The following is a 121,896-nucleotide window of genomic DNA, read 5'->3' as shown; positions in this document are numbered from 1 at the left end:
ATATTCTTTTTGATTTTTGATGTTTTGTCTTGACACCCACATACCTCTTTGCTTTCAGCTACCTATATAAGCTTTCTACGTTAAGAAAGATGTCGTCATTAACTTCAAGCAAAATATTTATGCAATCATTGTCCAGGTACTTGGACTTGAATTAGGCGACGCATGTCATTTTAACTGTCAAAATTTGAAATTTTTACATTGTTTTTTTTTTGTAATTCCAATAAACAAAATTATTTATTTAAAACACTTTTTTTTTATATTGTTTCTACCTAATTCGTTAGTTTCTTCACTTCCAAGGCGAATATGTTAGATCTAATTATCAAGATAACTTTTGGTATTATAGGTTATTTTTAAAAAATTAACGTGACAATAATACATGTGAAATCGGAATGTTCCTAAATTTACCATTTAAACAATTTAATTGTTTATATCTCGAATTATATTATATTTCACTTTACTGCTTCAACTCCAATACGTTGAAATTAAATTGTACACTAATATTGTTACAACACATTTCAAAGGATAGAAACCGTCTTGAATTTTTTTCAAAGGAAATCCGGACGAATCTTGAACCCAAATAATGCGCGAAGGGAGTATTCCTGTTGACAAATGAGGCTGCCAAATATTTGGTTCCATTTACTTAAGATCGAATGTGGAATAGGTTGAGTTTTTCTTCTATGGACTACCACAACAACCGACCGTAGTGGTGGGTCAGCAACAACCTAAAATTGACATCGAATTAGACATTAAATTCATCAAAATGACAAATGGCAAAAATGGTCATTGGCATATTTGATTCGAAACCAAATTTATTTGTTTTTACAAAATAGTATCGCATGGGTGATAGGAAGAAAAAAATATTTCTTATTTAAAAATTCTAATGCTCTCTGACATGGTGCACTAAAATTTACTGCACTAAACTTATTTTTGACGCTTTAACAATTTTTAATTTTGATTTTGTATTATTATGCTGTATTATTTAGTGTAATTGTTGAAATCTGGATCCCCATATTTAGTCCAAATGAACATTTATCGGAAACAAGAGCGTATATTGAATCCTTATAGTGGTCGTTATAACCTGGAAAATTACTTTTCAAGTTTCTGAATGTAAAAATTTTGTGCATTAAGTTCCAAGAAGTATTTTCTAATTAGGTTCGATTTCGACATAAACCAAACTATTTAAAAAATATTTAGAAAAAGGTTTAGCCATCAACCTTTATGAAAACCCACACTTATTTTGACCGTTACTTTCGGAAAACCTGCTTAATATGAAAGCAAGTTTAAAAACTATCCACAATAGACCTCCCCACCCCCCTCTATCCGAGAGGTATTACTATTAACGGAACTTGTGGATTTTTCCTGCGTCGTTGTTGAATCGAACTTTTGGAAAGCCTGTAGAAGTTTCTTTGAAAAATTACCAAGCTGTAACACTTATCGAAAACGCTGTGTTTTAACGACAATATTCCGTGCCGTATAAGCGTGAATAACCCCGTATATGTAAACGATAAAAAGTTGTTTATATATGTTTAATTAAACTTTAATGCCCCTCGTACGGTTTGAATAACAGTTCAGCTCGCTCGCTGATTTATTTCAATTAATGGAAATATTCACCCGGGTTTCGAAGCTGACCGCTTTTTGTAGCAGACCGGCTCTCACTCGTATCGAAGATCGGCGGTCGCCGCAAGACGGACATTGCAAAAATTCCGATCGTTTTAAATAGATCCGAACGTCTCGGCCGCATATGATAATAATAATAAATAGATTACAACAGAAAATAGTTACTTAGGTTTTTGTTATAGTAATATTTGTCCAAAAACGGGGTTAGGAAGCTTAAGTCTAGCGTAAATTCTTGTAAAAAGGAGTTAAGAAATATTATGAATCTGACCTTTTTTTTTATTCCAACAGCTTAGATTAAAAAAATTGATAAGCAACAAATTAAAAAAACAATAACATGATAAACGGAAATAATTACAGCAATTCGTGATTTGTTGTTTTGGCAAAAAATAAAGCATTTCAGAAATATTTATTCGTAAACTTTCTTAGTTTTCTTTTCGACTTATAGCGAGTATTTTTCCCAATGGTACTTCCGAACCTGAGACTGATACTCATTTATACGACGTCCAAACCAAGAACCTTGGACATGTGTTTAATTTAATTTGAAATTTTTGCAATTTTATCCTCCCATACGTATTTTCCGATTCTCGTTGACCGCACACATTTGCAAAAGACGAGTCCGTCGACTAGACGCTTACCATATAGACGTTTCAGCCTTTTTTTTTCTCGTCCCCCTTCGGAGCCGTACAGAAGAACTCCATGTACGTTCGGTTCAAACGAAACACGTAAATAACGCGGCTTATCCCGGCCAGGATTTAAACCGGACGGTATACTTTATATGTCTTCATTCGGGCTTTACGTACATAATGAGCGGCCGACATTTTCAAACCGATTAGGACTCGGAATTTTTCCGAAAAAAACAAACAAACAAACGCCGATCCGCCATTTTCGCGGTGAAATCGCGTGAGACAAATGTGCGCACGATTTGATTACGAAAATTTCGACATTCCAGAGTTGATTATTTAGTATCATAATTGTGCGCAATTGCCGACTCTTTTTCCCACGACATAAGTGCGGCGCGTGACGTCACAGCGACGCTCCCACACGACGCGACGTTAGAAGCCATCAACTGTACAGGGTTTTTCACCCAACCGGTTCATCAAAAGTTTATTGAGATGTAATTTAAAAACGCCTTTCAATCTGTGATGTTAAAATAAGTGCCAAGCGTACTTCTTTTTTAAAGTGCTTTTTTTTTCAACGTCCCGTCAATTTCGGTTCAACCCATATAGCTACTAGACATATAGAGGCCCTGCCTATGCTGATGTGTAATTTTTTTTGAGAAGGTCCGCGTGCGCGAGATTTAAAATTTCGTTTTTAACCAATAGTAGCTCCTATTGCAAATTCTGACGTTCAACCCATAAGGCCTTGCAGCTTTCAACAGGCAACATGGCCGCTCACACATTGTCAATGTTTTGATACGGCATTTTTACTTCAGTGTTTTCGCAAAATATGTCGAAATCCTATATTTTCAGGCAAAAAAGAAGGTGTCTAAAAGCAGTGCACAATTGCAGCACCTACGCCGGCATCAGTACAATTAATTAGGTGTTTTTGTTCTTTAAGCTCTGTTGATGCGATGCAATTTCTACATGCAGCTTTCATGTAAGCTATTTTTTCCGTTTTTTTTTGCCTGAAACTACCTCAGCAAATAAAAAAAAACGGATCCATTTGTCTTGGGATGCTAAACAAATTGTTTTAAATCATTGTAATTTTATAAGAAATTCAGAAGTGGAGGTAGGAGCAGCAATGAAAACAAGTGAAATGACGAAAGTTCCGAAGTCAACTGTAAGAAAAATTGTTGCAAATGGGATAGTCAAGAGGAAAGTGAGAGAAGATGGTACTTTACACGAAATATTTGAGTACTGGTTTGAAAATAAACTGTTGCCAAAACTATCGCCAAATACTGCTATTGTGTTAGATAATGCCTCTTATCATTCAGCCCAAATTAGAAAAATTCCAAATACTTCTTCAAATAAAAAAAAATTAACGAATTTCTGTACGAAAATGATTTATATTTTGAAGAGAGCAACACGAAAAAACAACTTCCGGAATTATTAAAATTTTAATAAAGGCTACAAAATCGATTGAGAACACCCCCGTATCATTGTATATTTAACCCGTTTGAGATGATTTGGTCTAAGTTGAAAGCGCATATAAGCAGAGATAACACCGCACCACAACTTATAGTACCATAAACGTAATTCGGGAAGAGGTAGCTAAAATATCAGTACAAAGCTGGTCTAACTGTGAAAAACGAGTAATAAAAGTAACAAATAAATGAAAAAATATTTATCAAGAACTTATTTAACAGGATATATGAATGAATCTGGTAAAATTCCATCGGACTGGTTAAAGTCTACCTTTATACATCACCTTAAAAAAATACCCCTAGAATCTGTGGAGACTACAGGCTTAAAAGCCTTATGAGCCATGATCTGAAGATTTTCCTCCGAGTTTTTCACTGCCAAATGAGCGGGTCTGGGTACAAGAAAAGCTAAGCTCTGTTTTCAATGAAACTTCTTATACATAAATGCTAAGATCCACGGCGGGTCGTGTTTATATATTTTATAGAGTATCAGAAGGTTTTTGATAATATTAAGCACGATCTTCTTTTGGAGAGGTTATATGAAATTGGCTTAGATTCGAAGGACATCAAAATAATTCAACAATTGTACTGGAAACAAATTGCTGAGATGAAAAAAAAATGACCAACTAATTACAGAGACATTTTCTATATCCACGTTTTTCTATATCTACCTGGAAACGATTTTCGGTATGCGGACGATACAGCTGTATTGGAAAATTCTCCTGAGGATCTTCAACATACTCTGAATAGAATTAGGCAAATAGGTAAAGAGTTTATGCTCCAAATTAACCAAAAAAAAAAGTTATTTCAATAACCCGCGAACAAAGTGACGTGGGTGTGAGGATTGACGATCAAGATCTGGATCAGGTGTCTCGTTTTGTGCACCTGGGTGCCAGCCTCAATCAAAAATGGGACTGCGATGTAGAAGTAAGGATACAGATGGGGAAACTAAAGATCTTCCGTCTTGCACGTTCTCTTCCACTGGCACTTCGCCTTCGCGTAATAAGGTGCTTCGTAGGACCTAACATTGCTACATGGAGCAGAGACATGGTCCCTAAAAATACGGACACTGAACCGCATAGAAGAAGAAGAAGTCGGTGTGTAGAGAGAGCTTCTATATAGACATCATAAATGAGCGAAAGATATCTTACCTTGGGCACGTTCTTAGAGGGCAAAATAGATGGTCGGCGAGGTCCGGGTCGGAAACAACATTCCTGGCTTCGCAACATAAGGGACACCTGCGGAATAGAAGATGCCGCTACATTCATTCGGCACAACGGAGAACGGCACCGTGCGTATAACATAGAGAATACAGAAATACAAGGAATCGCCAGCATGAGTATATGGACAGAGTACGAGAAGAAGATTAGTGGCGGAGTTGATCATTGAACTAGGTGACGATATTAGCGATAGTGACTTTTTTCTAAGTGACTTAATGATGATACTATGTATAAATGTAATGAAATAGAACGTAACATGTTACTTTGTACTAATTTTTTTATGTACATGTTTCAAGAATTGCTCGGCGAAAAAGATTGAAAACAGACTTATATCCCGCTTGTTAGTGTAGGTAGATAAATTCCTAGGACGGTCCTGGAATGTGGTTTTGGAGTAATAAACAGTAGGCAAAGTTAATCGCGGGGTCGGTAGTAAAATCACTATATTTCTGGTCGAAGTATACCTCGTTAAATGGAGAATCCGCACGGTACCAGAGGGTGGTTCGACTTGTAAACCCACAAATTTAAAATTTATTTCGTACATATATGTATCGTCGGGGCTGAGGCCAAATGGCGTGGCCCTTATTACCTAATTCCGAAGGCAATCGTGACAACGCGTAATTGGCACGGGGTGACATTAGGTGTTCGTAAGGACGTCAGCTGACTATGTGGGCGAGCTGAGGGTTAATTGAACGTTATTGGAAGTCCACCCTTTGCCAGGTCCGGCTTTCGATAGTTCCTGTTAATGCGAAAAAAGATCGTTTCCAAAATTGAAAATCAACGTTGGCCTTTATTTTCAACCCACACACCTAAAACCTACCGAATCAACTAGCACATGACAATATCCTGGCTGCTTCAAGGAACGCACCGTAATTTCTAGGGTCAAGAGAATATTAAAAAAATAACTTTAGTATCGTTAACAAACATTTCTCCTTCCGAAGATGGTAAAAGGGCCGTAAAAACTGTGTTTTTTTTTTATTACTTTTGAAACGGATTAATGAACTTTAAACGACCAATAAATAGTAACTGTATCAGAAAGATTACCGCTAAGAAAATTTTGTAGTCTTTAAAGTTTTTACAGAAATGATATTTTTAAGCAATTTAAACGATAAAGATCGTTTCTGAAACAATTAAGATTATAAGATTATTAAGATTAGATTATTTTATTATTATTTTGAACTTAAATTCTGTCACGAATAACTTTTCAAAAATAAGTTTAAAAAATATTTTTGGGGCCTGTTTTATATAGGAAGACATTCCAAAAAAAATCAGACACATGTCAAATTGGCGGAACGCTTTTTAAAAACACGCAATCACTGTGAAGCAAACGCACACACTTTGTTGATTATTTTAAAACTAGTTAAATGGTACGTGGAAGAGGACTGTACTATTACTGACAAAAGACGTACATATTATCAATACAATTTGTTCCCATCAATACGACAAAAACACTAGTGCTATTATAAACTTTTGAGTTACCATTGCAATCGATAGTCACTACACTTTACATGACCAGGAGAAATGATATTAAAAAATTGCTCAAGCAAATATTGAAGGATTGAAATCCGATTGTGGTCTCAAAAGTAACCTTATAAGCGAAACCGAATCAATGAAAAGCGAACATAAAAAAATAGTCAGAACAGGAAGGAAAACTAAATACGTCCCTGAGATCGAACCCTTATTGTGTCCAAGTACCTACCCTGACCGTCTAGGTTTAGGTGCGTGTCTCTTGCCAATTTACAGCTACAAACGTATAAATTACCATACGGGCGTTATCTGATGAAATCATTCGTATATTCGAGGAACCCTATTAACTACTGAAATTAAACAATTGAAGTTTTAAGACACCCAGCCATGAAGCTATTATATTAAATATACCGCTGTGTATACCGATTTTTTAAAGGCTTTTGATAAAATACATCATCCAACTCTGATGAAAAAACTCGGAAATTTCGGCGTGCATGTCGACCTCTTCCAACTATTGCAAAGCTACAGAAAGAACTCAGTCTGTTGTCAATGGTAAAAAATCTCGTCATGTAAATGTTACCTCGGGTGTCCCCCAGGGATCTCATCTGGGCCCTTTACTCTTTAATATTTGTGTTTCCCGATTTCTGCTGCTTTTGCAGATGAATTAAAAGTAAAAAAAAATTGGTTCATATTTCACATTCATGTATTAAAGTTTTAAAGCGATATATATCGATATATATCGATAAGAAACCACAGATTATTAATTATTACAAAGAAAAAGGATTTTATAGGTATTAATTCAATGCTTGATAATAAACCGCTGAAAAGAGTTAAGCAAGTAAAAGATTTGGGAATTGTTCTCGACTCACAGTTAAACTTTGAGGCTCATATCGAAACTATTGTCAAAAAATGTTTGAGAAATCTGAACTTCATTTTGAGAACTACCAAAGGGTTCAACAAGCATCAGTCAGTAATGATCGTGTATAATAGCATGATAAGGTCTGCACTAGAGTACCCATCCACAGTTTGGAATCCTATTTATAGTAATTCTTTTTTTTATATCAATTACTTGAGCTTTATCGCTAATCCATCCACGTGCGATTGAGCGTAATTGGGTAGCTCCGTCTGCCTGTTGAATGTCCTGTGAAATATAAATAAATAAATAAATAAGTACTTGTCTAGATCAGTAGAAAGATCAGAGGTGGGAATACACATCTTTCGGGCTTCATGAAACATGTTCCGTTGTATATTTTTTTGTAATTTTATTCCAAATTTTTCAAATATTGTCTTCCCAAATTTGTCAATTTGTTTTTTGCGTCTTCACGCGTCGAACTGGCTGTGTGTATGTGGGGAGGGGGGGACCGCGTAGGAGAACGCGAGATCTTTACCCAAGCCAATCGCGTTCGATATGCAAAGTGGGCGTAGTCGGCCAAATCGACGGTCCGCGCCTACGGTCGATATCGCGTGCGCGTCACAGCCGCCTCGAAAAATATAACTATGTATATACCCATCCCAGAAAAAGTCGTACCCGACTTTATCCGAGACGAAAAACCCAAAAAATGCGCCAACAACAAATCTCTTTCAAGATTTCCCCTTCTAAAATGCGGGACCTAATAAAATGAAAAGCTCTGTGCTTTTACACGATAAACGGGAAAAATATTAGTAATATACCATCTCTCGGCCAACCAACTAAAGGTTTGGGGTACAAAATACACAGTGGATTTTGTTATTATAGAAATATTTAATTTTAGCTTATTTACATGTCGTTTAGAAACTTGAAAGTTTTTTGCGGCCTGCTGAGATATTTGGGAAAAACGGGAATTATTTTTTGTGACTTTATGTGAAGAGATATTGAAAAACCTTTCGTCTTCAAGGAACTATCACCAGCTTTACTTTTCGCATTGATAGAAATTCAACGATGCATCACATGCCATTTTTTTTAATTAAAAGGAAAATTGAATTTTTTCAATTTTTTTAATGTTATTTTTAAGTAGGTGCTGCAAACAAATGCTTTGACGTCTAAACCTGTCACATATTATTTAATATCATAATAAAATCGTAATTGTCGTTGGTGTGACCCTGTCGAGCTTTTGATTTTAGAGTAATTGTCGTTGTTGTTATACTGTTTTCGTTATTATTGTTTATTGGTGAATAATTAATAGTTCGTAATTATCGTCGAATATGCCGGGTGACCATTATGCCGATGAACATAAGTTGGACATGTTAACGTGCTGCATTTCGTGTCACAATAATACGTCCATTGTCGTAAAGCTCGCCCGAAATTTAAAAGAACATGGTTCGTTTAAAAAGTCTGTTTTATCTCAAAAAAAGGAATCGTTAGAAGACACACAAAATTGTTTTACAAGCATTGTTGAGAACCCTGAGATATCGACATAAGTAAATCGAGGATAATGTAGTAATAGCCAAAGCCAAATAGAAATCACCCCTATAAATTTAGGATTTACCAAGGAATAAGGCAGGGAATTTTGAACGGCGTCAGCATTTTTGCGAATGGTATATGCACGCGTGTGAAGAAAATTTAAATTTCCCTTCAAAAACAATATAGTCTGACGGAAGTCATTAATAATAATCTTCATCCGCGGCAATACGCATCACTCTTCGCAACAAAATCCCCGCGTTAAGAAAATATCGAGAACGTTTTGGGTTTAATATGCGGTGTGGAATTTTATCAACTAAAATACTAGGTCTATTTATGGCATAATTTAGAAGAGTGTTTAGATAATTTACCCTTGGTACCTAAAAGTCAATAGCTGTTGATTTCAACAAGACATAATTCTGGCCAAGTTCGAGAATACCTTTCGCAGCGATTTCCCTGCCACCGAGGCCCTCGGACTTCATATGGAATTTTATTAAAAACCGTGTTTACCAATATTCTATTGAATGTGAACAGCAGTTACAAGAATGCGCAACGACCGCATTTATCAGAAAATTTCCGTCTGTATGAACACTTGCTTTGAATTAAGTAAAAAATGCCTTAATTTCGGTTTGTTGTTTTAAAAAATAGAAAAAATGTAATTTCCCTTTTAACTAAAACAATATGACATGTTGAATTTGTAATAAAAAAGGTAATCAGATACAGGGTGTACTTTTTTTAGGATCATATAACTCAGCAGTCATGAAAGTTTTTTATTTTCTAAACGACACGTAAATAAGCTTCAAAGAACACAACTCTTTCCTCATTTAACCTAAGCTGTATCTCCAACATGTACTAAGCTTGGGATCCTTATCTTGAACACACTGTATACAGTTATTCCATGCATAACGCCTTCGTGATTTTTATTTTACCTAGTCCGCGCATTGCCGGGCCACTTTAGGCAAAATCCGAAATTTTTAGATATTTCGGACATTGCCTACACTGTGGTAGGACAATCTTAGGTTTGCCAAATGTGCAGAAGGCAAACTCCAAAATAAGCTAAAATCCCGATTGCAGACGCTCAAAACTTGTCTCTACGTGTTCACATAATCGCATAATCACATAATCACATAATTATTAATGAATGCTCATATAATAATTAAAATTCTTTTAGGAAGAAAAGCTCCTATTGGTATTCGGACTTTACCTGCTTCGGTGAAAAATGTACTGCAAACTGAAGAGGAATTAGATCCGATTCTGAAAACAATAATTCAAAATCACAGTCAAGCTGTACACAAAACTTATGTATTATTTACTCTAAGGAAACTTTAGGTTCTCACAAGTGCTGTTCTCACAGTGGTGAAATTGTTTACTTTAATTGCGCTCAAAGTACCAGTGGCACCAGTACCAACGATGACGAATAGAGTTTTGGAGCATTAGTTCCATGCCTACCCTTTGCGCAGGCAATTTTTGCAACTGTAAACAAATAAGATCCCTAAGAAGGATTGAGGGTTCAAGCAGAGAAGATGAAGCAGGTATCGCAAAAAGTTTCCGGAAATTCAAGTATGGGAATCAGTCACAGTGTCAGTTTCGAGTTTAGACAGAGGCAAAGCAGATGCCCGTAATATACTTGGTGTTGTAATGGAAAAATCTGCAGATGGTTTTTACAAAATTGGTACTAAACATGGTGTAATTAGCTCTCTATATGCAAGGAACCAAATGTGCGTATGTATGTATGAAAAAATGTACCGCTAACTCTTGTAAATGTAAATCATTAAAATTCGATATCTTGTAGTAATAAGTGACATAATTAACACTAAATATATTTTATAGTCCCTGTATAATATGTACTCTGTAAAAAGCGTATAATGCAGGAGCCCTAATTCTACCCAAAGAAACTTTTCTTTTTTTTTTGGCAAATACCTATTTTTTGGTAGTAAGTGACATACAAGGTGTATTTGTGATTGTCCTTTAAGATACAAGAGACAAATTTCGAGCGTTTGTACTCGGGATATCAGCTTATTTTGGAGTTTGCCTGCTACACATTTGGCAAACCTAAGATTGTCGTACCACACGAAATATCTATTAATTTCGGACTTTGCCTAAAGTGGCCCGGCAATACGGATTTCGCCTAGGCAAACCTAGGTATGACTGCATAACGCACTTTGCAGTGAACACAGAACCCTTGAATTGATTTTTGTAAATATCTTAAATTTAACGTTAATTTAAATTAAATTAAATTTTATAATCGTGTGCAGAATGGGACACTACTAAATTTGGTACAACATTTGTTGGTTGGATTTAGGAAACTCAGGAAAATCTTATCCAATCAATAAATTATTTTTCTAAACCTAACTTAGATCTATGATCTTAGAGTCCAAGTGTTTGGGTGATGGCTATGGCTTCGTGAGCATATCAGTCGGATTATCTGTGGAAATATAACTTAGTTCAAACGCCTTTTTCTCTAGAATAATGATGCTTGATATCAATATGTTTTATGACCTGTGGAATTTTAAGGAATACTGATGCAGCCATTGATATCTTGATTGAATGATTAAGATTTTAATCAAATTGCTTTTTTAACAGTTTCAAACAAAGCCATATATTCAACTTCTGTTAATAAAGCAGCTTGTATTTTCTCTGTCGATTCCGTCATTATCAGTCAGAGTCAACGCAACCTACGAGAAACTCTTTATGGACCCCCCGTAAGTTAATATTTAGGGAACCTTTTAGATCTCGTACAATGCTGCTGATACATCTTAAAAGTTCATCATTATTCTTATCTATAAACCTACGTAAAATATTAACAGCGACATTTAAATGAAGTCTCGTTCATATCATTAAATACATTAGACATCCGATAGTATTTCGGCATGGGACAAATGGTCAGAATTCAATGCTAGAATATCTAGATTAAATTTATTCAAGACTGTTTTCACATAGGCACTTTGGTATAAGCAAATTTTATTACTTTCACGAATAATTTTTATTCTTCGAAATAATTTAATTTCTTTTACGTCACAAAAAATGTATTCATCAAATTTTCAAAATTCATCATTGTGTCAATATAAATACGCCGTTCAAAATGAGAATTTCTAAAAAGGTTTTCTTTTAGAGACCCTTCAAACTCTTCAAACCAGTATCCGGCTAACCATAAAATTGACTGAAGCGAAAGATATTGCTGTAATTTAAACTATTTTCAAAGTAACAAAAAATAGTGAAAAACAGTAAAATATGAAGCATAGCACTTACGCTTATAAATTGTGTACACTTGTTCTTCTTAGTCTTTCACATCTGTTTTACATTAACATTACTAACTTTAAGGACAACGTTTTACACCAAAAACTATTATTCGGATAGCAGTTATTCAATATTTCTTAAATCCATCAATTTGTTTTGTGTTTGTATTTAAAATTGGTTGGTTTTGCGTTAAGTTGTAAACATGATGATTGGCGAAACATTAGCAACTTGCATTTCTCAACAACTGGCCTCACAGTAGCATCACAGTAGCCTATGGAAGCTTTACTTTAATATTGAACTTTCGGATTAATCTATAAAGGCACTGAATCGCTAACTATTTTTTTAAACAATAACAGAATAAAAAACACAATGCAAATATTAACCTTATATGAAAAGAATGCAACCAATCCTAAGTTTACGTGCAATCTATGATAATAATTTTTCCCCTAGAGGTCTCATCGAATTGGAAAATCGCTAATAGGATAATGAATCTGGGTCTCTTTGAGGATAGGCGATTTGTTTGATTTTAATCTAACTATTTATATATAACCTAATTCGACGGATCATCTACGGGGTGTCTACTTTTGTCTTTGTAAAAATGTGTATTTTTACAGAGTGTGACTGTCTTTTATTATAGTTAATGCCCAGTGATATCGATTAATCAAAATATTCAATTATTTACGAACTCATCTGACACCTTGGCGACATATATGGATAAGCAAATATATTAAATTAATCAAAACGCGCTGGTGTGGAAATTCCGGTTCTCGACGCGTCTTCGGCAAAATTTCCCGGTCACGTAACGTAATATCGCGTCTTACCCCCCACCACACCCCTCATATTAATTTCGCGCCCGGACGGGAGAGAGAAATATTTCCCATTTAATACACGGCGAGTTTGCGAATTCCGCGGCGCATCCCTTAACTTAATACCCCGGAAAAGTTATTCCATTTAAGTATCGGGAGGCCTCCGTTAATTTTCCAGCCCCGCGGGGATCAAAATAAGCGCGAGAGAGCAGTGCGCGGGGGGATGAGAGGGAGAGAGACATAAATAACTGGAGTCCGGTTCCCAGGTTATAATGACGTCACGTCCGGAACTCATTATTTCCGGCGTTATTTTTCGAGAGAGTTGCACCGCTCTTAATAACGGCGCGAGGCGTCGCCGCCGCCGCCGCGACTGCTAATCGTGCCACTCCCCCGATCCCCTCGGCATCCATTCCACTAAGCGTGCAAAATCTATAAATTATATACGTGTGTCATTTTCTATGTGTCCTTCGAATGGAATAAAATTTAAATTGGAATTTTAAGTTTTGATTTTTCGATACCGTCATCATTTTCAGAATCTCGAATAATACTTTTTAAATTGTCCTTAATATTGTGGACAAAGGCACCTGCTGCTACGAGTAGCAAGTTTGCTGATGATCGATGAGTCGTGATCAATCGACTGTACCTATATCTTAATCAAGGCCTTACCTGATTACTTCTCGAATAGTGTTAAAAGATAAAAGATTTGGCCGATTTTCGTCTGGGAAAGATTTTCAAATTTAAAGACTAAATAACACAGTTTCCCGAACAACTAAATTTTTTCACGGAAACAAATTAGTCGCAATCAAATATAGGCGTGTCGTTTGACCAAAAGCTTACTTGGAAATCGTACTTTGAAACTAAGTGCAGTGACGGCACTTAGCGATGGTAATAATAATAATATGCTGTATTTTCTTTTCAACACTACATTATATTCAACATCGTCCCATAGTGATCAATTAAACATGACAAAAAATAAAGTAAATACAAATAGATAAAAACCCAATAGATAAACTTTACATTTAAAATTTGTTACAAACACAGACATAATTATTAAAAATTTTAAATGACCCTCGCCAATCCAGCAACAAACTCGTCCACTGATTCACTTTACTTCTGCTTGGACCGATTCCATATTGGGAAAGGAGGCTGGAACTTCGTTTACATATGAAATAAACAATAACGGGCTTAAAATAGATCCCTGTGGGGCACCCGCTAGATTTTTTTCAACATCAACAACCTGTGATATTAGGAGGAGCAAATTACCTCTCAAGCCATAGCTTGACAGTCAAATGCCGTCGAGAGGTCACAGAATACTGCGAAACAGACTGCCCCCTTCGAGGCACCAAACAATATGTCGCACCATTTCATTTTCTGCATCTTTTGTTGACTTTTTTTTCCTAAATCCAAACTGGGATTTCGAGAGAAGATTACAATTTTCCAAGAACGATACTATTCTATTTCTAAAATTTATTTCAATAGGTTTAGATAGAGAGGGCAATAGAGAGACTGGTCTATAATTCTTTGGATCACTATCCTCTCCCTTGTTGAACACTGGTATTACTCTGCTGACTTTTAGTTTCTTCGGAATGGACCCAAAAGAAAACATTTGTTGACAATAGTTGAAATAGGGAAAGCTATACCTGCTTCAAAATTTTATCAATAAGACCAAACATATGTTTGGCCGTACTGTTCTTCTATACTTAAGGGACTCATAAAAATTGAGGCATCATTATGTATAGATCTGTTTTTTGTAAGTTAGTGGTGAGGTTATTTGATATGTTAAATTGCCCTGAAATAGGCGAAGAATTTAATACCTTTTTTTTAAGTTTGTTATTTATGTTAGAGCTTTCCATGTTTTTGTTTTGGTTATTTAATGCATAAAGAAAGTTTAGTATATCTCTGCTGTGAGATCTTAGCTCGTTGGTGAACCATTGTTGATGTCAACGGTTTTCCTCTTTTTTGTAAAACACTCCTCAATCACTCCCAGAAGGATTCCCAGGAAAGCATTAAATGATATGTCAATGTCAATTATGGATGGCTAGGTGTAAGTATTAGCAATTGCCAAATGATCACTCTATTTGTAATACAGTTGTCTAAATAGCCATTACTACCAGTCTTCGATACTCTAGTTGCCTCTCTAATTCCCCGCTTATTGGAGAGAATGTCCAGATTAAAATTACCTAAAAGAAATACTGGGTTATGATTGTTTAAAAGTAGCTTTTGTAATGTTTTCAAAGAATATGTCAATCTGAGCTGGAACTAAACTGGAGATCTATATACACAAAATATTAGGACGTTTGGATAATGGATTTCAAGGGCAGTTGTTGTATCAGGCATACCGCAGCTTCCGATCGCTGGTTCTGACAACCACTGTTCACACAAACATAATATATCAAAGTTCTTGTTTTCAATTTGGAGCTCCAGTTCATTAAGTTTTCTAGGTAAGTTTTCGAATGTTAAGAAACAACATATTTAATTCAGAGGTACCATCATTGTGTAGTTCTGTCCTCGTTGTAAGATGATTGTTTAAAACTGATTCACTTCTTTGGGCCTCTTCTGCTGGATTGGATAGTTTTTTTGTATTTTGAAATCAAACCTTTTCACCCCGGCATTTTTGTTATTTGATTTATTTCAACTCCAAGACCAGTGATAGCGTCTGGTGAACCATAATGCCCATTGAAGCGCTGAAGCTCAATCACCAATAAGTGCATATGATAAGAAACGTGACAAGTTCCACAGGGAGATAAAGACAGCACAGGACTGCACTCTACACTACTACTGCTACTGCTACTACACTACACTGCTTTGGTAAACATTACAGGACTCAAATCTCAAGCAGATATGACTGGAAAAATGGTCCACAGATACGGCAGAAATAATCTGGCACGCAGACGACTCAAAAACTGAAGAAGCAATAGTCGCTCGAATATATAAACCCCTTAAAAAAAAACAAAAATTTCTATTTCAATTCGCAAGCGGAGCTATCCGCACTAGAACACAGCACAAGACAAATAGAGAGGTAACCGATATGTAATAAATAATTGCGATCTACACCGACAATCAAACGGCAATAAAAGCTATACAATCTAGCAAAATAACATCCAAGTTAGTTTGGGATTGTCACTGAGCATTAAAGGATTCGAAAATGAGCTATCAAAAAATCAATGGAAAAGAATCCCGGGAATGGCGAAGAGACAGGACGGGACAAAGACAGGCTAAGAATAATGGTAGTTTTACTAAGCCTAAAGAGAATGAAAAAAAAAAAGCATTGAATTCAGCTTTTCGAAAAAGAGGAACATCCACATACATACTTTGTCTTTGTGAAGGCTCATCAGAGGAGCGTAATCAAAGAGACCAGCCTAGATATAGCTCTGTAACTATAGAGAGAGTTACAATAGATGCTTAGGGTCGCAGTGATGGACAAGGTGAGAGTTGTCCCAATCTCCAAAGGTTTAATTTAAGATTTTTTTTGAATTGTTTTAATTAACTAAAAATACTATTTCTTCTATTTTCGGTAAGACAGCCGGGCTATCTTTTTTTTATATCATTTTATGTTTTTTGTTTATATTAGTCGCCGCATTATTCAATTATCCCGCCATTTTTAGGTTAATTGGCGGTCATTAGCCGGACAGATTCGTCCGCATTAAAACCTCGGACACTAACGGGACGAAACGCGCGCAAACTGCAAATAATTATGTTTTATCGTCGGCCGAGAGAGAATAGGTGAAAAAAAGTTCGATTATTTTGTATGCCGATCGCCTTGTGCGGGCACCACAGGCTGTAAAATTAAATCAAAACACCTCGGCGGTTCGTTAAGAAACACGCCTCGATTCCAGACAAACGTTTCCGCGTGAAACCGCCTTTTTTTTGGCCGATCGCGACGTTTCGTCCGCGTTTCTCGACGCCTCTTTTTTCGTTGCCCTTCATCCGCGCCATTTTAAATTATACTGCTTTAAAGCACAGAATAAACGCAGTATAGAAGCGACGAAAAGCTAATTCGGACTTTTGGGAAACGCGGGACGACATCTACTGTGACCCTACTCTACATGTTTTTTTAATCCTAGAAGAGGTAAATATAGCAATTTATTTTGAAAAAAAAAGTGTTGCAGTGTGAATTTGTGCAAATTATTTTAATATTTCAATTAACTGTTTCGTCCACTATTGGTATAAAATTGAGTTGAGTAAATATATATGTATATATGTATGAATGTATGAAGGACGTAGAACTTTCAGAGCCAGTAAATACATTTTATTAATATATTGGGAATTACTTGGTACAAATATCAATCGATAATATTTTCGAATTAATTTATTGAAAGCAATTCTTAAAAATTCAATAGCAGTGAGTTGCCTCTTCCCTTAAGTACTAACGTTTTGTAACTTCTTGCGGTATGCTGCGATAATGAGGATAATCTTATTTCATGACATGACGCTGCGCATCCAGTATAAGAAGTGGCAAGCGTTGTACCTATCATATCTCATACATGTTCAATATATGCGATAAATCTGGTGACCCTGCAAGCCACGGAAGCAGGGTTACGTCAGCTTCTCGAAAGAAGTTCTCAATAACTGCTGCAATATGGGGTGTGAAATTGTGTTGTGTTGGGCTGAAGTTTGGGACAACGCGACAGGTTGTAACACGCTATTAATATAGTATTGGGTGTTAATGTTTCTGTCCATAAAAACTAGAAGTGATCTTCTTGCAACTTTTATGGCACCCAAAACGCTTCATGCAAAATTGAAGTGTGCATTTTGTAAGTAAATTCAATATTTATCGATCCGTAACTATCCCATCCACTCATCTCTGACTATGTTGGTAATGCCTTAGACCTAAGACGTGTATGACGACGATGTGCAGAATACTGTTTCCAATTTCCTGAAAGGAGTTCACTGCCTAGTTATTCATAGTCTAGTTATTTATTCTAAATAGACTCTGCAAAAATTTTATGGTTTACCACACTTTATATAGATGATCAATCAACCAATACATTGTAACATAATATAACTAAACATATACAGAAGTGTATTAAGAGAATAATTTTGTTTTATTTATATTCTCTTCTTTGTGATATATGTATAATACTAATATATATATTATGATATGTTAATACTAATGGTCGATAAGTGTAGCAAGAGTTTCTTTTTTTATTAATACTCGATTTTGCTGACTTTTTTTTGACGGTAAAACTTTTGATAAAAGATACTTTGTGTCATTTATTCTTTTTTGAACTAAGTGCTTGTGTTATATTTTGACGGTGACAGTCTTGTGAAGTGTGTTTTTTTTGGAGTTATAGAACTTTAGATGGGTGACATATTTTTAACTGGCGGGCATTTTGCACGCATCGACAGAGACGTCGTACAGTCGTCATTGCTGTCGGAGATTGTAGTGTAGAGGAAGCCTCGAATGCGCCATGGTGCACAGGAATTGGATATGCGTCCATCCAGTTTATGGATGATCTTGAGAAAAGATCTCAATTCAACTTGTCCAAGAATTGAAGCCAAGCGAGCACCTAGTAAGGCGTGGGTTCGGAGAACGGGCCCAAAATTAGATTGCCCGATTTCCATAAGCAAAATTTTGCACTTTTAGTTGAATGGATACGTCAATAATCAGAATTGCCGTAATTGGAATGATGATAATCCTCAAGTGTATACTGAGTAATCGTTACATCCAGAAAAAATGACTGTTTGGTGTGCTTTATGTACAGTATGTTAGGTTCATGTACACAGTCAATGGTGACCGCTTATATTAGTGACTTTTTCATTCAATTGATTTATTGAAGGAAGCGTTTGATAACCGCAGAGTTTCACGTATCGGACCCGTGAACTGGCCTCCAAGACCTTGCGATTTAACGCAGCTGGACTATTTTTTGTGGGGATATGTGAAGTCGCTAGTCTAGACCGATAAGCCCAACACGATTGACCACTTGGAGGACACCATTTGCCGCGTCGTTAGCGATATACGGCCACAAATTTCAGAAAAAGTCATTTAATATTGGACCGTCAGATTAGACTACGTCAGAGCCAGCCGTGGACGTTATATGCCAGGTTCTAATATCAGAAGATTATCTTTCGCGTAATAGTATATTATGCAACAAGTGCGAGTTTATTTGACACGACCGGAGCGACTTAAAAAGTTTAGCGAACGTGTTGCATACCGTTAGTTTTTGGGTACATTTTCGCAAAACAACACGAATGCAAGGCTCGGGAAATATCTCCCAAATCATTCGATTGCTTCCAGACCCGTGCGGTAAAATCCCGAAAATGTCCGAAGTGGCTCGAATCCGTGGGAAATAAAACTGACGTGGTAAAGCGACGCTTCCCGCACGCTAGATCGGTGCGTAATTAGTTATTTAACAAACGGGAGTAGAAAAAGTAAATTTCATGTCAATTTAAAAAAATCTTCTTTGTTTCATTCATTTCAGAGTTTTATACCCCTAAAAAACACTCATTATATGTTTAATACCTCAAAAAAATATATACTGCTATTTTCTGACCAATAACTTTTTTAAACGTTCTTATATTAATTTTTTTCGAAGGTTTCCTAAGAATAATACTTGACGAAACATAGAAACATTTTATTTTTTACAATTATTTAAAGAAAATATTGCCCATATTTCAGTAGTCTTTAAATAAAGTCATCGTTCAACGAAAATACCCCATTCTCCCATTTATATAAATGAACAGAAGAAAAGCAGGAAGTGCCACTACTAGCCGTCTTTTTCTGTTATAAAACTTGTGTCACTTTTCTATCAAGCGGTAGCCGTGCCGATTTAGATCGAGTTCGCTGTTTTTCCACTCAACCGTTGCATCAATATCACATTCATTTTTATTCATTTACGCATGCGCGTCACATTTTTCTCTACACGTTTCCATCTCGCAGGCGAACGAACGTATCGTTTCCGCCAGCCTACTTCGTCGCATCTCGGTGGTTTATGCGATCGTATCTCAGTCGTCGATCTGGGAGAACCACCCGGGATCCCTCGACGGCCAACAATTAAAACCCGCGATACTATATTTACCGGCTGAGCCGCGTCGTAGCGTAATCAGTATGTAAATCCCAGGGCGCACGACGATCGAGAGAAAGAAACCCGCGCGGCTCATTAATCCAATATTGACGTTGCATTTAAATTATATAGCAGCGGTATTGTTTCGCGGTGCACAGTTATTATTGCGGACCCGGTAATTATTGAACCTTGGTCGACGTCGGGTATACTATACTACGCGCCCGGTCTTATTATTGCCCCACGGATGTAAATCGCGGGCGAGCCGCTTTATAGTCGATGACGTCGCGGGATGAAGTCGCCGTTTATGACGGAAATACACAAATATTTACGAAGACACTTCAAAATTGGCAAACATAAAACATACCTAACCAATTATTACTCAAAATTTAAAAAAATCTTATCAAATAGAATAAAACTAAAAGTTAAAAAACATCCATTGGGGCAAAGACACCCACGTCAAAAATTAACCAATTTTTTCGTTTTTTCTTCCAATAATTATAAATTCTGGTTATTTGTACATTTTTAGCACTTTGCGTAAAATGGACCGCTTGAAAATTCTAAAAAACATATTCCATATTATTATATATATTATTTATTTAATTTATATTATAATTTATTGAAAGTTTTATTTAATTTTCAATCGATAGAAAAATAATATAATTATAAAAAATAATAAAATAATTATAATTATTATATTTAACATTATAAATAAGGGAGAGTGAGTACGACGGTCAGAAGCTTCGCCACAATTTGGGCAAATTTAGTTAAAGTTAGTCAAAAATAAATCGACTTGATGCTTAAAGCAAAAAAAAATACTAAAAAGCTTAAGTGCCCCACCCTCCCTACACAATTTTTTTAAAACTAAAATCTCAAAAAGATCAAAACAACGCCAAAAAATGTTTCAAAATTTCCTAAAATACCTGAAAGTTTACAAAAATCTACATTCAAAAACACCCTAAAAAGAAATATTCAAATATTTACAAAAATACAAAATATACAAAATTATGTAAACAGTACAGAAAAATATTGGGAAATATTTAAAATTTTTGAAATTTGCAAATACGATTTACGTCGCCCCGTATAGAGTGCCCACAGACAATTTAGAAAATCGTAATTATAGAATTCTACGCGACCGGTCGTCGAATACGCCGTAAATAACGTCATACAGTCAATCAAACTCGCCTATATTTAAAAACCATTCCGACCCGTATAATGTCGCCTGCAAAATGGCCTTTATGAATATGGCTTCCCTGGAAATAAGACTAATAAAATCTAATATCTGCAAGTCCGAGACCGAGTCGCGTTTCTATTAATTTATCGCGGAGACCGCGCATACGTATAACGTACGTACGCAATTCCCGGTAGACATAACAGTTTCTACGGCTGCGACGGTATTCATTTTAAATGCAAATCGTATGAGCTATAGCGCGCGCTTCGAAAAAAGTTATCGTCGAGATAATTAACGAGACGAACGCGCATTTATCGATATTATCATCGTCTTGCGTCGCATTTTGCGACAACCGGACCTGACGGATGGGAGGGGCGAAGAAAGAACATGGACGGTCGCTTTTTCGTTCTTATTAAATACCTAATTGCGACGGGTTTTTATTTTTATTTTTTTTGCTGATAAAGAGAAAGATCCGCGCCATTCTAAGCATTTAAATTATAACGTGTGGGAACCAAAGGCACTACTGCGTTCAAATCGTACTGAAGACAAAAATTTTGTGTAGGTATACCCACATAGCTCTGTCAATAATAATATTTAGTTTCAAACAAGCGTCACTTTACCACGTCAGTTACGGATCCCAGCCACTTCGGACATTTCAGGGATATTACCACACGGGTTTGGGAGCAATCGGATATTTTCGGAGATATTTCTCACGCCTTGAGTTTTGACATTGACGATATTCATGTTATTTTACGAAAATGTACCCAAAAACTAACGGTCGTAGAAAAAGTATAGTACGCAACACGTTCGGTAAACTTTTTAACTCGTTTATTAACTAAAAAATGTGCTAAACTTAACTAAACATTTAAATAACATACGCCGAATATACGTTTTTTAACAGTTTTATTTTCCGTTGCATTCTACAAGCATGGCTACCATAGAACAGAACCCTCCCAACCATGTAATTTCTCCCTGGTTGTATCGGTTGCTTGATGGCACATCCCCCTTTTTATAACAAAGCTGGGGTTCGCGAACATGGACAAATAACTTAAACATAGTCGGATAAATATGCAGGCCTTTTAACGTCACGCTTTGGCCTAGCCGGTGTCGCAGTTTTATGCACTGTAATATGTTGCGTAACTTCAGTCTTTAGGTCGCGCACTTCACCTGAATCACTCTGAGGGAGAGCACCTCCTTCCATACTTGGATTTCCGTTAGTTTCTTTCGACACACTTGGATTAGATTCGTGATATTGCCACGAGGAAGACGACGCGCTACTTAGATTAGTATCCAACAAATTTTGTGGCAACCCAGTTTGGGTGTGTAGTAAATAATAGGGCGCTAAGATTAGGTGCCAAGGATTTCGGCGGTATTGGCCAGAGTCGGTTTCGACTACATAAGAACGCGGTTCATCACAAATCTCGATAATTTTGCCATATTGGCGAATATCGACCACCCACACTGAGTCGCCCACTTTGAGTGTGTCCATATCTTTAGCATCGTGTCGTTTATTATAATTCCTCTGTGATTTGTGTTTTAAAAACTTTTCTTTTTGGAAAAAATGCGATTGGGGACTTAACGGTTCATCTAATTTGCTTGGCAAGATGGGAAGTGTTGACCGCAGTTTTCGGTTCATAAGAAGTTCACAGGGTGAGAACCCATGTTCTAAAGGACTTGTCCTGTAAGCTAATAACGCTAAAAATATGTCATCATTTCTATTCTTTTTAATCAAACGCTTTGCCGTTTGAACAGCCCTCTCCACCGCCCCATTGCTTTGAGAAAAATTGGGACTACAAGTAATGTGTGTAAAATCGTATTTTTGCGAAAAATCTTCGGCCTGTCTTACCGCTGTAATCACTTCTGCCAGTGTTAGCTGGTCTCGAAGTTGTAAACGCTCGCTAACCTTTGTATCGGCCACGCCTATGACAATGCGGTCTCTATTCAACTCATCTTTTAAGATGCCGTACTCCACAGGTTCGCCAGGTTTTTGAACTCTTGAGTTGAACTGGTACCTCTCAAATATAACATTTCTTTGAGGAATAAAATACTGATCGAATTTTGTCAATATTTCATTGTAGGTTTCGTTACCATTCAAGTTTTGCTGCAGCTTCGTTGCCCATCAAGTAAACCAGCATGTCCGTCTTTTCTGCGTCGGTTTTCTTGCTACAACCGCTTACCGACATGTAACGTTCAAAACGTTTTCTCCATTATGCCCATTGCTGGGGTTGTGAAAAATTGAATTCCGAAGGCGCGTGGACATTTGCAAATATCTCGGGCTGCGCTCCTCCTGTAGTCTGACTAGTGCCTGAGTTTGTGTTTGTGTCGCTTGTATTCGGCATCGTGGTGCCTAAAATAACCTGCGTTTCTCCTCCTTTTTAAACTTGCGTACAGCCGTCAATTTTACGTCAAGTCTTTTTTTTTAGGTTAACTTTCTCCAAGTTGGGAAACGGGACTCGATCGCTCACTTGTTCAACCTCTCAAAGTTTCACAAGGCACCGCTGCCACCATGTCGTGTTATTGTCTATAACATTTAAATAACATACGCCGAATATACGTTTTTTAACACTTTTATTTTCCGTTGCATTCTACAAGCATGGCTACCATAGAACAGAACCCACCCAACCATGGAGTCTCTCCCTGGTTGTATCGGTTGCCTGATGGCACAGAATCTCAGCTTCATTACACACTATCGCGAGCCTCTTAGGAAAAGTATATAGTATGTATGCATTGCATTACGGTAATAAAATTACAATTCCTCAACTTGTATAATATACCATTTTGCCTTTCAACGCTATTATGAAACAGCCTGTAGAATTAAATATATTTTTAAAATGTTTTCGAAAACCTATAAATAGGAGCCAAAGAGTACTTTGCCATCTCAATAACATAATTTGTATAAGGGCAGTAGTGCCATCTACATCTGCAGGTTGCGTACGAATTTTCAATGTTCGTCACAGCCTACTTGGACGAAAACTGTCGTTCCGGATTTGATTTACATCGAATTCGATATAATATTACGAAAAATTCCTGGCCGAATTCGGGAACGAAAATTACACCGGCGGTCAGAGGGTGGGGTAAAGTGGCGGCGTAATTGTGGCGTGTCGTCGGTCTCCGACAAATGCCTTTTCGGCGGACCTTGCGTTTTTTGTTCACCGCTCGTCTCTAGCGACCGCCGTCACCTATCAATCAGAGTGCGCCGGTGAGACCGCTTTTTGTCAACTATATTCTGCGGTTTTTGGGACCTCGATCCTTCACCGTTTTCGGTGAATATTTTAAAGTTTGGCGTGGCCACGAACGACAATTTTTTGGGAAATGTTCCGAAATTCCAAAGTATAAAATTGTTTTTAACTATACAGTATGTTTGTCTTTAGATTTATTGCAACCTATTGGAACCGTTAGAGTACAGTTTACAAATCAAGAAGTAGTTTTATGTGCAAACGGCAATTTTCTAATTCTAACGTAACTAACGTAAATCTAAAACATGTCATAAATTATATGATAATTTTGAAATAATTTATATAAATTTTGCACACTTTTATTCTCTATCAAATTATGTTAGTATATGGCCGAAAAAATTAGGTCGTTACCTAAAAGATGAAAAAGATATTTGGTTGTAGAAAACACGTTTTATGAACTTTTTAAGTCAATAAATACCATTTACCGCAATTGTTGCACAATATACTATCCTGTCAGGCTTTAATTTCCGGCAACACTCAGTCAAGAACTAAAAAATACAAAAAATAAATCCTTGATTATTTTTTTACTGTCTAGAATATAAAAACATTAATTTGCACAATGCGAGATTATAAATATTTAGTGAAATCACTTAAAACTTTTACATACCACACAATTCTGGTTCTTCTCATTGCTTATACCTAAAATTCCACTTTGTGGAACTTACTATAGGACTTGGTTTTCTCATTATTTGCGATTAACTTTTACCTTTTAACGCGTAATCCAGGGATTTGGATAGACAATAACATTTTTTAAAACGACAGTGTCGCTTTTCGCTGCAAAATCGGACAGTTTTATCGCATTCAACGGCAACAAAATGAAAATTTTCGATTTGGCAAGCCGCGTTTATGAATTACCTGAGAGAACGTGACGCGTCGCAATCACCATGCACCGTAGGTCTATAAATTTGTTTGGCCTGGCAATAAATTCCTCTCTCGCGACCATTAATAATGGTTATTATAATAATTCAGTGATGGGCGGGCGATGGGTGCCCGCATTGGATGCGAATTTTCTTAAGTATGACGGCATGACCCGCGGTACAGTATGCAACGACGCATATAACGGACAAGTACTACCGTACCGATTATACAGGGCGTACCGGGTACTTCACGTAATATTACGGTCAACCGTTATACATTAGACTGACGAGTCATTTATAAAAAACAAAATCACAAGTTTTCGGGAAAAGCTAAATTTCCCGGTTTGACGACACCGAAACCAGCAATGCTGGAATGATTTTTATCTGCGGTAATAGGAAAGTCAGCTTGCTTCAGGTTATGGAAAAATAATTTGTATAAATTATTAAAATAAAACTATAAGTATTATTGGAAAATAATTAAAAAAATTTCGGTTAATTGCTATTGTCACGGCCTATTGTCAATAACTGACCGCATAGCTTCACAAAATACTAGCTATTCGACTTATAGGACAATACTCGTAGGTGTACACCCTACTGGCCAGTGCGTTTTAAGAGAGCAAAGGGGGAGCCGGGAGTCCAAACGAGGAGCAAGTCGACCATAAAGTCATCTGGGCGAGGCTCAAATGCAAGCCAGATCTTTCAGGGTTGGAGTTCGGATTTCAATGCTGAGTTGGAGCTAGGAGCCAGCTTTAAAAGGCGAGAGGTAGAGATGCTAACGATACTTCGATACTTCTAAATTAACGATACTTTTACTGTCGATCGAGTATTGTTTATATCGATACTTCTATAACGGTATCGGTATCCAAGATAATTTTTTTTTAATTTGAACAAAACAATGTGTCATTTTGTACGTATTTTCCCTAAATTCCTAAATGCTATAGATACTTTTCCAACAAATACTTGTATATGTTCGTTCGTTTGGATTATATTACACCAATTGTGGTGCAAAAATTATAACACTTGAGCGGGGGGTAGGGGATTTTGATGAACTAGCAATTAATTCCACTTCGATTAATTTAATTTGTTTAAGTTGCGATGTTTCTATGTTTTTAAGGTTCCATTCCATAAAATTCTTACTATTTAGAAATAATCCCAAATAAAGAATCTACGGAGTTTTAAAAATTTCAACCAAAAGTTACGTCTTGATTTAACCTGCATTGAAATAGGTCTTTCGTTAATTCTTGACAATTTGATAATGTGACATTTGATAAAGACACGGTGTTGTCGAAACAATTGTCATGTAAAAATATTCAATTTCGTAAAAATCTGAACTTTTAGTTCTTATTTATTTTTTTAACTACTTTTTTTAAACAGAAATTCAGTTAATTGTGGGTAGTAAATTCATACGGAAATGCAGAACAGGAACATAACCTCTTAATAAATAGTTTTTCACGACGCAATAGACTTGCGACAAGGTAAAGAAGTTATTAGTAATAAAAATATTTGTAGAAATGTGTAGTACATTACGACTGAAACTATATAAGTATTAATAAATTTCAATGATGTTAACGTAATTTTAGGAATGCCGAAGGCGCCTTACTTCTTTCAATTCATTATGTACCTCTATGTAGAGGTGGAGGTGATCCAATGTACCTGTAGAACTGAAAGACTTGACTAGAGTTCTGGGAGCAAGCGAGTGACCTAGAAATTAATTTGGTTATACAGTTTGGCACTAAAGCTTAGCATGAGCCATTTTTGGCGCAAGGCACTGTATGAAAGGATATTAACCAATTTGTTGGACCTACCCTTCATCAAATATGGGCATAAATTTTGACTTTTTTCTGAGATTAGCAAGTATTTTATATTTTTTCGGTAGGTAATCTTTGTATAGGTTAATAGGAACCACCAATGAATATCAAAATGGCAGTAGGTATACGACCTTTCTTCGCAATTTTTCAAGTCTTAAATAAATATATTTGACGTTTATTAAAAAAAATACTGGTAACTCCTAGCTGGTGCAAGGTGCAAGGTTATTTTTATATGCTACTGTGGATTGTACGTTAAATACAAGGAAATGTGGATGGAAGAAAGTTATGGCGGAAATACTAGTTTTGGGAATAATTATTAAAACACAATCAGTACAAATATTTCTGGGCTGCTCTGGGGTTGTGAGTCCAGAAGCCGGGTAAACGATGCTGTTGATTTAAAGTGTTTTTGTATCACCATTTTAATCTGATTCTCATGTGGCTATCGGAAATGCCCCATCTGATTTGTAAAGTAGGCTAGGGGTAGGAGTACTGTGTGTTACCCCAAGGCTCACTCGCAACTCACTAGGACAAATTGCACAGTGAATTCAGTCAGCTTATAATCAGTTTTTGTTATCATCGGGTGCTAAAAATGAATTTTGTTTTGGACGTTGTCATTCATAAATTTGATTTGAAAGACGTCAACCTTAGCCGGTGGCTGTAATAGATACGGGGCGATAATAAAAATATTCTATTGAATGCGGGTTGCAGCACCCTTCGATCAAATTAACCTATATTTTTTTGGAAACAATAATTCATCGTATGCATAGGAATTCATGTGTCCTGTGCGGACTTAGCACCCGATGTACGTCCCGTGTCTTTAAAATAAACACCCTTTTCCTAATTCGTATTCGGATCTAGTATTGACTGTCAAATTACAAAGTATACCATTTGACCTTCCGCTACATCGAGATCCCTCGCGTGACGAGACTCATCGAGATTTTCCGAAACGGGACCGAGCGCCGTTCGGGATTTTCGGCCATTTGAACATTCGACCGTTCGTGGTGTTCCCCTGCCCAGATTCCGTTTGCGTTATGGTACTATTGCTTATTCTACGATATGTCGATAAATTTTAACGTGGTTAAAAATGTCGCCGCGCGCCAATGTGCCCGGCATCTCTGTCTCGCGCGGCCAGTTTCCGTCAGAATCCGTCTCGGCCAGTGTTCGTCGCATTGTCGACGAACGGGACCATTGAAAAAGTCACTCTCGGATGCGTACATACATATAAATTATTTAAATGTTGTTGATATGTATGCAAGTGGCTCAAAGAAAGCCGCCGACTGCAGCAAAAACTTGCAGCGCGTACTCTTTCGTCCGGCATAATTTGCAATCGTCTGCCTATTGTGTACTTTCATAACGAATTTTTTTGTTGACCGGGGACCGAGTGCCATCGGTCCTGCTTGGAATCCGGGCCCGGAGAATTTTTTCGCCGGCATGATTTTGCATCGACGCGTCATCATTCCGGTTTGACATTGCCGCGGCAACGTCTACGATAAATATAACGAGGCAAATGAAAACGGTGACAAAATGGCTCAGAAAATAGTGGGTTTTATACAGGGTAGCTTATTACTGCGAGTTTCTTTTATCTATCCGCAAGTATTAATTGAATTGAACAAGTTTAGATAAAAAAACGTGTTGGTTTCCAAAAAGTTTTGCTTTTGTATGGCTAGTTTTTTAAATTACTTTCTTACGATACAAGTTATGCTGAAAGCGCTTAAGTATCAAAGTTGTATTCTTGGATTCTGCTGTCAAAGTTTAAGTTTCAATAACTTTTAAATCATTTAAATTTTGTCAAAATGTAACACAGTTTTAGTTTCTCTAATACATAGGAATTAATTAAGCAAGCGAAATAAGTCATATTTTATTTGCTCAAAGCTAAATTTAAATGGAACGTCACATTGTTTAACTTAGCTGGGAATGAACTTTTTAATTGGGCTTTTGCATTTTTCCGGAAACCGCAAATTTATGGTTTTTGGTCCTTCAAAACTGTTTCTTAACTTCTATAATGTACGGTTTTTGATGCCATTTGGGTGTCTCGGAATATCCCTGCGATATTTGCGATGTTAGATAATTTATGGAAGCTGCAAATTTGAGCTGCTTTTGCAGGAAAGCCTGTTTATTGGGTGGTCTTTAAACATTTTTTAACTGCATTGATCATTTTCTCTCGTTCCTTATATTTTAATTTTTTTTTGGAATTGATTCAAATTCTATAACTAATGCGCTCTTCCTTTGAATAAGTAAATCAAAAACTGGCAGTCTAAAGAAATTTTCTAACATTTCTAAATGGCAGAGATAACTAAATGAATTAAAACTCATTTAAGTCCCTTTCTCACTTGGAAAAGTGGCGTCTAAGGCCATAACTTCGCGTATTCTACGAAATGACCAAGGGCTAGTGACATAATAAATTCTTGAAAACACTGTACTTACCAAGTTTTAGTTACTTTGGTTAGACATTGCTTTTGTTACACCTTGCTGTAAATTACACCTACATTACTCAAATACTTCTTAAGTACTGGCGAAATTAAAACCGATTAAATTTTGACAAAATTCAAATTATTAAGTAATATTTCGACCGTAGAATAAAAAAATTCTATAATGATACTTTTAGCACTTTTAGGACAAGCTGTATAATATGAAATAATTTTAAAAAGTAATCATAAACGAACCCCACTAACCTTGTTTTTATGCTATTTATTGTTATTGCAATTTCAGATTCTACGGAAAACAATAAGTTTATTTGGTTAAGGTATACTAAAAGCTAATACTTTTTAAGATATCTTTTTTTTTCACAGGGTATATACTTCAAATCAAAGGTGACAAACAAGGATGTTGTGCAATGTCGTCCACATGATGCAAGATATATCGCCATGAGGCACTCGATGTGAAGATATAAAAATGCCAAAGGAATGGCAAACTCCTCAACAAAGTAACTCTGCACTGAGACTCCTATCTCACACATTGAAGTTAAGAGAATCGCCGAACCGCGCGAGAAGGATTTATGTTCAGTAGTTATTGGAGTATTGTAAATTCACTAATGTTTTTGTCGGTTGTTTCCCATCAGTCAGAAATAGCGGCGTCAAAAAAATATCGACCAATACACGAGCGTATGCGCTGATTAAAATTGTCCTCGAAGACGTCAGCCAGCGAGGAGGAAAAGAAGAAAAAAACGCCCCTCTTAAAATTCGAAATACGTAGTCCCCGGTCGTATATTTAATTGCATAATTTTCTTCATTATAATGAGGCCAGCAGTCGCTGAAAAACGTAAAAAACCCGCTGAATGACAAGCGGTTATGATCGGCCGAATACGTTGAACTTATTTTCATAAATATTTAACAATATTATGCTTCGTATAAATATATATATATACGCACGAAGATATGCGCGGCGAAGGACGCAACAAAAAAAATACTTTGAGAGCGCTCGGCTCAATCAAAATTTCATGAAAAGCGCGGATAAATGCCGTTTTGTTTCGACCAAAGGCCTCTCATTACGCAGCAGTTAATTTATATTCCGCAGGGTTCTGCCGAATTGGAAATTTCTTTCTTTCGGATGCCGCCGACTTCAAGAATAATATTTTCGTTTGGAAGGGAGGAGACAGGGGGGCAATTCCGGAATAATTTGAAATCAATATTCCAAAAAAAACGAGGGGCAGTGGTTTTTACAAAAAAAAAAGATAACGGTTTTTAAAAAATAAAATAAAAAAGCAGTACTTATTAATAATAGCAAATAAAGGACAAACACAACTTATATCGCAAGGAAATAAATTGTTTAAATGTTTTTAACCAATTTCCAAAAATAAAAGACAAAATCAAAAAAATATATTCAGATTTAAATTTAAATAAAATAAAATATACATAAACCTCAAATAATATTTTGTTAACAATTGTATTATTATTTGATGTTATTATTTGGTACCTGGTTTTTACATTACTGCAACATTTTTCATTGTAGATTCTTGAAAATATAGAGTATTGGCAAAAATTCTTGTGAACATAATAAATTCAAATATTTTCAAAACATGTTACAGGATAATACAAATAAATAAATGAAATAATAAATTCAAGTAGAAGGCATTAAATTTTGTTATCGTCGTCAACAATATTATGAATATTTTTCATTATTACTTTTTTTTTAATTAATTCCTATAATCTATTTAACCTTAATTGCAAAAATAAGTTTAACAGTAGATAAAAGTGACACAAAGGTAGTATTTTAGCTAGAAGTATCAAAAAACAGAAACAAAACGGGTTTTACTATTTTACTTTTTTTGTTCTTATTTTGTTGCTTTATACGCGTTATTCGAGTTAACCCACTAGCATTGTTAATGCTTTAAGATTACGCCGATGATGCAAACAAAAATAATGGCGTATACCTCTCGTGTTTCCTTATTAAAATCGCGTTTAATTCGAATAATGGGTTATAAAAATGCAAACGCCCGGGGTGGGGGGCACATAAAAATCCGCCACAATGCACGTAGCGTTATGTAGATTGATAATTGTTCGCGAGAAAACCGTGCAATTAAAATACTAAAACCTCCAGTTAATTTTTATTGTTACTGCTCCGACTTATGCGCGGTACATAACCCGCCGCCACGCCGCCAGTGGTTTACACGTCACGGAATATTACCCGATGTGCTCTTCGAAATGAATTGGGTGGACACAAAAAAAAAAACGAGAAATAGTGTATTTATACGTTTATATATCTGTATTTTTATCGACACGCCGCCGGCGGATTTACCGTGAAAATATATCAAAATATCAAAAAATAATTGGCACTAATTAAATCGTATTATCCGAAAATGTAATCGTTCTTTTTGATTCGTGATTCGTCCGATTAATTGTATATCTTCTATATTCATTTATTTGCTATTTATCTTCAGAACAAAAATATTATTTTCGCAGTACTATGCTTCAATCAATCAATCAATTTAAAATAATGCCGCATCCAAATAAATATATACAAAAAGTTTTATAAAAGGCACTTTAATCACCAGTGACGAGTGTCTAAAGAACTTTGCTTGCTTTAATTTGACTGTGGCGTGAACATCAGAACTGACAAAAGTCACCAGTGTTTTAAACCTACCGAAAACACCCCATCGCTTTCAATCCGTGACTAAAATACCGGAAACGCTTGAGAGTAAATGAAGCTGACGTTTGACGTGACACTTTGCGCACCCCTGGTCACTATCGCTACATTTTTAGAATCATATCACCCGGTCAGTTATTTGATTGCTAAATCAGAAATAATACCATGAACTCGAGAGATGCCACGCCCCGCTGTCTCGTTTGGCGAATGGAATTCCCTGTAGCGACCTACCAAGCCGTCAGCCCCGTCCACCTGGGCGGCGCCCCTTCACAACTCCTCCAATAAAAAGGCGCCGGACGTCCCTTCTTCGATAGTTTGACAGATCCTCATAAAAATTTTCTTCTTTTTTGTTCTGATCCGTCCATAAGGCAGTTATCATTTGCGTTCTAATTGCGAGCAGCGGTGGGGAGGAAAAAAGTCGCAAAGCAAATAATTTACTGACGAAACGTCATTGGTATATACATAATATGTACTGCGTGTTCCCACGTTCCCGACCCGAGCCGTTCTTCGCGTCTCCATTTTCATTCATAAAATTTTATGGGGTCGTAGATCTTCGGCGGCTAATAAACGTTATTCGCCTCCTCGGTATTTAGCCGTGTTTCGCGCGGCATGCGAGTCCCAATATGGCGGCGGCGCGTCCAGGACTTTGTTTCCCCACGTCCCATTATAAGGTTATCTCTCCCCGTCGCTATAAATTTTCCCCGGATGATATAGTGTCAACGTTGTCCTGAATATATACTTGGTTAGCCTTTTTAATTTTAATTGGTCACATTATTGGTACGCGTCAAACTTTTAGTTGTGGAAGAAAAAGTCTCCCTTCGATAAAAAGTATGCCCTGCATATGTATATACAGGGTGGCGCAATAGTGTGACAAATAGTGCAACGCCTCACTTGCCAAAAGCAAACACTGAAAGAACGATATTGGTTATAATTACTAGAAGTTAAGTAAATGCGCCTTGAAATAATAAATAAAGGCTTACTTAAAAAATAAGTAGTTCAATCATCCTCTTGAACAGATTCAGATTTCGACTTTTGTTCTAATTCCTTTGTGATGGACGATATAAGTTTATATTTATTTGATTTTAATGAAGATTTTATATTTATTTCATTTTTTTTTTTCAAATAAACTTCCACAGGCTACTGTAATATTACGTTGTAATACCACCAAAAATATAGTGCATTTACTGCTTCGACGTTTTAAGTGTTTTACAGTACATTAAGTAGATTTTGAGTGAGATGGACCGTAACGAATATTTATAGAAACTCGAAATTTTTATTTGAAACGTAAATGGACCGTTTTAAATTTGCATTAATGCTGCGGGGTATTTTCAAATACGTAGAAGCGTTTATTTTAACGTCAGGTGATATGTATCGCTCTTAAGAGTTTAATATAAATTGCAATATGTTCGTATATATTACGCAGGCATTGACTGTGATTTGACTGTGATCCTTCCAGTAAGTACGTATTTACGTACCTGATTCTCGAGCTTTGACCCTGCGAGGCTGTTTTCACTGGATAGTTCAAAGGGTAAGTATCTGTACTCTATTTATGTGACAGGTAAGTTTGCAAATAATCATTTTTGTCTTGTGTGCCTGTCGATTAACAACATTCTTCTTCTTGTCTCTTCTACATAGTTCTTCGATTCTTTTTTAAGACTATAGATTATATTCGTGGTACGTCATAAGAACACAGATAAATATTTATTAGAATTACAATTTAGAAGACAAATTACACCATCCAATAAAAAAACGGATCCACTTGTCTTCGGATCCTAAACAAATTTTTTCGAATATTTACAGTTTTATAAGAAATTCAGAAGGGGAAGTAGGAGCAGCAATAAAAACAAGTGACATGACCAAAGTTCCAAAGTCAACTGTACGTACTAATGGAATCTCAAAGGATTTCGTAATGGATGGTGCAATTAAATGCAATTGAACAATTTCCAGAGCAAAATAGGCCAATAGCGTATTTAGATGAAACGTGGTTCGACATTCACGACACAGTAAAAAAGGATAAGAGTAACAATTATGTACTAGACGTGCCGCCTTCACATGGAAACCGCATAATAATTCTTCATGCTGGGTTCAAAAAGCGTCAAAGATTCAAGTGTGGATTACCATGAAAACATGACAGCGGAAATATTTGAGGACTGGTTTGAAAATAAATTGTTGCCAAAACTATCACCAAATACTGTTATTGTGTTGGATAATGCCTGGTATCATTCAGCCCAAATTAGAAAAATTCCAAATACTTCTTCAAATAAAGAAGACATTAAAGAATTTCTAAACCAAAGCGATTTATATTTTCAAGAGAGCTCCACTAAAAAACAACTTCTGCAATTATTAAAAATACAATATTTTTATAAAGACTACAAAATCGATTCGATATCACAACAAAACGTATCATTGCATATTTGACCCGATTGAGATGATTTGGTCTAAATTGAAACTGCATATAAAAAGAAATAACACAGTACCAAAATTTAGTGATAGTACTATCACGTAATTCGGAAAGAGGTAGGTAAAATATCAGTACAAAGCTGGTCTGAGCTGGTGGCGGAGTTATAATTGAACTAGGTCACGGCAGTAGCGATAGTGACGATTTTTTAAGTGACTGATATTTTATTATTATTATTATATTTAATATTTTGTATATTAAGAATGATACTATGTATAAATGTTATGAAAGAGGGCGTAATAAATTGTTACTTTGTACTAAATTTTTTGTGTACATGTTTCAAAAATTCCTCGGCGAAAAAGATTGAAAACATACTTATATCCCGCTTGTTAGTGTAGGTAGATAAATTCCAGTCATAAACAGTACGCAAAGTTGTAAAAGCACTATATTTCTGGTCTAAATATACAAAACTTCTGGATTCCTCCTGCGTCGATTGTTGTTGAATTGAACTTGCTGACGTTTCGCCAATCATCATGTTGACTTCTTCAGAGCTTGACTGAAACGGTTGATTCAACAACAACCAACGCAGAACTAATGCAGAAGTTTTGTAAATAGTATTCATTTTATATTTATTATATTATATTTATATTCCCCTGATGGAAAATAAAAATAGAAACTACCCAATTTTGTTATTTAGTAATAATAGAAAAACCTTAACCAAAGTGGTCGCGGGATAATAGCCGAACACGATACAAGGTGTTTCATTTAAAATATCAGAGGAAAAATCAATTCCGTCAAGTTGATGAAAGTTTTGAAAGCTTCCCGTATAAAATCATTATATAGGCACTTTAATACGCTGTTACTTAAGCAAATAAGGTGTATTTTGAATTCCAAAAACACTCACAGTATCACATGAACATTTGTTGAAGGAATCGTATGGTGTAAAAAAAGGGGATTCCATTTGAAATAACAATTATTTGTCTCGTCGTGCTTTTATGAGACTCCCTGTATAGTCGAATATATTTTTTGATTTTACGCAACATCTATGAAGCATTTTTGCAAAACCATAATAAATAAGGAAGATATAGCACTTTGCCACGATATTGCGCCGGCGTGGGTTGTTTTGATCTCTTTCCAAACGTCGTCGCAGTTATTATGTGCACGCACGGAGAAAAAAAACGTACGTGCGATACGTACGATCACGTAGTCCGTGTAAAACGACGCGCACCAAACGGATCCTCGTTTTCGGGCAATCAGCGGGTCGAATCGCGTACCTTTGATCTGGCCGACGCGAGCATCTCACCCGCTACCGAGCCGCGTGTAAACATCTGTTTAGGCAGATAATTTTCCGAGTGTGAGATGCATACGTTATGCGCGTCATACTTAACAGGTAACAGATTTCGTTTTGTTTTCCATAATCCCTAGCAGGTTTTATTAAAAATCGACTTAAAATCTCCTACCTCTCAATCAAGTCTGTTTTTAAATGGTACGGAGTAGTAAACATGATGAGTAAACATGTGTTGAGTACGACATAATTTAATGCCCTTTCTTTTCATCCATTAGCTCCCTAATCTAGAAGAGTACTCTCAAGAAAGTACAACTTTCATGGAGAGTTTAGATAGTATGGAGTAGTAAACCTGATGGTTGCGTTAAGTAAGACCTAATTTAATGGTCTTAGCTCCCTAATCTAGAAGAGTACTCTCAAGAAACTACAGCTTTCATGGGGACTTTAGGTAGTTTCTCGGGCTGTTAATCAGTTGCTTCCTAGTGGTACGCAACGGTTAGGAGATGAATTGAGGTTTCCTCCCCTTCTAAACACGGCCTGTGGTCGCCCATCTCATTATATAGAGGTGACTTCTTAGCTGGAAGTGTCCTATTAGGATGTCAACCAGCGCTCATGGTTGCGCACAACTGAGATAGAAAGCCCACGCTCGCGTTTTAACACGCTCTTTGATATTCCAACGAAAAATCAACGCGTAAAAGCCTATAAATAATCCTCATGGCGTTTTAAATTTTTCAGTATGCAGTCTTAATTAATCCTATTGTGTACAGTAATAACAATATTTGTGGGGGATCACCATACGTTTTGGGCAAACTACGCGCACGATGTGATTCGAGATTTGTGCTGGAAGAGTGTATTACGTAACGAGTGACTTAAGAAGTTTACCAAATCACATTATACTTTTTCTACGATCATTAGTTTTTGGAGACATTTTTGCAAAACAACACTAATACTGAGTGACGTCTGATATGACCGTGCTAGGAGTAGAAAACTTTAATACAACTCAACAATGTTAGTGAGATAAAGAATACATTATTGACATTAATTTTAAATTTTTTAGTTTTAGGATACAAGGAAATGTCGAAAGATGTTGCAGAATCACCGGAAGATATACGATTTGAAAAGAAGTTCACGCTTTCTTTTTTAAAAACGAAATACACACCCTAGAAGAATTTTGACACACCTTAGACAAAAACTTGGAACTTGGAAGCATATGAATTTTGCCTGGAACAAGCATAGCCGCCTTTTAGTTGTTAGTTTAGTAGTTAGTTGAGAGCGATAGCATTGTTTGTTGGCGAAGAAAATAGTATAAAACATTAACGCATGGATAAAAAAAAACATTTGTTATCGTGATGAGACGTGCATTAATATGGCATATGTAGGACCATCGTGAAAAGGAAGAAGACTAATAGTTGATACATTGAAAGTAAAACTGTGTTCCTTAAAGAGTATTAACATTTGATCCCTCTCGAACGGGAGATTATGCACGCCGACGTTTCTGAAGGTTATTTTGAAGAAATGACAAAATATCTTCTGATAAACTCAATAGTGAATAATGCTAGTTATTATTGCCCTATGCAAAGATTATTATGGATATTATTGTAAATTGAACAGGGTGCCCCGCCATGTTTTGACACGAATCTTGAGGTCTTTTTATGGGTTATATCTAAAAGCGGTAAATGCAAAAGTTGTAGTGTTTATTCTATTATTTTATTTGTATCATTTAACAAAAGACCTTAGCGGTCTGGAATTAACTCTATACTTGTCCTATTTACGATTTCGCTGGAAATATATAGTTTTTATTGAACTGAAGTTGTTTTTTTTGTGAAAATCGATTTAAATTAGAACAAAAATGTTCAAAGTTTGAATTGGTTTATGACGGGCTCTTTCGGCAACACCTTGCCTTAATCAGAGACATGTTTGATATGATTTGATTTGAAATACATATTTGATAAAGGTACGGTGTTGCGGAAACAACTGTTATAAATCAATAAATAACTGTGAAAATCAGAACAGTTTTATATTATATTAACATAATTTTTTACTTGTTAAAACACAATTTTGTATAACCCATGATTTTACGCTCCCACTAGAGAGCTAGTTTTTTGTTTACTTTTTTACAATTTTTACTGCGTATTTGTACATTACTTAATTAAGTTAATATTAAGTAAAATAAATAAATTTGTCAAAAAGTTTATTTGTGATTTCATTTATTTCAAGTTGACGTTCTTCTTTTCATTGTTTATTACGTGTTTCGAAATTTTTGTAAGCGTTGTGTATTCTAGTTTCGAAACATTTGTTTTTCAAGATTAGTTTACTCGTTCGCACTTGATTATTTTTTAGCAGTACTTTTTTTTATTTGTCCTAGATATTTAGAAATTATTTTTTATTAATCTTAAGCTACTTTCTCTCGCTAAGTTGTTCATTTTCTTTTTATTTTACTTGTTTCAATTTGCCCATTTTTAATCCATTTAACATAATTAAATTAGAACGAAAATATTCGAATTTTCAACTGGTTTATTACGGGCTGTTTGATAAAGGCACGATGTTGCCGAAATAATTGTTATAAACCAATAAATAACTGTGAAAATACGTCAGGCTGAACGATCCGCATGCTACACTGTATACTCCTTGGTTTTCCAGAGTAATTTTTTGTTTCGGGTTTCTTAGTATTGCTCCGATGGTATGGTCAAGTTTGTATGCCGTTGATATGTCGTGTTTCCGTAATATTCGGCCGATTTTGTCAGTAACCCCTTTGATGTATGGCAGGACAGCGATCGATCTTCGTTGGGCCTCGTCCTGCACTCTCTGCTGCGGCTGTTGTTGGTTACTGATTGCCTTGCTGATGGTGCGCCTTTGATATCCGTTTTGTCGAAGACAGGTACTAATTATCTTCAGTTCTTTATCTCTGTTCCTCTCGTTTGTGAGCCTGAAGGACCGAGCAGATATCTATTGGTGTGTGTTGGTTTTCTATAGACAGTGTATTCCAAGTGTCCATCTTCAGTCCTTGTGATGTGCACATCTAAAAAGGGCAGACTGTTATCCTCGTCAAGTTCTATTGTAAATTGAATCCTTGGGTGAATGGAATTCAGATGATCTAGGAATTTCAAAAGCTCCTCCTTGCCAAAAGGCCATACAACAAATACGTCATCAACGTATCTTGTCCATAGTTTTGGCTTCAGATTTGTCTTCTCTATTGCTTTCTTTTCGAAGTAAATCATGAAGAGGTTGGCAATCACAGGTGAGAGAGATGATCCCATTGCTGCTCCATCTATTTGTCGGTAAATTTTCCCTTTGTACATAAAGTAAGCGTTTTTCAGGCAATGTCTTGACAGATCCATTATGTATGGCGGAAGATCTTCGTTTTCTTCTATAAGCAAGAGTGCCTCTTCTACTGGAATACTCGGGTAGAGGGATTTGACATCGAAACTTGCCATAATGTCGTCCTTGTCCATCCTGAGAGAACCTAAAATCTGAGTGAAATGTTCTGAGTTTTTAACATAGGAATCTGCCTTTTCCACTATGGGCTGAAGTGCACTGGCCAGATGTTTTTCCAGCTTGCATAATGGTGAGGGGAACCCCGTCCTTATGGATCTTTGGGAGCCCGTAGAATTTTGGGCAACGACTCGATTTTTCCCTCGGAATAAGTTTCTTTTTGTATCCCCGTTTATTGATGAATCGAGAATTTTGGACTTAGTTGTTTTTTCCAAATATGTGGTGGGATCTCTGGTGACTAGTTTGTATATAGGGTCGTTCAAAATATCCTCCAATTTTGCATTATAATCCTACGTATTCATGACGACAGTGGCATTTCCTTTGTCTGCTGGCATTATTAGAATGTTTTCGTTTTTGTTTAGATTCCTTAAGGCTTGCATTTCTTCTCTGCTTAAATTTGGTTGCGGTGGTCTTGACTGTCTTAAGACTCTGGCGACATCTTGCCTAATTAAATCCGCATCTTGTTCGTCTACGGTGGAAAGACTTGCTTCGACGTTGGAAACGATCTCTTCGACGGGTACTCTTTTTGGAGCTATTGCATAGTTAAATCCTTTATTCAGAGCGCTGACTTCTGTATCGGAAAGATGGTATGCTGAAATATTATGAACTGTACTGCTTCGGTTTGTATTTGGCACTTGCCCTAATTGTTTGGAATCTGACTGAAGGATTTCTAATTTCATTCCACAGTTTTTTTGACTTGATGTCCTTGTCTTTCTCAGTGCGCCATGATGTTAATAATTCTATGCGGTCCCACAACAACTGATGGATCTTGTTGCTCAGTTTCAGGTGGAGTCTGAAAAGTTGTAGCTCAGTCTCACTAATTTCATACCGGGTCCGCCTGATCTGGTCTTGGAGTAGGGCCTTGCTAGCTTTGTCCATGATAGCTTGGGTCTTTCTGGTGCGTGTGTGATAAGACAACCTTGTAAATGTTGGCAGCAAGTTCTGGTTGCGGCAGTTTTTAAGAAAATTCAAGTTGCACAGCGAAATAACCCTCCTTTGTCTTAGTTTTTCATAACAATATATATATATATATATATATATATATATATATATATATATATATATATATATATATATATATATATATATATATATATATATATATATATATATATATATATATATATATATATATATATGCCAAGGGGTATTTTTTTTCACTCATTCATGAGTTTAAAAATGATTTCCTCCCTCGCCTCCCTTTGAAATTCAAATAACGTAATAGTTTCTAACGGGGACGCCATCGGTGATCCGTCACGTTTATCGTGAATAACTCGATTACCACCGAGAAAAAAAACGTATAATCGGTCGAGTCATGGCGTGAAAAATGCCCGTTTAGCGTTTCCTCTATCCTCGAAATTACAACATTTCGACTGCTTAAAAAGTTAACTATGCATAGAGGCAAAAGAATGAGATGGAACGTATACCGATGGGTACGATGCGATGGTATACCGTGAGAACGGTCTCGGTTTACGGACCGCCGCATTTTTCGTTATTGGTTTCTATTACTCGGATTTGTTCAATTATATTTGGCCGGGTACCGATCGTCATTTTTTTTTTCGCTTTTTCGTCACGCCATTTTCAACGAAATATATATCAATATATTTTAGCTCGATTTTTAGCGCTTGTTCGATCATTTGCGATTACGATTATTTAAACATGGTTTCCGGGATAAATTAAAGGGGACGCCTTAACCGAAATTAATATTTTAACATAAATATTAAGTTTTTTACGAAATTGCGTTCCTATTTTTTCTTTATGTTTTGCAATTTTTATGCAAATATTAGCCATAAATTATGTAAAATATATGAATAAATTTTTCAATATTATCCTACTTGTTCCAATTTGTTTCTTTTTTAATGGCACTGGTATATTTTTTTAAACTTTGGTCTGCACCGCTCTGGAAAAATGAATTGTTCAGAATTATTTCGCTTGAATTTCTAGATTCTTTCTTATTTTTGAAGCTTGTAGCTCCTTTTTTATTTTTTTTGTCTAAATATTAAATATAAAAATATGACGTACCTTCTTTGTAAATATTAGATAACGTTCTCACGAAATATTGCGATTTGAAGATTACTATTTCGTTTTATTTATTTAAAATGGATCTTATTTTAGCGACTCGTAGGTACGTAATTCGCTATAAACATGGGAAAGAGGCATTCCAATAAATGGCGAAGAAATAAATAATCTACGCTTTGCAGATAATACTGCACTACTCGCTAGCAGTCAATAAGAGTTAAAAAGCAATCGGCTCGCTCCGGACACATTAAATACACAAAAAAAACCAACATCATGATAGTTGGTAGGCAACAAAACAACCATCCAAATATAACTTATATTGACCGTTTTGAAGTCGTTGAGTCATACCTATACCTGGAATCATTATTGACAAATACAGGCATATCGGAAGAAGAAGCGTAGGTGCAACATAGGAGACTGAGGAAGATCTGGAAAGACACCAAGTTTTCAAGAGCCATCAAAAACCGATTAATCAACTGTCTGGTACTCCATAAATATATATATATATATATATATATATATATATATATATATATATATATATATATATATATATATATATATATATATATATATATATATATATATATATATATATATATATATATATATATATATATATATATATATATATATATATATATATATATATATATATATATATATATATATATATATATATATATATATATATATATATATATATATATATATGAAAATATTACCCATAGGCTTTCCAGTAAAATCCGACTAAAGCAACTAAAATATTTTGGACATATGATAAGGAAAAGTCCGGATAATATGCAAAGACTCATAATTTAAGGTGGAGGGACGTAGACCACGTGTCCGCTTTCCGGTTGGATGGATAGACCCGATCACGGCAAGCTGTAGCAAGCCAATGCACGATGTCATGGAGATGACAAAAGAGTAAAATACACAAGCACATGGAGAAAAATCATCCATGACATTACGCTGACCACTACACTCCCAAATGGAGAGTGAAAAGAGAGAGGTAAATTTTTGTTTACTTTTTTACAATTTTTACTGCGTATTTGTACATTACCTGTTTATAAAAACATTAAGTAAAATAAATGAATATGTCAATTATTTGTAATTTTATTGATTTGAAGTTCTTCTTTTCATTGTTTTGTCTTGTAAATGTTGTGTAAGCTAGTTTTGAAACATTTATTTTTCAAGATTAGTTTACTTGTTCACACTTGATTATTTTTTACAGTGCCACTCTCCTCGAAAAATAAGTTTTTCCGAATTTTACTTTACTCACTAAACTATAGATTGTTTTTTTTATTTTTCCTAGATATTTAGACATTATATTTTATTAATGTTAAGTAACCTTCTCTCGATATTTTTTTCATTTTTTTTTTCATTATACTGGTTTTAATTTGATCATTTTTAACATCTTACATTTTATAATTATCAGTGAAATTGCAAAATTTTGTTAGTGACCCTTGATCCCATTTTTACTTTTTTGTAATTTGTACCACAAATTCTGGGGTTAATTCTCGTAAATAAACTTAATAACTTAATTTTTCAGTTTTCCACTTCTTTCTCAAGTTTTCTCCAAACATAAAAAAAAACACTTTTTTTCGTAACAATAACGTAACAATAATCACAATAACCGAATGGTTTAAAATATGGTTTCTCATTTTTACTCATTTATTTCTTTTCAAATCGAAAATCCCCCCCGCGACCCGCCCGATAACGGGCCCGCAAGTCCGTATTGTACCCGTTTCTACTTTTGTGTCCGCCGCGGCCGTGAAATCTACGCCACAACGGCATCACGTAGCGGGCCATTCCGAAATTAAAAAATATCCCCGCATTTATATGTGAATATAATTACGAAGGCGGAAAAGCGAGGAATTACGGCGCAACGACACCAGAAACCGCCGTGACGAACGAACTGATTTTTAAAAACGGTGGCATCGACGCGGGGCCGACGAGATGTTTTTTTTTGTGCCATAGAGTCGCCAAACCGAATCGAAACCGATTCAAAATGCACGATCGCGATTACGGTCGACGCCAGTTGGGTTCATTCATAATTGTTTTTCATTCATCGCCGCCGCTGACGTCGCGCGAGGTATGATTCGGCTTTTTTTCCGGGTCGCCGCTGGGTTTTGTATATAGTAGTATACCCCCTTCTCTCAATGGGATATTCGTGGAAGCAGACGTAGACAGATAACGATTGAAGTTACAAATTAAGATTGAAAGCTTTTCAAAGACACATCCGCAGGCTACCGTAATACTATTTACAAATCTAAACTCCTGGTATCTCAAACGGAATTTTGTCGGAAGGATCGGAGGCGTTGAAAGATTCTTGGACAAGTGGTAATTCTGGTTTTGGCTTTATAATCCCGACATCTTGAACACTAGTGAATACCGGGAAAAAATTCAAGATGTTCTTACAGACGGATCCTATCGCCTACTTAAAAAAGATCTTACGTCAACCTTATATTTGATATTGAGGCTTCTTCTCTATCAGAATCCGTGATAAAGTCTGTCATATCTAAGATTCTCAAACCAGGATTACCCATTCGACCTATTGTCAGCACCAACACATTCTGTAGCAAATTATCTAGGTTCTACATTAAAACCGTTTACAGGTAAAACTGATAGTTCCATACTGAACACTTAAAAACCATTAAATTAGATGCACACTTCACTTTACTAAATCCCTATCCCTGAAACTCTCAACATTATTTCAGATATAGTAAAATCCGAGAATCTGGAACCAAACCATCTCATCTTAATCGAAAAATGCTTGTCTGAAACATATTTTTCCTGCAACGGTCAAATTTAGGAGCAAACGTCAAGCAAATCTATGGGTTCTCCATTATCACTAGTCATAGCGAATTATTTATGGAAGCCTTTGAGAAGAAGGCCGTTGACACCTTCCATCTAAAACCAAAATTTAGGAAACGCTACGTTGATGATACTTTTGTTATTTGACTTAATGGTCAAGAATTTCTTCCAGATTTTCTTAGCCATTTAAACTCAATACACCCTAACATACCATTGAATTAGATACTAATAATCTCCCATTTTTTGATATTCTTATCAACAGAAAATCAGACCTAACATTGGGTCATAATGTTTATATCAGCCGGTCACTTCACCACAACCTTCCAAAGACAATGAGTCCGAAAACACCCCACACATGCCACTGTTTGAGATACCGTTGAGAGTAAAATAAAAAAGTAAACCCATAAAACAGCATTCGCAGTGATTATACTATATAAATATATATATATTTTTTCAATTTCTCTTGGGTATTCGGTCTCTCGAAAACAATTAATGTTATTCTTCTAAATATTTATTAAAGTTTCGATCCTAATTTCAATCTTTTTCAACATATTTTTATTTTGTATATGGATTGGAATGGCATGCAAAGCAGGTACGGACGTTTTTTATTAGTAAATATATTGGATAATTTAATTTTGTTAGTTGATGATATATTTTGTTAAGGTCTTTAGAATCGGTTTTGTAATTAATTGGTTTTTTGTTTTTTTGGATTTCTATACTTTCATAAAGTTCTCTTTTTTTGATGTTAGGTTCTGTTAGTAGGACTTTAACTTTTCGAAAATTTTGTTTGGTGTTTTCGCAATGGGTATGAAGAGCTGTTTTATTTTTTTTGTCCGTTGATTTTATTTTTTAAATATTGGCTTGTTTGTCCAATATACACAATGTGGCAATCAGAGCATGGAATTTCATATACTATATTACTTCTTTTTTCAACTGGAATTTTTGCTTTGAGTTTAGTGAAGAGATATGTTTTTTGTAAATTAAAATTTTTGTGTCCTATTTGAATTTTGTGTTCCTTGAAAATGGTTTGGAGTTTTTCTGATAATTCAGGTATATATGGCAGCGATATATATTTTCTTTGAGTATTTTGATGTTGGTTTTTGTTTACGTTATTATAAGATTTGTTGGTACGTTTATTAAAGATATTATTAAGTTTATGGGATAATTATTTTCTAGAAGTCCGCGTTTTGCTTTTTCAATTGCGTCTGGTCTGTATTCTGGATCGGATAACATTATTGCTCTGTCTGCGAGACCTATTATGACGGATTTTTTTTGGGCTAGGGGATGATTAGATTTAAAATTTAGATAACGTGATGATTTTGTTTTCTTAGTATACCCATTGTGAAAACACCTAACGCACATTTAATTTTCAAAAAGTTAAAGTCCTACTAACAGAACCTAACACCAAAAAAAGAGAACTTTATGAAAGTATAGAAATCCAAAAAAACAAAAAATCAATTAATTACAAAACCGATTCTAAAAACCTTAACAAAATATATCATTCAATTTTAAACTATACATATATTACATATACACATATACATTATATATATATATATATATATATATATATATATATATATATATATATATATATATATATATATATATATATATATATGATGACACTATATTCCGGGATATCATCCGTTCGCTCGTTGAACTCCGACTGGAATCCTGCATCCAACTGGAATCCTGCAAATCTTGCATCCGACTGGAATCCTGCAGACGTTTCGCCAAAATCTCACTTGGCATCTTCAATGCTCGCGCTCCGAAAACACTTCGAACACACACATATATATATATATATATATATATATATATATATATATATATATATATATATATATATATATATATATATATATATATTTATATGGCAATAATAATTTATTTAATATTTAAACAACAATGGAAATAGTTGTAGACTCGCAATCTAGCAAGATAGCAACAAGTATTCCAATGATTTGAAAATTCCCTTAAGCGACAAAGAAGACATGGATATTTCTGAAACAGAATTCTTTAAATTTATTATATGTGAGAATATTCCGCTTTTCCAAATTTCACCATTGCTATAAAAATTTACTTACACTTTCTGTTTCCGTAGCAAAATTAAAGTTAAAAAAGAAAAACATGTTGTTTTATCACTCGTTTGAATTGCATGCGAAATATGTGGCAATATTGAAGCAGTCAAAGTCTTGAGCCACTTGTGTCACTAAAAGCAAGAAAAATTGCATTTTGATACTGGAAATAAAATTATCAGGAATAGTCATTTACAGCAACAATCCTGAAATCTATCGAAATAGGTAAGATATAAATAACTATGTATATCATTTTGTTGTTTGTTATACTAATCTTTTTTACTTTAATGCTTATTTGCAGATCATGCACTTAGGATCACGTACTTTTGCCGGTGTTGTTGGTTCGTTCGTTTTGCAGTTGTAGAATTCTTGTTACCACTACCATTATTCTTAAGTCTTATTCGTAAGTCCCTGATCCTAATTGATAACGATATAGAACGAGCAACGATTAAAATGATTTCATAAGGTACCCGTTAACAAACGATTTACCGTCAGAAAACCCAAATGGATAGACAAAATGAGAAATAAATATAAAACAATCTCTTATTACACTTATCTGCCATTAGTATTAATGTGCATGACATAGGACACAATCCCTATTATTGCCTGACTCTAAATAAAATTTGGCTCATAAAATTCCTGTTGGCTGTATTACCCGGACACATTAGAGTTCAATGTATGGAGTCCATTTTTTTTTTCTTTATAAATATTTGTTTTTTTTTTGGGAGCAAGCAACGTCGTACGGGGACCACCCGATCTTGAAAATACTATGTATAAGACGAGTACTATATTCAACACGGGATCAAAATATCCTTTTGTGGGCAGCCACACGAGATCCATTTACGGATTAGATAGAGGCTGGAGGCGTGAAGAGAAAAAACGCATAAATAACGTCGGCACAGATCATCACCGGTCACACCAAATTACACCAAATTACGGAATTAAATTAACGATTCCACGGAACCAAATCGATGTTTTTGTATTTTCCGAATTGGTATAATGGAGACCGACCTCCCGGTGTTACTTTTCTTGTCGCGGCTTAATGATGGGCTCCGCCGAGGAATATTAAAAACAAGGTTCCACTTATATACTACGGATTATTCACGTGTATGAAGCGACAATTATGTAGGAATAATAGGTACGTTTTAATTTAGAATAATTTCACCAGCATTCATTTTCACCATCTTTTTTCCCTCAAAATCCGTTTAGGTTTCAATGAGAACGTTGACCTTTGGTTTACGAGGAAACTAGATACATGAGCAACGATACTTTAAGGGTGCAAAGGAAAGTTAGCATACCTTATCTTACATAAAGCCAAATAGTCATTCGTAATTGTTGTGTTGTCTTCTTTTTATTATAATTCTTCTTCCTCTATTGGAGGATAACACAGTACCCCGTCCTTTTGCAGGTTTCGAACTTCTCGTTAAGTTTTATCCTTTTCCGAAGATAACTTCGGCCCCATCTTGTGGTCTTCTTACGTTTCCTTTTAACTGCCTTTTTTGTTGTGTCGTGTTTTGTCTCTTGTCACATACTCCATCTTAACTTCTTTATTTTGTTGTTGACTGGACTGTGGATTTCGAGTTTTGGTTAGTTTCGAATTTTAATCGTGATAGAAATATGCGGCGAATTTTACAATATAAAAAAACGGCTCATAAGGAATCTGTTGCTCATTTATAGAAATATATTTTTACCGAAAGTATTTACACATTTTTATTTGACGATTAAAGAATATTTTCTTTAAATATTTGTATAAACCAATGTGACTTCTTGAAAACGCTTTGAAAAAAAGAACGCATACAAGCTACTTCGAAATGTTTTAGTAAATATATTTCTTAAAAAATAGCAATATGTTCCAAAGGCCTTCATATCCCCACGTTTTTACATTAATATCTATATTTAACCATTATAAATTGATATGGCAAAGAATACCAACTGTGATTTACTTTTTAATTCTATTATAATAATACGAACAAATATACAAATAATAAAAATACAATTAAAAAAAAATTAGTTATAACATCGAAACACAAGAATTTAGTATCTTAAAAGAACACAAGGACGTAGAGAAATATAGAAATATTATATACAGTCTCTTATTACGGCTCTCTGCTATAACGTGTATGACAAAGAAAACAATCCATATTACTACTCAATTCCAGTTCGCAATAGGCAGTTTAACACGAGTTAATTCCGATAGCTCAATAAAAGGTAAAATGTTAGCTAATGGAAAACTTTTGGGTTAATGTCTTTCGCAGAATTCAAAAATGAATTAAAACGAATAGTCGTTTCTTTTTTCTTTCTTTTTCTTCGCGGGTTAAAACAAAAGGCCTTGTTCGATCGTCGCGATTCTAATTTGCCCTCAGTTTTATACATCATAACGGCGGCAAAGGGGTGAGGGGGAGTGGACAAAAAGCCTGCGCGGACATTTAAATGCGGACGGGCCGTGAAAACGGTGGACAAAAACCGCGTTCCGTTTCATTTAAGACGATTCCGTGGACAAAAACGGTGATCGTTTAAGTTCGACGTGACGCTCAGGTGCACTCCAGTGGCGTGGGACCTTGTTTCAAGCAAAATATTATTGAACGAGTTAAGAATGAATTTTTATATAAATTTTGTGCAGGACGCAAACGAAAGTAAAAGAAATGGAATTTGGAAAACACGAAATGCCGTAGTACATGCCTCTCCAACGTTACGGAAGACTTGGACCCGTCGCCCCCCCGGCTAAAATAAACAATCAAAATCGGACGGTAATTTACTTTAATGAGTATCTTTTGTATTCCTCGCGGCCCGGCCTTCCCCCTGGGTACCCCGTATACCTACCTACCCCGGCAAAGTAAACTTCAAAGGTAAACTCTAGCTGACCCCCCTCTCAATTGAAAAACGGTGGACCAAAAGCCAATCAGCCCGCGGGATTAGATTGTGACTTCTTCGGTTCTCCCATGTTGACATTGTCGAATACACATCCAATTCATTAGTCGTTCGGGTGCTAGGGGAGCGGGGGGACATCAAGACCCTCCCTCCCCTTCAACGAGTGGCGTCACCGCTGCCGCCGCCGCGCCCCGGCAATCGGACAAAACCTGAAAAATATATTTACATTGGTCGTCAGGTCGTCCAGGCATCGAATTTCAATTCGTTTGAAAGGTTTTTCTCGCAGGAAAGCGCGTCCCCCGCCCCCGCGCCCCACTGCCCAACAGTGACGAAGCGTTTTCCATTACGCGTTACCTCACCCCGCCGGTGGTATTGGCAAAAAAATTATTTTTTTCGCTTTTTTTTTAGGTAACTGTTGTCAATTGTCAATTCGGGCGCTTTTTAATATCATTACCGGTTTTTTAATTTTTCGTAAATGTGTAAGTACATTAATTTGACCCTTTTCGAATTTCACTCAACTGTTTTTCAAGTTAAAAATCATTTGGAATGTTGTCTTTAATAGTTAACATCACTTCATGCTGAATACTCAACCAGTAAACAATTTTTCTACTCCCGTTTGTAAAATACCTAATTATACACCGATCTAGTGTGCGGGAAGCGTCACTTTACCACGTCAGTTTCGTTTCCCACGGATCCGAGCCACGTCGGATATTTCCAACCAAAAACTAACGGTCGTAGAAAAAGTATAAACTTTCTAAGTCACTCGTTAATTAAACACTCGCTCCGCTGCGCTCCGCTCGTGTCAAGTAAACTCGTGAATCAAATGCCGTTTACCGCACTTGTTGCATAATATACTATTTTCCATTCACTTCTGTAAAATACTTAATTATATACCGATCTAGCACGCATCATTTTCGTTTATCGCGGATTCGAATCTCTTCGGAAATTTCCGGGATATTACCGAACTGGTTTGGAAGCAATCGGATGTTTTCGGAGATATTACCGCATGGCTTGAATTTTGACATTTCTCAATCCTAAGGGTCATGCCAATGGATGTGTTTGTTTTGTTTTGCATATATGTACCCAAAAACTAACAATCGTAGAAAAGGTATGGATATACCATGGAACACGTTTGATCAACTTTTTAAGTCACTCGTGACTTAAATGCTTTTTACCACACTTATTGCAAAATATACTATAAAATAAAAATTAAAGGCTTGTTGCTTAAAATGCCTTTTTGGTATTACTAAACACATGAATGAAATCTTATATGGTGTCAGGAATGGCCCCTAGAAAACCGTTTTACTGTATTTCAACGTATTTCGTGTACTACTTATAGCTTACTGGGAAATAATTTATTAATATTGTCCCAGTTCATATTACAAATATAATAATAAATGTGTGTTCTTTTTTTTATTTGTTTTATCTTTACTATTTTTATCTTTAAGTTAAGCATTTCCCACCAAAAAAAATAGTTCCCTGTGTGTTTTTTTTAATATAACAAAATTAAAATTAATAGAAGTTTACACCAATATGGGGCAGTTTTTAACCTCGACTCGACGTGGGCGTAATACAAGGCTTATTTTTTGTGAGAAAGGGAACTTTTTGAAAATGAAAAGGTATTTTCGTTTATTGCTGTTACAAACACTGATAGCAAAAATGTTGCTATACTGTAAAGTTTGAACTTGGCGGTTTGAATTCCGGTGTCATTTCATATGAAAGAGGTGTTTCATAACGTGGTTACCATAGCAACCATTGTCTAAATCCTATATTTGCATTACAACAAAAGAAATTTCATGGATGACTTTTAATCGTATGTCTGCGACGTCAATGTTCGGTTATTTGGATGTTTATTTGTGTACAACTTATCTGAATGCTTAATGAATTTTTATTTTGTTCTGTTCCGTTCTGTTCTATTTTAACGTGTAAAAATAGATTCAAACTGTAGATGACATAATTTTCAGTGACCCGTATAATTTTTACAATTAACAATTCAAAGTAATTTTTATTAATCATTGAAAAAATCAAATTATCACTCATATCAATTAAATGAATAAATAATACCAAGAACAAGATATTTTTGGATTTTAATTTTATTTTGAATAGAAAATTTTTGATGTTTAAAGCGCCATATAATAGGAATTAGCGGAAAATTATCCAAAAAAAACGGAGAAATGCGGAGGTTTTTTGCTATTATTTTCGCTTTGATTGTTACCTTTTTAATTTGAAAACAAGTCTCTTGCTGTTAAAAAAAAAAACGATCAATTAAATAAAGGAAAAACGATTTTCAAAACTTTTTTTGCAAGAAAAAAGAAATAATGTTGCATATTCGCGACCAGTTTAAAAAAAAATGTTAACACGACGAGGCCCGCAGGAATCGCTTCCCCGGAATACGAAACTAATCCCTGCCGCTGCCGCAGGAGGGGCACATGTGCGTATGCGCGCGCAAGGGCATTGTCAGTATTCGAAAGGAAACATTTTTCCCCAAGCCCCGTACGCCCCTATTTTGCGCGTAAGCTGTTCCCGTATTCACGAGGGAGGAATTTTCTTAGCATTTCAGTCACAGGCTTTATACTACGGACAGGAAAACTTATAACGCTACACAAAAATAGCTTAACAACGTCCGCGTGGGTCGCTGCCCCTCGGGGGCGGAAAGTTTTTTACGTGTTAGCCCCCGTTCAGCTGCGTTTCGCTTCGAACGTGCTCTTGAAATCCGGCATTGAAATTGTAACACCCAATAAATGGATATATAATAATTTATGTATACTGTATATTAATACCAATAATAAAACTTCTTTATTTCAATCTTCAATCATTCAATTAATCAAATTAACCACAGTAAATTTCCACCAAAATTTCCTTGACAGCGTTCTGTTTCTGATTGTGCTGATGCATTTTGGAGAATTTGGTGGGTGGTTATAAATACCCTTAGAGTAAGGTCTTTTTTCTGTTATCAAAAGTAGATTGCATACATCCTCATTACTTGCAACCGCTTAAAGCTTCCCCTATATTCTCTGTTTCGTAGCTACCCTCCACTAATATCAGATAGGTAGTCCTTGTTGTGCGGAAACGATCTGCAAGAGCACTAAGTCTTAAGGGGCCTTCTTCGCGATCACTGACCACACAGATCACATAACATCTATTGTAATATTCCAGTTAAATAGAATTTCCTGAAGGACATCGTAGCCTCTAGTCAGCATACTATCCTACCTCGTTCAAATGCGTGTGCAGTTGTGTGTGTGTTTCTTATTAAAAAAAAATAAAAAATTATGATCGATAATCAACCTATCCAAATAGTTCAAAGAGCAAAACACTATTCTCTTTTGATTGTGAGATTTCTTTTGAACGTCATATTCAAAATCGTTTATTAAAATCTCACTCCGTCCGTATCAAATCAAACTCATACTCAACACCACCCTCTCATAGGGGGCGTTGCTAAAGGATGTTTTCAGTACATGCAAAGACATTCATTTTTTTTTTAAATATTAAAATAATTAAATTAATGAACCTTGTTTATTAGTATGTTTATTTCTAAATAGACTAGGACAAAGATGTTTTTCTACTCTCGTCTGTAAAATACCTATTTACCCATGTATATAGCGTGCGGGAAGCGTCACTTTACTACGTCAGTTTCGTGTCCCATGAATCCGAGCCACTTCGGACATTTCCGGGATTTTACCGCACGGATTTGGAAGCAATCGGATGTTTTCGGAGATATTTCCCACGCTTTGAATTTTGACGTTTGTCAATTCTGACGGTCATGTCAGCGAATGTGTTCGTGTTGTTTTGCGAAAATGTCCCCAAAAACTAACGGTCGTAGAAAAAGCATAGTATGCAACACGTTCGGTAAACTTTTTAACTCACTTGTTGCATAATATAGTATTTCGTTTACTACACTTAATGCAACCCACATATCAATATGACTAAGCGTATTGTGATAGGGCTTTCTTAGGGAGAATTCTAATATATAGTATATAATATAATGAACAATAAAAAAAGCTAAAAACTTAAGTTGAGTGCGGGGTTCCTCTAGTTTGGAAAAATCAGGGAAAAAAAAAGCTACCAAAACCTTAAATTTGGATTTACTGACACTACCGAAAAATTTGCAACTGTAGAATGCGGGTTAAATTAAAATTTTTAACCTGTCCAGCAGTAAACTAAAAATTGAATCCACTTTTCTGTTCTTGAAGAATCATTGACGGGTTACACTAACCTGATGCCAACAATGACGTCACGTGTCATTAACTAAATGTCTTTAAGGGTAAAAAACCGCAGGGTATTTCAAATATTTCGGTAACGTAGATGGATTCTAACCTCAAATGGGCGAACACAGCCATGGAACGTCAGCCTTACTTACTTTCATATTGTGTCCCCGCGAGGGGGTGAATGGGTGCGGTAAACTTTCCGCTTCGTACTTATTCGTCCGGCATCCCGGAGAAAAATCCAGGATTATTAGAAAGGAAGACGACGGCCGTTTCCAACGTGAGATATATGCCTCGTTTCCAAGTCAATGAGGCGGTTTCCATTTCCGGTTTGCCGGAGGCGGGCGCACCGCCTCCGGGTCGTCATATCTCTCGCAGGAATATCCATAATGGAGAAGCTTTTGTCGAGCCTCAACTCTGCAAATGCCACGGTTTAAACTCGAAAGGTCGAAGCACCAAGTTTTAATCAAAAAGGAGCCGTTTAAAGAACGTTTAGCGTTCCGTCTGTCTTCTTGCTGAAAAAAAATTGACTGGACATTTATTATACATTTCCTTTAATGAAATTATTTCAAAATTATTTACTTGTTATTCAGTTTTTAAAATTCGATTTTCGTAAAAATTTATATTAAAACGTATATTATTTTAATTTGTCAGTTTTAAAATTTTGGACGTCCTTTTTAAAAAATTCAGCTACAAATATACATCGCATCGCGGTCTCCGACTTAATTTACAAATGGCAAGCGCAAAAGAAGGAAGAATAATAACAATTTATAGCAATATTACAATACCTATTTGGAGATATACCTGCGTACGGCCGGACGCCGTTTCTTGCGGCTACACTTATTTCTGCGGGGGTCGAGGGGTGGCTTTCTCAGAATGCCTGGGATAAGGGGCGAGGGGTGGATGAAGGCCCTGGTGCGTTCAATCTCCCCGGCTCCCCAAGGTTCGATCTCGCGGCAATCATGCCGGACGTCTCGGGTTTTTCCTCCCTCTCCCTCCGCGCCGTTGCATGCTCGAGAGAGCGGGATGATTTATCGCCCCTAAGACGACGTACACACAACCCCCCCGCGGGGGCCACTGGCAATTTGAAATGTACAATTTGTTCCCTGGAAACAAATTATTAATTTTCATGCGAGATGTGTGAATTAAGCAAATTTGGTGGGTTGTTCTCGCGACCCCAGCATATGGTTGTTTACAGACGTCATAACAATTTTTTTCTTCCAAATGTAAGACCTTCTCGACCACTGACCGGTAGCGATCTCTCGAAAACAAGAATATCTGCAAAACAAAAAAAAAACAAACACTTTTAAACATTTTAGGTCCTACAAGCATAAAGATCATAATAATATTAATAAATCAAAATAACATTTATTCAATAGATGTGTTGGTGAATGTTAGTCGTCAAAACATTCTAACCTAAAACTTCATTTGCAAAATGTAATTTTAAAACTGTTCAAAAGAATAAAATCATTGGCAAAACAGTTGAAACGTTCATGGCATACTATATGAAATTTCTGATGATTCAATATTGACCGAAGCCCTGAGATTTTTACGCAGAAAGAGTGGCTGTCCCAATACAGCGACACTTAGCACCAATTTCTTTCTAAACAGCAATATCTCTACAATGTTTTTGTTTTCCCAGAAATTTAAAATCTCGCTCACGCGTATTAAATAGACCTTCTCAATTTTTGCTTTCATAGTTACTTTATAAATTCCTGTATCATCGGCATAGGCAAGGCCCCTATGTCTCTAATAGCTGCTTATTTTCATTTATAGTATCACCTGTTGCTTCATGACGAATAAGTTATGCAACACCATGTATAAGCCAAACACCGCTTTTTTTGTAAACATCATCCAAATGACACCACAGTACAATCAAAACAAAATATTTTCCAAAACTAACCAACCAAGAGTGCCGATTCCGGTCCTTAATACACAAAAAAGTTCATATGTAATGTTGGTAGCCCAACCATTCTATGTTGTAGGGATACGACATCCACGACGCGCAACCTCTAAGGGCGGCCATTCCCCCCCCTAATTTCCCCAAGACGGCTCTTCCGCCATCGACGACCGCCCGCGAGCAATTGAATTTACAATTTAAAAAAGGGGGCCCAGGATGTTGACGGCTTCGGATTGGACGAGACGTCTTTGGGCGTCGTCGTATGCAAAGGGTAGTTTACATAAGGCCGTTTTTTAGTACCCGCGACCCCATTGGACGGAGCGATTTACATAAGGGGTTGCCTAGAGTCGCGCACCCCTTTCGATATGCGGCAAATAAAAGGGTGCCTATTTATCATTCTAAAAAGTAAACGTTACAGATTAATAAATGCAAGATTTTTGACTGAAAAATATGAACATTAATCAACAAAAGATTCCTTTACGAAAAATAAAGTGCTGAAGGTCTAAGAGCAGATTGCTTTTTAATCTTAATATTACTTTATACTTCTGTTAGCAAATTTGGTACATTTACCAAGGATACACATTACGAAGGACATTTTTCTGTGCAACACATTTTTTTACAATTTTTTTGTGGAGAGAACATCAAGCGCAAAACAAAAAATTAGAAGGTCGATTGAAACTCGTAAGACGAGACAAGACGAGACAAGTCGTTTAAAAACCTTAACTGGAGCAGTCAGTAGGATCGACGAAAATATGATAGAATTATCGCAGAACTTGTCCGTCGGTAGTAAAGGTTCATCTGACATCCAACTAAAAATGCCAAATTTTGTTGATTCAACAGTTAGATGAGATTTTTCTTAAAAATTTTTTTAAATGTTCCACCTATTCCCTTAATGGTATAAGTACCCATAATACTGAGCTTTGCAATAAAGAACAACTTTTTAAAGAAAATCCATTCTCACTGCCATCCATTAAAATTGAAAATATGGAATGTAAAGTATCAGCCAGTCCAACCACAATCGATTGATCTCAATAGGATCAATAAACCACGAGAAGCTGCGAAATCATCGATTCCCGACATTGGTTATGAAATTCATCCAGTCATTTGCCACTTCAACGCTTCAATGCTTTTTGCTGCAAGATTCCAAGAAAACCAAGCACGACCAGTCTTTCGAAAACAACCCTCCGTCCCTGTTCTTTTCCACTACGGAGGGAGAAATTATGTTGAGAAAATATGCTGATGACTACAAAAAATGCTAGCTTCAGCATTGCCAGTATCTATCTTATTCGCATAAAAACGTTATAAATATGTGCACAATGTACTTTGATTTTCAATTCTCCTTGTAACGGCGTAATGAAAAGCTCGTAGCTCTGTTTGCAAAAAAAAAAAAACAATAAAAAAGTGTTTCTAGAAACGAGACTTATCGTTTGAAATCCTTAACTACTCTGTACACTTGCTTTTTTGTTACGTTATAGAAACCATAACCATAAACAGACCAAATCAATAAGACTCTTTTGTCTTTTCCCCATCCGAGTTCGATACTCTTTCAAATACGATTCATGACAAAATTGAAAATCGACGTTTTTCTTTTACCCAGAATCACGTCAAACTAACTTCAACGCAAATGAAACCATCAAACCTTCTCAACTCCCAAACACTCCACCACAACCTCCAACAAATTAGTCGTTTATGGATCAGTCGCTCCACTCGTGCCAAACAAACTCGTAACTCGAATGTTCTACTCCCGTCTGTAAAATACTTAATTACACACCGATTTAGGGTGCGGAAAGCGTCACTTTACCACGTCAATTTCGTTTCCCACGAATCGGAACCACTTCTGACAGTCAAGTCAGTGAATGTATTCGTGTTGTTTTGCGAAAATATACCCAACAACTAACGGTCGTAAAAAAGTATAGTATGCAACACGTTCGGTAAACTTTTTAAGTCACTCGTTTATTAAACACTCGCTCCGCTCGTGTCAAATAAACTCGTGAATCAAATGCCGTTTACCGCACTTGTTGCATAATATACTACTACATTTTCTAAAAACACAACGTAGTTAGTAAGAGAAAACATCCCTTTCGATAATTTATTTTAAAACAATTATCAATAAGAATTATTAAAATATTCTTGATCCCTCCCTCCCTTCTCTTTGGTATCTTCATTACTTCGAATGTCGAACGCTCCGTCTCTCGAAAGCGAAGCGTACCGAAGTACTAGATGAATATTCGGCACTAACTGAAAAACACCTTGCATCGTTGTAACGTCGTCGGTTTAAAGAAGGTCCGTAATTGGGTATACGTAAGAATTGCGTCTGCTTCGGGGCAAAAATCTCTTGTGCCATAAATAAAAAGATCCGGACAAAAGATGTCATCGTATAGGTGAACCCCGGGTCGAAGTTGAAACCAATTACTGGGGGGTATTGTTGCCCCGGACTGGGATACAACGTTCGATCTGACCACGTTCCTCTACAAAGGTCTCAATTTGCTGACGTATCGGGTGGCCCTTTTTGCCATCAAACGCGTATAGTTCTTCTCGGATTGTGATCGCGTAGTTTCGCGGAAAAAAATTATAGTCCGAAAGGGATCACTTTTTTTGTTTTTTTGCGTCCCCCGCCCTGAACGATTCACAACTAAGCGTTCAACCAATGGGGCATGTATAGTTCGGGCCGTATTGTAGGGCACCGAAAATATTATTTCTAATTTGTTTACATTTACCAAATATAATTCGGGTAAAATTTGAAAAGAAGAATTATATCTTCTTGAAAAAGTGTTTCAAAAAAATATATAATATAATGTAATCTTTTGCAATTTAATTAGCTTTAAAATAATCAACACAGTTAGTTACACTTTAAGTATTTTATTTCTCTTATTTGCAACGCACTCGACCACGAGTGCGGCCTGTTTTTAACTATTATTTTTCTACGGCTCTGTAAAAGGGGCACCAAAAATTTGAAATTCTTTTAATTATTTCTGCAAAGCTTTAATAAAAATAAATGAAATCTGGAACACACATGCCTTTGACTAGGTTGGCTGAAAAAAATTAAGTACAAAACAATTTACATTACTTGCACTTTATGCAAATTGTTTAAAAAATATTACTTTCTCGGTTTATCTCCCTTATTAATAAAGCTGGCGTGTTGCTGCTTTCTTAACGCATTCTACTTTCTTATGAAATGAAAGATGGCATAAACAGAAATATCATAGCTGATGCAGGATGATTTTGGGAATTATACATTTTTAGACAACCTTTTAGCTACTCTGGATAGGATGAATTAGGTATTGGCGTAGTCAGTTTTGATATTCAGTAGTCGTCGATTTCGTAGTCAGTTTTGAATTTTGATATAAAAACTAAATTCGGGCCTTGTTTTTTAATGGAACATCCTGTATGTCTTTTAATCATTTTATTATACTTTAATTTAATTTTTTTTATGAGTAGGCCATGCAAAATACACTTTTTTTTATAATTTTATATAATATAATACTTAAAATAAACACTTTAATTCAAAATTTCTCATAGTTCTCATTGTTGGCATTAACATAAGTCATAGCAAAAGAAAGAGGAGGTGCAAAATAAAATATTAATTGCGGAATATCGTGACTGACAACTAAAAGGAAAACAGACACCTATTTAAATGGCCTACTCATAAAAAAAACTAAAGTTATATGCTTTATATTTGAAATACCTCTTATGTTTTATATATTTTTGAAAAGTTCATAACCAAGCCTACTAATTAATTAATTTAATTTAATTAGTTAATATACTTACAGTGTGTTTTATTAAAAAAGCACAAGCCTAGTTAAAAACCTTATCCTGACCAGTCTTCACTTTTACGATGAGTTAACGCATATCTCAAGTACAAAAGGTGTTTAGAAATGTAACATTGTCAAAATCATCCTGTATCTTAAAATCGAAGATTGCTATGACATATCTGTTTGCGCAATCTTTCACTTAATAAAAAAGCAGCTTCGGGTCATAAAAGGAACGGCGTAATTTTCAGGACTTTAGAATAACCGAAATCAGTTACATTAAACCTGATTGTTGCTCTCAATTTTGAACAACACCAAACTCAAAGCTTCATACTGAATTCTTGGAAATTCCCATTTTTTAATTAAGGTATACATTTTTAAATCAAGTAACTTCAAATGCGACTAACTATCGCATATCTTGCCTAGCATAAAACAAATATCTGACAATTTTGATGTTGTTGGTATGTACAAACATAACAAATCAAAACAAGTTCGTCAAATTCATTTATTATTGGGGCCGACGTATGGGCTCGAACAAAAATACTTCGATAAATTAGAAAACAAAACATGTGGACAAAAAATGAAACTTTCTTTAAAAAAAAACTAATAATAAAATATGTTTAGTACATGTGTATCTATCATACATTTTCCTTATCGGAAATACAAAAATTTTTTTTCACTTACTAATGATAAGAAAAATTGGAACTTATTACACAGAAAATTCTTAAGAATATACATTTATTTCTGCATTTTTATATTCAAAAAAATCCATAGCAAAAAGCAATTGTTAATGTAACTAATTTGGCTGACGTTCGGATGACTTGAGAATGTCATTAAAGTTTCTTGGTAAAATGGAAATTATATATTACGAATCTCCTGAAATTTCTCCTTAACATTCTATTTACAATTGAAATTAACGGAACGTTTTTTGAAACACCCTGTATAAATATAAAATTATAGCCGTCGCAGCCCGAACGCGGAATGAAATCGCTCAGCCATATGAATAATAATAAATTTAATACTAAGGATTATTCTAATAAAAGAGAAATTAATATGGAACGCTTACGGTGTTTTTTTTCGTTACAACGCGGTCACGTCTCTCTCTGCCTCCCACCTCTCTCTCTCACTCTCTTTCTCTAACCGGAGATACATCCCGCCGCGGCATGTATAATTTCGCGTTATTTTAATTGCGAAATGATTCGTTTATTATTTTAATTTGGTAAATTTATTTGTGCCGCCGCGTGCGTGCGTAATATACGTTATAGTTTTTTTTGTTACGGCGAAAGAAAAAAAAACGAACGCAGTTATTCTGGGTTTGTTATTATCCGCTTCCAATGCAATTGGTTTCCACGCACAACAAAGATTCGCGAAACTGGTCTGTTTTTGAAAATTCCCCAAAAACGGAGGTGCTATTTAGTTTAGGTTGTTTACGTTTTAAGACTATTGAACGGAGTTGTTGATCATTTATCAATACGGTAACATTCAATTATTACGCTGTAAATATTACAGTTGGAAATGAAACAACAAATTATAGTGAAAATTTTTTGACAAAACGGCAATAGTATATTATGCAACAAGTGCGGTAAACGGCATTTAACTCACGCTCCGCTCCGTTCCGCTCGTGTCAAATAAACGAGTGACTTAAAACGTGTTGCATACTATACGTTTTCTACGACCGTTAGTTTTTGGGTACATTTTCGCAAAACAACACGCATACATTCACTGACACGACCGTCATAATTGACAAACGTCAAAATTCAAGGCGTGGGAAATATCTCCGGAAACATCCGATTGCTGCCGTGCGCTAAAATCCCGAAAATGTCCGAAGTGGCTCAGATCCGTAGGAAACGAAACTGACGTGGTAAAGTGACGCTTCCTGCACGCTAGATCGGTGTGTAATTAGGTATTTTACAGAAGCGAGTGAAAAATAGTATACGAATATATTAATTGAGTGGGGTGTGACGTGATTCTCAAAGCTGACAGACGTCAAAATCTCGGTTAAAATCTACCGAAAACATCCGATCGCTACAAACCGGTGACTAAAGTCCGGAAATGTTCGAAGTGTCTCAACGAAGCTGACGTCTTGAGGTTCATTTACATATGGCGAAAGTAAACTGGTTTTGTTTTGTGTGCGTTATGTATACACATTGGACAGTTTATGTTATCAGATATCCCTATTCAAAATGGTTCCGAGGACGATCGTTCGTGCTGCTGTGAAATTGATTTTAATGTGGAAAACGGGTAGCAAATTTTTCAGATTATACTAAGAAATTATTAGATAAACCTTGTTGAACCAAAATGGATAAAATCAGATGCACGAATGAGGGCTCCTATTTCCCTAGGATCAAATTGGAGGTAACATTACAATACGCTAGTGGAGTTTTTCTTCACTTCAGTAATTATACAGAGTACCGAGAACCCCAGTTTCAACTTTTTACGGAAAGTCTTATGGTAATTTATGAAGACCTTACCGACTATACATCGGTGAAAAGAAAACACTTTGTTATGCATAATGCTTTTACAAAACTTTTAAAGGGGCGTTCAACGTGACTGGCCGTGTATAAATACATAATCGATTTTAACTAATAGACATAAGATTTGTGAATTAAAAAGAAAATAATTACAATACTTTTGGGTTGTTTTCTTGATGTCACTAACACCACTTTCATAATATTTACTCACTATATACAGTTTTTATTGTTTTTAATTTGGTCTTCATCAGCATTTCTTTTAATTGCTGAAATAGGTTGTCAAAAGCAACTCCCCTTTTCAATTTACTTATATGATTCTTTGAACGTATATTCCATAACATAGTATATTAAGAATGTTAATAATATGATTAGTATTTCACTTCATAATTTTAACATTACTTTTTATTAAACTTGCTGGCATTTTGAGGGGTGTGGAGCGAAATGAGGGGCATAAACACCGTCTCGGATGACTGATCCCCATATTGGTGAGTTGCGGTTAATATTATTAGGTTGTTTATAGATTTCTATAGACCCTCGGATTTTTCGTTGGTAGAAGAATTAATTACTTGCAAGAATTTGAGTTTTATGGAATAAAATTTTACGCTTTCGTGATTCTGTTCGGCAACAGCCGATGAGTTTCTTTGTCTTAGTCGTAAGGCTATTTCGTGTTCTTTGAGCCTAGTTGATTCAATTCAATTCAATTATGCGTTTCACAAAAAAATGTTGGGCTCGACTGCTAGGATCATTCGCCCATTGCCGACTTCCGTCGAGGACTTTCGCTTCTGGTCAATGACCACCACGTACAAAGAAGAAGAATAACCAATAATTTGCTCAGCTAGCAAAAAACGATTCTGACCGATACCAAAAAAAATCGGCTTCTCCCCGCTTCCACCGCGGACCGTCCGGGCCCATCCGGCCTCCATACCGGCGTGAACAGGGAAAAACGACGGAGCCGACGACGATTATCACTTTAAAACATGCACTGAACACTAAAAACACTAAGTCCACACAGTGGAAACCGATATCAAACTTTTGAGGACGAATACAAGGGATTCTGTCGGGAGCGAACGGAGCTTAAACCGCCGCGTGCAATGCTCCACCACAGAATCCCGAGCCTAGTTGATATTTTTCGTCTGGTCTCTCCAATATATTCTTTGGCCCATATGCATGGAATACTGTAAACTCCTGGCATCTCAAACGGAATTTTGTCTTTGACGGACCCAAGATATTGAGAGATTTTTGGATCAGTGATTTTGATGTTATACGGTTTAGAACTTTTGATATGTGGTCAGTGATATTTTGAATGTAAGGAAAGATCACAGTGGCAAGTGTAGGATTGCTTTCGGCCTCATTGCTATCGGAAGCTTGCGGTAAAGTGTATTTTTTGATGGAACGCTTAATATCTTTAATGTGAAAATTATTGGAGAGAAGAGTAAGGTGTTTTAGAGTTCAGTGACTCGGGCTGAGATAGTTTTAAGGCTCTGTAAACAAGAGAGTTGATAACCGATGAGACACAATGATATTGATAGGAAGATTTAAGAATGGAAGGTAATTATTATTTTCCAACTCAATTGTAAAACGTATGTTAGGGTGTATAGAGTTTAAATGTCTAAGAAAATCTACTAGGGCTGCTTGACCATGAGGCCAAATAACAAAAGTATCATCGACGTAGCGTTTCCATAAATTATAATAAAAATATGTTCCAGACAAGCATTTTTCGATTAAGGTGAGAAGTTTTAGTTTCAGATTCTCGGATTTTCATATATTTGAAATGATATGGAGAGTTTCATGAATAGGAAATTTGGTAAAGAGAGATTCTACTTCGAAACTGACTAGAATATCTTGAGTATCTAACGTAATGCTTTTTAATTGTAGAATGAAGTGAAAGGAATTGAGTACGAAACTATCAGTTTTCCCTGTAGGGGGTTTTAATAAAGAAGCTAGATATTTTGCTAGAGAATATGCTGGAGAACCAATGGTGCTGACAATAGGTCGAAGGGGTAATCGTGGTTTGTGGATCTTTGGGAGTCCGTAGAGACGAGGAATTTTAGAGTCGTGGGGCGTGAAATTTTTTTTCACTGATAGAGAAGAAGCCTTAATAACAAGTTTAAGGTTGCTATCCATAGATGACGTCGGATCTTTTTTATATCTTGAATCTTTTCCCGATATTCATTTGTGTTCATGGCCATCGTAGCAAGTCATTTATCTGCTTTTAGGATTACGATGTCTGGATTAGATTTTACGGATTTTAGGGCGTTCAGGCTTTGCAATATTAGATTTTGGAGGTTTTTGATTTTTTAATGATTTTTGCGGTTTCAAATCAAATTTGCTGTCTGAGATGGCAGTTTGCTTAGGATAGACTCGACATTTGAAATAATTTCCTCTTTTGGGATAATACGTGGGGCAAGGACGAAGTTGGAAAGTTGGTGCAATGATACGTTTATTACAGTATTTGGTAGTTGAGAAGAGTTTGATGGTTTTCCTAGTGTTGATGTTAGTTTTCCAAATTTCTGAACGTGATTTTGGGTAGAAGATAAACGAAGATTTAAAACTTTGTCGTGAATCATGTTTAAAAGGGTATCGAACTCGGATGGGGGCAAGTTAGAACAAATTTCAAAGTGTAGAGACAGAAGAGCTTTATTGATTTGGTCTATTTCCTTAAGGGTATGATGAGCGGAGTAAAGCGAAACACGATTTTCGAAGAATTTCATAAGGGGATGAGGTTTTGACGTGATGGGATATTTTAAGAAAATTGGGGACAACGTTACGGTCTCTACAACGTAACAAAAAGGGCAGTATACAGAGTAATCTTACAAGTTTCAATCGGTGATCTTCTGCATTTGCGCTTGATGTCCTCTCCATAAAGGCTTGTTCAATTTTCAAAGAAAGTTCCACAGCAAAAACCGACGCATGAGGAATCCAGACGTTTTGTAAAACGTATTACAGTAGCCTGTGAAAGTTTCTTTTTGGTTCACTTGCTATATAATATATAATATAATAAATATAATACAATAAAGAGGCACTTTTACATGCAGACAGCTAATTGAAGAGACACGCAAGTTGGCCACAAAATTAACCGACGTCTCAACTTTACTTTCTAATGGCCGGCAAATGAGTTTTTAAAGTGACACTTTCGGCAAGCTTGATCCTAGCATAATTCGATATTTTGGAAAGTTTGCCATAGATTTAAAACATTGGTGATATTTTGACTTTTATAAATGGCCGTAGAAAAAGTATAGTATGCACCAGTTTGATAAACTTTTTCACATACTTGTTTAAGTGAGCCCGGCTGGTGACTAAAGTGTCTTTTATAAAACTTGTTGCATAATATACTATAAACATCGTTTTTAAACTTAAGCTATATCATGTCTAATCTAAAAAGCTTGAATCTTTTAGGGCGCGAAATAGCACTGATAAATAAAAGAACAATTGTTACTTTTGCCAAGATATAAGACTGTATTATTTCAAAGATCTTTTTCATATGTAGCTCCAAAGTCGATCAATAAATTACCAGCAGATTTTTTAGACGATTTATCCTTGCTTAATTACATAAAAAGGTTAAAAAATAATAATTTTTGATACGATTTTCCATGCAAATATTTCTTGATTGTATAGGTTGGTGTACATGAGGTTTTTTTTTCTTGTTGTTTTCTTTGTATGAAATAGGTTAAGTTTAAAAGCGCCCTTTGGGTTGTACTTATCCTGTTATTCTATTTTTTTTATTTGTCATGATTAGCTCCTTGCTGTTTGGATCATAAAGATACAATAATAGTAATAGGTAATGACAAAATATCAAATTTATTGATTTCGTTGCCACGGAAACTAATTCTTTCTTATTTATTTTGTTAGATGACCAACGCCTATGTTTGAGTTCAAAGTAAAACCAAATTTTTGAAACTTTCTGGAATCATTATCGAAGGAAATAAAATCATGGAAGTTTAAATTTGGCAGTTTTACAAGGTGCTAAAAATACTGTGTTGAAAAAAAATGGCAACTAAAATTTTTGCAAAAATTCGCTCAATTGCAAATTTAGCACAATTAATCAATCCCTTAAAGTGTTCCCCGATTATTCGATCAGTCGCGGCGCCCGAAACGTATATTCAAATCGATGTCATTTTTTTTACGTGGCCCACTGGTTTTAGGGAAGCGGTTTTCTGCAAGCTCATCCTCCAAACGAGCGTCGAGCCAAAAAGCGACGCCGTCCTCCCCCTCCCCCATTTTGATACAGTTTAGCGCGTCGTTTTTGACTGCATTACGGATGATTTACGACGTTCGCGGGACGCGAGTATATATAAAACGGTTTTTACTCGCAGCTCACTTTAACACGGCGTATCAGTCACGGCGTTGACAGCGTGCCGCCCCGCCCGCCCCCGAGTAACACCATAAATCATCGTTTTTTCGGTGTCACCTCGCCGTCCTCACCCCCCCCCCCCACCCCTTTTTTTCGCCTAACCGTTTTACGTATATATACGCGATATATCCTACCGACTGCGCCGATTTGGCTCACAACGCGCTCCGAAAAAAAAAAACGACGACGACGACGGGAGAATACGATGGTGTATCATATCGGAGGAAGCCAAGTGCGGGGCCAATTTTCAAATTCAATTTACGACGAACAAAAGCTCCCTCCGCCTTGCGCCCTTTTGTTTTTCGTTTTGCGAAATATTTGCGGCCCGGAAATTCCCCAGGTCGTATAAAATATTGGGGGCGGCGGGGCGCCGCCGCTCTTCCCAATACGTTACCGCGCTTGTGGACCGCTTTTATTCGATTCGAGTGGCCACGGCAATAAAATATATTTTTTGTAACCAAAACTGTAGTCTACTTTAATGTAGTAATGTTAATATTTTATTAGATTAGATTTTTTTTGCCATGAAACAATATAATTCTGTACTAAATGACAGGGAAAATCTTCCTGACGTATTGCTGTAAAAATAATAACTGTTTGCTAGACCGCCATACTTTACCTCTTGTTAAAGAAAGTCAAGATCATTTTGCATTGACTATTCGCGTCCCTCAACTCATAAAAGAGTCGCAATTCACAAGGCGAAATGCGTTACATTATATGCTGAACTTCTACACACCAGCTAAGAATTTACAAAAATACAAAAACAACCGCTTATGAAGCATATCTTGGAGGAATACAGCAAAACATCTCTAATGAACCTTGTGCGTTTTGGTTAGCCATGATTTACAACGGTAATACCCTTGACGACCCTCAAACAATGGATATGAATGTAATAAATACGTTACATCAGTGGTGCCACACGGTTCTAATTTAGGACCCCTCTTGTTTCTAATATTTATTGATGCTGTTGCCGTCCGGCAATACTCAAACCCTGTTCAAAAATGTATACCCCTGTGTAGCTGACTGCGTTATTTTGCAGAGTGCAGTGGATACACTGTTCGACTGGTTTACGTCAAACAATTTACACCTTAACATAGGGAAGTGTGAGGTTCTGAGTTTCAATCCAAAAGATGATAGAACTGATTTTGCATATCGAATTTCAAATGTAATTTTACAAATATCCTTTCTTTGAAAACCCTTTACTCAAAGCATCTACTCTTGTCATAACTGGTCGGTTAATGGTGTACAGTAAAAAATTTTAAATTACATATTCAAAGCTGATGGTGCAGATAGAGTAAGTAGAGGTTTAGATTATGAATTTATTTAAATGGATCTAAAATGAATAGTCTTGAACGGATGCGCAAGTGCTTGTCAGTTATCTCTATTTATGAATTGTTGCATAACGTTATAAACTGTCCCACTTGGTTGGCGTTTTTGAATATTCGGATATCACCGCTAAATTCTATCATTAAAGGCACATCTGTTAAAATGTTTTCTTATAGAAGTAGCGTGTTCTAATTGCAATCATTTGTCAAATATATCTGATATATTTAACTGCAGACTGAATGGATTGAGAAACATATGTTTGAGATCTGATCCACGTTCGCTGTATAGAACGTCAATGTAGATTGCGAACTGCCTAAATTGTGTACCAAAGGGCATATCGTTGTTGGAAATTTTAATTAATTTGATTACTAAATATTATTTTTGTTTTGATATTTCTCTACATTGCTTTGTAAATGGATTGTTTTCTGTTGATCAATAAAGCTGTAATTATAATTAATAATTTTTCAAAGAAACTTCCACAGGCTACTGTAAAACTTTTTACAAAACTTCTGTATTCCTCCTGCATCGGTTTTTGCTTAGTCGAAATTGCTGACGCTTGGCTTCAGAGTTTCAGTCAAGCTCTGAAGAAGCCAACAGGATGATTGGCGAAACGTCAGCAATTTCGACTAAGCAAAAACCGACGCAGGAGGAATCCAGAAGTTTTGTAAAAAGTATTATTATTATTATTATTATTATTATTATTATTATTATTATTCTATTGACAAGACTTCTGGATTGCTCCTGCATGGGTTGTTGTTAAATAGAAGTTGCGCTTGAGATGCCAGGAGTTTACAGCATTCCTTTTATATCCGGCAAAGAATACATTGGAGAGACCGGACGTAAAATATCAACTCGAACACAAAATTTAACGCTCTTTCACTGAGCACGACCACTACGCGAATCTCACCGCTTGCTGACGATTGCATCGGTGTTAATGCTGGAGAGGTGCAAGTTTTGTCAAAATTCGGCCTAAGCCTTCATTTTTTAATAAGGATATTCTAAATATTTTTTCATAATGTAAAATAGATCTAGTTATATCTTTATAATTTTGTTTTTATAGAAAGTTATCGTGCAGCAAACAAATTTTCTTTCGAAATTTAATTTTTATATCGGAAAAATAATTAAAAAAAAACATACAATCAGAGATGTCAAACGCAGGGAATTATTCGTTTTCTTTTCTCAAAGGCGTATTAGAAACTCTATATATTGTTTATTGAAGAAATATTTAAAAAACAAATTTAAGTAATTGATATAAAATCTAACTAATTAATTAATGTGCAACGTGGGCATTTTTTACGGATTTGTCGAATATCAAAGGCACCACCACACTGAAAAAGGCACAAAAGAGACTAGATTTTAAAGAAGCATAAAAACTAACAAAATTAATACAAACTAAAATTACAAATAAAACATTATATAAAATAACAATTAATTTGGCTAACAAATATTATTAGGCGGGTATAAGATAAGTTCTGCGACGATAATAAATGAAGGTATTTTGAATTACGAGTGTAGAAGAAAGAACTGATTTTTGTTGATAAAATTCTCCTTTTTTTCCAAAAAAAAAGAAAAAGTCGCAAAAAGAAAGTTTACCTATAAACCGTATTTAGAATCTTGGATTAATTTGCATGATAAATTTGAATTTAAGAAAAAATACTTGGTCATATAATGCCCCATTGCTCCATCTCATAACGAAGTTTTTTTGTATTTTACTACTTTTTCTTGAGGGGTGTTATCGGGATAGTTATCGCAACCGGAACACTGAGTCTTATTTTCTTGACGTCACGGCAAGTGCGTTGTCGATTTAAAAAAAAAGCCGCAATTCAAATGAGACGTCCGACGTCGCGTCGGAAGCAATAACATCGGATAGTCGCCGGCGAGAGTTACGCCCCGAATTACGCAGTAAGGGTAGTAGTAGCGGAGGCTCTCACCCCTACGCGCCGCCGTCGACACCACTGGCGTGCGAACTGTCGTTTTCATACCCCCACCTCCTGGACGTGACTGATGGTTTTTTAATCGCTTTTTATACAAGGACCGAACGTTTTCACTATCCGGCGCCCCTCCCCAATTTTATTTTTTTTTACTCCCAGATTTGGAAGGGGAAGCCTCAAATCCCCAAAAATAGTGTTAAAATATCCGCAAAAAGGGTAAATACGTACATAGTCAATCGGTTAAGATCGCAGTTGAAATTTCTTCCTAACAAAAGTAATTGTAATTCAGTACCTATATATCATTAGCAGAGTAATAAGTAAATGTACCAGGATCGTTTCAAGACTGATTTTCAGATTTCGTACAAAATGTTCCATACGAAATGTACGGGGCTAAAAATTCACCACACGCTTATTCATCAACCTTACCTACAAAGGGCGCCCCTTCAGTGGCGCCACTGCGCGCGAACCAGACGAGATGAGGGCGAATCTCTCAATATCGATCAGCAGCATGCAAGCAGCGGCAGCCCAATCAAACCGTGTGCGTGACAACTCTCACTCTTTGGGTCCTTTTTGTGCGCGTCCTCCCCCTAGCCCCCCATCGTCCTTCCCGACGCCCCCCTTACGCTTCGGATCGGCGGCGACGCTTTTCCCCGTCTTGCCATCCTAATTCATCTGCAAAAATATAAATATGTATGTATGTTGATCAGGACAGGGGGAGTGGGGGGGAGGTGCAGACTGGGCGGAATCCGGTTTCTTTTTGTATTCATTTATTTGAAAAAGAAAAACATGCGTACCACAATATTTATTTTAATTACGCACCAGCAGCGTTGCCAGTTCAACTCGTTTAATTAATACGTTTACTGGTTTTGCGCAAAATTATGAGTAATCTTTTGTACACATTTCCGTATGAATATCCTTTTTTTTTTCTCAGAAAATAGCGCTTTCTTAAAGCTTAATATATTTTTGTAAACTTTCTATATCATACTTTAATAGGTTAGCTAATACATTTGTTTGAAGGACCAGTATGTGATTTTGATGGTGAGTCATACCGTGAGTCCCAAAAATTGGTGCACAGGGATATACGTTAAAATATGAATAGCACTTATTCGTAACTAAAATATCACAACAAGCAAATACGTTTTCAAGCCCCTTGCATAAAAATTTTATACTTTTAAAATTATTATCTGCGCCAGGGTGACCATTGGGGATTCATTAAAAATACTACACGTTCTGCTGATAAATTTGTGGCACTCACCAAAAATTTGACTATAGATTTGCATTTTCCATTTCTTGTTGTTTTTCCTTGCTTTATTTAAAGGTGTTTAAAATAGCCTTCAAGGCGATTTAAATCATATGCATAGTATAGCATAGGATACCTAGATTTTTTTAGAGAAACGTTTTAAACGCCGATTTTAAAACGACAACAATTTATTCACTCAAATCTGAGAGCGGCTGGAGAGTTTGCAGATAAATTATTTAACGGTAATGTCAAATTTTTATGGTTGCATTGAAGGATACCTAGATATTTAATTTATAAGAGAAATATTTTTTATGTAGATTTTTAAAACGAGGAAAAATCTTTATTCATTCAAATCTAAAAAACGGCCCCCCGTGGATATAGGGACATGTTTGAAAGTTTATAGATAAATTATTGAACTTCTTAACTATATTTTTTTAAGAAATGTAAATGGGACACATTTTATGGTGAATTGGTCATTCAAACAAATGTATTGGATAACGACGTAAAATATATTAAGCGGTAATTTTCTGCAAATAAAAAAAAAATTCCGAAGAAAGAGAAAGAGAAAGCCATAGGGAAATGTTGTTTCGAGTTGAACTGGCAATGCTGTCAGGTGCTTAAATCTAACAAAAGGAAAAACTATTTAATTCTCCAGCATTTCTAATAGGAAACTGAACTTGAATTATTTTGGCCGACTTACTGCAACAGAATACACCATGACATATACTTTAAAAAATACACTTTTCAGTCGGTTAAATTAAAGTGTTATCCTTGAAGTTACTTTTTTGTGCTACACTACACCTTTACATGGCGATTTGTTGGCTGCTAAATCCTAGGCGAAAATCGGATTTTTCAACCATGTTTATCCCCCCACCCCCCTGTGTAACTAAAGGTCGGGAACGTCCCCGGTTAATTTGGACCTATTTATGTCGACCGTCTTAATGTATTCACGCACCCTATCCCTAAACGCATACGAATGATTCGGGAGTGAATCACCACCGGACGTTGAACAGCATCCCCTCCAACCCATGACCCGGGGGAAACGAAAATCCGTCGAATTTGCTTAGGAATCGAGCTTACAGTTATAAAACGGAAATTCTTAAATATTTGCAATATTTAAATCAACTCTAACGGCTTAGGTGTGTTTAAAGTATCACGTACTTTAACATTAAGCGTTCTATTATTTAAATAATCTTCATCGAACTAAAAGTTTTTTCCAATTAATAGTAAATAATCTAGTGCATTGCAGTAGCAAACCAAAATCATTGGGTGGTATTAATTAAAACTGAGTATATACTCGTAGCAGATGTTAGTATTATTGAAAAATTTCCCATACTTTTGTCAAAATAATACATACCCGACATTAAAAAAAAATCAAATGCAGTTTCTGAAATATAAGGACACCCATGGAGTAAATTTGTAATAGAGATGAATGAAACACAAATATGAAAAAAGTTTAACACCTGAAAAAGAAAGACTGATAAAAATCAAACGGGAAATAAAAGGATGGAACTGAACGAATGGGAAACGATTTTTTTTAAATTATATATAAGGAGAAATAAATTATTCAATTTGCAGAGTAAAAGGTCTACAGTTCGTAAAAGAATAGTAATTTATTAGCAGTTTAAATAGCTCCCAAATAATTTTTTCTAATATTCATGATAAGGACATAATTTTTAAAGTTCTAACTATAATGTAGTTGGGACATCGATAATAAGACAACCTATAAGGAAAAGAAAACAAGATGTGACAGATGCAGAAATAGGTAACTTTTCTCATATTTGCCATAATTATTTCTCATTTTTATTTTTAGTTCAACAGAAAGTAGTTCCTTTAAATAATGTGTTATCTAAAAACATAGTTTCTACAGAATATTTATAAACACACCACCAAAAGTCTTGGCCACCAAATATTTTGCCTGTTAAAGATGTACTTTACCAAAATATTCAAAAACCAATGTTACATTTAAAAACTTCATTACCTTCTCAACTAACCAAAACTTTATGGTGTACTTTTGTTTGAACATTTTTTTCTGGGTCTAGCTTTGGGGAAAATTGCCAAGTTCTATTCAAAACAACGGTGAATAGTCTAGATACAAGATTATAAAATTGCTACAAATTACCAATTTTGGTGAAAAATAACGATTTTTGCTAAAAGTTAATCCTTTTTTCATCATTTGAAATTCCATATCTGGACTATCTCAGGGGAATTTTTACCGCTCTTTCGAATATTGCCAGCTGTTTTTTCCTAAAGCTAGAACCAAAAAACATTTAATAATCTACAATCTGTAAAGCCTCATCACCATCATTGTTCACATTTTCCAAAACAGGGACATCTTCGTCGTTGATTTGATGATTTAAGCATCTTTATGAGGTAACTTAAAATTATTTGAGTAACTGCTTTATTTCTGTAGTACACGCTTAATTTTATTTCTTTTCCAGCACCAGCCTTGAAATACTGTGGGAACTTGCGAGTGCTAGGCACTTGCCTGATGATGCTGCCATAATGCTAAGCTAATAAAACTTGGTCTTCTTGGTTCTTCTGCATGGCACGACTTAACCACAGATAAATTCAAATGCCATAACCTGAATGCATTTGAATATGGATTAAAAATAAGAATGTCAAATGGAGATAATATTTAGACGTTGTTTTTGGTACACTTCAAGAATATTTCAAACGATGTAGAGAAACATATATACATTTGTGCAATTAAGGCAGTTAAGGCAATAATTATTGTTATTGTTTACTGTATGCGGAGTGCAACTTTTAAGTCCGTAGATTTATTTAAAACAACAACAAAATGTAGCCTTAAGGCAATTGTTCGATTCATTTGTAAGCATGAGAATTATAATCCTGTAAACTTTGGCAGTGCTACATTCAGCCAATTGTTCATGGCAGAAGTGGCAGGCACACTATAAATAATGAAACAATAATATTACACAATAATAATTACGAAATGACGGAAAAGTCTCATGGTTGACGGTAATATTTCAATATTAATCCCAAGTTTATATCGATATCTTAAGGCTTTTATCTGGTTTCACTTTTCCTTTTTGTTGGTTATGTCGAGAATTAATTTGTATTTGCTTTTTTTATATCATATCATACAATCCAATTAGTGAACCTTTAGCCCACCCATGAGTGGTTAGTGATTTTACTTAAAGCAAGAACCTTTTGCGGTGCTGTAGGAAAAGGTAGTTGCACTGATGAGTCACTATTTAAATTGTTTTCTTTGTAATGAATTTATGATATTAGCAATGTTTCTACACTCAGATTATAGACCAAAAATTTATCGGGGACCGTTTGTCATGTTAGCTGACAAAGTAATCACACTAGTTAATCAGTTTTATTAATTTTTTAATTAACAACTAATGGTGGCCAAATTTTATTAACACACCGTTAACAGAACAAATTATTTTTTGGGGCTGGAATTTAGATGATAGTAACTTTGCTAAAAATTAATGGAAGTCCGCTCTCACACAGTTTTCACATTCGAACTTATGTACGATTTGGCAACACGGCAGCACCGAAACATCGAGTATTATTGAGTATATGTCATTACAATAACACCATATTAATATAAATATATATTGGATATTTTATTCAACAAGGGAAATGTTGAATCAATCACTGCTCATTAGTTCTTCATCGTCATCATTGGATGTTACCCTGTTTTATAAAACTAATAATTAAAATAAATAAATATTATTCTAACCAACTTAAACGTTCGCATATTGTTATCATTAACTGCGCAACTGCGATCAAATTTAATGCGCAAAAGCTTCAAACCAGTAACTGGTGTGCAATGTGGTCATGTATTAAATTTTAGGATCGTTACAGGACTACCGAAATTGTTTAAGCTCGGGGAAAGGGGGGCCCGCGAAAGCCGTAATTCCAAGCCGCTACGCTGCTTAACATTCGAGACGGATGAGTCGGCGTTGTCGAGCAAAACAATTGACTAACGAAGGCTCATTAGTCGCTACAGTGGACATTGGCCGCGTTCCTCCGATAGTGGCAGAAAAAAAATGCCCTCCAACTTTCAGCGACCTTTCTTTATTGGATTTCGAGCGGTCAATGGCGGTGGGGGGGGAGCCATTTTTTTGTAACGTAATAAGTTGAGGTTGTAATCTAATTCGGCGATAATTTTAATGAATGACGTTACTTTTAGTTATATAGATACTAGACAAATAGAGGCGCTGCCTATGCCGATAAAGCAGTAACTTATACAGCACCTATGAATTTTTTTTTATGAAGGTCCATTCAACATGCTCATCCGCGAGATTTGAAATTTGGATATAAAATAACCAACATGCCGCTGACACATCGTTAATAATATGCCTGGATCTCGTTTAATCTTCTGGCAAAACGAGTTAATTGTGTGGAAATTGCTGGTTAGGAAGAGAATGACGCAAAGTGGCATGCGAGGAAAATCATTATCATCAATTTAAATTTAATATAATTCATAAAATAAATAATGTTTTTCTACAAAACAGTTCCAACAATTTAAATTATATACTATTTGAAGGCGGTGGTACTCGACATTCAATACCTTTTTCAATATAACTACCGACAAAATAAACAAGAAGCAACAAAAAAGTCAGGTCAAATGCATGAACAAGGACCAGGATTATTTATTGCATATGTGAAATTTTAAATTAGCTTTTGTATGTGTGGGATTTGATTTTTTAAGTACCTTGGATTCGAATATTGTAGTAGGTTGTAGGTTACATATACATTACAACTCTAAACAACTCCGAAAGATTTCAAAATAAGCAGAAGCTGCTAGAGAAAATGCAAGATGGGGAACGCCATGTATACTCTGAGAAAAAAGTTTTGAAGCGGCGAAGTCTAGCAAGAACGATAGCGGACGACGACTCCTTTTCATAATATCGCACCCTCTCGGTCTCGAGATGTTCGCAGTCACGTAAGGGGGCGGCGGGGCGACGAAGAGGTGGGTCGAGGGGCGGTGAACGCGGCCGACTCTCTCGGACGAATTTCATTATTCTTCCGCTTCGTTATCAGCGATGAACAGAAACGGGATAATGCGAAGTAATAAGGATCAAAAGCTCGACGGCTAGTTAGTCCAAAAACGCTGCCGCGTGTAGATAACTCTAAGACCCCACCCTCCTTTTGGGTGGTATGAGGACATCGACACTTGAAGACCGTCGTCTTAATGGACCCAAGGATTTGCATCGACTTGATGCAAGTCGCAAGCACCCAGCTGGAAAAATATAGGTATAGAGTGTTATCGTGGAAGCAACGCATTAGAGAAATGAGGATGAGAAGAAACCTACATTTACTACCAGAAACTCTTCGCATTTCATGTTTCCTCGGAAAGAGTTAATCGAGATCACATAGAACAGAATGAACTAACATTCGAACTTAACGGCCCGGAAAGATACAGTCACAGTTCCAGAAGTTGTGGACAAACAAACAAACAAAAATTTTAATTGCGGCCACGTTGCCGTCCGTTCCTGGGCAATCTGAAGACTTTCCAAATGGCGTCGGAAATAGGTGACGGACATGTGACAGCCAACAAGTTCCCGCCGTGACGTATGCGACCCCTTCTCCTTATTGAATGCGCAACAAAAGAGAGGTGTATCGATTTTGAGCGCTCCCCGCGCTGTTGGCGGCCGTGGGGGGAGGGAGCCGTATAGGGGGGACCGAGCGATATTTCTACCATTTTCAAATCGTCCGATTTTGCGACATAATTTAATTTGTTTGCCATTTCGGGGCGGTTGGAGGAGGGGGTTACGGTTTTCGAATTCTCCCCCCCCCCCCCCCTCGGCGTCGCGGACTTACGGCTAATAATTTCGAAATTTATCGTGCTCGGGGACGTTTCCGTTGCGTTTTTTTTGGTTACCCCGTGGGGAGTGGGAGGGGTGATTTTCGATTTCGCATGTTAGTTTCATGACGGGTCATTGACTGGGTGAATAAGAGTTGGAAGTCGAATTTATGGGAAAAATCAAATTATCATGTTGTTACGTTTATGAAACACAAGCAAATCGCTCCTGTTAAAAAGTAACGGAACTAAAAATGACACGTAAAGTCGCTAACAATTTATATACTACTATTCACTATACAGACTTCTAATAATTCATATAATGTCTATTACTTATATCAGTTGTTCGCGTTGTAGGGTTTCACTTTACTGACTGATTCTCGACCGGTGCTTCTCGTATTGGTGGTCGAATATTCCAGTCGTTTTTTAAGAGGCCACGTATATAATCACGCTCCCATTCCATTCCATTTAATTGTCGAATTTTATGCATGAAAATCCAGAGTTCTTGTGTTTTACCTGGAAAGTGTAAAGACGTTTTGAATTTACGTCGTTTCAGGTACTAATGAATGTAGTATATTTCAGAGTGTTAAATTGCGAAAAACAAATAAAATTCGATTTTCTTTGCTGGAAAAAAAATGCAATAGCATACGGTTGTCTGTTTCGAAATATTCGCAAAGGCACCTGGGTGTTAAAATTCGATTTAAAAAATTAAGGTTTTATGGCAATAACGGAATTATTAAAAAAATACTTTGGAGGTAGCATTGATTAGTAAAAAATCAAAAACATATTTCAAAAAAAAGAACCATCCATTGTCTACTTTCCTAAACTGGGCGTTGTGACTGCCGCCTCAATTAACAGCTCGACCCCATAAAAAAATCGGGGGGCGTGTTTGCGACGGCGGCGGCGACGGCGGCGTCGTTTTCCATTAAAAACTGTCGATTTTGTTCGGTTACCTCGCCTATTATATTTCCTTTGATGTTTTTTAAATGGACGCCTAGGGGGGAAAGACCGAATTTCGAATAAGGCACCGTTTATGCCCAGAAAATCGAATAACTTCGGGATGTTTACACCGAACGTATTATAGGGCGGAGGACGCGCGGCCCTAGCGGATTTAAAATAACAATGTACTACCCTGATACACGCGGGGACTGTATTTACGCACCCTCCCGGTAAACATCTTTGTGTGCGTGTTGTTCCATCCATTCGGTGTTTTTTTTTTTCAAGTTTTCGTTGTATCTTCTTGGAATTTAACGGAGTGAAAAAAAGGAATGATAATGAACGCCAATGCGTATTTTTTTTATTAAAATATTTTCCTAACGTTTATATAAGTATATATATACTCTCAGAATTTTGTTGGGTATTCGTTATCAAAGTTTGTTAAATTGCCAGATGAAACTTAAAAAATATGGTATATTCAAGTGTTGTTCCCATTTACATCATACCACTATTAACTTGCCTCGTTTTCGAGATATAAAGTGTCCAAGTTTTTACAAAAATCAATCAATCAATGCAATCCAAATATGTTGTATTGGTTAACGTCAAGTCGTCCTAGTAAGTAATCTAATAAAATGGATGTTCATAAGAAAAATTCGCTTCTGGAAAATTAAAAACTTACTTACTTGTTCCTGGACTAAAATTCACGAGATGTATTTTCCATATTAGATGGGGGTCATCTGAGCCCACCATTTATTCTTTATTACACTACTGGTTTCCTCGAACAAGCCCACCAAATTTTATCAAAATCGGGGAATCCTTGGTCACCACGTGTCCAAATTCATGAAATAACGTATAAATAATTTTTGAGTGTTTGAATTGTGCGTAGTTAAGAATGTCACTTTCTGCAACGCAATAATGGAATTAATCAAAACACTGTGATTATTTGAGTTACCTCAGAATCTATTTCAAACAGCTAAGATATCAAAATTACTGATTGCAATTAATCAAGGCAAGGAAAATCACAAATTGAAAAGTAAACTGTGAAATAACATTGTTAGGTTTGTTTTTTGTTAATTTTCATTTGATGGCTCACTAGCAGGCTACTTTTATGAAAAATAAAATAACATTAACCGGTAAGTTGAATTGATAAAAATCGGTATTTTACATTCGGTTCACAGACACATTTCCATTATTTTTAATACATATTCCAATATTTGAGACGCACGAAGAATCTGATTTCCAGCAACATCAACCAGTTCGACTTGGTAACTCTTCTGCACTATCTACTTCTGTGGCATAAATAGAATTACTTACACTATTACCCACCACATAATAATATAGTGGGTTTAAGTTAGGCGACCGTGTTGGTTAATTTACTGATCCTCGACCTATCCACCTGTTTGCAAAATTGACATCTAACCAATTCCTAACAATCTGCCCAAAGTGATGCCCCATCATGCCTTAAGAGTATCTGCAAGCGAATGCGCATATTTAATATTCTCTAACAATTCGGCCAGATCATTGGTAAAGAAATTTAAGTAAGCAATAGCATATATTTGCAAAATTAAAGAACATATTAACGTATTACCTACCTATGATACCCGCCCAAACAATTAATTGAAAGCCTATGTTGAAAAAAATTCCCGTTGTGAGTGTTGAAAGCCTTGTTTCTTAAAAAAGCTGACTCGTCAGACTATAAAATCTGGTGCAAAATATCTTGATGGTTGAAGATCCACTGGCAACATTCAACAACAACGATTTGGAAAATCTTGGAGTCTCAAATTATGTACTTTTAGATAACGGTACGGATGTACTCCTTGCATTTGGGTCTACCAAGCTAAAAATTCATTTACCTATGTCACAAAACTGAAAAATAACGACGAAACTTTTTCTTTTCATTGTAATTTATAGAAAAATGTCAACGCGAAAAGATTGAAATTTCATTTCAGTAAACTTACAATTTCAAAAAACTTCAGGACAATGTGAACAGAAGGACACCATCAATGTCAAACTGATACAAAATAAAAACTTTTGTGATTTTATAAGAAAAAGTTTAATAGTCAACCCACAAACAAGTTATTGCAATTTTTGTTACGTTACCTTAAAAATTACGCCCCTGGCCAAAATTTGACATCAGATTCAGTATGCGAAAATTACTAAAATACTAAAATTTCAAAACTTTCACTCAACCTGTTTCAGAAACATTAAAAAAATATTTTCAGGTCATTACTTTTAGGGCATGAGGGTTTATATTTATTTGGGAGATAGAATATGCTGTTATAGTTTGGCCCACTATTTTCGGGACACCATGTGTATTTAAGTTCTCTGGAAGCCAATTAAAAACCCCTTCAGATAACAGCCTATACCTAATCATTAAGGATTCCGAAATAAAGGTAATTTTCTGTAAACATAGCCATATTTAGATATTTACAAAAAAAATGACAGTTAAGGGATTATTAGTAATAGTTATGCCTGTAGATCTCGTTAACCATCTTATGGGTTAGTAACAATTCTTGTGCGAAGGTGCTGAAAATAAGTTTGACAAATTTGATGGAAAAGCAAATGTTACATTAATACAATGCGTGTCGCATCGCAATATGTAAAAATATACAGGGTGCTTCAAAAGTAAATGTTATATATATATTCGGAACTCATAAATGGAACATCCTGTATAAAATATTTTTAACAGGAAGCGTTTTCTCGAAATTATGTTTAAAAATATGTTATGTGGCAAAATTGTCGTTCGACTGTATTTCTGACTAGTCAGCCTCACAACAAATAAAAAAAAGTTGAAAAAAACGATTGTCAAACACATTACACAATAATCTCTCCCCCCTGGTCTGGCAACGCTCCTCCTTTTATTTGCAGTGGTGGCGAACCCACCGAAAAGTCGAGATTCGAATTTATGAAAATTTCTCAGTGTCAAAAAGAAAACAAGTATGCGAACGACAAGCAGCTTCGTCGAGATACAGAAGCCAAGTGCAGCTTACAATATTTTTACCTTAAACGATGGCAAAATGTTTAAAAAATGCCCAAAATTGCCCAAAAAAATAAAAATATCCCTATAAAAAAATGTTTTTTATAAACGGTGTTGTCGTATAAAATATCCAATAAGTTAATTGGCGATCGGGTAGACGTGAATATCGGGTTCTCGTGCTGGAATTTGAAAAACTAAGTATACGTGTGTGTCTGTGTGGGTGTGTGTCACTATATCGGACAATTTCGTGAGGACTAGCTGTTCTGGAAAGGACAAAATCGCCATCCGAGAAGTGAAACTTTATAAAAAAATATGGGCAACATTGTTCTGGTAGTTATGTAAGTTGAACATTTTTTTAAATAAAATTGTAAATACTTTAAATAATTTATCCATATGACTCCGAGGATATTTTTTCGGATTTGGGCGCTGTCGGAATGCCCCTGTATAGTTTGTTAAACCAAATATTTTAGAACTGATCTATACTGGAGAAAGTTATTACAGACCATAAACACCACTACGATGGCCTTTCCCGCCCAAAATTAATGCGCCGGCGAATCAAACTCGAGGAGTACTATTATAAAATCATTATAAATAAGGTAAAGCAAATGCTAACGCTGTTACATTGTCGTGCATTAAAATTCGCGTTAAAGAAGATCAAAACACCAATTTCAAATTAAGAGTATATAGTTTAATTAACAACGAGAAAAAGAAAATCAAAAAAAGACCTAGAACACAACCTAGAACAAGGGTCCAAACCAAATAATTATTTCCCAAGTATTGTATTCACCAGAAAAACAAAAACAAAAATTTTGGTCTAAAAGAAACACCGATTAATTGCACAAATTAGTGAATATAATTTTGAACAGGCGTTGTTCCTGGCAAACTTTACTATTTGTATTTTGAAGACGGCGGCGTCTATGAACCATTTGGTGAAGTCGTAAGAAAATGTTTTCGACGATCGTCTTTTCAACTCAACCGATGCTTTAAAATGCCAAATGCTATCACCAGTAGAGAAGAAATCGCTGAAATAATGCAAAGATACCACGAAGAAAAAAGTAAACACCGAGGTATCGACGAAATCGAACAACAAGCCTGGAAAAATTGTTTCGTCAAAAAAGAAACAAAAAACTGTTACTACTAACGCCCATGGCAAAATACATATTTACAATATGGAAAGACCTTTAAAAAACACTTATAGTTTTGATTAATTTAATCTTCGTATAAGTAGAATAATATTATGATGTTTACTTTAGGGCTCATTATTTTTAAGTTCTTATTATAGCTACTTTATTCTCGACGTTAATTCATTTTTTCTATTTTCGTCTGTAAAATGCCTAATTACACAGCGTCACTTTCCACGTCAGCTTCGTTTCCCACGGATCCGAGCCACTTCGGACATTTCCGGGATTTTACCGCACGGGTTTGGGAGTAATCGGATGTTTTCGGAGATATTTCCCATGCTTTGAATTTTGACGTTTGTCAATTCTGAAGGTCATGTCAGTGAATGTATTCTTGTTGTTTTGCGAAAAGGTACCCAAAAACTAACGGTCGTAGAAAAAGTATAGTATGCAACACGTTTGCTAAACTTTTTAAGTCACTCGTTTATTGAACATTCGCTCCGGTCGTGTCAAATAAACTCGTGAGTCAAATGCCGTTTACCGCGCTTGTAGCATAATATACTATTACCACCTTAATCCGATTATTATTGAGATACTACATCTAAAATACCAAAATAAACTTTAGAGTACTCATAGCGAAAACTCACATGAAGCACAGGAAACCTTTAATAAATATGTTCGGTTTAGTCTTTAAAGCTCTTAGCGGTAATTTAGATGCTTCGGATGGTGAAAAATACGATCGGTTAATAAAACAGTTACAAGATAACCATAATAATTTAGAGAAAATGTTTTGAACCAAAATTCATTTTTAATAATAAGTTATTAATAACTTTAACAACAGTGTTCGACAAATTGGTAAAAACGAAGAGTTGTTTAAGACAAGAATTATTGTTCAAATAAACAGTTTTATGGAGAATGATATGTATTTAAAAGATACTCTAAATCAAATTATTAATATTTATTGTTTCATTACTTCAAGATGTAGAAAATTCTATAACATTATGTACATTAAAAATAATTAGCTTGTTTACAAAAAAATGTAGGAGTAGAAAATATGTTAATTAAAGTTGATTTTGAGAGCACATTTCTGTAGAAAAAACTAATTGCTATCAAATGCTTTATTTTAAATAATAAAATAACGTATTTGTTAGATGTTATGTTTATTGAAGAAATTTCAACTTTTATTTATTGGAAATCTTTTAACTTTTCCATCTCTATTCCATGGCAGTATTTTCAGTCAATTTAAGGCTTACACTACGTATACTAAGGTCAGGCCTGCCAAGATATCGAACTACAAAATTATCTTTGTAATAAACAAGATTTGAATCGAATCAAAGTAAATAACCCATGTGCAGTAAGCCTTTTGGCCTTCTCACAAAACGTAACTACGTAGGAACAAATCTAAACTATATTGGATCGTCCATTGAGAAACCAATTAACCCGTTTCAATCATTGGGTGTTGGTACTCTCCAAGGAAGAAATTGTTAAACTGTTTGTAACCTCCATGTTTGAATGTCCATTTGGATGCCAGTTGACAGTTGAGAATTGACAAGTAAAGAGCATGTTTTAGCGATATTACAATACCTACATTAGATCTAAGTATTCACTTGAAAAACTTCAACTCGACGATATTCAAGAATTAAGGCATCATGTAATTATGAACAAGCCAATTACTCTACTTGAGGAAGGCTTGAAGAAGCCCTCCATGTGGACATTTATGATTTACTTTCTGCTGATAATTTCCGATCGCTACCTGATCTACAGAAAAGACCAGAGCCATCAGCGCGAGCATCCTCCTACAACGTCGCTTTTAATATTGTTGTCTATTCATTGTATTTCAGTTTGTAAGATATTGAGCAACCATAGAGCACAAACTATGTTCATTATTTAATAAAAAATATTTTCTAAAAACCGTGTTGTCTTATGGAATAAGTTAACTCGTGCCTCTTTAGCGACGCTTCTGTACAAAATATTTAAATATTGTCAGCAAACGCTTTTATGACCCTAGCAAAGGCATTCGTGGTCGAAGCTTCATTTGGGTGTTTAACATTTTTTCAGGAATAATTAAAAAAAAACGTTTCTTGAGAACTCTTAGAAATTACGGTTCAAGGTTTTTTGAAATACCCCGTAGACACAAAAAAAGCAAGCTCTGAACCTGTGCTTTGGGGATCCTTCAAAATAAAAATCAGAACCAACCTTCTATCGGCAAAAATAAAAATTTGACTTAAGAAAAAATTTGAATGAGAAACTTTAAATCAGGTCATAACCTAAATAAATTAAAATACAAAAAGCGAATCAAGCAACATTGAAACATTAATACATTTTTACTTTTATTATTGTATGCAAATGGTAATTGCTTTCTTTTACTTTCTTTTCCATTCAAATTTGACAATTTGAAGAACTAACAGTTTTGGTCAGTTAGTGGCTGCCTTCTTTTCTTGAAATTCTCATCTCTGGTTGACTCAAACATGATTGGCGCATTTTTTATTCATCGAATTTCGTTCCGCGTTGGGGAGTATACGTTAAGCCGAAATTTCATTTTCAACGGATGAAACCAACACAAAACGAACCAAACTAAACTAACCAAAACAAATTAAAAGTAATAAAAAAAAATGCCAAAACATCGATGTTTTTTATAAAAATATTGAATATGAATATGAAATTTGTTATCAAAAAAATTTTTTGAAAACCGCCACTGACGCCGCTCTGTCTCCCCCGTGTTCGGCCGACGCGTCAAAAATGTTTCGCGGTTTACGATCAGCTTGACGAGGGTCGGATTTTAGACCCTTCCTATGACGAAAATGAACCCGTACGTTTATGACGTATCCCGTTTTTTATGACCGATGGGGAGAATTGAAGAACATCGCCATCTCTATTCGGAACAATCGAAATGATTGTCAATTTCTTGGTGACTTTTGCATTCATAGTAGTACTTCTCCATGTGAAAATGAGCAAGCCCATCGGGGATCTGCTGTAAAGTCTGTTCATAGATATAAGAAAGTGACTAACTGGTACAAATTAAGAAAAGACCCGGTCAAGCTGTAAGAATGAAATATGGCCGATCAGGACCGTACTTTGCTTAGCATTTAATTATTTGGGGATTTGTTAGGAAAGATACTAAACAATATTTATTTATGTATGTATGTATTTATGTTCAAATCTAAAATAAAATTACAAATTATTTTTATTACCTACTTAAATTACTTAAAATTATTCACATAACATATCAGTATCACTATCGCTATCATCGCCTGTTCTAATTTGCAATATGGATATACTATTGTTCGGCTTTTTCTATATGTTTAACAGAATGTGCCCAACTTTGTGGAGGGATGTTAAAAACTTTGGTTTCTATAAATTTGAGGACATTGGAGTTTCATCTTTTTCAAGCCTCCTAATTAATGTAGGCACGCTTTGTTCCTCGTATAACTGGTAAATTTTACACCGTATTATATCTTGATCACTTTCATCTACACTCGAGAAAATGTCAACATCGCTTCTTTTTTTCCTCGCTGAAATGTGATTATTCATAATTTTCGTCAATGCGGCCTTTCTTCTAAAGATGACTGACACCACGTTCAATGTGAGTCAAATAAAAATTGTTTAAAACTTCCTTAGTCTCAATAGAATAGTGTTTTCTACATTTGGGCGGGAGCGTCTCCTGAGAACACTAGACTCGCACATATTTTGCATAATTCGCACACGAAATAAGAAGGATTACTAATAAACTTAAACTAAGTAGTATACCAAACCAAACACAGGTAGGTATAAAATTATTTTCTATTACGGACCACAATTTTACCTGAATTTAAATTCCGAAACTTTAGGTAATAATCTTGCATTGTATGTTAATGACTACCCTTGGATAATCTCATTCAAAAGCAATTGGTCACTTTCTTATATCTATGAACAGAACATACTATTCACCCCTTCTGCTACGTAATCTGAGTAATTTTCTTTTAGTCATCGGAAAGCTGATTAAGCATAAAAGAAGAATTGAAAAACGTTGCGTCTTCGGTTTCTAAAGTGAATCGTATGATATGGTAACCTATTAAGAATTTGGTCATCCTCAGTCATATAGCATTACAGAGTTTTGGAATGAATAAGGATTCTTTTTAATTACAAATGCCATCGTCTGGCTCTGGTTTCCGAAAAACATAAAGGACTATAAAAAAATATACCTAACCGCCTGTTTCTCTCATCCATCAAACGAACAGCCCGTCCCCTTGGCCATTTTAATTATTACTAATAAGCGGCGGCAGATCCGATAAATTGAAACGTTGAAACGCCCCTTCCCCACAGTCGCAGATAAAAAAATAACGGCAATAAAACCTAAAACACCAGCCGACCCCCTTCGAGCCACGTTCGCCATTACTACATGCGCGATAAAAGGGCCTATATAATAACGCATTAGATGATGTCTCGACGTACACACGGGGTGGAAGCCCTACAAGGGGCGACGGCAGTCGAAAAAAAGAAAGTCGCTTCCCTTGCCAAAAAATCGATATCAGGCAACACAGGCGTTTGGGGTGTTGTTACAGGTAATAATAATAATAACTTAAACTTAACTTAACTTAAATTTTTGTACTAGTAAATTATTTTACTAAAAGATCAACAATACAATTCTGGCAATATTCGCGCCTAACTAAGCAAAATGTATCAAGTCAGGTTCAGGTGTTTAGATTCGGGGGCAACGCCCCTAGCTCCTAGTATCAAATATGATGTATCCACAGGATTATACGTACAATATTATAAAAAATATAGCTAACCATTATTAAAGTTAAAATATTAAGTTGCTTATAACAAATTAACATTATTCAAAGTGTTGACTTTTTGAGTTTGTTTAACATGTACAGTGGACGTTGAGCAAATAATAAAATAAGACTAGAACACTAGTTGACACTTCTTACAATTCGACTTAACAGTGACTTTGTTTCACCAGTTTTTACGTTAGCTGGATAAAATTATACGGGGTTGTTCGACGAGATTCCGCTAGCATCGATTTCTGTGCCTGTATATTGGTTATACATTTAAGGTGGCATTGACTTCCCCAAATTACGTGTATATAGTGGCACTGTCAACAGTTACTTTGACTTCCAGAATTTACCGTGTATATTGAAAATATTTTTTCGGATTATATGATCTTCCCCATGTGACCGGGCGTTATAGTTTTAAGTCTCCTAAATAATTATGATTGAATATTTTAATTAACTATAAAAATTTGTTTCGGCGTAACTTAACAATGAGTCATAGAAGTAAACGAATCTTGGATCTAGCTGGGCAAAATATGGCTTACAAAAAATTCGATTTTAATTCGACATTAATACCTGCAGTGGAAAATATCAAAGTTAATTTAAATTTACCATTTTCTGAAACTTACGTAAATATTCGGAAAAAAGTAACTTCTTGCATAATCGTAGAAAAATTTTGTTTTATAATAAAAGTTTCATCGCAAGCAGAAACAAAATTTTACGTCATAGATGCGCGTTTCAGCACTCAAGTTGACATCTTCAATGAAAGATTCATTGTTGATATTCTCCTGAAGATGGGAATTTGGTTGGCGAATCTCGTGACGATGACGTAAAATTGTGCTTCGGTTTGTGGTAAAATGCGTATAGTGTGTTGGTACAGTGCCGAAGGTTCCAATCAATATTTTAATTGTTGTACGGTTTTTTATTTACGTAAAAATAAAATTCAAAATAAAGTAGAAGTATTGTTTTGAAAAAAATGTCTCACCAACTACCGACTATGCCAATGACTTTAAAATTTAGATTACTGATAAAAAAGTGATTTTGTAATAGAGACAGTTAGGAATATAATCCGAATTTTCCCAATGTTTTTCTTTGTTTAAAAACTGGACCAATATCTTAAGAATCTTAACTTATAAGCTAAACTTGTTTTAGCAGAAAATGATCACAACGAGAAAGCTTATCGGAAGGTATAGTCTGCAGTGTCATGATTTATAGTAAAAGACGGGTAGGGAAACTCCAAAGAATGACATCCCATCTTCCGAATTTGAAAAAGTGCTGACAGATTCCGAGAAAATTTTATTTATATCACACAAACGCATAGTCGTCAGTGGAAAAACCGCTAGAAGAGTACCGGTAGTTTTTGACAAAATCGTTCTGTATTCTAAGCTCTCTTTGGTGAATCTGGAAAAAAACTGATCTTGAAAATAATCAGTATCTTTTTGGTTTACCGGTAACATTAAATTCAATTGGAGGATATACGGTTATGAGAAAACATTCAGGCGGCAGCATCATTGTCGACTTCCATTAGGTAAAGAAAGCAGTTGGCAACTGTCGTTGAGATCTTTAAAATGGACAAAAATGAGTTGGAGCAGCTTGCTTCATTTATGGGTCCTACTAAAAAAAAACCGTTCAGAATTTTAGACGAGGTTTACCAAACTGCTAAATTGAGCAAGTTGTTATGTTTATTATTATTATTATTATTATTATTATTATTGTTATTATTATTATTAAGAATAATGGGAAACCTCTGAGTGAAATAGAACTAAATGATGAGATCATAGAGGAGAGTGATAATAATTCTTCAGAAGATATTTTCGAAAATGTGTTAGAAAATCAAAACCCGAACAATCGTAAAATCAGAATCTATCTTTAGTACTTAAGATACTCCTAGAGAAAAAAATAAAAAACGGATGGTCATTGTGTATAAAATATGATAATTTTTTTTTATTTTTTTTTTTGCTTTTCTCTTATCCATTATCTACAACCCCTTGGACAGTGAGTGAGGGTCGAGTGATAAAATCTAGATTTTCTAAAATTCCTCAAAAACGTTTTTCAATAGCTTTAAATGAGCATCACTCGAACTCCTTTCCACCTCTCCTGATAGAAATCGTTTTCAGCGATTTCCGATATTCTCTTTCGTTCCTAAGACAAAGCTGTTTTAAGATTTTCAATGGACATCTCTGTATGTAATAATTACTCAAAAGCAAAATGAAATGCTTTAAAATGAACATAAAGTGTATCAAAAAATATTTAAACATCAGTTAAACTAAAAAGGAGCATTTTCTAAATTTGTAATAGTATATTATGCAACAAGTGTGGAAACGGCATTTGACTCGTTTATTTGACACGAGCGGAGCGCAGCGGAGCGAGTGATTAATAAACGAGGGACTTAAAAAGTTTACCGAACGTGTTTTCTAAGAGAAAAAATGTTCGGTAATTTGTTTCTGTTCGTTGTTCATGGTACCAACTTTCGTTTTCTTTTTCTCTGGGGATTTCTTCCGATTCGATTATTTTTGTTGTGAAATTATAAATAACTTAATCACTTAAGTAATTTCGTCTTCTAGCAAACGATAAAATTCTGATTGGGTTTTTTTCATTAAATGAAGGAATAAGCTTCAATTCATTGTTGTTCATTTTAAATATCTGAGTGATAGGTGTCAAATATTTTCTTAATCTAAGCCAACAATGATGTACCAAGTATCCTCCAATTGGTTTTAATGTTTCCGGTAAACCAAAAAGATTTTATTTACCCGTCCTTACTGTGTCCAAGGGGTTGCCAGATAGCAGTTAGTTAATACACTTTATTGTTCCAGTTTAAAGTCATAAAAATTATTTTATCTTTGTCGTTCCTATTTCAAGCATTTAATGAGTCATCCCGCATATTTATGAATACTTATGTCATTTCCAACAATTTTTTTTCTAAATATATGTACCAATGTACCAATTAAGTGCAACACGGCGCTTTTTAGTTTTCGCCACTCTCGGAGACCGTAAAACGGTAAACTAAATAATAATGATGACCTTGGGAGTGAAATTACCTTTATTGCGTGTAAAGATTATGGATGAACATTTACTAAATTTTTTTTCAATAAACTGTTTAGGTCACTTTGAATTTTTCGAATATCGGTTGCATCTTGAATACTTTTTACATAGTCTGCGTAAAGCACAAATTTGTAATGGTGGAAACATGAGCGGATGTTATCAATGTACATCATAAAAAATAACGGTCACAGATGTGGGACACTATCTTCTTCAGCTACCTATCCACTACTATTGGATGTTGGCGATCACATTTCTGTATGCTACCCTGTCCATTGCTGTATGTACAAGGTCCCCGATATTTTTCAAGCCAGTCCATTCCCTCAGGTTTCTAAGCCATGACATTTGTTTCCTTCCTACGCCACGCTTGCCCTCTATCTTACCCTCGACGATTAGCTGGAGAAGCCGATATTTTGAGTTCCTCATTATGTGTCCGAAATAGGCCGTTTTTCGTTTTTTTATGTGTAATAGAATTTCTCTGTCTCTGCCCATTTTTCTCAAAATTTCCTCGTTTGTAACCCTTTCGACCCATGATACTCTCAGCATACGGCGGTAAGTCCACATCTCAAACGGTTCTAATCTATTAATTGATGTTGTTTTGAGCGTCCATGTTTCCATACCATATAATAGAACGGACCATATATAGCACTCGACGTATCGTCCTCTTAGGTTCAGGCTTGTGTCTCTGTTGGTAAGTATATGTTTAAATTTGAGAAAATAGCTCCGGGCTATTTCTATTCTGGCTTTGATTTCTTTGTCGTTGTCCCAATCGTCATACAGCAACTACCCAAGTATCTATATTTCTTGACTCGTTCCAAAGCCATTCCATCGACGACGAGTTGCGCATTTACATAAGGCACCCTGTCCCTACTGATTATCATAAACTTTGTTTTATTACTATTTATGTTTAGTCCATAGTTTTTACTGGCGTCGTTTAGTAGAGTAATCAGTTGTTGTAAGTCTTGGATATTATCCGCTATCAAGACAGAATCGTCCGCGTACCTAATGTTATTCACATATATTCCATTTACTTTGATTCCGATGTCCTTATCTTCGAATACTTCGCCAAAAATGGCTTCTGAGTACACGTTAAACAAAAGTGGAGACATGATGCATCCTTGTCTCACTCCTCTACGTATTTCTATATCTTGTATTTTCAGTTCGTTTGTTGTTATATGTGCAGTTTGATGCCAATATAGATTTTGAATGCAGCGAACATCTTTACCATCTACATCCATTTTTTGTAATATCTCGATTAGTTTTGTGTGCTGCACTCTATCAAAGGCCTTTTCGTAATCAACAAAACAGAGAAAGACGTCCTTTTTTACATCGCAACAATCCTGAACCAGTACGCGAATACTGAAAAGAGCCTCCCGCGTCCCCATTCCACTCCTAAACCCAAATTGTGTGTCTTTAATACTGTCCTCACATTTTCTATATAACCTGTGGTGTAAGACTTTAAGAAATATTTTTAGTGTATGGCTCATCAGACTTATTAATCGATGTTCTTTGCAGCTTTTTGCATTTCTTTTTTTAGGTAATGGAACGAAGGTAGACCTTAACCAGTCTGTGGGGTACCTGCCAGTGCTGTATATCTTATTGAAAACAACTTCCAATAAAGACAGGTTATCATCGTCTATTAGCTTAATGATCTCGGCTGGCACTTCATCTGGTCCGACTGCCTTGTTATTTTTTGAAAGTTGTATCGCTTTACGAATTTCCTCTTTTGTTATCGGTGGTCCACTCAACGATTCACCCGCGGGGTTAATTTCGAGGTCCGTTCTCTCACTGTCTTGGAATAGTTTTCTTATGTATTGCTCCCACATTCTTCTTCTTTCATCCTTTTCCAGGATTATCTCGTTTTTGTCGTTGACTAGAACTATTGGTGCCTTGGTTTTATATATTCCAGCTACCTCCTTTAGCTTTTTATGTTCCCTATGAGTATCATGTATCTGTTGGAGTCTCTCTATTTCTTGGCATTCTTGTTCTAGCCACTTTCTTTTAGCTTTTCTGATTTCAGATCTAATTCTAGAATTTAAAAGACTATATTGATCAGGGTTTACATTTTTATGTTTACGTCTCTCGTCCATCAATCGTAGAATTTCCTCTGTCATCCATTTGTTCTTAGGAACAGACTGACGGTATCCTAGTATGTTCTGAGAAACAGAGTTCATGGTTTTCTTCAAGCTATCCCATATATTGTCGACTTGATATTCCCCAATCGTCTCTCGCAGTCTCGCCAGTCCATCATTTAATTTTTGTTGCAGAGTCGTCCTTACTTCTTCGTTTTTTAGTTTTTCAATAGCTAACTGAGGTTTTCGTTGCTGTCTCTTAACAAGTGAAAGCTTTACTTTATAGGAAGCCAAAAGAAGAACGTGATCGGATGGCACGTCGGCGCCCGGGTATGTACAGACTCGCTTGAGTGATGTGCCAAATCTCCTGTTTATCAGTATAAAATCGATTTGATTTCTAACGATGTTATCCTTATTATCCTGAGGTGATCTCCATGTATAAAGTCTTCTAGGGGGTAACGAAAACCAAGTGTTTGTTATTTTAAAGTTCTCTTCCTGGCAAAATTGTACCAGTCGATCTCCCCTATGGTTTCTATCACCCAATCCATATGGGCCGACGATTTGGTCTGCTTGTAAAGAACCGATCTTCGCATTGAAATCGCCTTGTATTATATTGATTTCGTGTGGCTTGGTTAACCCTAGAAGTTCCTTGATCTCGCCATAAAATTTGTCCATTTCGTCATCGCCTCTATCGAGAGTTGGGGCGTACACTTGGATTATGTTGATGTTAAGCGGCTTTGTTCGAATTTTTAATAACATTGTTCTGTCTGAGTAGGGAACAAAGTCAGTAACACTTCCAGCTATTTCTTTGGTGACTATGACCCCTACACCTCTTCTGTGGTCCCTGTCATTGTTACCTGAGTAGTAAAATCTTTTGTTTTCCGTGTTACATTCTCCTGCTCCTGGCCACCAGGTTTCGCTTATTCCTAGGATGGATATCTTCAATCTATCCATTTCATGTATTGTGTTGGCTAGTTTCCCAGCCTCGTACATACTCTGGACATTCCATGTCCCTATGTTTAAAACATCTTTACAAATATTTTTGACTCCGGGGATTCTTAGCACCCTCGTTTTGCCGGAGACTGAGGGCCGATTTTTTGTGTTTTCTTCCATGTGATTTTCTTGGGATAAATACTTCAGTGGTTTCCCGTTGCCTTCTGAAGGTAATTTTTAATCAAGGTAATCTTCCTTTAGGCTGACTGTCTTACTGGACTTGCGAGATCAGCCTTCCCTTGAAGATTGTTCTTCCGCCTTCCGGACCATTGGAATATTCATATCTCTTCTGCTCCTTCTGCCGTTGACTATCTTCACCGTACCCTGGCAGGGGCCCTTACAGAGTGCTATCATCCGGTCCAGATGAACCCTGGTTTTTTAACGAGGTGTTACTCCTCGATCCCTCCTCCTTCCTCATCTCTTGCGTGATGAGACCCCAGGCTTGGGACTGGCATAGCGGAGTTGTGGGACACTATAAGTAGGCGTAATTGTGTCTGAAATAAAACGCTGAAGTGAAACATTTCCTTCCCTTCAGTTATGAATCAACCCATATGAGGAGGGAGCCACCGACAACGACTTCAGAAAGTCAAGGTCGGCGGTACTTACTATATGCCAAACTTCTCCATTACTCCTGCTCCAGAGTGTAAGTGGCACTGAGACATAGCTATATTTTTAGCAAAAATTTCACGAGAAATTTCTCCCGAGCTTAAATAAATGCTTTGAAGACCAAAAGTTGAGTGGCAACTTGAGCTCGAAAACGCTTGCAAAATATGAACGAAATAAATTACTTGCATCCGTTCCATTTTCAGCGACTGTCCCATCAATGAACACTCGTTTAGGTAACAGATTGTTTTTTGACAGACCAAACTCTATTAGGATTATGCGGCACGTCGCTTTCAACATAATTTTTAAAATCAAATTCCATCAGTTACTTAGAGCAAACTCAAAAAGTTTTAAATAAATTAAAGTCATTTTTCAAAGAAACTAACACAGGCTACTGTAATACTTTTTATAAAACTTCTGAAATCATCCTGTTGCCTTCTTCAGAGCTTGTCCGAAACAGCAGTGACTAACCAGCAACTAACCAAGACCGCAGTTTCAGTCAAGGTCTGAAGAAGTCAACAGGATGATTGGCGAAACGTTAGCTAGTTCGAATTAACACAAACCGACGCGGGAGGAGTTTAATAAAAAGTAAATTAAAGTCATTTTGATTCTTGTACCGAAGCCATTTTTTGTAAATTTGATTTTTTCATTCGTTAATTGTATTATCTTAAACTGTAATAGCACGGAAACTATTTATTCTTACAATATTCTGGAATATTTTTAATTATTTAGTAAAAATCAATCAATCAAAAATCAATCAGCGCTGTCACGATCCGGTCGAAAGACAGCATATTGATTTAGATCAATTATCTGGTTCAAAATTGAGTTTTTCAGCCATGATTCAGTTACATACAAAATGTCCGGGTAGATTTCTGACGGGTTCTGTTTAAAGCAACATAGTTTTGTTCATAAGCCGGACATTGTTCTAAATCATATTTAAAGACATGGTAGAACAAAAATTATAATATCTTACCAGAACACAGCTTGGCGTTTAGGATTTTATTAAACCATCAGCATGATCTTAGATTTTTCGGCATCGCGGCATTACTATCCTGAATCCAAAGATATTAGTATGGTTTTTCTTGAGCCCTTTCACACGTTTGCTTCGGAAGTAGTATTGTATAGGGTGGCAAATGTTTATTTATATAACATCTCTCGGATATTCCGGGGATTTTAAACCCGTGTTGGGTATAACAATTTTTCTTGGCTATCTTGGCTGGAAGCTAGAATCGACATTAAGTTTTCGGAACCTACCTACATTTAAATTATTATGTTGACATCATTTCTAATAGTTTTTCCCTATTCTTATTGGACATAGAAGTTACTTCCCAAGATACAGCCATTCTTGGTGGGACAACTGGCACATAATGGTTTCCATTTCTTATAAAGATGATTAGAAAGTTAATGCAGTTGTAAAGTTGGTTTTCCTAAAGTGTGCTACTAGGTAGGTTTAGAGAATAACATTTTTACATCAAAAACTATTGTTAGGGCAATAGTTATTTACCTAATATTTCTTGAGTGACATCCAGCAACAAAGCAATGTGTTTTGTATTGGGATTTGTAAGCTTTCGAGTTAATGTAGAACACTCGGACGAAACCATAAAAGTATTGAATCGTAACAAACGAAGTATCCGAAGTAGCTTAACATTTTTTCCGCTAGAGGTCTCATTGATGTTTAAAATCGCCAATTAATACGAAATTTTCCAGCCCTCATCTCTTAGTTTTACTGCTTTGGTTGGCGTAAGAGTTGACCGGAGAAATGGGCAATGTTTCGATCGGTCCGGAGAACTTCGCGAACCGGCCAGGTAGACTGCTGGTGAAAAGGACGCGTTTTACGAAAAAGATATTATGGGGCGTTTTAAAAATGAAATTGTCTAAACGCGCGGCGGCCACATGCGGGAATATTTATGTGGCAATTTGGCCCATAGCCGGTGCCACATGCGCGCCAGGAATTTTTCCTTTTATATACACTTTTCGCGACTGATTTATTTGTCTATTTCGTCGGGTTTAGGTATAAACGTTTTCCATAAGTGGACAGCTGTTTCGGCAAGAGGACCCGCCCAGCAATTTTCGTTAAATATCAATTTTGGATACAATAAGATATCAATGCAGACATTTTCATTTTTATTTTAATTTATTTAGGTATCTACTTTGCATACATTATCGCCAAGATTTGATATGTATGTTTTTTTATGCCTATTTTTGTTCGAAAAACAATCCAAGATATATGGACATTCCATTTTTAAAAACGGTCACTTTAATCTAATGGACATTGCACCTAGTTCTAGTGACAAACTTCTATATCTATATCTTCAAATTTTGTACAAAGAAACTCAGTAGATTATAACAAGCTTAGTCGGCCTCACAATCTTAAACCATCCGTCCGTTTTTAAAGCAACCGTTAGGCCATATTCGAATTTCGAATGGCAGTTTTTCGCATCTTTTACATTCAGGACAATTTCTTACGCACCATTCGACTTTAAAACAAATGACGGCAACCATAAATACGTATATGCGCTTCGCCTCGGCGACAATAGATGGCGCACGTTTGGGTAAAAAATAGACGAACCATTTAAAATACAAAAATTTTGTCGACTTCCTCGTATATACACAGGGTCGCACAGTTTCTAGATCGATTTACGGATTTTCCGGAAACTACCGGGGATGAAAATCAGATTATGTTGAACGTATATATACGTAGCTGAGAGAACGACGGCGAAATTGGATATTCGCCGTGGCGCTTTGATCTTCGACGCGAGGCGATTTATACATTCGAGCTTTTCGGGCGAAAGCAATCGCCCCTTGGTTATAAATATTGGAGTCCAATAAAAGTTGTTACGTTCCGGGGAGAGAAGAACACGCGGACATCAAAGGGAAGCGTAGGATAGCGATAAACAAGACGGGACGTTGCCAGATTTCGATAACTTAAAGATCCTGGGAGACGTGGGACACGTTAAGCGAGGTTTACACGGGTCGATTTTTGCCGCACCATTAAGCCGTACGGCGAAAATCGTCGGTGTAAATATTAAACCAACTAAACAAAAGCGACTTTAATAGCAACCACCACTTTTGTCGAGAGATCGCAGGACGTAAGCGACGGCTGACTAAAACCGACTGTGAAAAAGTAGAGTTTTCGCCGCATGAAAGTCAAAACGGGTGTGTGTTCTTCTAAGTACGTGAAAATTCAAGAATTAACATGGATAAAAATAATACCATACGTTTTTTGGAATGCTATGAAATGGAACCCAAGAGAACCAGATTATAGGAAACATAATGTTCGTTAAGCGGCTCTTAAGTCTATTATTCGAGAAATGCGTCTTTCCATATCAGCTGAACATAAAAAATATGCCAGCACGTTCAATTATATTTATTTATATAATGATGAAGAAGAGGCACTTTTGTTACTTGCCTTAGAAGCTGAAGAAAATGTGAAGTAGGTATATTTTTTCTACACAGTGTTTATCTATTAGTAAACGATTGGTGCCGATTTTTGATTTTAGGAAAAAAGACAGTGGGTTCATGAAATTTTATCACAAATGACACAAATTATTGTGAAGCTATTTCACCTGAAGAACGACTTGCCATTACATTGACGTAAAAAAAAAACAAGATAAGAAAGTAATGTATTTTTAAACGAGACAAGTAGGAATTATTATTAAGACATGTTATTGTCACTGAGTGGATTCAAAGAAGTACCAAAGTTGGCGATTCCTTCCTCCACTGGTGATACGTTCTACACATCATTCCATAGTTTTAGAGTTGGACTTTCAAGAGTAAGTGCAATCGTGACAGCAGTTTGTGAAGCCATTTGTACAAAATTAGAAAATTTCAGTCTATAGAGTTTAACAATGGGGATTCCCAAATTGCTGCCGCTGCAAATAATTCGCGTTGGTTTGGGGGTGCCTTTAATGGAGAGGCTATGCGGCTTTGGCAAGGCGTTATCGAATCAACTTGCCGCACGACGAAAGTCAACCCGTATGAACTCACCTTTACGCAGACGTACGTCGCGCGCGACCCTCTTTGCATGTTTTGCAGTTTCGTATCGTGTCGTTTCAAATATAAACATATTGGTGTTGCTGTATGGCCACTTATGATTTCTATTGAAAAAAAAGCGTTCCTTGTACGTGCACGTACAAACGTGGAGGCAGAGGTGTAATGAAAAATAAACTAGCGCGCGGGTGGCGTGGGCAGGGCAGAATAGTATAAATCGCGAATAAAAGGCATAAACTCTGACGGGTTGAGATCCGAAACTTTTTCGCCCCTGCTAGGTCCGATCGGGGCGCCAGAACGAGTCTTTCGGTTCCCTTTCAACCCTTTGTACTTTGACGCCGAAAAAATTCGGGATATTTTAGGTTTTCTTTTAATTTTCTGGACCGGGAGAAAGGTGAACGTCGGGCCTCCAGCTAACGAGTATTTTTCAATTTGCCGAAGTTGGCTTTGATTCGGAAACGCTCGACCACCGGCAGTGGCGCAGGTAAAGTTTGTTCATAGATATAAGAAAGTGGCTAACTGATACGAATTAAGGAAAGACCCGGGTAAGCTGTAAGAATGAAATATGGCCGAACAGGTCCGTACTTTGCTTAGAATTTAATTATTTTGGGTTTTATTAGGAAACATAGTAAACAATGTTTATTTATTTATGTATGTATTTAAGTTTAAATCTAAAATAAAATTACAAATTATTTTTATTACCTACTTAAATTACTTAAAATTATTCACATAACGTATTAGTATCACTATCGCTATCATCGCCTGTTCTAATTATTATTTGTTCTATATCATTTGCAATATGGATATACGATTGTTCTGTTTTTTCTATATGTTTAACAGAATTTGCCCAACTTTGTGGAGGGATGATAAAAACTTCGGTTTCTATAAGTTTGAGGACATTGGAGTTAACACGGGGAAAAGCATTGTTACGACGAATGGCAGATTTCAGTTGGTGCCAAACATGTTCAAGCCTTGAAACTGTATGCCTTAGATTTTTTGCATAATTATCTCAGACGTATTCCTTTTGTAGGTTCAAGCTTTGTAGAACCTCAATTAATTGCTTTTTGGTATAATCTTCGTGAAAATAAATGCCGTTATTATATATGTAGTTTTGGATTGTTGCTTTTGTGTCACAGGAAGGGGTTTTAGTCAACTGTCTACTGTGATAACTTGCATTGTTCATTACAATTACGCTATTAGGAGGAATGTTTAGAACTAGTTTGTTTTTAAACCAACTTTCAAATAAATCAGCGGTGGTGTCTTCACGCTAATCCAGATTAAAATTTTTAATATTTTTTGCCACATTTAACACCGGTTTCATCTTTTTCAAGCCTCCTAATTAAGATATCTAATGTAGGCATGCTTGGTTCCTCGTATAACTGGTAAATTTTACGCCGTATTATATCTTGATCACTTTCATCTAGACTGGAGAAAATGTCAGCATCGCTTCTTTTTTTCCTCGCTGAAATGGGACAATTCTAAAGATGCTTGCTTGCTGGCGCCACGTTCAATGAGAGTTAAATAAACATTGTTTATAACTTCCTTAGTCTCAATAGAATAGTGTTTTCTAGATTTGGGCGGGAGCATCTCCTGAGATAAACTAGACTCGCATATATTTTGAATAATTCGCACACGATTCAACACACGCTGTATTACACACGCAATAAGAATTATTGCTAATAAACTTAAACTAAATAGTATACCAAACCAAAGAATATTAAACGCAGGCAGGTATAAAATTATTTTCTATTACGGATCACAATTTTACCTGAATTTAAATTCCGAAACTTTAGGTAATAATCTTGTTGCATTGTATGTTAATGACCACCCTTGGATAATCCCATTCAAAAGCAATTGGTCACTTTCTTATATCTATGAACAGACCATAACACTCGACACGTTTAATTGTAAACAGTGCTGCATATATATGTACCATGAATTTAAGTCGTTTTTTTAAACAAACTCATCCTTTCCATCGTAATGACCCTTATTTCTCGTTTTTCGTGTTTATTATCTGCTTTGACATCTCGGTAATCAAAAATTGGAGAATATTTGTTAATTCAGCCATCTGTTTCGTGTCTCCTATGATCCTACGATCTAAATCCCGGTAAACACGATGCAATTCCTGAATATATTTCTGTAGAGATCAAATAAAAAAAATCAACTTTTAATAATTTTGTTCATTGACCAAAATAATAAGGAAACTAAAAATGCGAATTTTGTCATAAAATTTGGTTAGAATAATACCCTATTGGCCGGGTTTAAAATTTAAATTTCACTTGAGTATCTCAGAAAATATGAATCATCAACCTGTATGACTGGGCAAAACTTCAAATCTGTTTTTATTTCAAAATATTGAGGTGTCCTCATTTTAAATGCGACATACGGTATAACAACTCTTGCTACAATCGACGATAAATTGGGATGTTTCTTTTTTTTAATTGAGTTACATTAAAATACAGCTTTTATAAACAAATAGTGAATTCACTAATCACTAAACTTGTAACACAGAATATAAGCGGTCTAAGTGGAGTATTGCAATTCCAGAATAATATTTTTCTACTCCCTTCTGTAAAATACCCTATTATACCTTACCGAGCATAGAAAAAGTGTCGTTGTTTTGCAAAAATGTACACAAAAACTAATGGTCGTAGTGCTAGTACCAAATCAAACTTGTGACTCAAATGCCGGTTAACAAACTTGTAGCATAATATATCATAACATTTTCTAATAAACCATTCCATTTTTTCTACAGCTATTTAAAAAATCGGATTGGAATTGTTTTCCCCATCACAAGGATATACAGTTCTCAAAGTCAAAATGCATAGATTTGAAAAAAAGTGAAAGTAAATTTTTTTTTATAATAGTATTTATACTAAATACATATTTAAACTTGCACTTGCCATCTTTCGTGATATCGAATTTGTTTACATTTTTCATCGAGGTTAGTTTTGGTTACACATACATGTAGACATTGCATCGCGTCTACCAGGCTTTACATAAGATAAATCAAAATTTTATCATGTCATGTCCGAAACCAACGACGCCACTGGAATCCCCGAACGGGAGGAAGGGGTGTTCGGTGCTCCTTCTAGTGCGAGGTCGAGATTAGACTAGCGACCCCTCCGCAGAGCAGAGCGAACGGGGGTCGAAATCCAATCTTGATTTGCTATTGCATTCCGACAATGACAGTCATCCGTCCGTACGTTTGTTTGATACTCTTTGTTTAAGGAACGGATCGGAATGGATCCCATTCGCTCTTTGGCTTCGACCGAGGCAAAAAGGTTTTTAATATCGTCGACCTTTGATGCGGCGACAATGACGCTATTCGACTCGGGCGTTTTTTATCAGACGCGTTTTCTATTTAATTACAATCACTTTACAAGAACGAGTCGTTAGTCACAGCTCGAAATTCGTAAGACGGTATCCCCTCGACGACGCTCGAGGAATCTAACACAGTAAAATCCACTATTGAATAAGAATTCAGGCTGGCTACAGTTTTAATTATTAATTAATTAACTAATAAGTACTTTTCTAAACTGCGCTTGCCCGTTTAAGGAACACACACACACACACACACGCACACACACATATATATATATATATATATATATATATATATATATATATATATATATATATATATATATATATATATATATATATATATATATGTATATATATATGACTCGCAGATGTTATGGAAAAGCAATCCGGATCTTATACATACCATAGACGCGATTCCTGGGAATTATAATGTACTGGCGGCGGCGTGTTAGACAAAAACGATTCAGATCCCGAAGGAAAAAGTTAGCTTGGGGCGGCGGGAGAACCCGCCGGGTTTGTAGGGAAACGCCGCCGCCGCTCGTCCGCCTCATACACTATTCAACACGGCGATGGTCCCCCGTTAAAGCAGGCTGCGTCGATTCCGGACGCCGACGTCGAATATGTATCAGGCCGCAAGCCGTCAACCTCCGGCCCAAATTCTGGCCTATAATTCAAGAATACGTTTCGTATAATATCTAAAAGATCCCTCCATCGCACGGGAATAAGTTTTATTGGACACGCGAGGCCCGAGCGTCGTTTGTTTTGATATAAAATTCGACGTCCTTCCGGATGGGTTTATATTCGGTGCCTGCGCGGTGGCGGCTTTTTGTTAATGATCGTGACGTCACTCGTGTTACCGAAACAGTAAGTACAATTAAAAGACGGTCCAGAAGAGAAACAGTCCTCACCTCCGTGTGCGCTGTGATTTTTTTCTGTATCATTGTTTATGTTATACATTATGTACTTTTAACTTTATTTTTTAATAGTAATAATAATAATGGTACTCATAATAATAAACAACATTTATTTATAATAAAAAAGAAACAGCAGAAATGACAAATAGTGCAGATGGCGAAGTCAATACCAGCGCTGTTCTATCGAATCACCATAATATTAACATGTATCAGCATATGACATATATGATAATTATATAGAAATTAAAATATGTAAACACTTCAGCGTCTCCTTGGTCTCTCAGAAGTATTTAATTTGAAAGAATGGAAAATACATTATATAGCTTGGCAGAGAATAATGGTTTTGTTGCATTGAAGAGTTTGCCTTTCATCACTCTCAATCACTCTCTCGCACAGATATTGAGGCCCGCGCATTTTTCATATTATACAGCAAAGTACTGTTGTGTATTTACTAACTAAACCATAAGCAACCTTAAACTATTAGCTATAATTAAAAGTTTAAAATGTTAACTCTGTACCACAGACCACAGATACATTACATATATTAAACACACATTTCACTAACTAACCAACTTCATTGTTTTCAGAATTGACAACTTCAACTTCTTCCAACATTTTCGATATACGCATCTGGTAGAACACTTAATTGGGAAATATTGGAAAATATTTTCTTCTACCCTAGTCTGGCATCTTCTAATAAACAATGATTAGTTTATTTCTTTGTCGAATTCATAACTTAGGAATACAAGTTTCGCAGTTCATTATCTTGAATACATGATTTAGATTAGTAATAAGCAGTGATGTTGTATAATACGCCATAAAAAGCATTTAGGCAATCGATTCTGTGCGAATTGGGGCAGAGCCTGAGTTTTAGATAAAAAAAATATCCAGTCGGTCCCTAGAAATATAGCTGCCGGGCCATTTTTTGCAGTTTTATCCGATAATATACGGGAGACCGTTTCCGCCTATATATCCCCCAGGGAACGAGGCGTCCCAATACACTTACATCCGCATAGAACCCACCCCGGATAAAAAAGTGCACCACGGAAAACACTTTGGGGATACGTGCGTCTTAGGGCATTAGCGGAATTGGAAAAATATTTGTATATATGGATTAGAGAAACTTCGATTCCATAGCCCCCTCTCTCATGGAGTAGGTTTTTCAACGACATATCAACATAGCAAGATATTACCATAGAGGTAATTAAATATAGAAAGTCAAATGTTAGGTGCTTAGTAGAGCTCGTTGCGATCAGTCGGGGTATTTTTTATAAACAGTTTTTGCCAATCACTTTACCTCTCAATTTTTATCGCGCCTCGCATAAAACGACTGTCGTTCGTCTGCTATCGCACGATAAAAAACGAAGGGTCCGTCCTCGAGATAGAAGTGACTTAACCCAGGCGACCTCTCCTCATCTCCCCGAATAACAACAGCTTGTGGCCTGAGGGCCGGAAAATTGCGGCATAAAACGTCAGTGAAAATCTGCCGCCAACGTATTTGTCGCCTTGTTCTTTGTCTGACGAACCAATGAAAAGTAAATTGCATTTTATACATATAATAAAAAAGGGAACAATACGGCAATGACGTCACGAAATCGCGGACAATAAACTAGCTTACTCGCAAAAAACTATTTGACGCGGCTTCATGTTACACGAATTTGCATTTCGCCACGCCACCTAACCAGATTTACTTTCCTCTGTTGGAATTATAAATATATAATTTTGATCTATGGATATTAATGAGTTTTGTACCTCTGCCCCTTACAATTATTTTTCTATGGTAATGTTGTTACTGTACTGAATTTGCAGAGCGGCAATTGTTTATGTTTATTAGATTTGTAAACAATTATACAAGTATTACAAATACAAAAAAAAAGAATTTAGGATTTACTGGACGGTATGGATAGTTTAGTACAAAGTAATTTAGTATTGTTGGATTTGTGTTTATTTCGTTATTGGTATTGACCTAGTTGCTGAAGTGTTCTTATTTATTTGCATGCATCAAAAACTATTTTATTTTCAGATATGTAATTGCAAATCTACATTTAACAAATCTTAAGTTGTACTTATCATGTAAGGATTGAATGTTGTTAAAAGATAACAGGTTTGGCATAGTAGAAGAATTTTGGCGTTAAAGAAATACCTCACATATCTAAATTATGTAATAGTTAATTTGTTGACCCCCTAGAAAATGTGTAGCAAAAAGCATTTCGTTTACCTTTTTATATAAATCAGTAAATCCAATTAAAAATCCACACCAAGCTCACAATCAACTACTAGCGTACTACACTTGTAGACTACGAACACATTTCAGGTTCACAGTCTTCAGACCACTGGCTCCACCTTTAACTTTAAAGGGTACGAAGCATATGCCAAAGCTCCCTCTGCAAACTTTATTCGAATGGCCAAAATCTTTTACGAAAGCCTTCGATCGAAGCTCTGGAGTGGGGATCCGAGCTTCCATAAGCACTGTGCGAGCCTGAGTGAGATATTGCGATTGGTGGGGAGTCAACCCTTATTTTTTGGCATGTTAATAGCCAAAACCCTTTTTTTAACTAAAGGGTGGAACCCTTTATGAGAGATTTGCTTAAAAAGTGGAAGGGGATATTTTCAAAGGGTTTGTGGCTGTATTAGAAGTTCAAAAAGGACCTGCATTTACTTTTTGATCATAATAATATGTATATAGACCTAATCAAAGGATTATGAAATTGTAATAACTCTCAGAAGGTCACACCAAAATTGTGCTGCAATCAAATCATGGTACAGTACAGTTTCCCTTTAAAAAAGAGTTAGATCGCGTGGCTCTATTGTATGAAGGGTGTGGTGCATTTTTTAGGGACAGATGTTTTTAAAAGGGTTGATTTTCTAGAAAGGGTTGGCACGCTTACGATGGCGGGGGTTGGAGGTGTAAGGGAAATCCCACCCTGTAACAATTAAAGTGGATTGAAGTTTTTAACTCTGGCATTTTTTAACAGATTTTTAATCGACGTATTCGTAATTTAATAGTGTACCTTGCCAAAATTTACGATGCGAAGAAATTCATAAATAATTTCGCGAGTCTTCTTGTTTAATCTAATTTTATCATAGCAAAGAAGTCGTTTCTATGCATAGATAATTAGTATATTATGCTGTAAGTAAACGGCACTTGACTCACGAGTCTATTTGGCACGAGTGGGGCGAGTACTTAATAAACGAGTAACTTAAAAAGTTAACTAAACGTAAAAACGTAAAACTAAACTATAATTTTTATAGCACCACCAGTTTTTGTGTACACTTTGCAAAACAATACGAATACATTCGCTGACATGACCGTCAGAATTGGCAAACATCAAAATTCAAGCTGCGCGGTAACATCTCTGAAAACGTCCGATCGCTCCCAAACCCGAAAATGTCTCTCCGCACGCTAGATCGGTATTTTACAGAAGAAAATTAGTATATGCTCCAATCAGAGCAATTGTGCAGTTACGTCACATATTCTACACATACTGACAAACAAAATTCCTGTGTCGATTTACGACACGCAGTAATGAACTAAATAAAGGTGATATGGAACAGCGGCAAATTGCTCTGACTGGACTTTATTATGCAACAAGTCTGGTAACTGACGTGGTAAAATGACACTTTCGGCACGTCACGGCATATAATTGGGCATTTTATAAAAGCGAATAGAAAAAAGATGTAAATATATGGTCAACCGCAATGGAAACAAAATTTCTCTTACTGTGCTGCCAACGTGATTGCAGTGTGAACTAAATTTTACCGCCAAAACATGAATTTACTGGAATTACTGGAATCATAATCATATAATATATATTCAAAAAACGAAAATACAGAACTTATCACACATCTTTCTTTACATTTTTCATGGTGCCGCACACTCTCTTCTTTTCTCGTCACAGAACACACTATCTCTTTCGCTCCAGTGTTGCCACATATATTATGTACAATATAAATGTATCGCATACTTAATAATCACTTCGAAATAAACGGTAATATATTGAAATGTGAATGTGTATCTGTAATCAAAGAAACAATGGTTAATGTACAGTTTTGTTCATAAAAAAATATCTTATGAGTCTTATTCTTTCAAAATTATAGACCACGAAAAAGAAGTGTATGCACGATGTTAAATTAGGTGTACGGGTTTTTAGTGGACAGGGCAGTGCATAGAAAATTTTATTATTATATAAAATAAAAAATAAAATTTAGTTTTTTCTACAATAATACTATGTCATACAGATTATTAGCATAGCATTTTGCAGGCATAATTTCTTCCGCATTTTCGACAGAGTTACCTAAAACAAATGGCTACATACTTTTATGCAATTTAGAATTCATAAAAGGTAAATAATGGGTGAATTTGTCAAAAATACACTTTTGTGCCCGTCAACCCTCTACTAAGAAATACCAATCTACCAACACATAAAGCATTTAATAAAGGTAATGAATAAGTAAATTCATGATTTTCATTTCTATTCCCATTGCCAACAAGATTGCTGTCAAAATCTCGTTGGAAAAAAACGTAAATATTTAGGATCTTTTAGATTTTTTGCCTATAAACGATACACCCTGTATATAATTCAAAGAATGTTCAAAATGGGGGTTATAGCCTTAGATCTTTCACGTTTCCTGGTGATGAATTTTTCCAATAGAGTAAATGGTTTTCGAGAAAAAAATTATTTTGTCAAACTATGTAGTACGTCGTAATAAGTAAATGACATCATCGTGTCTAGATTGAAGGCGAGAAATAGTGACTTTCATTTGGATTTTTTCAAATATCTCCGAACAAAGAACAAAAATTGTAGCTCTTGGTGCAGTGTAACCAGTTAGCCATATTTTTTAGGAATTTTGATTTACTGCTAATAATTTACTCCGAAAAAAAAAACAATTTTCAGGGTTTTTTAGATTTTTGTCTATAAATTTTAAAAAAATACTTGGCAAGTCTTGATTGCTCCCACGGTTTAGATGGGGGTGTGGAATTTCACTTTTCTGCTAAATTTGAAGTCCATAGCTACAGATTTGAGACACATATTATTGTACTGAATATACCACAGAGTATCCCGAACATCCTGTACAATGCCGTTTATGAGAAATGATTTTCTTTCTTGAAACCCTGCAAATGCAGTTTCTATATTTTTAAAAATATTTTGAACTCGATAGCTGCAAATTTCGGACACTTATCGGGTTTCCTAGCGATGTACGAAAAACAGACAAAAATCGATTTCATCGATTTCTCGATAGTAAGTTCCTGTCTCTCTCTACCTGCAATGGCTGCAATGCTGTTTTTATGAAAATTTTGGATTACAAAAAATACTTTTATTAATTATTATTTATTATATTTATTTGTCTAAAATTCATAAAATATATTAAATGACTTTTTTTTTTAATAGGAAAATATAAATATAGAGTATTACTGTGCTGTGTAATTGTAGGAAAATCATTTTGTCAGTGACGCACATCGCTGGGATTTTTTACCGATACACTATACACAGAATAATATTTTTGTGTATTCAAAAGCATAGGTAAATTAGAAATTTCACTCAATATATGTTATCAAAATGTGTTGCTAATATTTCGTTAAACATTATCAATAAAATCATAGTTATTTTTTAAACAATAACGATATGGTTTGTATGAAATGCCTTCTTGTAATGTGACAGCGTAACAGTTTAAGAGAGTTTTAATCTTGATTTTACGTGCCTCTTGGACTTTCGTCTTAGTTAGTATTTTGTGAGAAAAGTAACTTTTTGAAAGTGAAATGATGTTTTTAGATATTGCTATTACAAAAACTGATAGCAATAGCGAAGTTTGCCATGTACTTGGCGGTTTGAATTCCGAAGTGTCATTTGTTGTTTATATAAACAATCGAAATAGTATATTATGCAACAAGTTAAAAAGTTTACCGAATGTGTTGCATACTATGCTTCTTCTACAACCGTTAGTTTTTGGGTACAAAACAACACGAATACATTCACTGACATAACTGTCAGAATTGACAAATGTCCAAAGTTAAAGCGTGGGAAATATCTCCGAAAACATCCGATTGGAAACAAAACTGACGTGGTAAAGTAAGGCTCCCGCACGCTAGATCGGTGGGTAATTAGGTATTCGACAGGCGGGAGTAGAAAAACGCGTTTATTAGTCAGGTGTACTTATTTTCTTGTTCTCTGTATTTATGCTTCATTTTATCTGTTGTAGGTCCCTCAAGAACGCTCAAAGATCTCGAATCTGGATTGGCATTATCATTAATAATTGGTACAATTTGTTTAATTTTATTATTTGTAATATAATTTAATAATAAATTAATAAATTTTAATATTGATTGGTTAAGCAACTACGAAAAAATGTTGAGAAGGTCCATTCGAAATGGGCATGAGCTGGGTTTGAAATCTCGTTATTTAACCAATGATCTTGGGGCACTCAACAACCAACATGGCCGCTGACAGATCGTCAATATGTGTGTATGTATTTTATCAAAATATGCCGAGATCTCGTTAAATTTTCTAGAAAAACGAGTTAAGTGTGTGGAATTCGCTGTTTAGTGAGTAAAAAGTAGAGGCGTGCGCAGAAAATAATTACCTTCTTTTCGAAAATATCAATGCTTCTTGAGGCGCAACAATTTTTTCAGTAGTAGAGCCACTCCATTATCTAAAAGCTAATTGATATTAAGGCAACACTCCTCACCCCACTCGTCCGTTGTCTAAATGCCTATATTTGCATCATAATAACAGCAATTTTGGGAATGGCATGCTGTTTTTTTTAGACCTCCATGATCCAGACTCTTTCTTGATGAAACCTTCCTTTAGGAGTTTTGGATCATCAAAAGAAGCTAAATTAGACAATGCAATTACTTTTTCCATCCGTTCATTTGGGCTGTCACCCTGTTAAATTACCCTGTTATCGCTCTCTGGAACGTTAGCCAAAACACAGCTCCAGTAATATGATGTAAACAAAGTTCGCGTCAGCAGTTGGTAATTAATTGTAATTTTTGCTTGTCTCCTCGATACTACCATAAAATAATACACTAATAGTGAGCCATTTTATTATTGGGAGGCGGGAAAGGCTTCTTTTGGCACGCTTAGCGATTTTTCTTTCGCGTTTCGAAAACTTTCCTCTCAAACGCTGAGAAAGTTTTCTCCTGCTCGTTCGACGACGACGTCCGGCAGCTGCCAAACTAAATGATCGTCGGCTAATTTCCCCCCATCCCCCGTGCGCGCCCCTGGCGGACTATGTCTTTTATTTCATTATGCCGTTATTGATTGTCGACTGCCGCGGGCGCGCTTTCAAACAATTAAACCCCGCCAATAATGGACGGGATCATATTTTCTTACGCCCTCGTCCCCTTGCCCCTGGTTCGGCTGGCCGTATGAAATATTAGACACCGAGAGCGGCGTCTTATGCGCGTGGTGTCGGTTTTCGCCTCGCCGGAGTCGTCTGGGGGATTTATTTTTCGTCCCCGCGTCAATACCAATTAATTGCTAGAATCGACGTAGGGAAGCATGGAATATGGAAAATTGGTAAAGCAACGTGTGTTCTGTGACAAGATTCTACGGGTGTCACGCGAGGAGTACATCCGTATGCATTTCATTGAGTTGAGGAAAAAAAAACAAAAAAAAGACTGATTCGCCTTTGTCGGTCAATCCCAAGAGCAGTAATTATGGTAATTAATGGGCGCGACAAGAGTTGCATCACAAACTCGCAAATTTGTAGGTTCATAGATTATGTTGTGTACTCCATTGTTTTTATTTGATCGATATATTTAATCCGTAGGGGAGTGACCACGGCACGGCAGGGCAGTTACTTTTTCAGAAAAAATATGTAGGATACGCTAGCACGCTCGTCGCTTTTTCTGGATTTATCGCCCGGAAGGCCGCAGCCCGCCCCCGCGGGCGAAAACAATGACCATTAAAAATTGTAACGACGACCGTCCCCCGCCGCGCGCTTTATGCTACATTACACCGTCTGATGGCGCCGCGTTCGCGCTCAACTGCCTCCCTCTCTAAAATTCGCAGATTTGGCCAATTTATTTGTGAACCACTCGACCGGACCTTTCGTGATAAAGGACTGCGGGAATCGGCCCCCTAACGCCCCCTTACTGTTATTATCTAGGACCGCTCTGTCGAGCTTCGGGAGTATTTTTCATTCGTTGGAACCGGAATATCTATTTTTGCTTTTCTTCCGTGCCATGACAATTATGTCCAAAATTATCGCCATTCAGGACAATATTTGATCCCGAGCACGATTTCGTTATCTAATTGTATTTGGTGTTTACGTCGAGAAATGCCCCCTGAACAACTTTAACCGTTCTATTAAATAAATAATAAATAAAAACCCGCGGCATCAGGTGGAACGACTCCTCCGCCTCTGACGCAAACAGAAACGATTTAATGTAACCCAATTAGGATATGAGTTGCACGATAATAAGCAAACGATGTCCGAACCTTTTCCGGTTGCCATGGCAACCCCGGAACAGTAGACAAAGGCGAAGCTAACTCATCTTTAATAAGGCGATCAATTATGAGAGGAAGAAAGAGCGGAGTGGCGCGTTAGAAAACTCCCGTGCAACTTTCGTCCGTAATTATATATCTTTCTGTAATTACGTTCGCCCGCGATCCCTTTTATCCTTCGAAGCGTCCGGAATTATTACGGATACATGAAAAAAGTTGTGCGCTTACGTACGAAATTATTTAACTCGAACGGAATACGGACGTTTTTTAAAGAAGGGCGATTCCGATTAAAACCCAGAAAGATCATAAACGATTCAAGATTAACCATTGTTGTGAAATATACAAATTGCAAATCGCAAATTGCCATCGACTTACATCATTGTGGTATACGCGCGCCATCTATCGCAAGATTGTTAAATCAGATCGAGAAGTGTGTGCTCCGTGTCAATTTCGTTGGAAACACCAACTTTTTCCATTGAAAAGGCTCGGTTGCCCCCGATGAATATTCTCTATTTTGTTCTGCCGCGTTTCAATAGTGTAGTTTTTGTTCCCTAAATGTTTTGTGAAGGTTTTAAAGTGTTTAATCGTTGTCGGTCCCCCTGTGGTTGGTTTTTTGTTATCGGTCAAATTCATTTTTGCAAGCTGAGAATAAATGTTGGTAATGGTTTTTTTACGTCTATCGCCAAAGGAAAAAATTCCTCGACGGACGTCGGTAATGAGCGAATAGCCATAGTAAACTTGCTCTAGTGATTGTGAAAAGCAAAGAAGATAAAAAAAGAAGATTGTTCTGCTGTCGTTCAGCGGTATTGTCAATGTTATTTGGCGGGAGTTTGTCGGAATTCTTCATTTCCATCCGACTTTTTTATTTACTTTTTCTTTAAATCGGAATCTCGTAAGTTTTCGCGATGGTGAAGAAACCGATCAGCAAGATGTACGTGATTAAACGAGGTAAGAGTTAGAGGCAGTTTACGTTGTCATGAAATTTGTACTTAATTTTTTGTAGATGGGAGACAGGAGGCCGTTCACCTGGATAAGATTACTTCGAGAATCCAGAAGCTGTGTTACGGTCTGAATATGGACTTTGTTGACCCGGTGAATTTTTGAGTTTTGGTTACCGAACTTTGTTTAACTCGGTTTTCTCCGTGTAGCTCTCGATCACGCTGAAGGTTATCAATGGGCTGTATCCCGGTGTAACGACGGTAGAATTAGACACATTAGCGGCCGAAACCGCAGCCTCTATGACTATAGATCATCCCGATTACGCAGTACTGGCTGCTAGAATTGCCGTGTCAAATCTGCACAAAGAAACGAAAAAGCAGTTTAGCGGTAACCTCACAATACACAATACCTCATCGCCATTACAATCTATCGTGTTTTAGATGTTATTAACGATTTGTATAACATAGTGAATAAGCAGACAATGAAACGTACAACGATAATATCGGATACACACTACGAGATAATAATGAAGAATGCAGATCGGTTAAATTCCGTTATTATTTACGACAGGGATTTTTCTTACAACTACTTTGGATTTAAGACCCTTGAGCGATCATACTTGCTCAAAATTAACGGTAAGATCTCCGAGAGGCCGCAACACATGCTCATGAGAGTTGCAGTTGGTATCCACGGAGAGGATATTGAAAGCGCAATTGCAACTTACAATCTTCTTTCTGAAAGGTAGGATGGTTTTGGATCCTTGAATCTACTTGAGTTTAATTTCTTTTTGCAATTTTATTTTACTTTGTTTCAACTGCCAGTGTTTACTGAATTGCTGGTTTGGCTTTTTCTTTAGATACTTTAGTCACGCGAGCCCCACTCTATTCAACGCGGCCACCATAAGGCCGCAACTTTCATCGTGTTTCCTCTTGATGATGCCCGACGACAGTATCGAGGGCATCTGCAAGTGTTTGACACAGTGCGCGTTCATTTCGAAATCGGCCGGTGGCATCGGCATCAACGTTCATAACATCCGCGCGAAGGGGTCGTTAATAACCGGCACCAATGGTGTCTCAAACGGCCTCGTGCCGATGTTGAAAGTATTCAACTCGATGGCCAAGTATGTGGACCAAGGGGGAAACAAACGACCCGGCGCCTTCGCCATTTATCTCGAACCTTGGCACGCCGACATCATGGAGTTTCTCAACTTGAAGAAGAACACCGGCAAAGAGGAGCTGAGGGCAAGGGATTTATTCTACGCCCTGTGGATCCCGGACCTGTTCATGAAAAGGGTAGAGTCTAATGGGGTGTGGTCTTTGATGTGTCCCAATCAGTGTCCTGGCTTATCGGACTGCTATGGGGAAGAGTTCGAGCAGCTTTACGCCAAATATGAGGAACAGGGATTGTTTGTTAGGTAAGCGGGAGCAATATGTAGAGAATCACTACTTAACTAGACACTCGCTGATTACTGTTAAAAAGCAGTGGATCTGATTTTTTTTATTTAATTTTATGATACATACTTTAAAGTTTAGCGTCAGTGGGAATTATGTCCTTTACAATATATAATAATAATATAATAAAGTGTCGGTTATCGTTTGACAGGCAAGTACCCGCGCAAGAGGTATGGCGGGCCATCATATCTTCGCAGGTCGAAACGGGAACGCCCTATATGTTGTACAAGGACGCGTGTAACAGGAAATCAAATCAGCAGAATCTCGGCACCATTAAGAGCAGCAACCTGTGCACCGAAATCATCGAGTACACGTCACCCGACGAGGTGGCCGTGTGCAATTTGGCCTCCATCGCGTTGAACATGTTCGTGTCCGCGGATAGGCAGAAGTTCGACTTTCACAAGCTGAAGGAGATCACGAAAGTCGTGACGAAAAATTTGGACAAGATTATCGACATCAATTACTACCCGATCCCCGAGGCCGAGAATTCGAACAAAAGGCATAGGCCCATTGGCATTGGGGTTCAAGGCAAGTAGTATTACAAACCTGCCCTCTAGAATAATTAAATAAAAGGTGAATTTTATTCCCGTTTATTTCCCTAATAGAAAGTGTTTTGTGAAAAACGTCTGTAATTTAAAAATGCTTTTTCATTTTCGAGGCACTGTTGAAATTCGAAAGTTTCGTAACTTTGTTTGGTTTACCGAAAACAAATCTTTTGGAAAAAGGGGTATTTGTCAAAAAATATGATTATTGCTGAAGAGGAATATTATTTTTTATCCTCAACAGCTTTTTTTTAGAATGATAATTATAATATAATTTCTCTTATTCAGTTTTGGAGTTATACACAGAATTTTTGAAATACTTGTCCAAACTTCAGGAGGTAGTTTGTTGAGGGGTTTTAATTGAAAATACGTATATGCGTTGATCTATATGTGCTTTCTTTTGGAAAGACAAACCAAAAAAATATAGGTTATGGTCTTTTGTGATACCACTGGCAGTAATAATTATTGCTGCCAGAAGTACCGCTATGAAATTTATATGTAAAAAACTAATTTTTTAGACCTTGTCGCCCTGTATCTTGAAATCATAGCATTATCGGACTAATCTTTATATATTTATATACGTAAAACCAGACAAAGGACTACCTCCCAAAGTAATTGACACCCTCTATATTTTCGGCGCTAAGCGCGCGACTTAGACCCACTTCCTCGCAGGCCTCGCCGACACTTTCATCCTGCTCCGTTTACCGTTCGAAAGCGAGGAGGCGGCCCGCCTCAATCGCCAAATCTTCGAGACCATTTACTACGGCGCCCTGGAAGCGAGTTGCGAGATTGCCGAGAAGGCGGGGCCGTATCAGACGTACGCGGGTTCGCCAGTAAGCCGAGGCATCCTTCAATACGATATGTGGAACGTCACACCTACCGATCTCTGGAACTGGGAGGAGCTTAAGATAAAAATCGCCCAACACGGCGTCAGGAACTCGCTACTCGTAGCTCCCATGCCTACAGCTTCCACGGCTCAGATTTTAGGCAATAACGAGAGCATAGAGCCCTACACGAGCAATATTTATACTCGTCGGGTGCTCTCTGGTGAATTCCAGGTGGTCAATCAACACCTGCTCAAAGATCTTACCGACCGAGGTCTGTGGGACGACAGGATGAAGAACCAGATCTTGGCAAATTACGGCTCGATTCAGAATATCCCGGGCGTGCCTGACGATCTCAAGGCCATTTACAAAACCGTCTGGGAGATATCGCAGAAGGCGATCATCAACATGGCCGCCGATCGGGGCGCTTTCATAGATCAGAGCCAGAGTTTGAACATCCATGTGGCGAAGCCCAATTACGGCGTGCTGACTTCGATGCACTTTTATGGATGGAATAAGGGGTTGAAGACAGGAATGTATTATCTGAGGACCAAGCCGGCGGCCAACCCTATACAGTTTACGGTCGACAAGAGTAAGTTGCTGGTGAAGAATGGCGACGTAAAGAACGGCGATGCGAAGAACAGTGAAGATGAGGCAGCGGCAGCGATGATGTGCTCCCTGCAGAATCCAGAGACGTGCGAGATGTGCAGCGCTTAGATAATTTTATTAGGTTAGATCACGCAGTCTTGGAGTTTCGCAAAGATTTATTTTAATCTGTATTGCTATTACTAAGACTAATTAATTAATCTTTAAGGATGTCCTGTGATCGAGTTTTTTACTTGTCAACTACAAGCTATATTAATTTTTTCGACGATTGAGTTTTATTTCTAAATGTGGTATACCAATGATATATGGGTCATTCAACCAATTTACACCGAATTAAATAATACATCGCTCTAGTTCCTACTACCATTTCTTTTGTTTTAAATTGTATATCTGTACCACGTTTTATAATAAGTTGTAATAGTGAAGTATTATAATGCATTAATTTTATTTACTTCATGGTTTAAGTAAATATCCCTTGCACAGTAGAATCTTCTATTGAAAACGGGGCACAAACGAAGTAAAAATTGAGAATTTAAAACTAACAGGGGCACTGTAAGGTAATGTTTTTGGTAATGACCTATTAAAGGCGGAAGGGGAAGCAGATCCTCCTCAGACAATTAAAGAGCTATCACAAGCGCTTAACTAAGTTTAGTCGACCATTCAAGAGCATTTGTTACAGATAGGCAAACCAAGCAGAGCAAGTGTTTGGGTTCTGCATGACTTACTACCACGTGCAACTTATTGCTAGAAAGGCACAAAAAAGAAGGGTTTTTGGATCGTTTGATTACAGGCAAAAAAAAAGAAATTAATCTTATATGACAATCCGAAACGCAAAAGATAATGGTTGTACCCAAACGAAACGCCAAAACGACTGCGAAACCGGGCCTTCACCCAAGGAAGGTGCTCTTGTGTGTTTGGCGGAGTATTCACGGAATTGTACATATATATATATATATATATATATATATATATATATATATATATATATATATATATATATATATATATATATATATATATATATATATATATATATATATATATATACACTTTACTTACATTTTACAAATAGGTTAAATTTATAAGTTTATGAAAACAAACAATTTGCGCCGATTGATAAGCACAAATTCCGCCAAATTTCTTGTAATTTGGTGGACACATTGCAATGTTTGTGTGTGTCTACCGGGCTGAAATGAGAGTGTTATAGGTTTAATACCAGATTTCAAATAGCCGCGCATGCGCATATTAAATGGTCCTAATCAAAATTTTTTTGATAGCTTCAAAAGTTCCTGCATCATCAACAGCAATTAACCACATTCACCCTTTAGCGAGTTCCATTATTTGGTTTTGGTTAGTTTGGTTGGTCACCTAGCTACAGAACACAAAATATGAACATGACTTCTTTTATATAAAGGCCCCCACAGACGCTCAGTTTTGGTTGCAAACCTAGTTTGTGCAGGCATATCGGTGCGTTTGTGTGAACGTCCGGCCGACTGCACAGGCCGTTGGCCTGGCCTGAGCAAAATCAGACCGCGCTAGAATTTAGTCTGCGCAAACTTGGAAACCTGAGCGTGTGTGGACTTGTTTAGTTTTAAGGTTTATTTAGAATCCATCTGCATGTTTCTGGTATTATTAGTCCCAATGCCTGAGGTGAAATTATTGTTGAAAACTTTAAGTCTTCATACGTTCGACCAGTAGCGAGAAATTTTAAGGTAGCTGTTAACCGCTCGTGGCATGAAATTGATTGCCTCAAGCATGTGTCTTGCTTTTGTATTAAAGGAGAAACGAGTTTCAATAATTTCAAGTAGGTTGTCTCGTCCATTCTTGGGTAGTTAAACCAATCCTGCTTGTCAAATTTCAAATCAGCAAGCAAATTGACATGGGAGTAATCATTTCTTTTGAGTAACCAATCTTTGGTCCATTTGCTTCTTTGCACCAACCGTTGCTTTTTTTGCTTTTTCTTTATTGCACAGGCAAGCACAATGCAATATAATGCCGTGTCTCGAGAAGCCATTTTCTTTCACTAAGTATAGAAAAACCGTGCCAAAACTATTGAATGTTAATTTACCCAGTTGGCTGTATAGAAAGAACTGTGCTATAAAACTGCGTGTGTGTGGGACAGGCAATAGTACAGTTAAACTGCACAAATTGGCCTGTGCTAAAAAACTGAGCGTCTGTGGGAGCCTTTATGTTCAGTCGTAAGTTGGTATTTTTTGTTTGAATTATTCCATGCGACGTGTTAGGATGAACGTTTGCGTTGAGATTTATTGAAATTGACAATGAACGTTATTGTCACCTCGACAGATCGCCAAATTTGTAGTGTAGCGACATGATTCCAAATTTAAGCGGCCCAATTCGTCACGCGTCCAAGCTTTCGCGCATGAACAGTGCGGTCCAGTACGGCACCTCGCCACCAGAAAAACAGGTCTGTACCGTGACAATTCTCGATGCGTGTCACGCTATCGGCAGGCACGTCTCCCTCCTCCTCAAGCAAAACTCCTTGATTACCGAGTTGCGTTTACACGATCGAGACGCTGCAGTATGCTGCGTCGCCGAAGATTTGAGTCATATCGACACCCGAACAAGAATAAAATCCTACTGCGGCAACGGCGTGTTGAAACACGCGATATTAGTGAGTAAAGTTAGGCTGGGGTGCGGGCGTTTAATCGCCGGTCGGCCGTCGTAGGACTCTGACATTGTCGTCTGCATTGGGGGCCCCAGGACGAAGCTGTCCGAGACCCCGCGGGACTTGTTCGAGAAAAACTTGGACGACGTGAGGTCCGTCGCCCTTCACTGCATAGAATTCAACCCTAAGGCGGTGCTTTGTATAGCGAAACCTCCCGTGGAAGCGTTCGTACCATTGCTGTCGGAGGTATACGCGTTGGCACGACCGAAATTAACCAAATTTCTGTTGTCTGTGGTTGACGTTGCATGTTTATTAGGAGTATAAACGCGCAGGTGTCTACGACTTTCGTAAAATCGTCGGTTTGTCGTCGATACAGTGTATGAGGGCGAACTACTACACAGCCCTAGTTACCGGACAGGACTGCTCGGAGGTCCGGTGCCCGATAATTGGGGGCGTCGCCGATGATAGCGTCGTCGCCGTCGTTTCGGCGGCCAGGCCCGCGCGCGTCCACTCGGTAGATACATTTAAATTAATTTATTAAAACACAACCATCCTATTATGTACTTAACATACTTTTAAATAATTGTACTAAACACTCCGAAATCAACCTTTCTTTTGATGGGACATTATACGACGTTAGATAAAACATGAATGGCGCGAATCTCTAATGGTCCTAACCTCAAAGCAAAATACCATAGAACAATGCTTAGAAAAGAACACTACATTTTCTCCTCTTACGAAAAATAAAACTTACTCTACTTTTACAAGTGTAGTTTCTGATGAGGTTTAAGAATCCTACCTAATCAAGTATTAGTACCGAACTTAAGTTCCTGGTTGAATTGCCCTTGGAGAATGACCGACAGAATAATTTGGTTTATTAGGGCTTGATACACTTTTTTACTTGATTGTTCAACTTCTGATATTGTAGTACACAATCGGGGTTTTCATTGGCGTAGAATCTGGCAAATTGTTACTGACATCAACGTTGGGCAAAAGTGATAAGATATTACTATCAAGAGGAGCACTTTGTGACATATATTCCTTCTAAAAGGTTTCCTGTACATTAAAATCGGTAGAAATAAATCCAGAACAATTTTGAATATCCTTAGCATGAACGTGTTTTATATTATTATTTACTAGATCTAAATAAGTTGAATGACTAAATATTTTTGCAATTTTGCCTTTCTGCCAGAGTAGCTTATCTTTAAGATACACAGCCTGATTCAAAGAATACAATTTCATTTTTTGAAAAATGTCTATGCTATTGTCTATATTTGGACGTTTTTTATTCTGAAAAGGTTTCAATAAATCAAATCGAGTTCTTCGTTTTAACTTAAAAATACTTTCTGAAGGAGAAATACCGGTAACTGTTGACGGTGTGTTTTTATATATAAATAGAAAATTTAATAGTCTGGTTCTTAATACGTATTGACTTATTTCCCCTTTTTTAAGAAAAATAAGGTCTTTTCTAAGTTCATTTTAATACTTTGAAGACTCATATCAGCAAGACCGTTACTTTGTGAGTGATAAGATGAAAATGTTATTGGTTTTATGCCATCCTCGTCGCCAAATTTGTTATGTCTTTAATTTTCAATAATTACATTAAACACTCCGAAATAAACCTTTATTTCTTTAGACGAGAACATCATTCGACAATACATAAAACGTGATTGAGGCGAATTTCTAAGGTCCTAACCTTAAAACAGAAAACCATAGAACAATGTCTAGACAAGCACAGTACACAACCCTGCCCGTGTACTGATTTTTGGACCACCGCTTTATTCAAAAATTTTTGCGGTTTCCAAAAGTTACAACACAATGCACATAAGACTAAATTTGGTATATGCCGAAAATACTGACAATGCAACACACTGAAGCTCAGATTTTCCCTAGGCATTACATTTTAGTTGCCCGCTAGTAATTCCAACTTTAAAGACTGCAAATCGGTGACGTATTTTCAGCAACACCACAAAACGATTCAGGATCTGCTGTCGAAATCCGAACGAGAACTGGTTAAATCGTATCGGCAGAATCAAATAGTTTGTTTGGCGTCTGCGCTGGCCGTGTCCAGGTTCATCGATTCGCTGTCGAAGGCGTTAAATGGCGCGTCAAATTGCGTGGAGTGTGCGTTTATTCGTCAAACAGGACACATCGGCCAATTTTTGCCTTATATGACGTCTATCGTTAGGCTCGGTAAGTTGGTTAGTTACAAATAATTGTGCAGAGTACAGAGTCACGGTTAAGCGTCGTATTTATTTGTCTTGTTTTACTTCTAATGGCCAGGTGTACTAGGAATATTAGGCCATTTGTTGTAATAGTATTTAAAAAAATGGACCTGGGGATTTTAAGGTCGACATGGAATACTGTCGTCCCACATGCCGAACATCAGCGGTTACGAAGCCTTTTGCCTTAAAAGGGGATCGCTGTACGTTAAAGATTTGATCAAGCTCGGCGAATCTTTTGTCACAGGTGCAACGGCGCGCGCAACCTTTAATTGTGATAAATAAATCTATACCGTCATCTGTGGTTGTGTCATTTGTCCAATCTGTAAGTTTTTGTTAACCGGCGCCGCTATTCAAAATTTAAAAAGTTGATTCGACGATGTCGCTATCCGACGTAGACCTACCGAATTACGAAAAGAGCTCCGAGCAAAAGGTGTCGTGTCCGGTGCATCACTCTCGCAACACAAATGCCAAAGTCTTGGACAGATTGGAGGAGACTTACTGGGCGACTTGGAAGCCCAAGAGGGCGCCATTGCCGCCTCGACTTAGCAGGAAGGCTCGAAAAGTTCCTCCCGAGGTGTGCGACCAACCCACAATACCGGAAACCGTCTCCAACAGTACCACCAGCAAAGCACGTGGCGACGCGAGTGACGTATTGGTTAAATACTTCATGGCGAAAAAATTTGAGCCGTCATCTCGCGAGGAGTCCACCGAGGGTCTAAACGAATCGAAGATGGAACCAGTGGCGCCCAGGTTCGTCGAACGGGGCTCGGATGCCTCAAAGACGGAAGGCGCCTGCCAAAATGTTTCCGTAGCTCAGGAACGCGACAAGAACGAAGACAGAGGTGATTCTCAGCAAACCAAAGGAGTGCGGCTGTACAGGAAGCCATGTACGTCGTCCGGGTATGTCAGGGGCGGCTCGTACCCGCTGAAATCTTACCATAAGAGGGAACCTATCGGGCCCAGAGGTCAGTTTAGGTTGGGCGCGCCGGGCAGTCCTCTATTTGTCACGTCAAATTCGTTTAGTAGAAAGACGAAATAAAATAAAACCACCCGTTCAAGATATAAAATATTTATTGAACGAAATATAGTGTGTTTCCGAAAAACAATAGAATCGATAAAATTATTATTGCAGCTAAAGAGGACGACGCGTGCGCGACGATGTTCGCCACATGCGGCTAGGCATTTAAAAACGAAAAAATCAGTTCGTTTGGCTGACGCGGGGGTGCCCTACCGGCTTCCTTGGTACGAAAAAAAAACGTATCTGGTTCCTTCGCACATAATAAGGTGATCGCGCTAATTGACTGCGTTGAAACGTATATACGTAAAACTTAGGCCGTGCGCGCAATTTCGGGACGAAAATCAACGGCGAGCGAGTGGCCCGCGATGACGTAGATTTACACAAAATATCAAACTTGGTACAGTTTTCATAGTGATCAAAATGTAATAAGTTACAAATAAAAAACCGACCTTATAAACATGATAAACGTCCTCTCATTAGTTATGACGTCAGTGCTCGTATCGAGATAATTATATATATAATAATAGATAATAATTGTTGCGGATCGTCTATGAGCACAATAGGTTGTTAGTGCTGCCATTCGTAATATTAGTTTATGTTTTTACTAGACATTATTATTTTTTGACAAGCAAATCTTTACTGACCACATTTTATGTCTATATAATTCAGTAATTGCGATTTATCTAAATAATATTAACAAATTTTAAAACATCACGTTACGTTTAGAGCTTCATGTCCCTTGTCATGTCTACTTGTCCCTATGATCTAACAATTAAATAAATTTAGTACCTATCAGTTAGTTGCTATGAATTTTATTAAAATTTACATTCAAAGAGTCAAGATGTTTTTCATGGTAGCTTTCATAGATAGTTTATTTCCTATAATGCCAAAAACATGATTCTAAACTGGATTTGTTAATTTTTCACAACTTCCACTGCTTCACTATGTACTTAAATCTATATCTATATATGTAACACATTTTTTGTTTCATTTAGAATGTTTAAAAATTGCGCCCTACATACATTTGACCAATTAATCGAGGCTTGCTTGTTTGCTTGACAAATCAAAATATGTGGAATCACTTTACTCAATCAGAAGTTTACTATTTTGCTGCAGCAAAGAAGTTTTTCCCCGCAATTAAATTTCGCGTTACACTAACAAACACCTTCCCTGTATTTGGACAACCAGGAATAAAACTCCATTAATTGTTTTAGACAACATTTGACAAATGCACGCGGCGATGTTTATGAACACGGAAACATAATCCGAGCACTGACGTCATGAGGCGCTAACCTCGAGTCGGGCGGATGCGACTTGTAGCCTCGCGAATTTCCTTAGATTTCCAGTGACTTTCGTTAATAATTATTTTTCATTTCATGGTCGCTAGGGTTTACTAAGTCGTGAAATCTATCGATTTTCATAATATCCAAAAATTAGTGAAATTTTCTAATTGCGCGAACCAAGATTGGGAATCCTAACCGAGATTTTTTTAAATGTTGGCTTCGCGTACCGACATTTGTGTTTCTGTGAATGCATTCCTCACGAAGTTAAAAATATCGAGGTTTGCGAAAGCACAAAACTGCGTAACGCATATTTATAACGTGTAGTGAAAGTCGGTAATTTGTAATGTTCCCAGTAAAACTTAAGATCGAGGGCCACTCATGAAATTTGCATCAAATGTTTACCAAACCGGGGTAGTCAAAGGCCCGATATTTATGCAGCCACAATTTCATTGCTCGACCGGCTAGCGGAATGGATGTAAAAAAAGTTAAATGACTTAACGAGATCATAATGAGCTTAAAACTAGTCGCTACGAGATGTCTACACGCTCGGATACCTCGGCACCGTCCCACAATAGAGAATAAAGGTGAACGCGAAATAACAAACAATTACAAAAACTGAAGACATACCGGGGCGTACCAACAATTATGTTTTTCATTCGTTGTAATGTTTTCAAAAGTGACTGCGTCTCTGGGTTAGAAGATTTACGACCGTAAAGAACCATTATGATGTTAAGGGCCCGCACAATGATTGGTTTGTTTACAGTGGTGTGGCCTATTATCGCGGAGCTTGCTCGAAGAATATTTTTGCGTTTCAGTCTGTTTTAATAAGTTGAACGTGACTTACCATCGACTATATTAAGGTGTTTCCGGATAAGTAAGCGTTTTAACAAGATTTCGCCTTTTAATTTCTTACAGAGCAGCGGTAGGATAGTGCTTGCGGTATTCGGTTATATAACTAGTTAAACAGTAAAAAGTGACATTTCGGTTCTGAAGGATAAAAGAAAAATTCAACACAATATACGTGGCGCAGTTGGCCGTTTGAAGTTAACTTAGTTGATATGGGAAACCGCAAACATAGACGCAGTAGTAGCACTAGCAGAAACACAAGAACTCAACACAGGTCGAGATGCTCAGAACAAAGTTCGAATGTCAAAAATAGCGACACAAGTGTTAGTCGGTATAATAGTGACGGTAACACGGTTCCTCTTCAAAATTTGTTTGCTGTTAAACAGGCTGTACATGTAGACATTACAAGAAACAGTAGTTCTTCAGTTGGCAGTGATCGAGAGAGGATTAGAATTATTGAAAATGTCATAAATAAATGGCTGGATAGAAATAAAACGTACGTTGCGG

The 121,896-nt window shown here is 36.4% G+C and overlaps 4 protein-coding genes and 1 long non-coding RNA gene across 6 annotated transcripts; 3 read left to right on the top strand and 2 right to left on the bottom strand.

Moving 5' to 3' along the window:
* Positions 1-567: 567 nt before the first annotated feature.
* On the bottom strand, positions 568-69,490 carry LOC132705274 (uncharacterized). 2 transcript variants are annotated; one of them, XR_009619372.1, is made up of 6 exons: positions 69,267-69,490; positions 53,923-54,396; positions 53,274-53,633; positions 48,869-49,125; positions 47,347-47,615; positions 568-722 (listed from the first exon to the last, which is right to left on the bottom strand). It is a non-coding gene; the product is annotated as an uncharacterized LOC132705274 (long non-coding RNA). The 2 variants fall into 2 exon arrangements; XR_009619371.1 differs by having other exon boundaries at positions 48,873-49,125.
* A 5,510-nt stretch (positions 69,491-75,000) lies between these two features.
* LOC132705128 (uncharacterized) lies at positions 75,001-91,748 on the bottom strand. Its single transcript, XM_060675560.1, has 2 exons — positions 90,262-91,748; positions 75,001-75,301 (listed from the first exon to the last, which is right to left on the bottom strand). The coding sequence occupies exons 1-2, from the start codon at positions 91,746-91,748 to the stop codon at positions 75,001-75,003; spliced, it is 1,788 nt and encodes a 595-aa protein (XP_060531543.1).
* An 18,089-nt stretch (positions 91,749-109,837) lies between these two features.
* On the top strand, positions 109,838-113,807 carry LOC132705174 (ribonucleoside-diphosphate reductase large subunit). Its single transcript, XM_060675615.1, has 7 exons — positions 109,838-109,977; positions 110,033-110,121; positions 110,178-110,355; positions 110,409-110,709; positions 110,825-111,382; positions 111,571-111,947; positions 112,634-113,807. The coding sequence occupies exons 1-7, from the start codon at positions 109,935-109,937 to the stop codon at positions 113,500-113,502; spliced, it is 2,415 nt and encodes an 804-aa protein (XP_060531598.1). The 5' UTR covers positions 109,838-109,934; the 3' UTR covers positions 113,503-113,807.
* Positions 113,808-115,475: 1,668 nt separating this feature from the next.
* On the top strand, positions 115,476-118,530 carry LOC132704307 (malate dehydrogenase, mitochondrial-like). The gene is made up of 6 exons (XM_060674214.1): positions 115,476-115,589; positions 115,738-116,023; positions 116,078-116,263; positions 116,334-116,531; positions 117,979-118,210; positions 118,367-118,530. The coding sequence occupies exons 2-6, from the start codon at positions 115,772-115,774 to the stop codon at positions 118,522-118,524; spliced, it is 1,026 nt and encodes a 341-aa protein (XP_060530197.1). The 5' UTR covers positions 115,476-115,589; positions 115,738-115,771; the 3' UTR covers positions 118,525-118,530.
* Positions 118,531-118,539: 9 nt separating this feature from the next.
* LOC132704310 (uncharacterized) lies at positions 118,540-119,302 on the top strand. The gene has a single exon (XM_060674216.1). It carries the CDS (start codon positions 118,619-118,621, stop codon positions 119,279-119,281), a length of 663 nt encoding a protein of 220 aa, XP_060530199.1. The 5' UTR covers positions 118,540-118,618; the 3' UTR covers positions 119,282-119,302.
* The last annotated feature ends 2,594 nt before the right edge of the window (positions 119,303-121,896 follow it).

The sequence above is a fragment of the Cylas formicarius genome, unplaced genomic scaffold (genome assembly GCF_029955315.1).
Source record: "Cylas formicarius isolate icCylForm1 unplaced genomic scaffold, icCylForm1.1 PGA_scaffold_7__23_contigs__length_41026272, whole genome shotgun sequence".
Taxonomy (NCBI): Eukaryota; Metazoa; Arthropoda; class Insecta; order Coleoptera; family Brentidae; genus Cylas; species Cylas formicarius.
The sequence above is the reverse complement of the archived record's forward strand: the minus strand, read 5'-3'. Positions and strand labels throughout refer to the sequence as shown.

What these genes read in the sequence shown, in the direction of transcription:
- LOC132705128 (XM_060675560.1), bottom strand. Translation starts at nt 91,748, where the DNA reads ATGTACGAGGCTGGGAAACTAGCCAACACAATACATGAAATGGATAGA. An exon ending in AAGATATACAGCACTGGCAG is followed by an intron (nt 75,302 to 90,261) that starts GTACCCCACAGA and finishes ATATTTTTCCAG; the next exon opens with CTGGGTGCTTGCGACTTGCA.
- LOC132705174 (XM_060675615.1), top strand. Translation starts at nt 109,935, where the DNA reads ATGGTGAAGAAACCGATCAGCAAGATGTACGTGATTAAACGAG. An exon ending in AACGAAAAAGCAGTTTAGCG is followed by an intron (nt 110,356 to 110,408) that starts GTAACCTCACAA and finishes ATCGTGTTTTAG; the next exon opens with ATGTTATTAACGATTTGTAT. An exon ending in GAACAGGGATTGTTTGTTAG is followed by an intron (nt 111,383 to 111,570) that starts GTAAGCGGGAGC and finishes ATCGTTTGACAG; the next exon opens with GCAAGTACCCGCGCAAGAGG.
- LOC132704307 (XM_060674214.1), top strand. Translation starts at nt 115,772, where the DNA reads ATGAACAGTGCGGTCCAGTACGGCACCTCGCCACCAGAAAAACAGGTC. An exon ending in TCGTACCATTGCTGTCGGAG is followed by an intron (nt 116,264 to 116,333) that starts GTATACGCGTTG and finishes CATGTTTATTAG; the next exon opens with GAGTATAAACGCGCAGGTGT. An exon ending in GGCCCGCGCGCGTCCACTCG is followed by an intron (nt 116,532 to 117,978) that starts GTAGATACATTT and finishes ACGTATTTTCAG; the next exon opens with CAACACCACAAAACGATTCA.
- LOC132704310 (XM_060674216.1), top strand. Translation starts at nt 118,619, where the DNA reads ATGTCGCTATCCGACGTAGACCTACCGAATTACGAAAAGAGCTCCGAG.